Source organism: Scomber scombrus, chromosome 14, assembly GCF_963691925.1.
Source record: "Scomber scombrus chromosome 14, fScoSco1.1, whole genome shotgun sequence".
NCBI lineage: Eukaryota > Metazoa > Chordata > Actinopteri > Scombriformes > Scombridae > Scomber > Scomber scombrus.
The window spans coordinates 4442699-4586877 of record NC_084983.1 but is presented as its reverse complement, the minus strand read 5'-3'; the positions used below and the strand labels follow the sequence as shown (position 1 = coordinate 4586877).

General features: G+C 34.2%; 6 protein-coding genes across 6 annotated transcripts; all 6 read right to left on the bottom strand.

Annotated features, from left to right (window-relative positions):
• Positions 1-79004: 79004 nt before the first annotated feature.
• On the bottom strand, positions 79005-85781 carry tmprss2 (transmembrane serine protease 2). Its single transcript, XM_062433710.1, has 14 exons — positions 85331-85781; positions 85041-85089; positions 84683-84875; positions 83837-83929; positions 83616-83732; positions 83398-83527; positions 83180-83296; positions 82960-83000; positions 81097-81265; positions 80554-80720; positions 80347-80442; positions 79989-80131; positions 79708-79860; positions 79005-79270 (listed from the first exon to the last, which is right to left on the bottom strand). The coding sequence occupies exons 2-14, from the start codon at positions 85053-85055 to the stop codon at positions 79262-79264; spliced, it is 1443 nt and encodes a 480-aa protein (XP_062289694.1). The 5' UTR covers positions 85056-85089; positions 85331-85781; the 3' UTR covers positions 79005-79261.
• Positions 85782-87389: 1608 nt separating this feature from the next.
• acat1 (acetyl-CoA acetyltransferase 1) lies at positions 87390-95897 on the bottom strand. The gene is made up of 12 exons (XM_062433701.1): positions 95781-95897; positions 94510-94557; positions 94301-94418; positions 93996-94091; positions 93466-93566; positions 92678-92821; positions 92203-92353; positions 92008-92103; positions 91433-91546; positions 90029-90093; positions 89311-89468; positions 87390-87756 (listed from the first exon to the last, which is right to left on the bottom strand). Exons 1-12 carry the CDS (start codon positions 95829-95831, stop codon positions 87636-87638), a joined length of 1263 nt encoding a protein of 420 aa, XP_062289685.1. The 5' UTR covers positions 95832-95897; the 3' UTR covers positions 87390-87635.
• A 1136-nt stretch (positions 95898-97033) lies between these two features.
• Positions 97034-108723, bottom strand: LOC133994337 (uncharacterized). The gene is made up of 21 exons (XM_062433588.1): positions 108625-108723; positions 108287-108534; positions 108050-108198; positions 107108-107236; positions 106864-107025; positions 106594-106723; positions 106337-106470; positions 105429-105591; positions 105231-105334; positions 104161-104264; positions 102913-102922; positions 101668-101720; positions 98939-99186; positions 98700-98848; positions 98497-98622; positions 98252-98413; positions 98011-98146; positions 97746-97870; positions 97430-97589; positions 97226-97329; positions 97034-97140 (listed from the first exon to the last, which is right to left on the bottom strand). The coding sequence occupies exons 1-21, from the start codon at positions 108721-108723 to the stop codon at positions 97034-97036; spliced, it is 2802 nt and encodes a 933-aa protein (XP_062289572.1).
• A 7078-nt stretch (positions 108724-115801) lies between these two features.
• LOC133994448 (collagenase 3-like) lies at positions 115802-117483 on the bottom strand. The gene is made up of 5 exons (XM_062433702.1): positions 117385-117483; positions 116798-117042; positions 116551-116699; positions 116102-116230; positions 115802-115968 (listed from the first exon to the last, which is right to left on the bottom strand). The coding sequence occupies exons 1-5, from the start codon at positions 117481-117483 to the stop codon at positions 115802-115804; spliced, it is 789 nt and encodes a 262-aa protein (XP_062289686.1).
• A 9117-nt stretch (positions 117484-126600) lies between these two features.
• On the bottom strand, positions 126601-129862 carry mmp13a (matrix metallopeptidase 13a). The gene is made up of 10 exons (XM_062433700.1): positions 129764-129862; positions 129187-129431; positions 128940-129088; positions 128491-128619; positions 128196-128357; positions 127965-128094; positions 127733-127866; positions 127460-127619; positions 127229-127332; positions 126601-127116 (listed from the first exon to the last, which is right to left on the bottom strand). Exons 1-10 carry the CDS (start codon positions 129860-129862, stop codon positions 127007-127009), a joined length of 1422 nt encoding a protein of 473 aa, XP_062289684.1. The 3' UTR covers positions 126601-127006.
• A 2285-nt stretch (positions 129863-132147) lies between these two features.
• Positions 132148-140432, bottom strand: LOC133994336 (matrix metalloproteinase-18). Its single transcript, XM_062433587.1, has 10 exons — positions 140352-140432; positions 137655-137911; positions 137282-137430; positions 136683-136808; positions 136356-136517; positions 134944-135073; positions 134657-134793; positions 134355-134514; positions 133031-133131; positions 132148-132269 (listed from the first exon to the last, which is right to left on the bottom strand). Exons 1-10 carry the CDS (start codon positions 140430-140432, stop codon positions 132148-132150), a joined length of 1425 nt encoding a protein of 474 aa, XP_062289571.1.
• Between the last annotated feature and the right edge of the window lie 3747 nt (positions 140433-144179).

Sequence of the window (144179 nt, the reverse complement as noted above, 5' to 3'; positions counted from 1 at the left end):
GACCCTTGTTGTGTAGCATGATTTTGGTCATCCTACACTGTATAATATTAACGCTATTGACGATTTTTCACAATAAAATTGCCAAAAAATATGTTAAAACTAATTTTTCGGGAATAACTGTTGTAGTACGATTATCAGGTGACCCTTGTTGTGTAGCATGATTTTGGTCATCCTAAACTGTATAATATTAACGCTATTGACGATTTTTCACAATAAAATTTACCAAAAATATGCAAAAATATTTTTTTTCTGAAATGACTGTTATAGTATGATTATCAGGTGACCCTTGTTGTGTAGCATGATTTTGGTGAGTATACAGTGTATAATATTAACGCTATTGACGATTTTTCACAATGAAATTCCCCAAAAATATGCAAAAAGATTTTTTTTCTGAAAAGACTGTTGTAGTATGATCATCAGGTGACCCTTGTTGTGTAGCATGATTTTGGTCATCCTACACTGTATAATATTAACGCTATTGACGATTTTTCACAATAAAATTGCCCAAAAATATGTAAAAACTAATTTTTCGGAAATAACTGTTGTAGTACGATTATCAGGTGACCCTTGTTGTGTAGCATGATTTTGGTCATCCTACACTGTATAATATTAACGCTATTGACGATTTTTCACAATAAAATTTACCAAAAATATGCAAAAAAAATTTTTTTCTGAAATGACTGTTATAGTATGATTATCAGATGACCCTTGTTGTGTATCATGATTTTGGTCATCCTACACTATATATTATTAATGCTATTGCTGATTTTTCACAATAAAATTCAGTAAAAATAAACAAAAACACATTTTTCTGAAATAACTGTTGTAGTACGATTATCAGGTGACCCTTGTTGTGTAGGATGATTTTGGTCATCCTACACTGTATAATATTAACGCTATTGACGATTTTTCACAATAAAATTCCCCAAAAATATGCAAATTTGTTTTCTCCTGAAATCACTGTTGTAGTATGATTATCAGGTGACCCTTGTTGTGTAGCATGATTTTGGTGAGTATACAGTGTATAATATTAACGCTATTGACGATTTTTCACAATAAAATTGCCCAAAAATATGCAAAAAGATTTTTTTTCTGAAATGACTGTTGTAGTATGATTATCAGGTGACCCTTGTTGTGTATCATGATTTTGGTCACCCTACACTGTATAATATTAACGCTATTGACGATTTTTCAAAATAAAATTCCCCAAAAATATGCAATTTTTTTTTTTCCTGAAATAAGTTTTGTAGTATGATTATCAGGTGACACTTGTTGTGTAGCATGATTTTGGTGAGTATACAGTGTATAATATTAACGCTATTGACGATTTTTCACAATAAAATTCCCCAAAAATATGCAATTTTTTATTCTCCTGAAATCACTGTTGTAGTATGATTATCAGGTGACCCTTGTTGTGTATCATGATTTTGGTCATCCTACACTGTATAATATAAACGCTATTGACGATTTTTCATAGTAATATTCCCCAAAAATATGCAAAAACAGATTTTTCTGAAATAACTGTTGTAGTACGATTATCAGGTGACCCTTGTTGTGAAGCATGATTTTGGTCATCCTACACTGTATAATATTAACGCTATTGACGATTTTTCACAATAAAATTCCCCAAAAATATGCAATTTTTTTTTCTCCTGAAATAAGTTTTGTAGTATAATTATCAGGTGACCTTTGTTGTGTAGCATAATTTTGGTGAGTATACAGTGTATAATATTAACGCTATTGACGATTTTTCACAATAAAATTCCCCAAAAACATGCAAAAAGATTTTTTTTCTGAAATGACTGTTGTAGTATGATTATCAGGTGACCCTTGTTGTGTAGCATGATTTTGGTGAGTATACAGTGTATAATATTAACGCTATTGACGATTTTTCACAATAAAATTCCCCAAAAATATGCAATTTTTTATTCTCCTGAAGTCACTGTTGTAGTATGATTATCAGGTGACCCTTGTTGTGTATCATGATTTTGGTCATCCTACACTGTATAAAATTAACGCTATTGTCGATTTTTCACAATAAAATTCCCCAAAAATATGCAATTTTTTATTCTCCTGAAATCACTGTTGTAGTATGATTATCAGGTGACCCTTGTTGTGTATCATAATTTTGGTCATCCTACACTGTATAATATTAACGCTATTGACGATTTTCCACAATAAAATTCCCCAAAAATATGTAATCTTTTTTTTCTCCTGAAATAAGTTTTGTACTATGATTATCAGGTGACCTTTGTTGTGTAGCATGATTTTGGTGAGTATACAGTGTATAATATTAACGCTATTGACGATTTTTCACAATAAAATTCCCCAAAAATATGCAATTTTTTATTCTCCTGAAATCACTGTTGTAGTATGATTATCAGGTGACCCTTGTTGTGTATCATGATTTTGGTCATCCTACACTGTATAAAATTAACGCTATTGTCGATTTTTCACAATAAAATTCCCCAAAAATATGCAATTTTTTTTTCTCCTGAAATAAGTTTTGTAGTATGATTATCAGGTAACCTTTGTTGTGTAGCATAATTTTGGTGAGTATACAGTGTATAATATTAACGCTATTGACGATTTTTCACAATAAAATTCCCCAAAAACATGCAAAAAGATTTTTTTTCTGAAATGACTGTTGTAGTATGATTATCAGGTGACCCTTGTTGTGTAGCATGGTTTTGGTCATCCTACACTGTATAATATTAACGCTATTGACGATTTTTCACAATAAAATTCCCTAAAAATATTGAAAAACACATTTTTCTGAAATAACTGTTGTAGTACGATTATCAGGTGACCCTTGTTGTGTAGCATGATTTTGGTAATCCTACACTGTATAATATTAACGCTATTGACGATTTTCCACAATAAAATTCCCCAAAAATATGTAAATTTTTATTCTCCTGAAATAAGTTTTGTAGTATGATTATCAGGTGACCCTTGTTGTGTAGCATGATTTTGGTCATCCTACACTGTATAATATTAACGCTATTGATGATTTTTCACAATAAAATTCCCCAAAAATATGTAATTTTTTTTTCTCCTGAAATAAGTTTTGTAGTATGATTATCAGGTGACCTTTGATGTGTAGCATGATTTTGGTGAGTATACAGTGTATAATATTAACGCTATTGACAATTTTTCACAATAAAATTCCCCAAAAATATGCAAAAACATTTATTTCTGAAATGACTGTTGTAGTATGATTATCAGGTGACCCTTGTTGTTTATCATGATTTTGGTCATCCTACACTGTATAATATTAACGCTATTGACGATTTTTCACAATAAAATTCCCCAAAAATATGCAAAAACACATTTTTCTGAAATAACTGTTGTAGTACAATTATCAGGTGACCCTTGTTGTGTATCATGATTTTGGTCATCCTACACTGTATAATATTAAGCTATTGACGATTTCTCACAATAAAATTCTCCAAAAATATGCAAAAACAATTTTTTCTGAAATAACTGTTGTAGTACGATTATCAGGTGACCCTTGTTGTGTAGCATGATTTTGGTCATCCTACACTGTATAATATTAACGCTATTGATGATTTTTCACAATAAAATTCCCCAAAAATATGTAATTTTTTTTTCTCCTGAAATAAGTTTTGTAGTATGATTATCAGGTGACCTTTGATGTGTAGCATGATTTTGGTGAGTATACAGTGTATAATATTAACGCTATTGACAATTTTTCACAATAAAATTCCCCAAAAATATGCAAAAACATTTATTTCTGAAATGACTGTTGTAGTATGATTATCAGGTGACCCTTGTTGTTTATCATGATTTTGGTCATCCTACACTGTATAATATTAACGCTATTGACGATTTTTCACAATAAAATTCCCCAAAAATATGCAAAAACACATTTTTCTGAAATAACTGTTGTAGTACAATTATTAGGTGACCCTTGTTGTGTATCATGATTTTGGTCATCCTACACTGTATAATATTAAGCTATTGACGATTTTTCACAATAAAATTCTCCAAAAATATGCAAAAACTCATTTTTTTGAAATAACTGTTGTAGTACGATTATCAGGTGACCCTTGTTGTGTAGCATGATTTTGGTCATCCTACACTGTATAATATTAAAGCTATTGACGATTTTTCACAATAAAATTCCCCAAAAATATGTAATTTTTTTTTCTCCTGAAATAAGTTTTGTAGTATGATTATCAGGTTACCTTTGATGTGTAGCATGATTTTGGTGAGTATACAGTGTATAATATTAACGCTATTGACGATTTTTCACAATAAAATTCCCCAAAAATATCCAAAAAGATTTTTTTTCTGAAATAACTGTTGTAGTACGATTATCAGGTGACCCTTGTTGTGTAGCATGATTTTGGTCATCCTACACTGTATAATATTAACGCTATTGATGATTTTTCACAATAAAATTCCCCAAAAATATGTAATTTTTTTTTCTCCTGAAATAAGTTTTGTAGTATGATTATCAGGTGACCTTTGATGTGTAGCATGATTTTGGTGAGTATACAGTGTATAATATTAACGCTATTGACAATTTTTCACAATAAAATTCCCCAAAAATATGCAAAAACATTTATTTCTGAAATGACTGTTGTAGTATGATTATCAGGTGACCCTTGTTGTTTATCATGATTTTGGTCATCCTACACTGTATAATATTAACGCTATTGACGATTTTTCACAATAAAATTCCCCAAAAATATGCAAAAACACATTTTTCTGAAATAACTGTTGTAGTACAATTATTAGGTGACCCTTGTTGTGTATCATGATTTTGGTCATCCTACACTGTATAATATTAAGCTATTGACGATTTTTCACAATAAAATTCTCCAAAAATATGCAAAAACTCATTTTTTTGAAATAACTGTTGTAGTACGATTATCAGGTGACCCTTGTTGTGTAGCATGATTTTGGTCATCCTACACTGTATAATATTAACGCTATTGACGATTTTTCACAATAAAATTCCCCAAAAATATGTAAATTTTTTTTCTCCTGAAATAAGTTTTGTAGTATGATTATCAGGTGACCTTTGATGTGTAGCATGATTTTGGTGAGTATACAGTGTATAATATTAACGCTATTGACAATTTTTCACAATAAAATTCCCCAAAAATATGCAAAAACATTAATTTCTGAAATGACTGTTGTAGTATGATTATCAGGTGACCCTTGTTGTTTATCATGATTTTGGTCATCCTACACTGTATAATATTAACGCTATTGACGATTTTTCACAATAAAATTCCCCAAAAATATGCAAAAACACATTTTTCTGAAATAACTGTTGTAGTACAATTATTAGGTGACCCTTGTTGTGTATCATGATTTTGGTCATCCTACACTGTATAATATTAAGCTATTGACGATTTTTCACAATAAAATTCTCCAAAAATATGCAAAAACTCATTTTTTTGAAATAACTGTTGTAGTACGATTATCAGGTGACCCTTGTTGTGTAGCATGATTTTGGTCATCCTACACTGTATAATATTAACGCTATTGACGATTTTTCACAATAAAATTCCCCAAAAATATGTAATTTTTTTTTCTCCAGAAATAAGTTTTGTAGTATGATTATCAGGTGACCTTTGATGTGTAGCATGATTTTGGTGAGTATACAGTGTATAATATTAACGCTATTGACGATTTTTCACAATAAAATTCCCCAAAAATATCCAAAAAGATTTTTTTTCTGAAATAACTGTTGTAGTACGATTATCAGGTGACCCTTGTTGTGTAGCATGATTTTGGTCATCCTACACTGTATAATATTAACGCTATTGACGATTTTTCACAATAAAATTCCCCAAAAATATGTAATTTTTTTTTCTCCTGAAATAAGTTTTGTAGTATGATTATCAGGTGCCCCTTTTTGTGTAGCATGATTTTGGTCATCCTACACTGTATAATATTGACTCTATTGACGATTTTCCACAATAAAATTCCCCAAAAATATGTAATTTTTTTTTCTCCTGAAATAAGTTTTGTAGTATGATTATCAGGTGACCCTTGTTGTGTAGCATGATTTTGGTGAGTATACAGTGTATAATATTAACGCTATTGACGATTTTTCACAATAAAATTCCCCAAAAATATCCAAAAAGATTTTTTTTCTGAAATTACTGTTGTAGTATGATCATCAGGTGACCCTTGTTGTGTATCATGATTTTGGTCATCCTACACTTTATAATATTAACACTATTGACGATTTTTCACAATAAAATTCCCTAAAAATATGCAAATACAAATTTTTCTGAAATAACTGTGGTAGTATGAATATCAGGTGACCCTTGTTGTGTAGCATGATTTTGGTCATCCTACACTGTATAATATTAACGCTATTGACGATTTTTCACAATAAAATTCCCTTAAAATATGCAAAAACAAATTTTTGTGAAATAACTGTTGTAGTACGATTATCAGGTGAACCTTGTTGTGTAGCATGATTTTGGTCATCCTACACTGTATAATATTAACGCTATTAACGATTTTTCACAATAAAATTCCCTAAAAATATGCAAAAAGATTTTTTTTCTGAAATGACTGTTGTAGTATGCTTATCAGGTGACCCTTGTTGTGTATCATGATTTTGGTCATCCTACACTGTATAATATTAACGCTATTGACGATTTTTCACAATAAAATTCCCCAAAAATATGCAAAAACACATTTTTCTGAAATAACTGTTGTAGTATGATCATCAGGTGACCCTTGTTGTGTATCATGATTTTGGTCATCCTACACTGTATAATATTAACGCTATTGACGATTTTTCACAATAAAATTCCCCAAAAATATGCAAAAACACATTTTTCTGAAATAACTGTTGTAGTACAATTATTAGGTGACCCTTGTTGTGTATCATGATTTTGGTCATCCTACACTGTATAATATTAACGCTATTGACGATTTTCCACAATAAAATTCCCCAAAAATATGTAATTTTTTTTTCTCCTGAAATAAGTTTTGTAGTATGATTATCAGGTGACCCTTGTTGTGTAGCATGATTTTGGTCATCCTACACTGTATAATATTAACGCTATTGACGATTTTTCACAATAAAATTCCCCAAAAATATGTAATTTTTTTTTCTCCTGAAATAAGTTTTGTAGTATGATTATCAGGTGACCTTTGTTGTGTAGCATGATTTTGGTGAGTATACAGTGTATAATATTAACGCTATTGACGATTTTTCACAATAAAATTCCCCAAAAACATGCAAAAAGATTTTTTTTCTGAAATGACTGTTGTAGTATGATTATCAGGTGACCCTTGTTGTGTAGCATTATTTTGGTCATCCTACACTGTATAATATTAACGCTATTGACGATTTTTCACAATAAAATTCCCCAAAAATATGCAAAAACACATTTTTCTGAAATAACTGTTGTAGTACAATTATTATGTGACCCTTGTTGTGTAGCATGATTTTGGTCATCCTACACTGTATAATATTAACGCTATTGGCGATTTTTCACAATGAAATTCCCTAAAAATATGCAAAAAGATTTTTTTTCTGAAATGACTGTTGTAGTATGATCATCAGGTGACCCTTGTTGTGTATCATGATTTTGGTCATCCTACACTGTATAATATTAACGCTATTGACGATTTTCCACAATAAAATTCCCCAAAAATATGTAATTTTTTTTTTCCTGAAATAAGTTTTTTAGTATGATTATCAGGTGACCTTTGTTGTGTAGCATGATTTTGGTGAGTATACAGTGTATAATATTAACGCTATTGAAGATTTTTCACAATAAAATTCCCCAAAAACATGCAAAAAGATTTTTTTTCTGAAATGACTGTTGTAGTATGATTATCAGGTGACCCTTGTTGTGTATCATGATTTTGGTCATCCTACACTGTATAATATTAAATTATTGACGATTTTTCACAATAAAATTCTCCAAAAATATGCAAAAACAAATTTTTCTGAAATAACTGTTGTAGTACGATTATCAGGTGACCCTTGTTGTGTAGCATGATTTTGGTCATCCTACACTGTATAATATTAACGCTATTGACGATTTTTCACAATAACATTCCCCAAAAATATGTAATTTTTTTTTCTCCTGAAATAAGTTTTGTAGTATGATTATCAGGTGACCCTTGTTGTGTAGCATGATTTTGGTCATCCTACACTGTATAATATTGACGCTATTGACGATTTTCCACAATAAAATTCCCCAAAAATATGTAATTTTTTTTTCTCCTGAAATAAGTTTTGTAGTATGATTATCAGGTGACCCTTGTTGTGTAGCATGATTTTGGTGAGTATACAGTGTATAATATTAACGCTATTGACGATTTTTCACAATAAAATTCCCCAAAAATATCCAAAAAGATTTTTTTTCTGAAATTACTGTTGTAGTATGATCATCAGGTGACCCTTGTTGTGTATCATGATTTTGGTCATCTTACACTTTATAATATTAACACTATTGACGATTTTTCACAATAAAATTCCCTAAAAATATGCAAATACAAATTTTTCTGAAATAACTGTGGTAGTATGAATATCAGATGACCCTTGTTGTGTATCATGATTTTGGTCATCCTACACTGTATAATATTAACGCTATTGATGATTTTTCACAATAAAATTCCCCAAAAATATGTAATTTTTTTTTCTCCTGATATAAGTTTTGTAGCATGATTATCAGGTGACCTTTGTTGTGTAGCATGATTTTGGTGAGTATACAGTGTATAATATTAACGCTATTGAAGATTTTTCACAATAAAATTACCCAAAAATATGCATTTTTTTTTTCTCCTGAAATAACTGTTGTAGTATGATCATCAAGTGACCCTTGTTGTGTATCATGATTTTGGTCATCCTACACTGTATAATATTAACGCTATTGACGATTTTTCACAATAAAATTCCACAAAAACATGCAAAAAGATTTTTTTTCTGAAATGACTGTTGTAATATGATTATCAGGTGACCCTTGTTGTGTAGCATGATTTTGGTCATCCCACACTGTATAATATTAACGCTATTGACGATTTTTCACAATAAAATTCCCCAAAAATATCCAAAAAGATTTTTTTTCTGAAATTACTGTTGTAGTATGATCATCAGGTGACCCTTGTTGTGTATCATGATTTTGGTCATCCTACACTGTATAATATTAACACTATTGACGATTTTTCACAATAAAATTCCCTAAAAATATGCAAATACAAATTTTTCTGAAATAACTGTGGTAGTATGAATATCAGGTGACCCTTGTTGTGTAGCATGATTTTGGTCATCCTACACTGTATAATATTAACGCTATTGATGATTTTTCACAATAAAATTCCCCAAAAATATGTAATTTTTTTTTCTCCTGAAATAAGTTTTGTAGTATGATTATCAGGTGACCTTTGTTGTGTAGCATGATTTTGGTGAGTATACAGTGTATAATATTAACGCTATTGAAGATTTTTCACAATAAAATTCCCCAAAAATATGCTATTTTTTTTTCTCCTGAAATAACTGTTGTAGTATGATCATCAAGTGACCCTTGTTGTGTAGCATGATTTTGGTCATCCTACACTGTATAATATTAACGCTATTGACGATTTTTCACAATAAAATTCCACAAAAACATGCAAAAAGATTTTTTTTTCTGAAATGACTGTTGTAGTATGATTATCAGGTGACCCTTGTTGTGTAGCATGATTTTGGTCATCCTACACTGTATAATATTAACGCTATTGACGATTTTTCACAATAAAATTCCCCAAAAATATGTAATTTTTTTTTCTCCTGAAATAAGTTTTGTAGTATGATTATCAGGTGACCCTTGTTGTGTAGCATGATTTTGGTCATCCTACACTGTATAATATTAACGCTATTGACGATTTTCCAAAATAAAATTCCCCAAAAATATGTAATTTTTTTTTCTCCTGAAATAAGTTTTGTAGTATGATTATCAGGTGACCCTTGTTGTGTAGCATGATTTTGGTCATCCTACACTGTATAATATTAACCCTATTGACGATTTTCCACAATAAAATTCCCCAAAAATATGTAATTTTTTTTTCTCCTGAAATAAGTTTTGTAGTATGATTATCAGGTGACCCTTGTTGTGTAGCATGATTTTGGTGAGTATACAGTGTATAATATTAACGCTATTGACGATTTTTCACAATAAAATTCCCCAAAAATATGTAATTTTTTTTTCTCCTGAAATAAGTTTTGTAGTATGATTATCAGGTGACCCTTGTTGTGTATCATGATTTTGGTCATCCTACACTGTATAATATTAACGCTATTGACGATTTTCCACAATAAAATTCCCCAAAAATATGTAATTTTTTTTTTCTCCTGAAATAAGTTTTGTAGTATGATTATCAGGTGACCTTTGTTGTGTAGCATGATTTTGGTGAGTATACAGTGTATAATATTAACGCTATTGACGATTTTTCACAATAAAATTCCCCAAAAACATGCAAAAAGATTTTTTTTCTGAAATGACTGTTGTAGTATGATTATCAGGTGACCCTTGTTGTGTAGCATGATTTTGGTCATCCTACACTGTATAATATTAACGCTATTGACGATTTTTCACAATAAAATTCCCCAAAAATATGCAAAAACTAATTTTTCTGAAATAACTGTTGTAGTACGATTATCAGGTGACCCTTGTTGTGTAGCATGATTTTGGTCATCCTACACTGTATAATATTAACGCTATTGACGATTTTTCACAATAAAATACCCCAAAAATATGTAATTTTTTTTTCTCCTGAAATAAGTTTTGTAGTATGATTATCAGGTGACCCTTGTTGTGTAGCATGATTTTGGTCATCTTACACTGTATAATATTAACGCTATTGACGATTTTTCACAATAAAATTCTCCAAAAATATGTAATCTTTTTTTTCTCCTGAAATAAGTTTTGTAGTATGACTATCAGGTGACCTTTGTTGTGTAGCATGATTTTGGTGAGTATACAGTGTATAATATTAACGCTATTGACGATTTTTCACAATAAAATTCCCCAAAAATATGCAAAAAGATTTTTTTCCTGAAATGACTGTTGTAGTATGATCATCAGGTGACCCTTGTTGTGTATCATGATTTTGGTCATCCTACACTGTATAATATTAACGCTATTGACGATTTTCCACAATAAAATTCCCCAAAAATATGCAAAAAGATATTTTTCCTGAAATGACTGTTGTAGTACGATCATCAGGTGACCCTTGTTGTGTATCATTATTTTGGTCATCCTACACTGTATAATATTAACGCTATTGACGATTTTTCACAATAAAATTCCCCAAAAATAAGCAATTTTTTTTTCTCCTGAAATCAGTGTTGTAGTATGATTATCAGGTGACCTTTGTTGTGTAGCATGATTTTGGTGAGTATACAGTGTATAATATTAACGCTATTGACGATTTTTCACAATAAAATTCCCCAAAAATATGCAAAAAGATTTTTTTTCTGAAATGACTGTTGTAGTATGATTATCAGGTGACCCTTGTTGTGTATCATGATTTTGGTCATCCTACACTGTATAATATTAACGCTATTGACGATTTTTCACAATAAAATTCCCCAAAAATATGCAAAAACACATCTTTCTGAAATAACTGTTGTAGTACAATTATTAGGTGACCCTTGTTGTGTAGCATGATTTTGGTCATCCTACACTGTATAATATTAACGCTATTGACGATTTTTCACAATAAAATTCCCTAAAAATATGCAAAAAGATTTTTTTTCTGAAATGACTGTTGTAGTATGATTATCGGGTGACCCTTGTTGTGTAGCATGATTTTGGTCATCCCACACTGTATAATATTAACGCTATTGATCATTTTTCACAATAAAATTCCCCAAAAATATGTAATTTTTTTTTCTCCTGAAATAAGTTTTGTAGTATGATTATCAGGTGACCCTTGTTGTGTAGCATGATTTTGGTCATCCTACACTGTATAATATTAACGCTATTGACGATTTTCCACAATAAAATTCCCCAAAAATATGTAATTTTTTTTTCTCCTGAAATAAGTTTTGTAGTATGATTATCAGGTGACCCTTGTTGTGTAGCATGATTTTGGTGAGTATACAGTGTATAATATTAACGCTATTGACGATTTTTCACAATAAAATTCCCCAAAAATATGTAATTTTTTTTTCTCCTGAAATAAGTTTTGTAGTATGATTATCAGGTGACCCTTGTTGTGTAGCATGATTTTGGTCATCCTACACTGTATAATATTAACGCTATTGACGATTTTCCACAATAAAATTCCCCAAAAATATGTAATTTTCTTTCTCCTGAAATAAGTTTTGTAGTATGATTATCAGGTGACCTTTGTTGTGTAGCATGATTTTGGTGAGTATACAGTGTATAATATTAACGCTATTGACGATTTTTCACAATAAAATTCCCCAAAAACATGCAAAAAGATTTTTTTTCTGAAATGACTGTTGTAGTATGATTATCAGGTGACCCTTGTTGTGTAGCATGATTTTGGTCATCCTACACTGTATAATATTAACGCTATTGACGATTTTTCACAATAAAATTCCCCAAAAATATGTAATTTTTTTTCTCCTGAAATAAGTTTTGTAGTATGATTATCAGGTGACCCTTGTTGTGTAGCATGATTTTGGTCATCCTACACTGTATAATATTAACGCTATTGACGATTTTTCACAATAAAATTCCCCAAAAATATGTAATCTTTTTTTTCTCCTGAAATAAGTTTTGTAGTATGACTATCAGGTGACCTTTGTTGTGTAGCATGATTTTGGTGAGTATACAGTGTATAATATTAACGCTATTGACGATTTTTCACAATAAAATTCCCCAAAAATATGCAAAAAGATTTTTTTCCTGAAATGACTGTTGTAGTATGATCATCAGGTGACCCTTGTTGTGTATCATGATTTTGGTCATCCTACACTGTATAATATTAACGCTATTGACGATTTTCCACAATAAAATTCCCCAAAAATATGCAAAAAGATATTTTTCCTGAAATGACTGTTGTAGTACGATCATCAGGTGACCCTTGTTGTGTATCATTATTTTGGTCATCCTACACTGTATAATATTAACGCTATTGACGATTTTTCACAATAAAATTCCCCAAAAATATGTAATCTTTTTTTTCTCCTGAAATAAGTTTTGTAGTATGACTATCAGGTGACCTTTGTTGTGTAGCATGATTTTGGTGAGTATACAGTGTATAATATTAACGCTATTGACGATTTTTCACAATAAAATTCCCCAAAAATATGCAAAAAGATTTTTTTCCTGAAATGACTGTTGTAGTATGATCATCAGGTGACCCTTGTTGTGTATCATGATTTTGGTCATCCTACACTGTATAATATTAACGCTATTGACGATTTTCCACAATAAAATTCCCCAAAAATATGCAAAAAGATATTTTTCCTGAAATGACTGTTGTAGTACGATCATCAGGTGACCCTTGTTGTGTATCATTATTTTGGTCATCCTACACTGTATAATATTAACGCTATTGACGATTTTTCACAATAAAATTCCCCAAAAATAAGCAATTTTTTTTTTCTCCTGAAATCAGTGTTGTAGTATGATTATCAGGTGACCTTTGTTGTGTAGCATGATTTTGGTGAGTATACAGTGTATAATATTAACGCTATTGACGATTTTTCACAATAAAATTCCCCAAAAATATGCAAAAAGATTTTTTTCTGAAATGACTGTTGTAGTATGATTATCAGGTGACCCTTGTTGTGTATCATGATTTTGGTCATCCTACACTGTATAATATTAACGCTATTGACGATTTTTCACAATAAAATTCCCCAAAAATATGCAAAAACACATCTTTCTGAAATAACTGTTGTAGTACAATTATTAGGTGACCCTTGTTGCGTAGCATGATTTTGATCATCCTACACTGTATAATATTAACGCTATTGACGATTTTTCACAATAAAATTCCCCAAAAACATGCAAAAAGATTTTTTTTCTGAAATGACTGTTGTAGTATGATTATCAGGTGACCCTTGTTGTGTAGCATGATTTTGGTCATCCTACACTGTATAATATTAACGCTATTGACGATTTTTCACAATAAAATTCCCCAAAAATATGCAAAAACTAATTTTTCTGAAATAACTGTTGTAGTACGATTATCAGGTGACCCTTGTTGTGTAGCATGATTTTGGTCATCCTACACTGTATAATATTAACGCTATTGACGATTTTTCACAATAAAATTCCCCAAAAATAAGCAATTTTTTTTTCTCCTGAAATCAGTGTTGTAGTATGATTATCAGGTGACCTTTGTTGTGTAGCATGATTTTGGTGAGTATACAGTGTATAATATTAACGCTATTGACGATTTTTCACAATAAAATTCCCCAAAAATATGCAAAACGATTTTTTTTCTGAAATGACTGTTGTAGTATGATTATCAGGTGACCCTTGTTGTGTATCATGATTTTGGTCATCCTACACTGTATAATATTAACGCTATTGACGATTTTTCACAATAAAATTCCCCAAAAATATGCAAAAACACATCTTTCTGAAATAACTGTTGTAGTACAATTATTAGGTGACCCTTGTTGTGTAGCATGATTTTGGTCATCCTACACTGTATAATATTAACGCTATTGACGATTTTTCACAATAAAATTCCCTAAAAATATGCAAAAAGATTTTTTTTCTGAAATGACTGTTGTAGTATGATTATCGGGTGACCCTTGTTGTGTAGCATGATTTTGGTCATCCCACACTGTATAATATTAACGCTATTGATCATTTTTCACAATAAAATTCCCCAAAAATATGTAATTTTTTTTTCTCCTGAAATAAGTTTTGTAGTATGATTATCAGGTGACCCTTGTTGTGTAGCATGATTTTGGTGAGTATACAGTGTATAATATTAACGCTATTGACGATTTTTCACAATAAAATTCCCCAAAAATATGTAATTTTTTTTTCTCCTGAAATAAGTTTTGTAGTATGATTATCAGGTGACCCTTGTTGTGTAGCATGATTTTGGTCATCCTACACTGTATAATATTAACGCTATTGACGATTTTCCACAATAAAATTCCCCAAAAATATGTAATTTTTTTTCTCCTGAAATAAGTTTTGTAGTATGATTATCAGGTGACCTTTGTTGTGTAGCATGATTTTGGTGAGTATACAGTGTATAATATTAACGCTATTGACGATTTTTCACAATAAAATTCCCCAAAAACATGCAAAAAGATTTTTTTTCTGAAATGACTGTTGTAGTATGATTATCAGGTGACCCTTGTTGTGTAGCATGATTTTGGTCATCCTACACTGTATAATATTAACGCTATTGACGATTTTTCACAATAAAATTCCCCAAAAATATGCAAAAACTAATTTTTCTGAAATAACTGTTGTAGTACGATTATCAGGTGACCCATGTTGTGTAGCATGATTTTGGTCATCCTACACTGTATAATATTAACGCTATTGACGATTTTTCACAATAAAATTCCCCAAAAATAAGCAATTTTTTTTTCTCCTGAAATCAGTGTTGTAGTATGATTATCAGGTGACCTTTGTTGTGTAGCATGATTTTGGTGAGTATACAGTGTATAATATTAACGCTATTGACGATTTTTCACAATAAAATTCCCCAAAAATATGCAAAAAGATTTTTTTTCTGAAATGACTGTTCTAGTATGATTATCAGGTGACCCTTGTTGTGTATCATGATTTTGGTCATCCTACACTGTATAATATTAACGCTATTGACGATTTTTCACAATAAAATTCCCTAAAAATATGCAAAAAGATTTTTTTTCTGAAATGACTGTTGTAGTATGATTATCGGGTGACCCTTGTTGTGTAGCATGATTTTGGTCATCCCACACTGTATAATATTAACGCTATTGATCATTTTTCACAATAAAATTCCCCAAAAATATGTAATTTTTTTTTCTCCTGAAATAAGTTTTGTAGTATGATTATCAGGTGACCCTTGTTGTGTAGCATGATTTTGGTCATCCTACACTGTATAATATTAACGCTATTGACGATTTTCCACAATAAAATTCCCCAAAAATATGTAATTTTTTTTTTTCCTGAAATAAGTTTTGTAGTATGATTATCAGGTGACCCTTGTTGTGTAGCATGATTTTGGTGAGTATACAGTGTATAATATTAACGCTATTGATGATTTTTCACAATAAAATTCCCCAAAAATATGTAATTTTTTTTTCTCCTGAAATAAGTTTTGTAGTATGATTATCAGGTGACCCTTGTTGTGTAGCATGATTTTGGTCATCCTACACTGTATAATATTAACGCTATTGACGATTTTTCACAATAAAATTCCCCAAAAACATGCAAAAAGATTTTTTTTCTGAAATGACTGTTGTAGTATGATTATCAGGTGACCCTTGTTGTGTAGCATGATTTTGGTCATCCTACACTGTATAATATTAACGCTATTGACGATTTTTCACAATAAAATTCCCCAAAAATATGCAAAAACTAATTTTTCTGAAATAACTGTTGTAGTACGATTATCAGGTGACCCTTGTTGTGTAGCATGATTTTGGTCATCCTACACTGTATAATATTAACGCTATTGACGATTTTTCACAATAAAATTCCCCAAAAATAAGCAATTTTTTTTTCTCCTGAAATCAGTGTTGTAGTATGATTATCAGGTGACCTTTGTTGTGTAGCATGATTTTGGTGAGTATACAGTGTATAATATTAACGCTATTGACGATTTTTCACAATAAAATTCCCCAAAAATATGCAAAACGATTTTTTTTCTGAAATGACTGTTGTAGTATGATTATCAGGTGACCCTTGTTGTGTATCATGATTTTGGTCATCCTACACTGTATAATATTAACGCTATTGACGATTTTTCACAATAAAATTCCCCAAAAATATGCAAAAACACATCTTTCTGAAATAACTGTTGTAGTACAATTATTAGGTGACCCTTGTTGTGTATCATGATTTTGGTCATCCTACACTGTATAATATTAACGCTATTGACGATTTTTCACAATAAAATTCCCTAAAAATATGCAAAAAGATTTTTTTTCTGAAATGACTGTTGTAGTATGATTATCGGGTGACCCTTGTTGTGTAGCATGATTTTGGTCATCCCACACTGTATAATATTAACGCTATTGATCATTTTTCACAATAAAATTCCCCAAAAATATGTAATTTTTTTTTCTCCTGAAATAAGTTTTGTAGTATGATTATCAGGTGACCCTTGTTGTGTAGCATGATTTTGGTGAGTATACAGTGTATAATATTAACGCTATTGACGATTTTTCACAATAAAATTCCCCAAAAATATGTAATTTTTTTTTCTCCTGAAATAAGTTTTGTAGTATGATTATCAGGTGACCCTTGTTGTGTAGCATGATTTTGGTCATCCTACACTGTATAATATTAACGCTATTGACGATTTTCCACAATAAAATTCCCCAAAAATATGTAATTTTTTTTCTCCTGAAATAAGTTTTGTAGTATGATTATCAGGTGACCTTTGTTGTGTAGCATGATTTTGGTGAGTATACAGTGTATAATATTAACGCTATTGACGATTTTTCACAATAAAATTCCCCAAAAACATGCAAAAAGATTTTTTTTCTGAAATGACTGTTGTAGTATGATTATCAGGTGACCCTTGTTGTGTAGCATGATTTTGGTCATCCTACACTGTATAATATTAACGCTATTGACGATTTTTCACAATAAAATTCCCCAAAAATATGCAAAAACTAATTTTTCTGAAATAACTGTTGTAGTACGATTATCAGGTGACCCTTGTTGTGTAGCATGATTTTGGTCATCCTACACTGTATAATATTAACGCTATTGACGATTTTTCACAATAAAATTCCCCAAAAATAAGCAATTTTTTTTTCTCCTGAAATCAGTGTTGTAGTATGATTATCAGGTGACCTTTGTTGTGTAGCATGATTTTGGTGAGTATACAGTGTATAATATTAACGCTATTGACGATTTTTCACAATAAAATTCCCCAAAAATATGCAAAAAGATTTTTTTTCTGAAATGACTGTTGTAGTATGATTATCAGGTGACCCTTGTTGTGTATCATGATTTTGGTCATCCTACACTGTATAATATTAACGCTATTGACGATTTTTCACAATAAAATTCCCTAAAAATATGCAAAAAGATTTTTTTTCTGAAATGACTGTTGTAGTATGATTATCGGGTGACCCTTGTTGTGTAGCATGATTTTGGTCATCCCACACTGTATAATATTAACGCTATTGATCATTTTTCACAATAAAATTCCCCAAAAATATGTAATTTTTTTTTCTCCTGAAATAAGTTTTGTAGTATGATTATCAGGTGACCCTTGTTGTGTAGCATGATTTTGGTCATCCTACACTGTATAATATTAACGCTATTGACGATTTTCCACAATAAAATTCCCCAAAAATATGTAATTTTCTTTCTCCTGAAATAAGTTTTGTAGTATGATTATCAGGTGACCTTTGTTGTGTAGCATGATTTTGGTGAGTATACAGTGTATAATATTAACGCTATTGACGATTTTTCACAATAAAATTCCCCAAAAACATGCAAAAAGATTTTTTTTCTGAAATGACTGTTGTAGTATGATTATCAGGTGACCCTTGTTGTGTAGCATGATTTTGGTCATCCTACACTGTATAATATTAACGCTATTGACGATTTTTCACAATAAAATTCCCCAAAAATATGTAATTTTTTTTTCTCCTGAAATAAGTTTTGTAGTATGATTATCAGGTGACCCTTGTTGTGTAGCATGATTTTGGTCATCCTACACTGTATAATATTAACGCTATTGACGATTTTTCACAATAAAATTCCCCAAAAATATGTAATCTTTTTTTTCTCCTGAAATAAGTTTTGTAGTATGACTATCAGGTGACCTTTGTTGTGTAGCATGATTTTGGTGAGTATACAGTGTATAATATTAACGCTATTGACGATTTTTCACAATAAAATTCCCCAAAAATATGCAAAAAGATTTTTTTCCTGAAATGACTGTTGTAGTATGATCATCAGGTGACCCTTGTTGTGTATCATGATTTTGGTCATCCTACACTGTATAATATTAACGCTATTGACGATTTTCCACAATAAAATTCCCCAAAAATATGCAAAAAGATATTTTTCCTGAAATGACTGTTGTAGTACGATCATCAGGTGACCCTTGTTGTGTATCATTATTTTGGTCATCCTACACTGTATAATATTAACGCTATTGACGATTTTTCACAATAAAATTCCCCAAAAATAAGCAATTTTTTTTTCTCCTGAAATCAGTGTTGTAGTATGATTATCAGGTGACCTTTGTTGTGTAGCATGATTTTGGTGAGTATACAGTGTATAATATTAACGCTATTGACGATTTTTCACAATAAAATTCCCCAAAAATATGCAAAAAGATTTTTTTTCTGAAATGACTGTTGTAGTATGATTATCAGGTGACCCTTGTTGTGTATCATGATTTTGGTCATCCTACACTGTATAATATTAACGCTATTGACGATTTTTCACAATAAAATTCCCCAAAAATATGCAAAAACACATCTTTCTGAAATAACTGTTGTAGTACAATTATTAGGTGACCCTTGTTGTGTAGCATGATTTTGATCATCCTACACTGTATAATATTAACGCTATTGACGATTTTTCACAATAAAATTCCCCAAAAATATGCAAAAACTAATTTTTCTGAAATAACTGTTGTAGTCCGATTATCAGGTGACCCTTGTTGTGTAGCATGATTTTGGTCATCCTACACTGTATAATATTAACGCTATTGACGATTTTTCACAATAAAATTCCCCAAAAATAAGCAATTTTTTTTTCTCCTGAAATCAGTGTTGTAGTATGATTATCAGGTGACCTTTGTTGTGTAGCATGATTTTGGTGAGTATGCAGTGTATAATATTAACGCTATTGACGATTTTTCACAATAAAATTCCCCAAAAATATGCAAAACGATTTTTTTTCTGAAATGACTGTTGTAGTATGATTATCAGGTGACCCTTGTTGTGTATCATGATTTTGGTCATCCTACACTGTATAATATTAACGCTATTGACGATTTTTCACAATAAAATTCCCCAAAAATATGCAAAAACACATCTTTCTGAAATAACTGTTGTAGTACAATTATTAGGTGACCCTTGTTGTGTAGCATGATTTTGGTCATCCTACACTGTATAATATTAACGCTATTGACGATTTTTCACAATAAAATTCCCTAAAAATATGCAAAAAGATTTTTTTTCTGAAATGACTGTTGTAGTATGATTATCGGGTGACCCTTGTTGTGTAGCATGATTTTGGTCATCCCACACTGTATAATATTAACGCTATTGATCATTTTTCACAATAAAATTCCCCAAAAATATGTAATTTTTTTTTCTCCTGAAATAAGTTTTGTAGTATGATTATCAGGTGACCCTTGTTGTGTAGCATGATTTTGGTCATCCTACACTGTATAATATTAACGCTATTGACGATTTTCCACAATAAAATTCCCCAAAAATATGTAATTTTTTTTTCTCCTGAAATAAGTTTTGTAGTATGATTATCAGGTGACCCTTGTTGTGTAGCATGATTTTGGTGAGTATACAGTGTATAATATTAACGCTATTGACGATTTTTCACAATAAAATTCCCCAAAAATATGTAATTTTTTTTTCTCCTGAAATAAGTTTTGTAGTATGATTATCAGGTGACCCTTGTTGTGTAGCATGATTTTGGTCATCCTACACTGTATAATATTAACGCTATTGACGATTTTCCACAATAAAATTCCCCAAAAATATGTAATTTTTTTTCTCCTGAAATAAGTTTTGTAGTATGATTATCAGGTGACCTTTGTTGTGTAGCATGATTTTGGTGAGTATACAGTGTATAATATTAACGCTATTGACGATTTTTCACAATAAAATTCCCCAAAAACATGCAAAAAGATTTTTTTTCTGAAATGACTGTTGTAGTATGATTATCAGGTGACCCTTGTTGTGTAGCATGATTTTGGTCATCCTACACTGTATAATATTAACGCTATTGACGATTTTTCACAATAAAATTCCCCAAAAATATGTAATTTTTTTTTCTCCTGAAATAAGTTTTGTAGTATGATTATCAGGTGACCCTTGTTGTGTAGCATGATTTTGGTCATCCTACACTGTATAATATTAACGCTATTGACGATTTTTCACAATAAAATTCCCCAAAAATATGTAATCTTTTTTTTCTCCTGAAATAAGTTTTGTAGTATGACTATCAGGTGACCTTTGTTGTGTATCATGATTTTGGTGAGTATACAGTGTATAATATTAACGCTATTGACGATTTTTCACAATAAAATTCCCCAAAAATATGCAAAAAGATTTTTTTCCTGAAATGACTGTTGTAGTATGATCATCAGGTGACCCTTGTTGTGTATCATGATTTTGGTCATCCTACACTGTATAATATTAACGCTATTGACGATTTTCCACAATAAAATTCCCCAAAAATATGCAAAAAGATATTTTTCCTGAAATGACTGTTGTAGTATGATCATCAGGTGACCCTTGTTGTGTATCATTATTTTGGTCATCCTACACTGTATAATATTAACGCTATTGACGATTTTTCACAATAAAATTCCCCAAAAATAAGCAATTTTTTTTTCTCCTGAAATCAGTGTTGTAGTATGATTATCAGGTGACCTTTGTTGTGTAGCATGATTTTGGTGAGTATACAGTGTATAATATTAACGCTATTGACGATTTTTCACAATAAAATTCCCCAAAAACATGCAAAAAGATTTTTTTTCTGAAATGACTGTTGTAGTATGATTATCAGGTGACCCTTGTTGTGTATCATGATTTTGGTCATCCTACACTGTATAATATTAAGCTATTGACGATTTTTCACAATAAAATTCCCCAAAAATATGCAAAAACTAATTTTTCTGAAATAACTGTTGTAGTACGATTATCAGGTGACCTTTGTTGTGTAGCATGATTTTGGTCATCCTACACTGTATAATATTAACGCTATTGACGATTTTTCACAATAAAATTCCCCAAAAATATGTAATTGTTTTTTTCTCCTGAAATAAGTTTTGTAGTATGATTATCAGGTGACCTTTGTTGTGTAGCATGATTTTGGTGAGTATACGGTGTATAATATTAACGCTATTGATGATTTTTCACAATAAAATTCCCCAAAAATATGCAAAAAGATTTTTTTTCTGAAATGACTGTTGTAGTACAATTATTAGGTGACCCTTGTTGTGTAGCATGATTTTGGTCATCCTACACTGTATAATATTAACGCTATTGACGATTTTTCACAATAAAATTCCCCAAAAATATGCAAAAACACATTTTTCTGAAATAACTGTTGTAGTACAATTATTAGGTGACCCTTGTTGTGTAGCATGATTTTGGTCATCCTACACTGTATAATATTAACGCTATTGACGATTTTTCACAATAAAATTCCCTAAAAATATGCAAAAAGATTTTTTTTCTGAAATGACTGTTGTAGTATGATTATCGGGTGACCCTTGTTGTGTAGCATGATTTTGGTCATCCCACACTGTATAATATTAACGCTATTGACGATTTTCCACAATAAAATTTCCCAAAAATATGTAATTTTTTTTTCTCCTGAAATAAGTCTTGTAGCATGATTATCAGGTGACCTTTGTTGTGTAGCATGATTTTGGTGAGTATACAGTGTATAATATTAACGCTATTGACGATTTTTCACAATAAAATTCCCCAAAAATATGCAAAAAGATTTTTTTCCTGAAATGAATGTTGTAGTATGATCATCAGGTGACCCTTGTTGTGTATCATGATTTTGGTCATCCTACACTGTATAATATTAACGCTATTGACGATTTTCCACAATAAAATTCCCCAAAAATATGTAATCTTTTTTTTCTCCTGAAATAAGTTTTGTAGTATGATTATCAGGTGACCTTTGTTGTGTAGCATGATTTTGGTGAGTATACAGTGTATAATATTAACGCTATTGACGATTTTTCACAATAAAATTCCCCAAAAATATGCAAAAAGATTTTTTTTCTGAAATGACTGTTGTAGTATGATTATCAGGTGACCCTTGTTGTGTATCATTATTTTGGTCATCCTACACTGTATAATATTAACGCTATTGACGATTTTTCACAATAAAATTCCCCAAAAATATGCAAAAAGATTTTTTTTCTGAAATGACTGTTGTAGTATGATTATCAGGTGACCCTTGTTGTGTATCATTATTTTGGTCATCCTACACTGTATAATATTAACGCTATTGACGATTTTTCACAGTAAAATTCCCTAAAAATATGCAAAAACAAATTTTTCGGAAATAACTGTGGTAGTACGATTATCAGGTGACCCTTGTTGTGCAGCATGATTTTGGTCATCCTACACTGTATAATATTAACGCTATTGACGATTTTTCACAATAAAATTCTCCAAAAAAATGTAATTTTTTTTTCTCCTGAAATAAGTTTTGTAGTATGATTATCAGGTGACCTTTGTTGTGTAGCATGATTTTGGTGAGTATACAGTGTATAATATTAACGCTATTGACGATTTTTCACAATAAAATTCCCCAAAAACATGCAAAAAGATTTTTTTTCTGAAATGACTGTTGTAGTATGATTATCAGGTGACCCTTGTTGTGTATCATGATTTTGGTCATCCTACACTGTATAATATTAAGCTATTGACGATTTTTCACAATAAAATTCCCCAAAAATATGCAAAAACAAATGATTCTGAAATAACTGTTGTAGTACGATTATCAGGTGACCTTTGTTGTGTAGCATGATTTTGGTCATCCTACACTGTATAATATTAACGCTATTGACGATTTTTCACAATAAAATTCCCCAAAAATATGTAATTTTTTTTTCTCCTGAAATAAGTTTTGTAGTATGATTATCAGGTGACCTTTGTTGTGTAGCATGATTTTGGTGAGTATACAGTGTATAATATTAACGCTATTGATGATTTTTCACAATAAAATTCCCCAAAAATATGCAAAAAGATTTTTTTTCTGAAATGACTGTTGTAGTATGATTATCAGGTGACCCTTTTTGTGTAGCATGATTTTGGTCATCCTACACTGTATAATATTAACGCTATTGAAGATTTTTCACAATAAAATTCCCCAAAAATATGCAAAAACACATTTTTCTGAAATAACTGTTGTAGTACAATTATTAGGTGACCCTTGTTGTGTAGCATGATTTTGGTCATCCTACACTGTATAATATTAACGCTATTGACGATTTTTCACAATAAAATTCCCTAAAAATATGCAAAAAGATTTTTTTTCTGAAATGACTGTTGTAGTATGATTATCGGGTGACCCTTGTTGTGTAGCATGATTTTGGTCATCCCACACTGTATAATATTAACGCTATTGATGATTTTTCAAAATAAAATTCCCCAAAAATATGCAATTTTTTTTTCTCCTGAAATCAGTGTCGTAGTATGATTATCAGGTGACCCTTGTTGTGTAGCATGATTTTGGTGAGTATACAGTGTATAATATTAACGCTATTGACGATTTTTCAAAATAAAATTCCCCAAAAATATCCAAAAAGATGTTTTTTCTGAAATTACTGTTGTAGTATGATCATCAGGTGACCCTTGTTGTGTAGCATGATTTTGGTCATCCTACACTGTATAATATTAACGCTATTGACGATTTTCCACAATAAAATTCCCCAAAAATATGTAATTTTTTTTTCTCCTGAATTCAGTGTTGTAGTATGATTATCAGGTGACTCTTGTTGTGTAGCATGATTTTGGTGAGTATACAGTGTATAATATTAACGCTATTGACTATTTTTCACAATAAAATTCCCCAAAAATATCCAAAAAGATTTTTTTTCTGAAATTACTGTTGTAGTATGATCATCAGGTGACCCTTGTTGTGTATCATGATTTTGGTCATCCTACACTGTATAATATTAACACTATTGACGATTTTTCACAATAAAATTCCCTAAAAATATGCAAAAACAAATTTTTCGGAAATAACTGTGGTAGTACGATTATCAGGTGACCCTTGTTGTGTAGCATGATTTTGGTCATCCTACACTGTATAATATTAACGCTATTGACGATTTTCCACAATAAAATTCCCCAAAAATATGTAATTTTTTTTTCTCCTGAAATAAGTTTTGTAGTATGATTATCAGGTGACCCTTGTTGTGTAGCATGATTTTGGTCATCCTACACTGTATAATATTAACGCTATTGACGATTTTTCACAATAAAATTCCCCAAAAATATGTAATCTTTTTTTTCTCCTGAAATAAGTTTTGTAGTATGACTATCAGGTGACCTTTGTTGTGTAGCATGATTTTGGTGAGTATACAGTGTATAATATTAACGCTATTGACGATTTTTCACAATAAAATTCCCCAAAAATATGCAAAAAGATTTTTTTCCTGAAATGACTGTTGTAGTATGATCATCAGGTGACCCTTGTTGTGTATCATGATTTTGGTCATCCTACACTGTATAATATTAACGCTATTGACGATTTTCCACAATAAAATTCCCCAAAAATATGCAAAAAGATATTTTTCCTGAAATGACTGTTGTAGTACGATCATCAGGTGACCCTTGTTGTGTATCATTATTTTGGTCATCCTACACTGTATAATATTAACGCTATTGACGATTTTTCACAATAAAATTCCCCAAAAATAAGCAATTTTTTTTTCTCCTGAAATCAGTGTTGTAGTATGATTATCAGGTGACCTTTGTTGTGTAGCATGATTTTGGTGAGTATACAGTGTATAATATTAACGCTATTGACGATTTTTCACAATAAAATTCCCCAAAAATATGCAAAAAGATTTTTTTTCTGAAATGACTGTTGTAGTATGATTATCAGGTGACCCTTGTTGTGTATCATGATTTTGGTCATCCTACACTGTATAATATTAACGCTATTGACGATTTTTCACAATAAAATTCCCCAAAAATATGCAAAAACACATCTTTCTGAAATAACTGTTGTAGTACAATTATTAGGTGACCCTTGTTGTGTAGCATGATTTTGATCATCCTACACTGTATAATATTAACGCTATTGACGATTTTTCACAATAAAATTCCCCAAAAACATGCAAAAAGATTTTTTTTCTGAAATGACTGTTGTAGTATGATTATCAGGTGACCCTTGTTGTGTAGCATGATTTTGGTCATCCTACACTGTATAATATTAACGCTATTGACGATTTTTCACAATAAAATTCCCCAAAAATATGCAAAAACTAATTTTTCTGAAATAACTGTTGTAGTCCGATTATCAGGTGACCCTTGTTGTGTAGCATGATTTTGGTCATCCTACACTGTATAATATTAACGCTATTGACGATTTTTCACAATAAAATTCCCCAAAAATAAGCAATTTTTTTTCTCCTGAAATCAGTGTTGTAGTATGATTATCAGGTGACCTTTGTTGTGTAGCATGATTTTGGTGAGTATGCAGTGTATAATATTAACGCTATTGACGATTTTTCACAATAAAATTCCCCAAAAATATGCAAAACGATTTTTTTTCTGAAATGACTGTTGTAGTATGATTATCAGGTGACCCTTGTTGTGTATCATGATTTTGGTCATCCTACACTGTATAATATTAACGCTATTGACGATTTTTCACAATAAAATTCCCCAAAAATATGCAAAAACACATCTTTCTGAAATAACTGTTGTAGTACAATTATTAGGTGACCCTTGTTGTGTAGCATGATTTTGGTCATCCTACACTGTATAATATTAACGCTATTGACGATTTTTCACAATAAAATTCCCTAAAAATATGCAAAAAGATTTTTTTTCTGAAATGACTGTTGCAGTATGATTATCGGGTGACCCTTGTTGTGTAGCATGATTTTGGTCATCCCACACTGTATAATATTAACGCTATTGATCATTTTTCACAATAAAATTCCCCAAAAATATGTAATTTTTTTTTCTCCTGAAATAAGTTTTGTAGTATGATTATCAGGTGACCCTTGTTGTGTAGCATGATTTTGGTCATCCTACACTGTATAATATTAACGCTATTGACGATTTTCCACAATAAAATTCCCCAAAAATATGTAATTTTTTTTTCTCCTGAAATAAGTTTTGTAGTATGATTATCAGGTGACCCTTGTTGTGTAGCATGATTTTGGTGAGTATACAGTGTATAATATTAACGCTATTGACGATTTTTCACAATAAAATTCCCCAAAAATATGTAATTTTTTTTTCTCCTGAAATAAGTTTTGTAGTATGATTATCAGGTGACCCTTGTTGTGTAGCATGATTTTGGTCATCCTACACTGTATAATATTAACGCTATTGACGATTTTCCACAATAAAATTCCCCAAAAATATGTAATTTTTTTTCTCCTGAAATAAGTTTTGTAGTATGATTATCAGGTGACCTTTGTTGTGTAGCATGATTTTGGTGAGTATACAGTGTATAATATTAACGCTATTGACGATTTTTCACAATAAAATTCCCCAAAAACATGCAAAAAGATTTTTTTTCTGAAATGACTGTTGTAGTATGATTATCAGGTGACCCTTGTTGTGTAGCATGATTTTGGTCATCCTACACTGTATAATATTAACGCTATTGACGATTTTTCCCAATAAAATTCCCCAAAAATATGTAATTTTTTTTTCTCCTGAAATAAGTTTTGTAGTATGATTATCAGGTGACCCTTGTTGTGTAGCATGATTTTGGTCATCCTACACTGTATAATATTAACGCTATTGACGATTTTTCACAATAAAATTCCCCAAAAATATGTAATCTTTTTTTTCTCCTGAAATAAGTTTTGTAGTATGACTATCAGGTGACCTTTGTTGTGTATCATGATTTTGGTGAGTATACAGTGTATAATATTAACGCTATTGACGATTTTTCACAATAAAATTCCCCAAAAATATGCAAAAAGATTTTTTTCCTGAAATGACTGTTGTAGTATGATCATCAGGTGACCCTTGTTGTGTATCATGATTTTGGTCATCCTACACTGTATAATATTAACGCTATTGACGATTTTCCACAATAAAATTCCCCAAAAATATGCAAAAAGATATTTTTCCTGAAATGACTGTTGTAGTATGATCATCAGGTGACCCTTGTTGTGTATCATTATTTTGGTCATCCTACACTGTATAATATTAACGCTATTGACGATTTTTCACAATAAAATTCCCCAAAAATAAGCAATTTTTTTTTCTCCTGAAATCAGTGTTGTAGTATGATTATCAGGTGACCTTTGTTGTGTAGCATGATTTTGGTGAGTATACAGTGTATAATATTAACGCTATTGACGATTTTTCACAATAAAATTCCCCAAAAACATGCAAAAAGATTTTTTTTCTGAAATGACTGTTGTAGTATGATTATCAGGTGACCCTTGTTGTGTATCATGATTTTGGTCATCCTACACTGTATAATATTAAGCTATTGACGATTTTTCACAATAAAATTCCCCAAAAATATGCAAAAACTAATTTTTCTGAAATAACTGTTGTAGTACGATTATCAGGTGACCTTTGTTGTGTAGCATGATTTTGGTCATCCTACACTGTATAATATTAACGCTATTGACGATTTTTCACAATAAAATTCCCCAAAAATATGTAATTGTTTTTTTCTCCTGAAATAAGTTTTGTAGTATGATTATCAGGTGACCTTTGTTGTGTAGCATGATTTTGGTGAGTATACGGTGTATAATATTAACGCTATTGATGATTTTTCACAATAAAATTCCCCAAAAATATGCAAAAAGATTTTTTTTCTGAAATGACTGTTGTAGTACAATTATTAGGTGACCCTTGTTGTGTAGCATGATTTTGGTCATCCTACACTGTATAATATTAACGCTATTGACGATTTTTCACAATAAAATTCCCCAAAAATATGCAAAAACACATTTTTCTGAAATAACTGTTGTAGTACAATTATTAGGTGACCCTTGTTGTGTAGCATGATTTTGGTCATCCTACACTGTATAATATTAACGCTATTGACGATTTTTCACAATAAAATTCCCTAAAAATATGCAAAAAGATTTTTTTTCTGAAATGACTGTTGTAGTATGATTATCGGGTGACCCTTGTTGTGTAGCATGATTTTGGTCATCCCACACTGTATAATATTAACGCTATTGACGATTTTCCACAATAAAATTCCCCAAAAATATGTAATTTTTTTTTCTCCTGAAATAAGTCTTGTAGCATGATTATCAGGTGACCTTTGTTGTGTAGCATGATTTTGGTGAGTATACAGTGTATAATATTAACGCTATTGACGATTTTTCACAATAAAATTCCCCAAAAATATGCAAAAAGATTTTTTTCCTGAAATGAATGTTGTAGTATGATCATCAGGTGACCCTTGTTGTGTATCATGATTTTGGTCATCCTACACTGTATAATATTAACGCTATTGACGATTTTCCACAATAAAATTCCCCAAAAATATGTAATCTTTTTTTTCTCCTGAAATAAGTTTTGTAGTATGATTATCAGGTGACCTTTGTTGTGTAGCATGATTTTGGTGAGTATACAGTGTATAATATTAACGCTATTGACGATTTTTCACAATAAAATTCCCCAAAAATATGCAAAAAGATTTTTTTTCTGAAATGACTGTTGTAGTATGATTATCAGGTGACCCTTGTTGTGTATCATTATTTTGGTCATCCTACACTGTATAATATTAACGCTATTGACGATTTTTCACAATAAAATTCCCCAAAAATATGCAAAAAGATTTTTTTTCTGAAATGACTGTTGTAGTATGATTATCAGGTGACCCTTGTTGTGTATCATTATTTTGGTCATCCTACACTGTATAATATTAACGCTATTGACGATTTTTCACAGTAAAATTCCCTAAAAATATGCAAAAACAAATTTTTCGGAAATAACTGTGGTAGTACGATTATCAGGTGACCCTTGTTGTGCAGCATGATTTTGGTCATCCTACACTGTATAATATTAACGCTATTGACGATTTTCCACAATAAAATTCTCCAAAAAAATGTAATTTTTTTTTCTCCTGAAATAAGTTTTGTAGTATGATTATCAGGTGACCTTTGTTGTGTAGCATGATTTTGGTGAGTATACAGTGTATAATATTAACGCTATTGACGATTTTTCACAATAAAATTCCCCAAAAACATGCAAAAAGATTTTTTTTCTGAAATGACTGTTGTAGTATGATTATCAGGTGACCCTTGTTGTGTATCATGATTTTGGTCATCCTACACTGTATAATATTAAGCTATTGACGATTTTTCACAATAAAATTCCCCAAAAATATGCAAAAACAAATGATTCTGAAATAACTGTTGTAGTACGATTATCAGGTGACCTTTGTTGTGTAGCATGATTTTGGTCATCCTACACTGTATAATATTAACGCTATTGACGATTTTTCACAATAAAATTCCCCAAAAATATGTAATTTTTTTTTCTCCTGAAATAAGTTTTGTAGTATGATTATCAGGTGACCTTTGTTGTGTAGCATGATTTTGGTGAGTATACAGTGTATAATATTAACGCTATTGATGATTTTTCACAATAAAATTCCCCAAAAATATGCAAAAAGATTTTTTTTCTGAAATGACTGTTGTAGTATGATTATCAGGTGACCCTTTTTGTGTAGCATGATTTTGGTCATCCTACACTGTATAATATTAACGCTATTGAAGATTTTTCACAATAAAATTCCCCAAAAATATGCAAAAACACATTTTTCTGAAATAACTGTTGTAGTACAATTATTAGGTGACCCTTGTTGTGTAGCATGATTTTGGTCATCCTACACTGTATAATATTAACGCTATTGACGATTTTTCACAATAAAATTCCCTAAAAATATGCAAAAAGATTTTTTTTCTGAAATGACTGTTGTAGTATGATTATCGGGTGACCCTTGTTGTGTAGCATGATTTTGGTCATCCCACACTGTATAATATTAACGCTATTGATGATTTTTCAAAATAAAATTCCCCAAAAATATGCAATTTTTTTTTCTCCTGAAATCAGTGTCGTAGTATGATTATCAGGTGACCCTTGTTGTGTAGCATGATTTTGGTGAGTATACAGTGTATAATATTAACGCTATTGACGATTTTTCAAAATAAAATTCCCCAAAAATATCCAAAAAGATGTTTTTTCTGAAATTACTGTTGTAGTATGATCATCAGGTGACCCTTGTTGTGTAGCATGATTTTGGTCATCCTACACTGTATAATATTAACGCTATTGACGATTTTCCACAATAAAATTCCCCAAAAATATGTAATTTTTTTTTCTCCTGAATTCAGTGTTGTAGTATGATTATCAGGTGACTCTTGTTGTGTAGCATGATTTTGGTGAGTATACAGTGTATAATATTAACGCTATTGACTATTTTTCACAATAAAATTCCCCAAAAATATCCAAAAAGATTTTTTTTCTGAAATTACTGTTGTAGTATGATCATCAGGTGACCCTTGTTGTGTATCATGATTTTGGTCATCCTACACTGTATAATATTAACACTATTGACGATTTTTCACAATAAAATTCCCTAAAAATATGCAAAAACAAATTTTTCGGAAATAACTGTGGTAGTACGATTATCAGGTGACCCTTGTTGTGTAGCATGATTTTGGTCATCCTACACTGTATAATATTAACGCTATTGACGATTTTCCACAATAAAATTCCCCAAAAATATGTAATTTTTTTTTCTCCTGAATTCAGTGTTGTAGTATGATTATCAGGTGACTCTTGTTGTGTAGCATGATTTTGGTGAGTATACAGTGTATAATATTAACGCTATTGACGATTTTTCACAATAAAATTCCCCAAAAATATCCAAAAAGATTTTTTTTCTGAAATTACTGTTGTAGTATGATCATCAGGTGACCCTTGTTGTGTATCATGATTTTGGTCATCCTACACTGTATAATATTAACACTATTGACGATTTTTCACAATAAAATTCCCTAAAAATATGCAAAAACAAATTTTTCGGAAATAACTGTGGTAGTACGATTATCAGGTGACCCTTGTTGTGTAGCATGATTTTGGTCATCCTACACTGTATAATATTAACGCTATTGACGATTTTCCACAATCAAATTCTCCAAAAAAATGTAATTTTTTTTTCTCCTGAAATAAGTTTTGTAGTATGATTATCAGGTGACCTTTGTTGTGTAGCATGTTTTTGGTGAGTATACAGTGTATAATATTAACGATATTGACGATTTTTCACAATAAAATTCCCCAAAAACATGCAAAAAGATTTTTTTTCTGAAATGACTGTTGTAGTATGATTATCAGGTGACCCTTGTTGTGTATCATGATTTTGGTCATCCTACACTGTATAATATTAAGCTATTGACGATGTTTCACAATAAAATTCCCCAAAAATATGCAAAAACAAATTTTTCTGAAATAACTGTTGTAGTACGATTATCAGGTGACCTTTGTTGTGTAGCATGATTTTGGTCATCCTACACTGTATAATATTAACGCTATTGACGATTTTTCACAATAAAATTCCCCAAAAATATGTAATTTTTTTTTCTCCTGAAATAAGTTTTGTAGTATGATTATCAGGTGACCTTTGTTGTGTAGCATGATTTTGGTGAGTATACAGTGTATAATATTAACGCTATTGATGATTTTTCACAATAAAATTCCCCAAAAATATGCAAAAAGATTTTTTTTCTGAAATGACTGTTGTAGTATGATTATCAGGTGACCCTTTTTGTGTAGCATGATTTTGGTCATCCTACACTGTATAATATTAACGCTATTGAAGATTTTTCACAATAAAATTCCCCAAAAATATGCAAAAACACATTTTTCTGAAATGACTGTTGTAGTATGATTATCAGGTGACCCTTTTTGTGTAGCATGATTTTGGTCATCCTACACTGTATAATATTAACGCTATTGACGATTTTTCACAATAAAATTCCCTAAAAATATGCAAAAAGATTTTTTTTCTGAAATGACTGATGTAGTATGATTATCGGGTGACCCTTGTTGTGTAGCATGATTTTGGTCATCCCACACTGTATAATATTAACGCTATTGACGATTTTTCACAATAAAATTCCCTAAAAATATGCAAAAAGATTTTTTTTCTGAAATGACTGTTGTAGTATGATTATCGGGTGACCCTTGTTGTGTAGCATGATTTTGGTCATCCCACACTGTATAATATTAACACTATTGACGATTTTTCAAAATAAAATTCCCCAAAAATGTAATTTTTTTTTCTCCTGAAATAAGTTTTGTAGTATGATTATCAGGTGACCTTTGTTGTGTAGCATGATTTTGGTGAGTATACAGTGTATAATATTAACGCTATTGATGATTTTTCACAATAAAATTCCCCAAAAATATCCAAAAAGATGTTTTTTCTGAAATTACTGTTGTAGTATGATCATCAGGTGACCCTTGTTGTGTATCATGATTTTGGTCATCCTACACTGTATAATATTAACGCTATTGACGATTTTCCACAATAAAATTCCCCAAAAATATGTAATTTTTTTTTCTGCTGAAATAAGTTTTGTAGTATGATTATCAGGTGACCTTTGTTGTGTAGCATGGTTTTGGTGAGTATACAGTGTATAATATTAACGCTATTGATGATTTTTCACAATAAAATTCCCCAAAAATATGCAAAAAGATTTTTTTTCTGAAATGACTGTTGTAGTATGATTATCAGGTGACCCTTGTTGTGTATCATTATTTTGGTCATCCTACACTGTATAATATTAACGCTATTGACGATTTTTCACAATAAAATTCCCCAAAAATATGCAATTTTTTTTTCTCCTGAAATCAGTGTTGTAGTATGATTATCAGGTGACCCTTGTTGTGTAGCATGATTTTGGTCATCCTACACTGTATAATATTAACGCTATTGACGATTTTTCACAATAAAATTACCCAAAAATATGTAATCTTTTTTTTCTCCTGAAATAAGTTTTGTAGTATGATTATCAGGTGACCTTTGTTGTGTAGCATGATTTTGGTGAGTATACAGTGTATAATATTAACGCTGTTGACGATTTTTCACAATAAAATTCCCCAAAAATATGCAAAAAGATTTTTTTCCTGAAATGACTATTGTAGTATGATCATCAGGTGACCCTTGTTGTGTATCATGATTTTGGTCATCCTACACTGTATAATATTAACGCTATTGACGATTTTCCACAATAAAATTCCCCAAAAATATGTAATTTTTTTTTATCCTGAAATCAGTGTTGTAGTATGATTATCAGGTGACCCTTGTTGTGTAGCATGATTTTGGAGAGTATACAGTGTATAATATTAACGCTATTGACGATTTTTCACAATAAAATTCCCCAAAAATATCCAAAAAGATGTTTTTTCTGAAATTACTGTTGTAGTATGATCATCAGGTGACCCTTGTTGTGTATCATTATTTTGGTCATCCTACACTGTATAATATTAACGCTATTGACGATTTTTCACAATAAAATTCCCCAAAAATATGTAATTTTTTTTTCTCCTGAAATCAGTGTTGTAGTATGATTATCAGGTGACCCTTGTTGTGTAGCATGATTTTGGTCATCCTACACTGTATAATATTAACGCTATTCACGATTTTCCACAATAAAATTCCCCAAAAATATGTAATTTTTTTTCTCCTGATATAAGTTTTGTAGCATGATTATCAGGTGACCTTTGTTGTGTAGCATGACTTTGGTGAGTATACAGTGTATAATATTAACGCTATTGACGATTTTTCACAATAAAATTCCCAAAGAAATATGCAAAAAGATATTTTTCCTGAAATGACTGTTGTAGTATGATCATCAGGTGACCCTTGTTGTGTATCATGATTTTGGTCATCCTACACTGTATAATATTAACGCTATTGACGATTTTTCACAATAAAATTCCCCAAAAATATGTAATCTTTTTTTTCTCCTGAAATAAGTTTTGTAGTATGACTATCAGGTGACCTTTGTTGTGTAGCATGATTTTGGTGAGTATACAGTGTATAATATTAACGCTATTGACGATTTTTCACAATAAAATTCCCCAAAAATATGCAAAAAGATTTTTTTCCTGAAATGACTGTTGTAGTATGATCATCAGGTGACCCTTGTTGTGTATCATGATTTTGGTCATCCTACACTGTATAATATTAACGCTATTGACGATTTTCCACAATAAAATTCCCCAAAAATATGTAATCTTTTTTTTCTCCTGAAATAAGTTTTGTAGTATGATTATCAGGTGACCTTTGTTGTGTAGCATGATTTTGGTGAGTATACAGTGTATAATATTAACGCTATTGACGATTTTTCACAATAAAATTCCCCAAAAATATGCAAAAAGATTTTTTTTCTGAAATGACTGTTGTAGTATGATTATCAGGTGACCCTTGTTGTGTATCATGATTTTGGTCATCCTACACTGTATAATATTAACGCTATTGACGATTTTTCACAATAAAATTCCCTAAAAATATGCAAAAAGATTTTTTTTCTGAAATGACTGTTGTAGTATGATTATCGGGTGACCCTTGTTGTGTAGCATGATTTTGGTCATCCCACACTGTATAATATTAACGCTATTGATCATTTTTCACAATAAAATTCCCCAAAAATATGTAATTTTTTTTTCTCCTGAAATAAGTTTTGTAGTATGATTATCAGGTGACCCTTGTTGTGTAGCATGATTTTGGTCATCCTACACTGTATAATATTAACGCTATTGACGATTTTCCACAATAAAATTCCCCAAAAATATGTAATTTTCTTTCTCCTGAAATAAGTTTTGTAGTATGATTATCAGGTGACCTTTGTTGTGTAGCATGATTTTGGTGAGTATACAGTGTATAATATTAACGCTATTGACGATTTTTCACAATAAAATTCCCCAAAAACATGCAAAAAGATTTTTTTTCTGAAATGACTGTTGTAGTATGATTATCAGGTGACCCTTGTTGTGTAGCATGATTTTGGTCATCCTACACTGTATAATATTAACGCTATTGACGATTTTTCACAATAAAATTCCCCAAAAATATGTAATTTTTTTTTCTCCTGAAATAAGTTTTGTAGTATGATTATCAGGTGACCCTTGTTGTGTAGCATGATTTTGGTCATCCTACACTGTATAATATTAACGCTATTGACGATTTTTCACAATAAAATTCCCCAAAAATATGCAAAAAGATTTTTTTCCTGAAATGACTGTTGTAGTATGATCATCAGGTGACCCTTGTTGTGTATCATGATTTTGGTCATCCTACACTGTATAATATTAACGCTATTGACGATTTTCCACAATAAAATTCCCCAAAAATATGCAAAAAGATATTTTTCCTGAAATGACTGTTGTAGTACGATCATCAGGTGACCCTTGTTGTGTATCATTATTTTGGTCATCCTACACTGTATAATATTAACGCTATTGACGATTTTTCACAATAAAATTCCCCAAAAATAAGCAATTTTTTTTTCTCCTGAAATCAGTGTTGTAGTATGATTATCAGGTGACCTTTGTTGTGTAGCATGATTTTGGTGAGTATACAGTGTATAATATTAACGCTATTGACGATTTTTCACAATAAAATTCCCCAAAAATATGCAAAAAGATTTTTTTTCTGAAATGACTGTTGTAGTATGATTATCAGGTGACCCTTGTTGTGTATCATGATTTTGGTCATCCTACACTGTATAATATTAACGCTATTGACGATTTTTCACAATAAAATTCCCCAAAAATATGCAAAAACACATCTTTCTGAAATAACTGTTGTAGTACAATTATTAGGTGACCCTTGTTGTGTAGCATGATTTTGATCATCCTACACTGTATAATATTAACGCTATTGACGATTTTTCACAATAAAATTCCCCAAAAACATGCAAAAAGATTTTTTTTCTGAAATGACTGTTGTAGTATGATTATCAGGTGACCCTTGTTGTGTAGCATGATTTTGGTCATCCTACACTGTATAATATTAACGCTATTGACGATTTTTCACAATAAAATTCCCCAAAAATATGCAAAAACTAATTTTTCTGAAATAACTGTTGTAGTACGATTATCAGGTGACCCTTGTTGTGTAGCATGATTTTGGTCATCCTACACTGTATAATATTAACGCTATTGACGATTTTTCACAATAAAATTCCCCAAAAATAAGCAATTTTTTTTTCTCCTGAAATCAGTGTTGTAGTATGATTATCAGGTGACCTTTGTTGTGTAGCATGATTTTGGTGAGTATGCAGTGTATAATATTAACGCTATTGACGATTTTTCACAATAAAATTCCCCAAAAATATGCAAAACGATTTTTTTTCTGAAATGACTGTTGTAGTATGATTATCAGGTGACCCTTGTTGTGTATCATGATTTTGGTCATCCTACACTGTATAATATTAACGCTATTGACGATTTTTCACAATAAAATTCCCCAAAAATATGCAAAAACACATCTTTCTGAAATAACTGTTGTAGTACAATTATTAGGTGACCCTTGTTGTGTAGCATGATTTTGGTCATCCTACACTGTATAATATTAACGCTATTGACGATTTTTCACAATAAAATTCCCTAAAAATATGCAAAAAGATTTTTTTTCTGAAATGACTGTTGTAGTATGATTATCGGGTGACCCTTGTTGTGTAGCATGATTTTGGTCATCCCACACTGTATAATATTAACGCTATTGATCATTTTTCACAATAAAATTCCCCAAAAATATGTAATTTTTTTTTCTCCTGAAATAAGTTTTGTAGTATGATTATCAGGTGACCCTTGTTGTGTAGCATGATTTTGGTCATCCTACACTGTATAATATTAACGCTATTGACGATTTTCCACAATAAAATTCCCCAAAAATATGTAATTTTTTTTTCTCCTGAAATAAGTTTTGTAGTATGATTATCAGGTGACCCTTGTTGTGTAGCATGATTTTGGTGAGTATACAGTGTATAATATTAACGCTATTGACGATTTTTCACAATAAAATTCCCCAAAAATATGTAATTTTTTTTCTCCTGAAATAAGTTTTGTAGTATGATTATCAGGTGACCTTTGTTGTGTAGCATGATTTTGGTGAGTATACAGTGTATAATATTAACGCTATTGACGATTTTTCACAATAAAATTCCCCAAAAACATGCAAAAAGATTTTTTTTCTGAAATGACTGTTGTAGTATGATTATCAGGTGACCCTTGTTGTGTAGCATGATTTTGGTCATCCTACACTGTATAATATTAACGCTATTGACGATTTTTCACAATAAAATTCCCCAAAAATATGTAATTTTTTTTTCTCCTGAAATAAGTTTTGTAGTATGATTATCAGGTGACCCTTGTTGTGTAGCATGATTTTGGTCATCCTACACTGTATAATATTAACGCTATTGACGATTTTTCACAATAAAATTCCCCAAAAATATGTAATTTTTTTTTCTCCTGAATTCAGTGTTGTAGTATGATTATCAGGTGACCTTTGTTGTGTAGCATGATTTTGGTGAGTATACAGTGTATAATATTAACGCTATTGGCGATTTTTCACAATGAAATTCCCTAAAAATATGCAAAAAGATTTGTTTTCTGAAATGACTGTTGTAGTATGATTATCAGGTGACCCTTGTTGTGTAGCATGATTTTGGTCATCCTACACTGTATAATATTAACGCTATTGACGATTATTCACAATAAAATTCCCTAAAAATATGCAAAAAGATTTTTTTTCTGAAATGACTGTTGTAGTATGATCATCAGGTGACCCTTGTTGTGTATCATGATTTTGGTCATCCCACACTGTATAATATTAACGCTATTGACGATTTTTCACAATAAAATTCCCCAAAAATATCCAAAAAGATTTTTTTTCTGAAATTACTGTTGTAGTATGATCATCAGGTGACCCTTGTTGTGTATCATGATTTTGGTCATCCTACACTGTATAATATTAACACTATTGACGATTTTTCACAATAAAATTCCCTAAAAATATGCAAATACAAATTTTTCTGAAATAACTGTGGTAGTATGAATATCAGGTGACCCTTGTTGTGTAGCATGATTTTGGTCATCCTACACTGTATAATATTAACGCTATTGATGATTTTTCACAATAAAATTCCCCAAAAATATGTAATTTTTTTTTCTCCTGAAATAAGTTTTGTAGTATGATTATCAGGTGACCTTTGTTGTGTAGCATGATTTTGGTGAGTATACAGTGTATAATATTAACGCTATTGAAGATTTTTCACAATAAAATTCCCCAAAAATATGCTATTTTTTTTTCTCCTGAAATAACTGTTGTAGTATGATCATCAAGTGACCCTTGTTGTGTAGCATGATTTTGGTCATCCTACACTGTATAATATTAACGCTATTGACGATTTTTCACAATAAAATTCCACAAAAACATGCAAAAAGATTTTTTTTTCTGAAATGACTGTTGTAGTATGATTATCAGGTGACCCTTGTTGTGTAGCATGATTTTGGTCATCCTACACTGTATAATATTAACGCTATTGACGATTTTTCACAATAAAATTCCCCAAAAATATGTAATTTTTTTTTCTCCTGAAATAAGTTTTGTAGTATGATTATCAGGTGACCCTTGTTGTGTAGCATGATTTTGGTCATCCTACACTGTATAATATTAACGCTATTGACGATTTTCCAAAATAAAATTCCCCAAAAATATGTAATTTTTTTTTCTCCTGAAATAAGTTTTGTAGTATGATTATCAGGTGACCCTTGTTGTGTAGCATGATTTTGGTGAGTATACAGTGTATAATATTAACGCTATTGACGATTTTTCACAATAAAATTCCCCAAAAATATGTAATTTTTTTTTCTCCTGAAATAAGTTTTGTAGTATGATTATCAGGTGACCCTTGTTGTGTAGCATGATTTTGGTCATCCTACACTGTATAATATTAACCCTATTGACGATTTTCCACAATAAAATTCCCCAAAAATATGTAATTTTTTTTTCTCCTGAAATAAGTTTTGTAGTATGATTATCAGGTGACCCTTGTTGTGTAGCATGATTTTGGTGAGTATACAGTGTATAATATTAACGCTATTGACGATTTTTCACAATAAAATTCCCCAAAAATATGTAATTTTTTTTTCTCCTGAAATAAGTTTTGTAGTATGATTATCAGGTGACCCTTGTTGTGTAGCATGATTTTGGTCATCCTACACTGTATAATATTAACGCTATTGACGATTTTCCACAATAAAATTCCCCAAAAATATGTAATTTTTTTTTTCTCCTGAAATAAGTTTTGTAGTATGATTAACAGGTGACCTTTGTTGTGTAGCATGATTTTGGTGAGTATACAGTGTATAATATTAACGCTATTGACGATTTTTCACAATAAAATTCCCCAAAAACATGCAAAAAGATTTTTTTTCTGAAATGACTGTTGTAGTATGATTATCAGGTGACCCTTGTTGTGTAGCATGATTTTGGTCATCCTACACTGTATAATATTAACGCTATTGACGATTTTTCACAATAAAATTCCCCAAAAATATGCAAAAACTAATTTTTCTGAAATAACTGTTGTAGTACGATTATCAGGTGACCCTTGTTGTGTAGCATGATTTTGGTCATCCTACACTGTATAATATTAACGCTATTGACGATTTTTCACAATAAAATACCCCAAAAATATGTAATTTTTTTTTCTCCTGAAATAAGTTTTGTAGTATGATTATCAGGTGACCCTTGTTGTGTAGCATGATTTTGGTCATCTTACACTGTATAATATTAACGCTATTGACGATTTTTCACAATAAAATTCTCCAAAAATATGTAATCTTTTTTTTCTCCTGAAATAAGTTTTGTAGTATGACTATCAGGTGACCTTTGTTGTGTAGCATGATTTTGGTGAGTATACAGTGTATAATATTAACGCTATTGACGATTTTTCACAATAAAATTCCCCAAAAATATGCAAAAAGATTTTTTTCCTGAAATGACTGTTGTAGTATGATCATCAGGTGACCCTTGTTGTGTATCATGATTTTGGTCATCCTACACTGTATAATATTAACGCTATTGACGATTTTCCACAATAAAATTCCCCAAAAATATGCAAAAAGATATTTTTCCTGAAATGACTGTTGTAGTACGATCATCAGGTGACCCTTGTTGTGTATCATTATTTTGGTCATCCTACACTGTATAATATTAACGCTATTGACGATTTTTCACAATAAAATTCCCCAAAAATAAGCAATTTTTTTTTCTCCTGAAATCAGTGTTGTAGTATGATTATCAGGTGACCTTTGTTGTGTAGCATGATTTTGGTGAGTATACAGTGTATAATATTAACGCTATTGACGATTTTTCACAATAAAATTCCCCAAAAATATGCAAAAAGATTTTTTTTCTGAAATGACTGTTGTAGTATGATTATCAGGTGACCCTTGTTGTGTATCATGATTTTGGTCATCCTACACTGTATAATATTAACGCTATTGACGATTTTTCACAATAAAATTCCCCAAAAATATGCAAAAACACATCTTTCTGAAATAACTGTTGTAGTACAATTATTAGGTGACCCTTGTTGTGTAGCATGATTTTGGTCATCCTACACTGTATAATATTAACGCTATTGACGATTTTTCACAATAAAATTCCCTAAAAATATGCAAAAAGATTTTTTTTCTGAAATGACTGTTGTAGTATGATTATCGGGTGACCCTTGTTGTGTAGCATGATTTTGGTCATCCCACACTGTATAATATTAACGCTATTGATCATTTTTCACAATAAAATTCCCCAAAAATATGTAATTTTTTTTTCTCCTGAAATAAGTTTTGTAGTATGATTATCAGGTGACCCTTGTTGTGTAGCATGATTTTGGTCATCCTACACTGTATAATATTAACGCTATTGACGATTTTCCACAATAAAATTCCCCAAAAATATGTAATTTTTTTTTCTCCTGAAATAAGTTTTGTAGTATGATTATCAGGTGACCCTTGTTGTGTAGCATGATTTTGGTGAGTATACAGTGTATAATATTAACGCTATTGACGATTTTTCACAATAAAATTCCCCAAAAATATGTAATTTTTTTTTCTCCTGAAATAAGTTTTGTAGTATGATTATCAGGTGACCCTTGTTGTGTAGCATGATTTTGGTCATCCTACACTGTATAATATTAACGCTATTGACGATTTTCCACAATAAAATTCCCCAAAAATATGCAAAAAGATTTTTTTTCTGAAATGACTGTTGTAGTATGATTATCAGGTGACCCTTGTTGTGTAGCATGATTTTGGTCATCCTACACTGTATAATATTAACGCTATTGACGATTTTTCACAATAAAATTCCCCAAAAATATGCAAAAACTAATTTTTCTGAAATAACTGTTGTAGTACGATTATCAGGTGACCCTTGTTGTGTAGCATGATTTTGGTCATCCTACACTGTATAATATTAACGCTATTGACGATTTTTCACAATAAAATTCCCCAAAAATAAGCAATTTTTTTTTCTCCTGAAATCAGTGTTGTAGTATGATTATCAGGTGACCTTTGTTGTGTAGCATGATTTTGGTGAGTATACAGTGTATAATATTAACGCTATTGACGATTTTTCACAATAAAATTCCCCAAAAATATGCAAAAAGATTTTTTTTCTGAAATGACTGTTGTAGTATGATTATCGGGTGACCCTTGTTGTGTAGCATGATTTTGGTCATCCCACACTGTATAATATTAACGCTATTGATCATTTTTCACAATAAAATTCCCCAAAAATATGTAATTTTTTTTTCTCCTGAAATAAGTTTTGTAGTATGATTATCAGGTGACCCTTGTTGTGTAGCATGATTTTGGTCATCCTACACTGTATAATATTAACGCTATTGACGATTTTCCACAATAAAATTCCCCAAAAATATGTAATTTTTTTTTTTCCTGAAATAAGTTTTGTAGTATGATTATCAGGTGACCCTTGTTGTGTAGCATGATTTTGGTGAGTATACAGTGTATAATATTAACGCTATTGATGATTTTTCACAATAAAATTCCCCAAAAATATGTAATTTTTTTTTCTCCTGAAATAAGTTTTGTAGTATGATTATCAGGTGACCCCTTGTTGTGTAGCATGATTTTGGTCATCCTACACTGTATAATATTAACGCTATTGACGATTTTCCACAATAAAATTCCCCAAAAATATGTAATTTTCTTTCTCCTGAAATAAGTTTTGTAGTATGATTATCAGGTGACCTTTGTTGTGTAGCATGATTTTGGTGAGTATACAGTGTATAATATTAACGCTATTGACGATTTTTCACAATAAAATTCCCCAAAAACATGCAAAAAGATTTTTTTTCTGAAATGACTGTTGTAGTATGATTATCAGGTGACCCTTGTTGTGTAGCATGATTTTGGTCATCCTACACTGTATAATATTAACGCTATTGACGATTTTTCACAATAAAATTCCCCAAAAATATGTAATTTTTTTTTCTCCTGAAATAAGTTTTGTAGTATGATTATCAGGTGACCCTTGTTGTGTAGCATGATTTTGGTCATCCTACACTGTATAATATTAACGCTATTGACGATTTTCCACAATAAAATTCCCCAAAAATATGTAATTTTTTTTTCTCCTGAAATAAGTTTTGTAGTATGATTATCAGGTGACCTTTGTTGTGTAGCATGATTTTGGTGAGTATACAGTGTATAATATTAACGCTATTGACGATTTTTCACAATAAAATTCCCCAAAAACATGCAAAAAGATTTTTTTTCTGAAATGACTGTTGTAGTATGATTATCAGGTGACCCTTGTTGTGTAGCATGATTTTGGTCATCCTACACTGTATAATATTAACGCTATTGACGATTTTTCACAATAAAATTCCCCAAAAATATGCAAAAACTAATTTTTCTGAAATAACTGTTGTAGTACGATTATCAGGTGACCCTTGTTGTGTAGCATGATTTTGGTCATCCTACACTGTATAATATTAACGCTATTGACGATTTTTCACAATAAAATTCCCCAAAAATAAGCAATTTTTTTTTCTCCTGAAATCAGTGTTGTAGTATGATTATCAGGTGACCTTTGTTGTGTAGCATGATTTTGGTGAGTATACAGTGTATAATATTAACGCTATTGACGATTTTTCACAATAAAATTCCCCAAAAATATGCAAAAAGATTTTTTTTCTGAAATGACTGTTGTAGTATGATTATCAGGTGACCCTTGTTGTGTATCATGATTTTGGTCATCCTACACTGTATAATATTAACGCTATTGACGATTTTTCACAATAAAATTCCCTAAAAATATGCAAAAAGATTTTTTTTCTGAAATGACTGTTGTAGTATGATTATCGGGTGACCCTTGTTGTGTAGCATGATTTTGGTCATCCCACACTGTATAATATTAACGCTATTGATCATTTTTCACAATAAAATTCCCCAAAAATATGTAATTTTTTTTTCTCCTGAAATAAGTTTTGTAGTATGATTATCAGGTGACCCTTGTTGTGTAGCATGATTTTGGTCATCCTACACTGTATAATATTAACGCTATTGACGATTTTCCACAATAAAATTCCCCAAAAATATGTAATTTTTTTTTTTCCTGAAATAAGTTTTGTAGTATGATTATCAGGTGACCCTTGTTGTGTAGCATGATTTTGGTGAGTATACAGTGTATAATATTAACGCTATTGATGATTTTTCACAATAAAATTCCCCAAAAATATGTAATTTTTTTTTCTCCTGAAATAAGTTTTGTAGTATGATTATCAGGTGACCCTTGTTGTGTAGCATGATTTTGGTCATCCTACACTGTATAATATTAACGCTATTGACGATTTTCCACAATAAAATTCCCCAAAAATATGTAATTTTCTTTCTCCTGAAATAAGTTTTGTAGTATGATTATCAGGTGACCTTTGTTGTGTAGCATGATTTTGGTGAGTATACAGTGTATAATATTAACGCTATTGACGATTTTTCACAATAAAATTCCCCAAAAACATGCAAAAAGATTTTTTTTCTGAAATGACTGTTGTAGTATGATTATCAGGTGACCCTTGTTGTGTAGCATGATTTTGGTCATCCTACACTGTATAATATTAACGCTATTGACGATTTTTCACAATAAAATTCCCCAAAAATATGTAATTTTTTTTCTCCTGAAATAAGTTTTGTAGTATGATTATCAGGTGACCCTTGTTGTGTAGCATGATTTTGGTCATCCTACACTGTATAATATTAACGCTATTGACGATTTTTCACAATAAAATTCCCCAAAAATATGTAATCTTTTTTTTCTCCTGAAATAAGTTTTGTAGTATGACTATCAGGTGACCTTTGTTGTGTAGCATGATTTTGGTGAGTATACAGTGTATAATATTAACGCTATTGACGATTTTTCACAATAAAATTCCCCAAAAATATGCAAAAAGATTTTTTTCCTGAAATGACTGTTGTAGTATGATCATTAGGTGACCCTTGTTGTGTATCATGATTTTGGTCATCCTACACTGTATAATATTAACGCTATTGACGATTTTCCACAATAAAATTCCCCAAAAATATGCAAAAAGATATTTTTCCTGAAATGACTGTTGTAGTACGATCATCAGGTGACCCTTGTTGTGTATCATTATTTTGGTCATCCTACACTGTATAATATTAACGCTATTGACGATTTTTCACAATAAAATTCCCCAAAAATATGTAATCTTTTTTTTCTCCTGAAATAAGTTTTGTAGTATGACTATCAGGTGACCTTTGTTGTGTAGCATGATTTTGGTGAGTATACAGTGTATAATATTAACGCTATTGACGATTTTTCACAATAAAATTCCCCAAAAATATGCAAAAAGATTTTTTTCCTGAAATGACTGTTGTAGTATGATCATCAGGTGACCCTTGTTGTGTATCATGATTTTGGTCATCCTACACTGTATAATATTAACGCTATTGACGATTTTCCACAATAAAATTCCCCAAAAATATGCAAAAAGATATTTTTCCTGAAATGACTGTTGTAGTACGATCATCAGGTGACCCTTGTTGTGTATCATTATTTTGGTCATCCTACACTGTATAATATTAACGCTATTGACGATTTTTCACAATAAAATTCCCCAAAAATAAGCAATTTTTTTTTTCTCCTGAAATCAGTGTTGTAGTATGATTATCAGGTGACCTTTGTTGTGTAGCATGATTTTGGTGAGTATACAGTGTATAATATTAACGCTATTGACGATTTTTCACAATAAAATTCCCCAAAAATATGCAAAAAGATTTTTTTTCTGAAATGACTGTTGTAGTATGATTATCAGGTGACCCTTGTTGTGTATCATGATTTTGGTCATCCTACACTGTATAATATTAACGCTATTGACGATTTTTCACAATAAAATTCCCCAAAAATATGCAAAAACACATCTTTCTGAAATAACTGTTGTAGTACAATTATTAGGTGACCCTTGTTGCGTAGCATGATTTTGGTCATCCTACACTGTATAATATTAACGCTATTGACGATTTTTCACAATAAAATTCCCCAAAAATATGCAAAAACTAATTTTTCTGAAATAACTGTTGTAGTACGATTATCAGGTGACCCTTGTTGTGTAGCATGATTTTGGTCATCCTACACTGTATAATATTAACGCTATTGACGATTTTTCACAATAAAATTCCCCAAAAATAAGCAATTTTTTTTTCTCCTGAAATCAGTGTTGTAGTATGATTATCAGGTGACCTTTGTTGTGTAGCATGATTTTGGTGAGTATACAGTGTATAATATTAACGCTATTGACGATTTTTCACAATAAAATTCCCCAAAAATATGCAAAACGATTTTTTTTCTGAAATGACTGTTGTAGTATGATTATCAGGTGACCCTTGTTGTGTATCATGATTTTGGTCATCCTACACTGTATAATATTAACGCTATTGACGATTTTTCACAATAAAATTCCCCAAAAATATGCAAAAACACATCTTTCTGAAATAACTGTTGTAGTACAATTATTAGGTGACCCTTGTTGTGTAGCATGATTTTGGTCATCCTACACTGTATAATATTAACGCTATTGACGATTTTTCACAATAAAATTCCCTAAAAATATGCAAAAAGATTTTTTTTCTGAAATGACTGTTGTAGTATGATTATCGGGTGACCCTTGTTGTGTAGCATGATTTTGGTCATCCCACACTGTATAATATTAACGCTATTGATCATTTTTCACAATAAAATTCCCCAAAAATATGTAATTTTTTTTTCTCCTGAAATAAGTTTTGTAGTATGATTATCAGGTGACCCTTGTTGTGTAGCATGATTTTGGTGAGTATACAGTGTATAATATTAACGCTATTGACGATTTTTCACAATAAAATTCCCCAAAAATATGTAATTTTTTTTTCTCCTGAAATAAGTTTTGTAGTATGATTATCAGGTGACCCTTGTTGTGTAGCATGATTTTGGTCATCCTACACTGTATAATATTAACGCTATTGACGATTTTCCACAATAAAATTCCCCAAAAATATGTAATTTTTTTTCTCCTGAAATAAGTTTTGTAGTATGATTATCAGGTGACCTTTGTTGTGTAGCATGATTTTGGTGAGTATACAGTGTATAATATTAACGCTATTGACGATTTTTCACAATAAAATTCCCCAAAAACATGCAAAAAGATTTTTTTTCTGAAATGACTGTTGTAGTATGATTATCAGGTGACCCTTGTTGTGTAGCATGATTTTGGTCATCCTACACTGTATAATATTAACGCTATTGACGATTTTTCACAATAAAATTCCCCAAAAATATGCAAAAACTAATTTTTCTGAAATAACTGTTGTAGTACGATTATCAGGTGACCCTTGTTGTGTAGCATGATTTTGGTCATCCTACACTGTATAATATTAACGCTATTGACGATTTTTCACAATAAAATTCCCCAAAAATAAGCAATTTTTTTTTCTCCTGAAATCAGTGTTGTAGTATGATTATCAGGTGACCTTTGTTGTGTAGCATGATTTTGGTGAGTATACAGTGTATAATATTAACGCTATTGACGATTTTTCACAATAAAATTCCCCAAAAATATGCAAAAAGATTTTTTTTCTGAAATGACTGTTCTAGTATGATTATCAGGTGACCCTTGTTGTGTATCATGATTTTGGTCATCCTACACTGTATAATATTAACGCTATTGACGATTTTTCACAATAAAATTCCCTAAAAATATGCAAAAAGATTTTTTTTCTGAAATGACTGTTGTAGTATGATTATCGGGTGACCCTTGTTGTGTAGCATGATTTTGGTCATCCCACACTGTATAATATTAACGCTATTGATCATTTTTCACAATAAAATTCCCCAAAAATATGTAATTTTTTTTTCTCCTGAAATAAGTTTTGTAGTATGATTATCAGGTGACCCTTGTTGTGTAGCATGATTTTGGTCATCCTACACTGTATAATATTAACGCTATTGACGATTTTCCACAATAAAATTCCCCAAAAATATGTAATTTTTTTTTTTCCTGAAATAAGTTTTGTAGTATGATTATCAGGTGACCCTTGTTGTGTAGCATGATTTTGGTGAGTATACAGTGTATAATATTAACGCTATTGATGATTTTTCACAATAAAATTCCCCAAAAATATGTAATTTTTTTTTCTCCTGAAATAAGTTTTGTAGTATGATTATCAGGTGACCCTTGTTGTGTAGCATGATTTTGGTCATCCTACACTGTATAATATTAACGCTATTGACGATTTTTCACAATAAAATTCCCCAAAAACATGCAAAAAGATTTTTTTTCTGAAATGACTGTTGTAGTATGATTATCAGGTGACCCTTGTTGTGTAGCATGATTTTGGTCATCCTACACTGTATAATATTAACGCTATTGACGATTTTTCACAATAAAATTCCCCAAAAATATGCAAAAACTAATTTTTCTGAAATAACTGTTGTAGTACGATTATCAGGTGACCCTTGTTGTGTAGCATGATTTTGGTCATCCTACACTGTATAATATTAACGCTATTGACGATTTTTCACAATAAAATTCCCCAAAAATAAGCAATTTTTTTTTCTCCTGAAATCAGTGTTGTAGTATGATTATCAGGTGACCTTTGTTGTGTAGCATGATTTTGGTGAGTATACAGTGTATAATATTAACGCTATTGACGATTTTTCACAATAAAATTCCCCAAAAATATGCAAAACGATTTTTTTTCTGAAATGACTGTTGTAGTATGATTATCAGGTGACCCTTGTTGTGTATCATGATTTTGGTCATCCTACACTGTATAATATTAACGCTATTGACGATTTTTCACAATAAAATTCCCCAAAAATATGCAAAAACACATCTTTCTGAAATAACTGTTGTAGTACAATTATTAGGTGACCCTTGTTGTGTAGCATGATTTTGGTCATCCTACACTGTATAATATTAACGCTATTGACGATTTTTCACAATAAAATTCCCTAAAAATATGCAAAAAGATTTTTTTTCTGAAATGACTGTTGTAGTATGATTATCGGGTGACCCTTGTTGTGTAGCATGATTTTGGTCATCCCACACTGTATAATATTAACGCTATTGATCATTTTTCACAATAAAATTCCCCAAAAATATGTAATTTTTTTTTCTCCTGAAATAAGTTTTGTAGTATGATTATCAGGTGACCCTTGTTGTGTAGCATGATTTTGGTGAGTATACAGTGTATAATATTAACGCTATTGACGATTTTTCACAATAAAATTCCCCAAAAATATGTAATTTTTTTTTCTCCTGAAATAAGTTTTGTAGTATGATTATCAGGTGACCCTTGTTGTGTAGCATGATTTTGGTCATCCTACACTGTATAATATTAACGCTATTGACGATTTTCCACAATAAAATTCCCCAAAAATATGTAATTTTTTTTCTCCTGAAATAAGTTTTGTAGTATGATTATCAGGTGACCTTTGTTGTGTAGCATGATTTTGGTGAGTATACAGTGTATAATATTAACGCTATTGACGATTTTTCACAATAAAATTCCCCAAAAACATGCAAAAAGATTTTTTTTCTGAAATGACTGTTGTAGTATGATTATCAGGTGACCCTTGTTGTGTAGCATGATTTTGGTCATCCTACACTGTATAATATTAACGCTATTGACGATTTTTCACAATAAAATTCCCCAAAAATATGCAAAAACTAATTTTTCTGAAATAACTGTTGTAGTACGATTATCAGGTGACCCTTGTTGTGTAGCATGATTTTGGTCATCCTACACTGTATAATATTAACGCTATTGACGATTTTTCACAATAAAATTCCCCAAAAATAAGCAATTTTTTTTTCTCCTGAAATCAGTGTTGTAGTATGATTATCAGGTGACCTTTGTTGTGTAGCATGATTTTGGTGAGTATACAGTGTATAATATTAACGCTATTGACGATTTTTCACAATAAAATTCCCCAAAAATATGCAAAAAGATTTTTTTTCTGAAATGACTGTTGTAGTATGATTATCAGGTGACCCTTGTTGTGTATCATGATTTTGGTCATCCTACACTGTATAATATTAACGCTATTGACGATTTTTCACAATAAAATTCCCTAAAAATATGCAAAAAGATTTTTTTTCTGAAATGACTGTTGTAGTATGATTATCGGGTGACCCTTGTTGTGTAGCATGATTTTGGTCATCCCACACTGTATAATATTAACGCTATTGATCATTTTTCACAATAAAATTCCCCAAAAATATGTAATTTTTTTTTCTCCTGAAATAAGTTTTGTAGTATGATTATCAGGTGACCCTTGTTGTGTAGCATGATTTTGGTCATCCTACACTGTATAATATTAACGCTATTGACGATTTTCCACAATAAAATTCCCCAAAAATATGTAATTTTCTTTCTCCTGAAATAAGTTTTGTAGTATGATTATCAGGTGACCTTTGTTGTGTAGCATGATTTTGGTGAGTATACAGTGTATAATATTAACGCTATTGACGATTTTTCACAATAAAATTCCCCAAAAACATGCAAAAAGATTTTTTTTCTGAAATGACTGTTGTAGTATGATTATCAGGTGACCCTTGTTGTGTAGCATGATTTTGGTCATCCTACACTGTATAATATTAACGCTATTGACGATTTTTCACAATAAAATTCCCCAAAAATATGTAATTTTTTTTTCTCCTGAAATAAGTTTTGTAGTATGATTATCAGGTGACCCTTGTTGTGTATCATGATTTTGGTCATCCTACACTGTATAATATTAACGCTATTGACGATTTTTCACAATAAAATTCCCCAAAAATATGTAATCTTTTTTTTCTCCTGAAATAAGTTTTGTAGTATGACTATCAGGTGACCTTTGTTGTGTAGCATGATTTTGGTGAGTATACAGTGTATAATATTAACGCTATTGACGATTTTTCACAATAAAATTCCCCAAAAATATGCAAAAAGATTTTTTTCCTGAAATGACTGTTGTAGTATGATCATCAGGTGACCCTTGTTGTGTATCATGATTTTGGTCATCCTACACTGTATAATATTAACGCTATTGACGATTTTCCACAATAAAATTCCCCAAAAATATGCAAAAAGATATTTTTCCTGAAATGACTGTTGTAGTACGATCATCAGGTGACCCTTGTTGTGTATCATTATTTTGGTCATCCTACACTGTATAATATTAACGCTATTGACGATTTTTCACAATAAAATTCCCCAAAAATAAGCAATTTTTTTTTCTCCTGAAATCAGTGTTGTAGTATGATTATCAGGTGACCTTTGTTGTGTAGCATGATTTTGGTGAGTATACAGTGTATAATATTAACGCTATTGACGATTTTTCACAATAAAATTCCCCAAAAATATGCAAAAAGATTTTTTTTCTGAAATGACTGTTGTAGTATGATTATCAGGTGACCCTTGTTGTGTATCATGATTTTGGTCATCCTACACTGTATAATATTAACGCTATTGACGATTTTTCACAATAAAATTCCCCAAAAATATGCAAAAACACATCTTTCTGAAATAACTGTTGTAGTACAATTATTAGGTGACCCTTGTTGTGTAGCATGATTTTGATCATCCTACACTGTATAATATTAACGCTATTGACGATTTTTCACAATAAAATTCCCCAAAAACATGCAAAAAGATTTTTTTTCTGAAATGACTGTTGTAGTATGATTATCAGGTGACCCTTGTTGTGTAGCATGATTTTGGTCATCCTACACTGTATAATATTAACGCTATTGACGATTTTTCACAATAAAATTCCCCAAAAATATGCAAAAACTAATTTTTCTGAAATAACTGTTGTAGTACGATTATCAGGTGACCCTTGTTGTGTAGCATGATTTTGGTCATCCTACACTGTATAATATTAACGCTATTGACGATTTTTCACAATAAAATTCCCCAAAAATAAGCAATTTTTTTTTCTCCTGAAATCAGTGTTGTAGTATGATTATCAGGTGACCTTTGTTGTGTAGCATGATTTTGGTGAGTATGCAGTGTATAATATTAACGCTATTGACGATTTTTCACAATAAAATTCCCCAAAAATATGCAAAACGATTTTTTTTCTGAAATGACTGTTGTAGTATGATTATCAGGTGACCCTTGTTGTGTATCATGATTTTGGTCATCCTACACTGTATAATATTAACGCTATTGACGATTTTTCACAATAAAATTCCCCAAAAATATGCAAAAACACATCTTTCTGAAATAACTGTTGTAGTACAATTATTAGGTGACCCTTGTTGTGTAGCATGATTTTGGTCATCCTACACTGTATAATATTAACGCTATTGACGATTTTTCACAATAAAATTCCCTAAAAATATGCAAAAAGATTTTTTTTCTGAAATGACTGTTGTAGTATGATTATCGGGTGACCCTTGTTGTGTAGCATGATTTTGGTCATCCCACACTGTATAATATTAACGCTATTGATCATTTTTCACAATAAAATTCCCCAAAAATATGTAATTTTTTTTTCTCCTGAAATAAGTTTTGTAGTATGATTATCAGGTGACCCTTGTTGTGTAGCATGATTTTGGTCATCCTACACTGTATAATATTAACGCTATTGACGATTTTCCACAATAAAATTCCCCAAAAATATGTAATTTTTTTTTCTCCTGAAATAAGTTTTGTAGTATGATTATCAGGTGACCCTTGTTGTGTAGCATGATTTTGGTGAGTATACAGTGTATAATATTAACGCTATTGACGATTTTTCACAATAAAATTCCCCAAAAATATGTAATTTTTTTTTCTCCTGAAATAAGTTTTGTAGTATGATTATCAGGTGACCCTTGTTGTGTAGCATGATTTTGGTCATCCTACACTGTATAATATTAACGCTATTGACGATTTTCCACAATAAAATTCCCCAAAAATATGTAATTTTTTTTCTCCTGAAATAAGTTTTGTAGTATGATTATCAGGTGACCTTTGTTGTGTAGCATGATTTTGGTGAGTATACAGTGTATAATATTAACGCTATTGACGATTTTTCACAATAAAATTCCCCAAAAACATGCAAAAAGATTTTTTTTCTGAAATGACTGTTGCAGTATGATTATCAGGTGACCCTTGTTGTGTAGCATGATTTTGGTCATCCTACACTGTATAATATTAACGCTATTGACGATTTTTCACAATAAAATTCCCCAAAAATATGTAATTTTTTTTTCTCCTGAAATAAGTTTTGTAGTATGATTATCAGGTGACCCTTGTTGTGTAGCATGATTTTGGTCATCCTACACTGTATAATATTAACGCTATTGACGATTTTTCACAATAAAATTCCCCAAAAATATGTAATCTTTTTTTTCTCCTGAAATAAGTTTTGTAGTATGACTATCAGGTGACCTTTGTTGTGTATCATGATTTTGGTGAGTATACAGTGTATAATATTAACGCTATTGACGATTTTTCACAATAAAATTCCCCAAAAATATGCAAAAAGATTTTTTTCCTGAAATGACTGTTGTAGTATGATCATCAGGTGACCCTTGTTGTGTATCATGATTTTGGTCATCCTACACTGTATAATATTAACGCTATTGACGATTTTCCACAATAAAATTCCCCAAAAATATGCAAAAAGATATTTTTCCTGAAATGACTGTTGTAGTATGATCATCAGGTGACCCTTGTTGTGTATCATTATTTTGGTCATCCTACACTGTATAATATTAACGCTATTGACGATTTTTCACAATAAAATTCCCCAAAAATAAGCAATTTTTTTTTCTCCTGAAATCAGTGTTGTAGTATGATTATCAGGTGACCTTTGTTGTGTAGCATGATTTTGGTGAGTATACAGTGTATAATATTAACGCTATTGACGATTTTTCACAATAAAATTCCCCAAAAACATGCAAAAAGATTTTTTTTCTGAAATGACTGTTGTAGTATGATTATCAGGTGACCCTTGTTGTGTATCATGATTTTGGTCATCCTACACTGTATAATATTAAGCTATTGACGATTTTTCACAATAAAATTCCCCAAAAATATGCAAAAACTAATTTTTCTGAAATAACTGTTGTAGTACGATTATCAGGTGACCTTTGTTGTGTAGCATGATTTTGGTCATCCTACACTGTATAATATTAACGCTATTGACGATTTTTCACAATAAAATTCCCCAAAAATATGTAATTGTTTTTTTCTCCTGAAATAAGTTTTGTAGTATGATTATCAGGTGACCTTTGTTGTGTAGCATGATTTTGGTGAGTATACGGTGTATAATATTAACGCTATTGATGATTTTTCACAATAAAATTCCCCAAAAATATGCAAAAAGATTTTTTTTCTGAAATGACTGTTGTAGTACAATTATTAGGTGACCCTTGTTGTGTAGCATGATTTTGGTCATCCTACACTGTATAATATTAACGCTATTGACGATTTTTCACAATAAAATTCCCCAAAAATATGCAAAAACACATTTTTCTGAAATAACTGTTGTAGTACAATTATTAGGTGACCCTTGTTGTGTAGCATGATTTTGGTCATCCTACACTGTATAATATTAACGCTATTGACGATTTTTCACAATAAAATTCCCCAAAAACATGCAAAAAGATTTTTTTTCTGAAATGACTGTTGTAGTATGATTATCAGGTGACCCTTGTTGTGTAGCATGATTTTGGTCATCCTACACTGTATAATATTAACGCTATTGACGATTTTTCACAATAAAATTCCCCAAAAATATGTAATTTTTTTTTCTCCTGAAATAAGTTTTGTAGTATGATTATCAGGTGACCCTTGTTGTGTAGCATGATTTTGGTCATCCTACACTGTATAATATTAACGCTATTGACGATTTTTCACAATAAAATTCCCCAAAAATATGTAATTTTTTTTTCTCCTGAAATAAGTTTTGTAGTATGACTATCAGGTGACCTTTGTTGTGTATCATGATTTTGGTGAGTATACAGTGTATAATATTAACGCTATTGACGATTTTTCACAATAAAATTCCCCAAAAATATGCAAAAAGATTTTTTTCCTGAAATGACTGTTGTAGTATGATCATCAGGTGACCCTTGTTGTGTATCATGATTTTGGTCATCCTACACTGTATAATATTAACGCTATTGACGATTTTCCACAATAAAATTCCCCAAAAATATGCAAAAAGATATTTTTCCTGAAATGACTGTTGTAGTATGATCATCAGGTGACCCTTGTTGTGTATCATTATTTTGGTCATCCTACACTGTATAATATTAACGCTATTGACGATTTTTCACAATAAAATTCCCCAAAAATAAGCAATTTTTTTTTCTCCTGAAATCAGTGTTGTAGTATGATTATCAGGTGACCTTTGTTGTGTAGCATGATTTTGGTGAGTATACAGTGTATAATATTAACGCTATTGACGATTTTTCACAATAAAATTCCCCAAAAACATGCAAAAAGATTTTTTTTCTGAAATGACTGTTGTAGTATGATTATCAGGTGACCCTTGTTGTGTATCATGATTTTGGTCATCCTACACTGTATAATATTAAGCTATTGACGATTTTTCACAATAAAATTCCCCAAAAATATGCAAAAACTAATTTTTCTGAAATAACTGTTGTAGTACGATTATCAGGTGACCTTTGTTGTGTAGCATGATTTTGGTCATCCTACACTGTATAATATTAACGCTATTGACGATTTTTCACAATAAAATTCCCCAAAAATATGTAATTGTTTTTTTCTCCTGAAATAAGTTTTGTAGTATGATTATCAGGTGACCTTTGTTGTGTAGCATGATTTTGGTGAGTATACGGTGTATAATATTAACGCTATTGATGATTTTTCACAATAAAATTCCCCAAAAATATGCAAAAAGATTTTTTTTCTGAAATGACTGTTGTAGTACAATTATTAGGTGACCCTTGTTGTGTAGCATGATTTTGGTCATCCTACACTGTATAATATTAACGCTATTGACGATTTTTCACAATAAAATTCCCCAAAAATATGCAAAAACACATTTTTCTGAAATAACTGTTGTAGTACAATTATTAGGTGACCCTTGTTGTGTAGCATGATTTTGGTCATCCTACACTGTATAATATTAACGCTATTGACGATTTTTCACAATAAAATTCCCTAAAAATATGCAAAAAGATTTTTTTTCTGAAATGACTGTTGTAGTATGATTATCGGGTGACCCTTGTTGTGTAGCATGATTTTGGTCATCCCACACTGTATAATATTAACGCTATTGACGATTTTCCACAATAAAATTCCCCAAAAATATGTAATTTTTTTTTCTCCTGAAATAAGTCTTGTAGCATGATTATCAGGTGACCTTTGTTGTGTAGCATGATTTTGGTGAGTATACAGTGTATAATATTAACGCTATTGACGATTTTTCACAATAAAATTCCCCAAAAATATGCAAAAAGATTTTTTTCCTGAAATGAATGTTGTAGTATGATCATCAGGTGACCCTTGTTGTGTATCATGATTTTGGTCATCCTACACTGTATAATATTAACGCTATTGACGATTTTCCACAATAAAATTCCCCAAAAATATGTAATCTTTTTTTTCTCCTGAAATAAGTTTTGTAGTATGATTATCAGGTGACCTTTGTTGTGTAGCATGATTTTGGTGAGTATACAGTGTATAATATTAACGCTATTGACGATTTTTCACAATAAAATTCCCCAAAAATATGCAAAAAGATTTTTTTTCTGAAATGACTGTTGTAGTATGATTATCAGGTGACCCTTGTTGTGTATCATTATTTTGGTCATCCTACACTGTATAATATTAACGCTATTGACGATTTTTCACAATAAAATTCCCCAAAAATATGCAATTTTTTTTTCTCCTGAAATCAGTGTTGTAATATGATTATCAGGTGACCCTTGTTGTGTAGCATGATTTTGGTGAGTATACAGTGTATAATATTAACGCTATTGACGATTTTTCACAATAAAATTCCCCAAAAATATAAAAAAAGATGTTTTTTCTGAAATTACTGTTGTAGTATGATCATCAGGTGACCCTTGTTGTGTATCATGATTTTGGTCATCCTACACTGTATAATATTAACGCTATTGACGATTTTTCACAGTAAAATTCCCTAAAAATATGCAAAAACAAATTTTTCGGAAATAACTGTGGTAGTACGATTATCAGGTGACCCTTGTTGTGCAGCATGATTTTGGTCATCCTACACTGTATAATATTAACGCTATTGACGATTTTCCACAATAAAATTCTCCAAAAAAATGTAATTTTTTTTTCTCCTGAAATAAGTTTTGTAGTATGATTATCAGGTGACCTTTGTTGTGTAGCATGATTTTGGTGAGTATACAGTGTATAATATTAACGCTATTGACGATTTTTCACAATAAAATTCCCCAAAAACATGCAAAAAGATTTTTTTTCTGAAATGACTGTTGTAGTATGATTATCAGGTGACCCTTGTTGTGTATCATGATTTTGGTCATCCTACACTGTATAATATTAAGCTATTGACGATTTTTCACAATAAAATTCCCCAAAAATATGCAAAAACAAATGATTCTGAAATAACTGTTGTAGTACGATTATCAGGTGACCTTTGTTGTGTAGCATGATTTTGGTCATCCTACACTGTATAATATTAACGCTATTGACGATTTTTCACAATAAAATTCCCCAAAAATATGTAATTTTTTTTTCTCCTGAAATAAGTTTTGTAGTATGATTATCAGGTGACCTTTGTTGTGTAGCATGATTTTGGTGAGTATACAGTGTATAATATTAACGCTATTGATGATTTTTCACAATAAAATTCCCCAAAAATATGCAAAAAGATTTTTTTTCTGAAATGACTGTTGTAGTATGATTATCAGGTGACCCTTTTTGTGTAGCATGATTTTGGTCATCCTACACTGTATAATATTAACGCTATTGAAGATTTTTCACAATAAAATTCCCCAAAAATATGCAAAAACACATTTTTCTGAAATAACTGTTGTAGTACAATTATTAGGTGACCCTTGTTGTGTAGCATGATTTTGGTCATCCTACACTGTATAATATTAACGCTATTGACGATTTTTCACAATAAAATTCCCTAAAAATATGCAAAAAGATTTTTTTTCTGAAATGACTGTTGTAGTATGATTATCGGGTGACCCTTGTTGTGTAGCATGATTTTGGTCATCCCACACTGTATAATATTAACGCTATTGATGATTTTTCAAAATAAAATTCCCCAAAAATATGCAATTTTTTTTTCTCCTGAAATCAGTGTCGTAGTTTGATTATCAGGTGACCCTTGTTGTGTAGCATGATTTTGGTGAGTATACAGTGTATAATATTAACGCTATTGACGATTTTTCAAAATAAAATTCCCCAAAAATATCCAAAAAGATGTTTTTTCTGAAATTACTGTTGTAGTATGATCATCAGGTGACCCTTGTTGTGTAGCATGATTTTGGTCATCCTACACTGTATAATATTAACGCTATTGACGATTTTCCACAATAAAATTCCCCAAAAATATGTAATTTTTTTTTCTCCTGAATTCAGTGTTGTAGTATGATTATCAGGTGACTCTTGTTGTGTAGCATGATTTTGGTGAGTATACAGTGTATAATATTAACGCTATTGACTATTTTTCACAATAAAATTCCCCAAAAATATCCAAAAAGATTTTTTTTCTGAAATTACTGTTTTAGTATGATCATCAGGTGACCCTTGTTGTGTATCATGATTTTGGTCATCCTACACTGTATAATATTAACACTATTGACGATTTTTCACAATAAAATTCCCTAAAAATATGCAAAAACAAATTTTTCGGAAATAACTGTGGTAGTACGATTATCAGGTGACCCTTGTTGTGTAGCATGATTTTGGTCATCCTACACTGTATAATATTAACGCTATTGACGATTTTCCACAATAAAATTCCCCAAAAATATGTAATTTTTTTTTCTCCTGAATTCAGTGTTGTAGTATGATTATCAGGTGACTCTTGTTGTGTAGCATGATTTTGGTGAGTATACAGTGTATAATATTAACGCTATTGACGATTTTTCACAATAAAATTCCCCAAAAATATCCAAAAAGATTTTTTTTCTGAAATTACTGTTGTAGTATGATCATCAGGTGACCCTTGTTGTGTATCATGATTTTGGTCATCCTACACTGTATAATATTAACACTATTGACGATTTTTCACAATAAAATTCCCTAAAAATATGCAAAAACAAATTTTTCGGAAATAACTGTGGTAGTACGATTATCAGGTGACCCTTGTTGTGTAGCATGATTTTGGTCATCCTACACTGTATAATATTAACGCTATTGACGATTTTCCACAATCAAATTCTCCAAAAAAATGTAATTTTTTTTTCTCCTGAAATAAGTTTTGTAGTATGATTATCAGGTGACCTTTGTTGTGTAGCATGTTTTTGGTGAGTATACAGTGTATAATATTAACGATATTGACGATTTTTCACAATAAAATTCCCCAAAAACATGCAAAAAGATTTTTTTTCTGAAATGACTGTTGTAGTATGATTATCAGGTGACCCTTGTTGTGTATCATGATTTTGGTCATCCTACACTGTATAATATTAAGCTATTGACGATGTTGCACAATAAAATTCCCCAAAAATATGCAAAAACAAATTTTTCTGAAATAACTGTTGTAGTACGATTATCAGGTGACCTTTGTTGTGTAGCATGATTTTGGTCATCCTACACTGTATAATATTAACGCTATTGACGATTTTTCACAATAAAATTCCCCAAAAATATGTAATTTTTTTTTCTCCTGAAATAAGTTTTGTAGTATGATTATCAGGTGACCTTTGTTGTGTAGCATGATTTTGGTGAGTATACAGTGTATAATATTAACGCTATTGATGATTTTTCACAATAAAATTCCCCAAAAATATGCAAAAAGATTTTTTTTCTGAAATGACTGTTGTAGTATGATTATCAGGTGACCCTTTTTGTGTAGCATGATTTTGGTCATCCTACACTGTATAATATTAACGCTATTGAAGATTTTTCACAATAAAATTCCCCAAAAATATGCAAAAACACATTTTTCTGAAATGACTGTTGTAGTATGATTATCAGGTGACCCTTTTTGTGTAGCATGATTTTGGTCATCCTACACTGTATAATATTAACGCTATTGACGATTTTTCACAATAAAATTCCCTAAAAATATGCAAAAAGATTTTTTTTCTGAAATGACTGATGTAGTATGATTATCGGGTGACCCTTGTTGTGTAGCATGATTTTGGTCATCCCACACTGTATAATATTAACGCTATTGACGATTTTTCACAATAAAATTCCCTAAAAATATGCAAAAAGATTTTTTTTCTGAAATGACTGTTGTAGTATGATTATCGGGTGACCCTTGTTGTGTAGCATGATTTTGGTCATCCCACACTGTATAATATTAACACTATTGACGATTTTTCAAAATAAAATTCCCCAAAAATGTAATTTTTTTTTCTCCTGAAATAAGTTTTGTAGTATGATTATCAGGTGACCTTTGTTGTGTAGCATGATTTTGGTGAGTATACAGTGTATAATATTAACGCTATTGATGATTTTTCACAATAAAATTCCCCAAAAATATCCAAAAAGATGTTTTTTCTGAAATTACTGTTGTAGTATGATCATCAGGTGACCCTTGTTGTGTATCATGATTTTGGTCATCCTACACTGTATAATATTAACGCTATTGACGATTTTCCACAATAAAATTCCCCAAAAATATGTAATTTTTTTTTCTGCTGAAATAAGTTTTGTAGTATGATTATCAGGTGACCTTTGTTGTGTAGCATGGTTTTGGTGAGTATACAGTGTATAATATTAACGCTATTGACGATTTTTCACAATAAAATTCCCCAAAAATATGCAAAAAGATTTTTTTTCTGAAATGACTGTTGTAGTATGATTATCAGGTGACCCTTGTTGTGTATCATTATTTTGGTCATCCTACACTGTATAATATTAACGCTATTGACGATTTTTCACAATAAAATTCCCCAAAAATATGCAATTTTTTTTTCTCCTGAAATCAGTGTTGTAGTATGATTATCAGGTGACCCTTGTTGTGTAGCATGATTTTGGTCATCCTACACTGTATAATATTAACGCTATTGACGATTTTTCACAATAAAATTACCCAAAAATATGTAATCTTTTTTTTCTCCTGAAATAAGTTTTGTAGTATGATTATCAGGTGACCTTTGTTGTGTAGCATGATTTTGGTGAGTATACAGTGTATAATATTAACGCTATTGACGATTTTTCACAATAAAATTCCCCAAAAATATGCAAAAAGATTTTTTTCCTGAAATGACTATTGTAGTATGATCATCAGGTGAACCTTGTTGTGTATCATGATTTTGGTCATCCTACACTGTATAATATTAACGCTATTGACGATTTTCCACAATAAAATTCCCCAAAAATATGTAATTTTTTTTTATCCTGAAATCAGTGTTGTAGTATGATTATCAGGTGACCCTTGTTGTGTAGCATGATTTTGGAGAGTATACAGTGTATAATATTAACGCTATTGACGATTTTTCACAATAAAATTCCCCAAAAATATCCAAAAAGATGTTTTTTCTGAAATTACTGTTGTAGTATGATCATCAGGTGACCCTTGTTGTGTATCATTATTTTGGTCATCCTACACTGTATAATATTAACGCTATTGACGATTTTTCACAATAAAATTCCCCAAAAATATGTAATTTTTTTTTCTCCTGAAATCAGTGTTGTAGTATGATTATCAGGTGACCCTTGTTGTGTAGCATGATTTTGGTCATCCTACACTGTATAATATTAACGCTATTCACGATTTTCCACAATAAAATTCCCCAAAAATATGTAATTTTTTTTCTCCTGATATAAGTTTTGTAGCATGATTATCAGGTGACCTTTGTTGTGTAGCATGACTTTGGTGAGTATACAGTGTATAATATTAACGCTATTGACGATTTTTCACAATAAAATTCCCAAAGAAATATGCAAAAAGATATTTTTCCTGAAATGACTGTTGTAGTATGATCATCAGGTGACCCTTGTTGTGTATCATGATTTTGGTCATCCTACACTGTATAATATTAACGCTATTGACGATTTTTCACAATAAAATTCCCCAAAAATATGTAATCTTTTTTTTCTCCTGAAATAAGTTTTGTAGTATGACTATCAGGTGACCTTTGTTGTGTAGCATGATTTTGGTGAGTATACAGTGTATAATATTAACGCTATTGACGATTTTTCACAATAAAATTCCCCAAAAATATGCAAAAAGATTTTTTTCCTGAAATGACTGTTGTAGTATGATCATCAGGTGACCCTTGTTGTGTATCATGATTTTGGTCATCCTACACTGTATAATATTAACGCTATTGACGATTTTCCACAATAAAATTCCCCAAAAATATGTAATCTTTTTTTTCTCCTGAAATAAGTTTTGTAGTATGATTATCAGGTGACCTTTGTTGTGTAGCATGATTTTGGTGAGTATACAGTGTATAATATTAACGCTATTGACGATTTTTCACAATAAAATTCCCCAAAAATATGCAAAAAGATTTTTTTTCTGAAATGACTGTTGTAGTATGATTATCAGGTGACCCTTGTTGTGTATCATGATTTTGGTCATCCTACACTGTATAATATTAACGCTATTGACGATTTTTCACAATAAAATTCCCTAAAAATATGCAAAAAGATTTTTTTTCTGAAATGACTGTTGTAGTATGATTATCGGGTGACCCTTGTTGTGTAGCATGATTTTGGTCATCCCACACTGTATAATATTAACGCTATTGATCATTTTTCACAATAAAATTCCCCAAAAATATGTAATTTTTTTTTCTCCTGAAATAAGTTTTGTAGTATGATTATCAGGTGACCCTTGTTGTGTAGCATGATTTTGGTCATCCTACACTGTATAATATTAACGCTATTGACGATTTTCCACAATAAAATTCCCCAAAAATATGTAATTTTCTTTCTCCTGAAATAAGTTTTGTAGTATGATTATCAGGTGACCTTTGTTGTGTAGCATGATTTTGGTGAGTATACAGTGTATAATATTAACGCTATTGACGATTTTTCACAATAAAATTCCCCAAAAACATGCAAAAAGATTTTTTTTCTGAAATGACTGTTGTAGTATGATTATCAGGTGACCCTTGTTGTGTAGCATGATTTTGGTCATCCTACACTGTATAATATTAACGCTATTGACGATTTTTCACAATAAAATTCCCCAAAAATATGTAATTTTTTTTTCTCCTGAAATAAGTTTTGTAGTATGATTATCAGGTGACCCTTGTTGTGTAGCATGATTTTGGTCATCCTACACTGTATAATATTAACGCTATTGACGATTTTTCACAATAAAATTCCCCAAAAATATGTAATCTTTTTTTTCTCCTGAAATAAGTTTTGTAGTATGACTATCAGGTGACCTTTGTTGTGTAGCATGATTTTGGTGAGTATACAGTGTATAATATTAACGCTATTGACGATTTTTCACAATAAAATTCCCCAAAAATATGCAAAAAGATTTTTTTCCTGAAATGACTGTTGTAGTATGATCATCAGGTGACCCTTGTTGTGTATCATGATTTTGGTCATCCTACACTGTATAATATTAACGCTATTGACGATTTTCCACAATAAAATTCCCCAAAAATATGCAAAAAGATATTTTTCCTGAAATGACTGTTGTAGTACGATCATCAGGTGACCCTTGTTGTGTATCATTATTTTGGTCATCCTACACTGTATAATATTAACGCTATTGACGATTTTTCACAATAAAATTCCCCAAAAATAAGCAATTTTTTTTTCTCCTGAAATCAGTGTTGTAGTATGATTATCAGGTGACCTTTGTTGTGTAGCATGATTTTGGTGAGTATACAGTGTATAATATTAACGCTATTGACGATTTTTCACAATAAAATTCCCCAAAAATATGCAAAAAGATTTTTTTTCTGAAATGACTGTTGTAGTATGATTATCAGGTGACCCTTGTTGTGTATCATGATTTTGGTCATCCTACACTGTATAATATTAACGCTATTGACGATTTTTCACAATAAAATTCCCCAAAAATATGCAAAAACACATCTTTCTGAAATAACTGTTGTAGTACAATTATTAGGTGACCCTTGTTGTGTAGCATGATTTTGATCATCCTACACTGTATAATATTAACGCTATTGACGATTTTTCACAATAAAATTCCCCAAAAACATGCAAAAAGATTTTTTTTCTGAAATGACTGTTGTAGTATGATTATCAGGTGACCCTTGTTGTGTAGCATGATTTTGGTCATCCTACACTGTATAATATTAACGCTATTGACGATTTTTCACAATAAAATTCCCCAAAAATATGCAAAAACTAATTTTTCTGAAATAACTGTTGTAGTACGATTATCAGGTGACCCTTGTTGTGTAGCATGATTTTGGTCATCCTACACTGTATAATATTAACGCTATTGACGATTTTTCACAATAAAATTCCCCAAAAATAAGCAATTTTTTTTTCTCCTGAAATCAGTGTTGTAGTATGATTATCAGGTGACCTTTGTTGTGTAGCATGATTTTGGTGAGTATGCAGTGTATAATATTAACGCTATTGACGATTTTTCACAATAAAATTCCCCAAAAATATGCAAAACGATTTTTTTTCTGAAATGACTGTTGTAGTATGATTATCAGGTGACCCTTGTTGTGTATCATGATTTTGGTCATCCTACACTGTATAATATTAACGCTATTGACGATTTTTCACAATAAAATTCCCCAAAAATATGCAAAAACACATCTTTCTGAAATAACTGTTGTAGTACAATTATTAGGTGACCCTTGTTGTGTAGCATGATTTTGGTCATCCTACACTGTATAATATTAACGCTATTGACGATTTTTCACAATAAAATTCCCTAAAAATATGCAAAAAGATTTTTTTTCTGAAATGACTGTTGTAGTATGATTATCGGGTGACCCTTGTTGTGTAGCATGATTTTGGTCATCCCACACTGTATAATATTAACGCTATTGATCATTTTTCACAATAAAATTCCCCAAAAATATGTAATTTTTTTTTCTCCTGAAATAAGTTTTGTAGTATGATTATCAGGTGACCCTTGTTGTGTAGCATGATTTTGGTCATCCTACACTGTATAATATTAACGCTATTGACGATTTTCCACAATAAAATTCCCCAAAAATATGTAATTTTTTTTTCTCCTGAAATAAGTTTTGTAGTATGATTATCAGGTGACCCTTGTTGTGTAGCATGATTTTGGTGAGTATACAGTGTATAATATTAACGCTATTGACGATTTTTCACAATAAAATTCCCCAAAAATATGTAATTTTTTTTCTCCTGAAATAAGTTTTGTAGTATGATTATCAGGTGACCTTTGTTGTGTAGCATGATTTTGGTGAGTATACAGTGTATAATATTAACGCTATTGACGATTTTTCACAATAAAATTCCCCAAAAACATGCAAAAAGATTTTTTTTCTGAAATGACTGTTGTAGTATGATTATCAGGTGACCCTTGTTGTGTAGCATGATTTTGGTCATCCTACACTGTATAATATTAACGCTATTGACGATTTTTCACAATAAAATTCCCCAAAAATATGTAATTTTTTTTTCTCCTGAAATAAGTTTTGTAGTATGATTATCAGGTGACCCTTGTTGTGTAGCATGATTTTGGTCATCCTACACTGTATAATATTAACGCTATTGACGATTTTTCACAATAAAATTCCCCAAACATATGTAATCTTTTTTTTCTCCTGAAATAAGTTTTGTAGTATGACTATCAGGTGACCTTTGTTGTGTATCATGATTTTGGTGAGTATACAGTGTATAATATTAACGCTATTGACGATTTTTCACAATAAAATTCCCCAAAAATATGCAAAAAGATTTTTTTCCTGAAATGACTGTTGTAGTATGATCATCAGGTGACCCTTGTTGTGTATCATGATTTTGGTCATCCTACACTGTATAATATTAACGCTATTGACGATTTTCCACAATAAAATTCCCCAAAAATATGCAAAAAGATATTTTTCCTGAAATGACTGTTGTAGTATGATCATCAGGTGACCCTTGTTGTGTATCATTATTTTGGTCATCCTACACTGTATAATATTAACGCTATTGACGATTTTTCACAATAAAATTCCCCAAAAATAAGCAATTTTTTTTTCTCCTGAAATCAGTGTTGTAGTATGATTATCAGGTGACCTTTGTTGTGTAGCATGATTTTGGTGAGTATACAGTGTATAATATTAACGCTATTGACGATTTTTCACAATAAAATTCCCCAAAAATATGCAAAAAGATTTTTTTTTCTGAAATGACTGTTGTAGTATGATTATCAGGTGACCCTTGTTGTGTATCATGATTTTGGTCATCCTACACTGTATAATATTAACGCTATTGACGATTTTTCACAATAAAATTCCCTAAAAATATGCAAAAACAAATTTTTCGGAAATAACTGTGGTAGTACGATTATCAGGTGACCCTTGTTGTGTAGCATGATTTTGGTCATCCTACACTGTATAATATTAACGCTATTGACGATTTTTCACAATAAAATTCCCTAAAAATATGCAAAAAGATTTTTTTTCTGAAATGACTGTTGTAGTATGATTATCGGGTGACCCTTGTTGTGTAGCATGATTTTGGTCATCCCACACTGTATAATATTAACGCTATTGATAATTTTTCACAATAAAATTCCCCAAAAATATGCAATTATTTTTTCTCCTGAAATCAGTGTTGTAGTATGATTATCAGGTGACTCATGTTGTGTAGCATGATTTTGGTGAGTATACAGTGTATAATATTAACGCTATTGACGATTTTTCACAATAAAATTCCCCAAAAACATCCAAAAAGATTTTTTTTCTGAAATTATTGTTGTAGTATGATCATCAGGTGACCCTTGTTGTGTATCATGATTTTGGTCATCCTACACTGTATAATATTAACACTATTGACGATTTTTCACAATAAAATTCCCTAAAAATATGCAAAAACAAATTTTTCGGAAATAACTGTGGTAGTACGATTATCAGGTGACCCTTTTTGTGTAGCATGATTTTGGTCATCCCACACTGTATAATATTAACGCTATTGATGATTTTTCAAAATAAAATTCCCCAAAAATATGCAATTTTTTTTTCTCCTGAAATCAGTGTCGTAGTATGATTATCAGGTGACCCTTGTTGTGTAGCATGATTTTGGTGAGTATACAGTGTATAATATTAACGCTATTGACGATTTTTCAAAATAAAATTCCCCAAAAATATCCAAAAAGATGTTTTTTCTGAAATTACTGTTGTAGTATGATCATCAGGTGACCCTTGTTGTGTAGCATGATTTTGGTCATCCTACACTGTATAATATTAACGCTATTGACGATTTTCCACAATAAAATTCCCCAAAAATATGTAATTTTTTTTTCTCCTGAATTCAGTGTTGTAGTATGATTATCAGGTGACTCTTGTTGTGTAGCATGATTTTGGTGAGTATACAGTGTATAATATTAACGCTATTGACTATTTTTCACAATAAAATTCCCCAAAAATATCCAAAAAGATTTTTTTTCTGAAATTACTGTTGTAGTATGATCATCAGGTGACCCTTGTTGTGTATCATGATTTTGGTCATCCTACACTGTATAATATTAACACTATTGACGATTTTTCACAATAAAATTCCCTAAAAATATGCAAAAACAAATTTTTCGGAAATAACTGTGGTAGTACGATTATCAGGTGACCCTTGTTGTGTAGCATGATTTTGGTCATCCTACACTGTATAATATTAACGCTATTGACGATTTTCCACAATAAAATTCCCCAAAAATATGTAATTTTTTTTTCTCCTGAATTCAGTGTTGTAGTATGATTATCAGGTGACTCTTGTTGTGTAGCATGATTTTGGTGAGTATACAGTGTATAATATTAACGCTATTGACGATTTTTCACAATAAAATTCCCCAAAAATATCCAAAAAGATTTTTTTTCTGAAATTACTGTTGTAGTATGATCATCAGGTGACCCTTGTTGTGTATCATGATTTTGGTCATCCTACACTGTATAATATTAACACTATTGACGATTTTTCACAATAAAATTCCCTAAAAATATGCAAAAACAAATTTTTCGGAAATAACTGTGGTAGTACGATTATCAGGTGACCCTTGTTGTGTAGCATGATTTTGGTCATCCTACACTGTATAATATTAACGCTATTGACGATTTTCCACAATCAAATTCTCCAAAAAAATGTAATTTTTTTTTCTCCTGAAATAAGTTTTGTAGTATGATTATCAGGTGACCTTTGTTGTGTAGCATGATTTTGGTGAGTATACAGTGTATAATATTAACGATATTGACGATTTTTCACAATAAAATTCCCCAAAAACATGCAAAAAGATTTTTTTTCTGAAATGACTGTTGTAGTATGATTATCAGGTGACCCTTGTTGTGTATCATGATTTTGGTCATCCTACACTGTATAATATTAAGCTATTGACGATTTTTCACAATAAAATTCCCCAAAAATATGCAAAAACAAATTTTTCTGAAATAACTGTTGTAGTACGATTATCAGGTGACCTTTGTTGTGTAGCATGATTTTGGTCATCCTACACTGTATAATATTAACGCTATTGACGATTTTTCACAATAAAATTCCCCAAAAATATGTAATTTTTTTTTCTCCTGAAATAAGTTTTGTAGTATGATTATCAGGTGACCTTTGTTGTGTAGCATGATTTTGGTGAGTATACAGTGTATAATATTAACGCTATTGATGATTTTTCACAATAAAATTCCCCAAAAATATGCAAAAAGATTTTTTTTCTGAAATGACTGTTGTAGTATGATTATCAGGTGACCCTTTTTGTGTAGCATGATTTTGGTCATCCTACACTGTATAATATTAACGCTATTGAAGATTTTTCACAATAAAATTCCCCAAAAATATGCAAAAACACATTTTTCTGAAATGACTGTTGTAGTATGATTATCAGGTGACCCTTTTTGTGTAGCATGATTTTGGTCATCCTACACTGTATAATATTAACGCTATTGACGATTTTTCACAATAAAATTCCCTAAAAATATGCAAAAAGATTTTTTTTCTGAAATGACTGATGTAGTATGATTATCGGGTGACCCTTGTTGTGTAGCATGATTTTGGTCATCCCACACTGTATAATATTAACGCTATTGACGATTTTTCACAATAAAATTCCCTAAAAATATGCAAAAAGATTTTTTTTCTGAAATGACTGTTGTAGTATGATTATCGGGTGACCCTTGTTGTGTAGCATGATTTTGGTCATCCCACACTGTATAATATTAACGCTATTGACGATTTTTCACAATAAAATTCCCCAAAAATATGCAATTCTTTTTTCTCCTTAAATCACTGTTGTAGTATGATTATCAGGTGACCCTTGTTGTGTAGCATGATTTTGGTGAGTATACAGTGTATAATATTAACGCTATTGACGATTTTTCACAATAAAATTCCCTAAAAATATGTAATTTTTTTTTCTCCTGAAATAAGTTTTGTAGTATGATTATCAGGTGACCTTTGTTGTGTAGCATGATTTTGGTGAGTATACAGTGTATAATATTAACGCTATTGATGATTTTTCACAATAAAATTCCCCAAAAATATCCAAAAAGATGTTTTTTCTGAAATTACTGTTGTAGTATGATCATCAGGTGACCCTTGTTGTGTATCATGATTTTGGTCATCCTACACTGTATAATATTAACGCTATTGACGATTTTCCACAATAAAATTCCCCAAAAATATGTAATTTTTTTTTCTGCTGAAATAAGTTTTGTAGTATGATTATCAGGTGACCTTTGTTGTGTAGCATGGTTTTGGTGAGTATACAGTGTATAATATTAACGCTATTGACGATTTTTCACAATAAAATTCCCCAAAAATATGCAAAAAGATTTTTTTTCTGAAATGACTGTTGTAGTATGATTATCAGGTGACCCTTGTTGTGTATCATTATTTTGGTCATCCTACACTGTATAATATTAACGCTATTGACGATTTTTCACAATAAAATTCCCCAAAAATATGCAATTTTTTTTTCTCCTGAAATCAGTGTTGTAGTATGATTATCAGGTGACCCTTGTTGTGTAGCATGATTTTGGTCATCCTACACTGTATAATATTAACGCTATTGACGATTTTTCACAATAAAATTACCCAAAAATATGTAATCTTTTTTTTCTCCTGAAATAAGTTTTGTAGTATGATTATCAGGTGACCTTTGTTGTGTAGCATGATTTTGGTGAGTATACAGTGTATAATATTAACGCTATTGACGATTTTTCACAATAAAATTCCCCAAAAATATGCAAAAAGATTTTTTTCCTGAAATGACTATTGTAGTATGATCATCAGGTGACCCTTGTTGTGTATCATGATTTTGGTCATCCTACACTGTATAATATTAACGCTATTGACGATTTTCCACAATAAAATTCCCCAAAAATATGTAATTTTTTTTTATCCTGAAATCAGTGTTGTAGTATGATTATCAGGTGACCCTTGTTGTGTAGCATGATTTTGGAGAGTATACAGTGTATAATATTAACGCTATTGACGATTTTTCACAATAAAATTCCCCAAAAATATGTAATCTTTTTTTTCTCCTGAAATAAGTTTTGTAGTATGACTATCAGGTGACCTTTGTTGTGTAGCATGATTTTGGTGAGTATACAGTGTATAATATTAACGCTATTGACGATTTTTCACAATAAAATTCCCCAAAAATATGCAAAAAGATTTTTTTCCTGAAATGACTGTTGTAGTATGATCATCAGGTGACCCTTGTTGTGTATCATGATTTTGGTCATCCTACACTGTATAATATTAACGCTATTGACGATTTTCCACAATAAAATTCCCCAAAAATATGTAATCTTTTTTTTCTCCTGAAATAAGTTTTGTAGTATGATTATCAGGTGACCTTTGTTGTGTAGCATGATTTTGGTGAGTATACAGTGTATAATATTAACGCTATTGACGATTTTTCACAATAAAATTCCCCAAAAATATGCAAAAAGATTTTTTTTCTGAAATGACTGTTGTAGTATGATTATCAGGTGACCCTTGTTGTGTATCATGATTTTGGTCATCCTACACTGTATAATATTAACGCTATTGACGATTTTTCACAATAAAATTCCCCAAAAATAAACAAAAACACCTTTTTATGAAATCACTGTTGTAGTATGATTATCAGGTGACCCTTGTTGTGTAGCATGATTTTGGTGAGTATACAGTGTATAATATTGGCGATATTGAATAGTTTTGAATATAAAAAATCCCCAAAATTATATAAAAACTAATTTTCCCAAAATAAATGTTGTAGTATGATTATTAGGTGACCCTTGTTGTGTAGCATGATTTTGGTCATCTTACACTGTATAATATTAACGCTATTGACTATTTTTCACAATAAAATTCCCCAAAAATATGCAAAAAGATATTTTTCCTGAAATGACTGTTGTAGTATGATCATCAGGTGACCCTTGTTGTGTATCATGATTTTGGTCATCCTACACTGTATAATATTAACGCTATTGACGATTTTTCACAATAAAATTCCCCAAAAATATGTAATCTTTTTTTTCTCCTGAAATAAGTTTTGTAGTATGATTATCAGGTGACCTTTGTTGTGTAGCATGATTTTGGTGAGTATACAGTGTATAATATTAACGCTATTGACGATTTTTCACAATAAAATTCCCCAAAAATAAACAAAAACACCTTTTTATGAAATCACTGTTGTAGTATGATTATCAGGTGACCCTTGTTGTGTAGCATGATTTTGGTGAGTATACAGTGTATAATATTGGCGATATTGAATAGTTTTGAATATAAAAAATCCCCAAAATTATATAAAAACTAATTTTCCCAAAATAAATGTTGTAGTATGATTATTAGGTGACCCTTGTTGTGTAGCATGATTTTGGTCATCTTACACTGTATAATATTAACGCTATTGACTATTTTTCACAATAAAATTCCCCAAAAATATGCAAAAAGATTTTTTTTCTGAAATAACTGTTGTAGTATGATTATCAGGTGACCCTCTTTGTGTGGAGTGAATATAGTGAAAACTACTGTGTATAATATTGATGCTATTGAAGGGAAATCAATGGAACGACAGCACATGACAGTGATGATATTGAAGTATTATACACAAGCACATTTTATAACAATAACTGTTGTAGTGTGATTATCAGGTGACCGTTGGTGTGTGGAGTGAATTTGGTGAGACTACAGTGAATAAAAGTGGAGATATTGAATATTTTTCGCTTTGGTACTGCACTTTGTAGACGGTCCCTAAGCGCTCGCCTCTCCGCCCGCAGCGGCAGCGCATAGAGAGTAATATATTTCCTGCAGCCTGGAGGACGACTCGTTTTGGCGAAAATGATTTTGTAGTCAATAGTGTACTTTACCACGATAGGAAAGAGGCATTTTTTATGTTTTAACAATGTTTCGTTTGTGAGCTATTGATCGCTGAAGTTCGAATCTGCCAATCTCTTTCTAACTTTACCCAAGTCTCCATGATTCCCTTCTGTTGATGATGCTGATCTAGGTCTGCCTCCTCTGACAGGTCCAGGTCCTGGATCTTCTGGCTGGCAGTGAATGATGTCACACAGGCTTGATTTTGGGCTCCATTTTTTAATTGTTTCTCTGCAAAAATGTGAAAACGAAGTTTCTGTGTGAGTCACTAATGTACACAACCTTTTCTACATCCATATACAGAGACTTTCAATGTCTCCATATTACAATATGATACATTATTACATCATATCAGACTATGCTGAGCTGATACATTTCACCCAGTAAGGAACCAGTAACAACCATTCTTCAGTGAAACCAGCACACCTGTTGGTGGTACTGGCCCTGATACAGGTCCCTGCTGATTGGCTAGCTTGCTAACATTACTCAATAAATGTGACAACAAAACACACACAGTACTGAAAAAAGAAATGAAAGCAGGCAACCTTCATTTTCTTAACACAGTAAACATAACTGAAATTAACCAGCTCACCTGAAACATCTGACTATCATGTTTAAAGTAGACTTCAGCGTTTTCTCTATGTTGTCCTGCTGTCCAAACAGACACTGACACCTGCTGGACATCTGCTGGTACTGCCGCCTGAAACTAGCACTGGTAATTATCAACACTGTCCCCTAAATTCATATAACAATGAATGAACGAACACACTCTGACCAGATTTACATTGAAAACACACTCTCCATGTCGTTAATTTACAGTTAAGAAACAAATTCGACACAAGAAACTGATATGAAGATGTGCTCAGAGTAAAAATGTCCCTATTATTAATATTTGGACGGTTTAAATAATTAATACAAATCACTGCATATGACTCATGTGTAAATGATGTGCACTCAAGCTGAGAAATAAGCAGCTGTAGATGCAACACACAAACCTGACGTGTTAAACTGACACGTCAGGTTATAATAAAGGACTTGACCTTTCTAACAGTTGTGAATTGACATAAACAAGATAAGAATCAACTGTTTATTTATTAACTACTTATTACTGGTGGTGAAATGTCTGGTGTCTGTATTTTCTTGTGTATTTCCATACAATCTTGGGACTACCATCTTGTGGTGTTTGTTTTCCTTGCTATTTATTGACCAGCAGGGGATAATGATTTGATTTGATTGCTGTCTCTACAGGAAATGCCTGTTTTCTGTTTCACATTTGCCTGATGAAGATATTTGAATAAATAAATTAGAGAGTTCTTTTCATCCATGTAGACATGTAAGGTGTAGGTGACTATACCAAAGTTATTTATTAGTAAAAATATTCACAAAAGTCACCTGCAAGTTTTAACGTCACATTATTGTTATTAGATCAGTTATGTCACTGTCTGTCTATTATAACCTACCTTTACACACCAAGTGTAGATGGCCGCACCGGACAAAGGTCAGTTAATAATAAACATATTATATTATATATTACAGATATTTGTTATATTAAAAAAGTGTTGTCTCTTCTGTTCAACAGGAGTAGGACTGCTACGTTTATGAGGTAGCACTCTGCTCTTCATACTTTGGAGCTTATTGTCTCATTCCTCACATGGCACCTCTGACAGAGCAGATGGCTGCCTATCATGCTCTGTATCAAAATGTTCATCAGAGATAATTTTTTTGTTGCTGTGGAGGCTTGAGCATGTTCAGTGGTCATCAGCAGTCTTCAGGATTTCATGTGCCACATCAGCCTCCCCCAAGAAGAGTCAACATCGAAGACTGACACTCAACATCCAGGGTTTCCTTGACGACAGAGAAGTTATGTTTACTACCAACCAGATCAGGGGGGCAGATGACCACAGGACAAACAAGAGCACTGAGAGGTCTCCTTCTTCAGTTGACTAAGTTATACTCTCACTTAAACCACTAAATAGCAACACTGAGTCAGTTAGTTAGTTAACATTGCATACTATTCATTAAGGACACATTTTAAAGCTACCTTCTTTAAAGATCTATAACTTATTGTTTACTTGCAACACTACAGATTACTGTTGGTTAACTCAAAAGCCCATTGACAGTATTAGTCCATCAATGCAAATGCAGTATTGTGATAAAAACATACTCACTACATGTTTCTGATTTAATGTGGCGGGCCTGATGGTGGGTGTCAGCCAGTTGATCATGCCAGGAAACCACGGAAAACCACTGAGCACACAAAACCTCTCTCAGCACCTCATTCTTGCTTCCAGACCTCAAACTCCATCTGCAGAGCCAGTGAGTACAAAGAAGCACAGGAGCAGAACATGAAAGTGTGACAGAGGTCAGTCCCACCAGTCAAGACGATGAGGAGAATCCTGAACTTACCAGTGCATAGTGAGCTGTCACCCTCTGCTTCCTCTGTGGGTTTGGGAAGCTCTTATTATCAACTCACTATTCTGAAACTTGACTGATTGGATGTTGAATTCATTGAAAAAAACATACACATCAGACATTAAACATAAAAGTGTGATGTATTCCTCAGTGTTGTTGGGATAATGTAAAGCTTCTAAAATATTGAAATACCAGCAGGTGTTATCATATAAATAATAATTCCAATCTAGTAAATAAAGTGTTTCCAAAACTACTACATACAGTACTCCACTGTTTTTTCAACAAGCAGGTACACAGAGTTATCTGGATAACCTCGTAAAACCTAGAACAGCTCTTTTAACGCCAGTAAATATATGTGACAGTTCAGAGGAATCAGCAAAGATCAAGGATGGAGGTGACACCACAACACACGACAACATTTTTCTTTCAACACAGATCTACTGTATGTTGAAGGGCTAACCCTAACCCTGTGACACAGCACAGCAAATAGTGGCCTGGGTGATTGTTACGTTTTTTGGGACAAGACAAGTATTCTGTGTGTTATTAGAACATCACACATTGTATTTATGTATTATTAAGTGGTTGATAATTAACAAATAAAAAGGAGTACATCCATTGTTTTCAGCTCCAATATCCAGTCTATACTTCTTTACCGATAAGATACTTGGAAGAAAACCAAAACCACAATGATAAAAGTGCAAACATTTATCAACAGCTGCCTGAGGCAGATCCGGAACATCCACTGGGAAGATATCATCAGCAGCAAAGATCAGAGAACCTGTGGAAAAGAGGAACCCCCCGAGGACAAAAAAGAAAGGCCAGCCCAAGAAGACCTGGCACAGGGACCTCCAGATGAGCATCAAGTGGAGAGGAAAGCCCAGGACAGAAGATTCTGGCAGACTGTGGTCAACAGCCTATGATCCCTGCAAAAGGAGCAGTAAGTGTTAGTAAGTAAATAGATCCATTGTTAGTTAGAGGAAAATCATAAAACATGCAAATTCTCTGGTAAAATCGGTTTCCATTTCCTTCATCCCACTCATGCCAAAAGGAAATCACCCTATTCTATCACTGGCTCATTTTAAAGTTACAATCCTTGAAAGGTTATTCCTGGTTCATTGGGTGACACCTGTGCTCACCAGAAGTATGATTTTATAAAGCTCTCAGAGTTTATTTTTTATATAACCTGTGTATTTACTAGGGGCAGAAAACACACCAGCAACAGAAGAAGAGAAATACAGACTCAACGGCAAACAGAGCTGTCTTGTATTTGTGTCTGCTCCTCTCTGCTGGCTTCTCTGCCTCCAAGTTACTCAAAGACTTACTTTTTTTTTTTTTTTTAAAGAGATGCTCCTTTTCTACAATTAAATCAGTAAAAGGCCAAGTCAGGACTGTTACATATACACGTTTGGAACAGTTTAAATGTGTTTTACACCTTCATATTCATTTCAATTGGTCAATTTCTGAAAAAAGAATCTCAGGAATGTAGTTTGGCATTTTTAGAGCCTATTACACCTCAAAAGCAAATATCATAGTGGACAAGGGCACCCAAAAATATGCAAAAGAGAAAAATCTGGAATAATGTATGGATGTTGTTGTTTTTACAGTAAACTATGTCATTTTACAACAAGCAAACTTCCTGGATGTCTAACTAAATATGCGCTCACTGTGTTAGTAGGCCAATAAACTTGTGAACAACATATTACACGTGTTTTATCTTCTTGTTGTTTCCTTTGACCATACTGTAAGTGATTTATTAACCTAACTGGATCTATTTTATAATTAGACAGCAAAGACTGGAGCATTGTTGTACAGCCACACAGGTTAAGCATTTACAACTCACAGTTAAACATACAGTGGAAACCCGGAAAGACCTACCTTATTACGACTGGTGATTATACCATCAATATGACAGTTTGTTACTTCCAGCCAAGTTTCCCAAGAACTAATCATAATCATCCAATGAATCATGTTTTTACTAAAGATTAACTGGATATACTTCTCAAGAAAAGATGACACAAAGTCCGTCACAAACATAAAAAGATAACAAAAGTGCAATAAAAAAAATAAAAAAAATAATATATGGCATGATTTAAAACAAACAAACAAACAAACACACCTTTTTTTGGCCTAGATGTGAACGAAAAAAGCAATGGTTAGTGACCTGCATGTGATAAAGGATGCTGAAAATGGAAGAATGATCACAGAGAGCTCCTAAAGTTATCTACAGGGTTTAGTTCAGAATTTGATGAAGAGTTCATGGATATCAAAGATAACCAGCCATACCAAACATGATGTACGGTAGAATAAGGGAACTTTTAGTTCACTTTTAAGAAGCTAGTAAGTAGATACCATTCAGGTTTATAACAGATAGAGGAAACTGTGCAATGTCAGTAAAGATATGACAGACCTATCAGCAACCCCTATTAACAGTGAATTACATATTGGACATTGGTCACACAGACTGGTGCTTTACTGCTCCACTGTTTACTGTCAGTAGCAACTTAACCTACTGACTGATATTGCTGTCATAAAGTACAATTTCAAAGTACTGAGAATTATCTATGAAGACATGCCAGCGTCATTACGATGTAAACATGACACACACACAACGATTCAACACACACACTGAACATACAGTCACGTACCTATAGATCTGCTCATGTAAAGGAAAGTGGAGTATGTTTTTTTTTTTTTTTATCCTTTTCCTGTCCAGCTCTTCCCTTCATACCTGATGACATCATAATAATACAACCAAGTTTTCTTTTTTTTTTACATCCTTCCATCTGTTCATTTTCACTCTTTCTCCTGTTGAACCATTTGCCCTAAAGACAACACTGCTGTTGACTATTAGCAGATGACACCCATGTTTACTTTAATATTAGATCACATTCAAACAGAAACTATCTACAGTTTTAAAAATAACCCAGAGCTGTGGCTGAAGGCTGCACTTTTGGAGGAACCTGCTGAGCAAGTTTGGTCTAATGTGAATTCATTTTTACAGCTAAACATTCAACTAAATAAAAGTTTAACACAACTGTCCTCTTAGTATTGTTTTTCTTGGTTTGGAAAGTAATTTTATAATTTTAGTTTCTTTTTGTCTGCCTTTAAAAATCTTCACTCAAAGATTGAGGATGACATCAGCACATCAACCACTTTTGTCATTTTTCTGTTTTCTTCTTCTGGGATAAAAGACAATTTCAGACACCAGACTGGACTAAACCATTTTTAACACAATTAAAGGGGTGTTAGTGTGTGATGCCATGGCAAAACAGGCAAAAGTCTATTGTGCCCAGTTCTACACAACATCGACTCAAACCATACAAAGTCAAAATGAAGACTTGGATTTTTGTGCAAAAATTGTTTTATTGTATTTTAGTAAATAAATAGAATAATTTTGTTCAAATACAAACATTCAATATGTAGTAATAAGCATATAAAAATAAGGAAGTGACACATTTGGTTTTATTAGTAAAATCGGTGTTTGTTTGTTTTGCTAAATGTTTCTGATTAATAAGTTCCCTCGCAACTTCACAGTGCAAAGTGTGTGATATAGTGAGGAACACTGATTAATGGAAAAGGATGTCTTCATGTTCACCGACAGCTCCGTCAATATTCCTGTCAACATTAAAAAAAACATTACAATTAGACATCTGCTGTGAGGACACCACTATGGACTGAATTTCTTAAATTAGACTTGAAACCATTAGCCATCATCCCCATTAAACAGCTGTTTGATGTCATGAGTTATGTGCAGCAATCTAGCACATTATCATGAAGCTTGTAGCTCCAAGCAATAATTTGGGACATGGGATCAAATATTCTTTGTTAATATATCATTCTCACCCAAATGAGAATCAATCAAACCCCAATTCACATAACTTTTGATGAATAAATAAATACTAAAGTTATTTATACATCTTCAACCAAAATGTACGTAGCTTTAGTTTTGAATCACTAAAAACAGAAGACCTACCTTGAACAAAACCCCCAAAAAGCTTAAATAACTATCATATGACAATAAAATCATTCTTCAAGTACTATACATAACATACCTGCATTTGCTCATATATCCAGTCAGTAAAGTAGGAGACGTTGCCGTAGACTCCTGGCTTATTCCTCAAAGCGCATCCAATCCCCCAGCTTGTGTCCCCTGCTAGCCACCATACATTTCCCTCCTTGACTACCAGGGGTCCTCCACTGTCCCCCTGCGGCATACAAGAATAATAAATATCTCAGGTCACTGTGTGTGTGTGTGTGTGTGTGTGTGTGTGTGTGTGTGTGTGTGTGTGTGTGTGTGTGTGTGTGTGTTAGAGTGTGTTGAAGCCATACTAACCTGACATGAGTCTACTCCTCCCTGCAGTTTGCCAGCACAGATCATGGTCTTAGTGATATCTCCATCTAATATCTCAGGTCTGTTACATGTCTCCCTGCTGTAGATGGTCACCTCAGCCTGATTTAGTAGGTGGGTGCTCGGTCCTGAAGAAAATTAATGATTGTCGACTCACAGTTAGCTCAGTCAAGGATTATAATGCACATCTACCTTATTTGTACTTTAAGCCCTAAAAATCAGATGACAGGAAAGATTTTAATAAATAATTTACAGTGAGGGATGAAGTATATGTTCAAAACTGTTTCATTTTAAGGGTTGGAAAGTGCATCAGGTGAGGATATACACCAAGTGTTTGGCTTACCAGATGACTGCATGGCTCCCCATCCTGTAATCCAAGCTTGCTTTCCTGCAGACAGCTGTATGCCAAAGTTGGGGAGACACACTGGACTCACTGTTCCTGAGGCACAAATGATTATAAGCTCCAAACGTTGCCTTTACCAATACAGAAATTATCTGACACTGTTATAATTCAGTTGATGAAATGTGAATTAAACTGGCAAGTACTCACTTGTAAATGTCAGAGGTGTTTCGAGCTTTAGAAGAGCGATGTCATAGTTATTAGTCTCCGAGTCAAATTTTTCATGATTGATGATTTTACTAACAGATTTGCCATAGCTCATTGTATGCAAGCTCACACTGCCGGAGTGTACCGTCCATATTCCGGGATAGGAGTGCCTGCCATGAAGGACACACCGAGACAATACAGTCAACCATGAGGAAAACAAACCTGAGATTAGATAATTTATGTCACGTGTGGACACTGATAATACAGGCCTGTGCACATGTAAATGTTTGATAGTGGCACTGTAATCTACCTACAAACACATGACTTATTGTGTTGGTCAAGTTTAATTTCAGAGTAATGAGTTTTATGGAAGGGCAGTAAGGTATAATGACACACACAAGCACTGTATTACATTAGGTCATAACTATGTTAAAATGTGTTTTTATTCAACTGCGAACTGACAGCATAGAAAACGGAGCCGGATCACACAATGATGTGTTCCTACAAAACTATTCAGGTAAAGGAGATTGGACAGTAGATGCTTACTGTTGAAAGCAGTGTGCAGCAGATACGATCCAGTAAGGGCTGATAATGGAACCTCCACAGATGTGTTGATTATGAATCTGGAGGCTGACCTGCCACGGCCAGGCTCCATCTGCCGCCTGTGTACCGCCTACGATGCGAGTAGTGGGGGCTGCTGAACTCTGTCCACAGGCTGAGGATGGAAGAAACGACTCAATCATAAGTTAACAAAATACACACTTATCTCCTATGTGTTTTACTAACAGTGTCAGACTAGGAACAGCCAAGCCAAACTGTCAGTCCAACACTTTGGTTGAGAATGAAATATCTCAATAACAATGGATGGATTGACACGAGATTGTAACAGTTTTTGCAGATTTCCTCTAGTGCCACTACAAGGTTGACATTTGTGGTTCAGGGTTAAATAACTGAACAACTGTCATACCCAACTCCTCCTGTCCACAAGTTGAAGCACCTTGGGCAAAATACTGAACCTCAAATTGCTCCAGATGTCTGTGCATATACATTGCTAGTACATTGGTAGTTTGTCACCATTGGTTTGTTTACTGTGTGTAAATGTGAGTGTGTGAGTTACAGTGGAAAAACACTGTAAAGCACTTTGGATATATAAAGCAATATAAAAACATTTACCACTGGTCAAACTTTCAATTTGTACTTTACTTTGGTTTATGACCAAACATGCAAAACTAATGACATTCCCTCAGCCTCAGTTGTACGTTGCGTTCAGTGTACAAATTAGCATCCAAACATCTAAACACTATAGCTAACCGTTAGCATTATAGCACTGTCATTGTGAGCATGTAAGCATTCTGACACTAGTATTTAGCTCAAAGGGAATCTACTTCACTGTAAAGTCCATTCTCATTGTTTGTGCACTGGAGGTTTCAAGTTTCCACATCACACTCGTGTAAGTTGTACACTGGCCTATGATTGGCTCCAAACTAGTTGTTATGTCACAAATCATGCTTTTAGGTACAGCCCTTAAACTCAGATTTAAGGAGAGCACAGGGAAACTTTCCACTTTCAAGAGATGAATGTGAAAAACAGCTTCTAGTGTCAAACTGTGTACATACATCATTCTGCACAGTGAGGTTCAAACATCCAACTGAATGAATAATAAGCAAAACACATATCTGACTGGAGGGCAGTGGCCATTTTAGACCCTTTTTAGGGGGTGCTCAAGCCCCCCTAATTTGATTTAAAAATAAGTGAATTATTATTGTATTTTTTTCCCTAAAATTTTTTTTATACAGCTTTAATTATTTTGTGAGCCTGTCTGTTAGAGGGTGGGACAAACACCTTTGCTACAGGTTCACATGGTTTTATTTTAACAGGTTTAATGTACTTTGGATAGTTCTGTCATTAATATTGTGTTTCCCTCAGGGTTCATTAACTATCTAACCATAACCTCTCTTTAGAAATCTGATTTATTCTGAACAATTATTATCGTACATTATAGTCAGTGGCGGGCTGGCCATAGGGAGGTTCGGGAGGGTTCCCGAACGGCCGGTCTGTTCCAGGCCGGTGGCCAGTGGCCAGTGGTCAGAACGGTTTTATAGTAGACCACTCCACTATGTATTGAAGTAATTTACATTATCCACTGAAATGTGTAATTTAGCAGGGAGTTTGAACACTTACAGGGCATTGTATGTCAAATTCTCATTAGGAGCTGAGCTGCTATAAAGGTCTGATTCGTTAATGGCCCCTGCTGGAGGGGCACTTTAAGTTGTTTCAGATAGGTAGTTAGATCACTTCCTGGGTGGCTAAATCTTGTAACAATGTTTTGCACATGCAGCATCACATACTCAGATTACTTAGTGTATATCTGAGTGTTGCAGTTATATCCCAGTAAAAGTTGGAGCTTACCAATACAACGAAGACCAACAGCGTTTCCTGAGCAGCTTTGGCTGAAAAAGGAAAGAGAGACAACAATTTACATTTAAGAGAATCATCAAAATCAAATTACTCATTATTATTTTGCGACTTCTAAATCAAACTGTGAAATGAAACAGATTTGGCTCACAGTTGGAATTTATTTCATCACTGAAGTGTTGTGTATATCCAGTGGATAGGTGGGTTTGTTTACCTGGTAGTTAGCTGGGACTGTATATTTGATCCATAGTCACTTCCAGACTTCAGCTTCATGTATCCCTTTGCAGCTAAAGAACCTGCATTAGTTGGAGAGTAATTCACATAATCCAGCCTGTGGGACAGATGCAAGGACAAAAATGGGATAAGTACTGTACTCAGCTGGAACTGTCAGTTTAAAGGTGCAATATACGACATTCAAAAGATAATCAGCACCTATTGTAGCCCATCTCCTCACACACAGCCTGCCCATAGTTGTTGTCCCAGTTGTCGGCACACACGGGCATCCAAGTCTGGCTGTGTGATGAGTAACCCTCCAGCATGAAGTTGGTCCCATGGAGGCGAACTGTAAAAGCAGAGAGGACAATACTGTTAACTAACACAAAGACAGATGCAGTATGTGGAAGATTGAGGTGTTGATTTTAATGTCTTACAGCACTGAGCTTCATCCTCTCCATGTGTACAGTCCTGGACTCCATCACACCATTGAGAGGCGCTCAGACACATCCCACCACCACCGCATGACTTCCCCAGTAAACACTGGTAGTATACTGCAAAACACCACACACACACACATAAATATACAGTATACTACACACATACACATGAATCTACTGATATGAGCATCATACAAAATGTCTTCAAATGAACTTACAGAAGTACCAGAGCAAGAGGCCGACCACCGCCAGGACCAGAACGGCACATAGAGACGCACACAGGATGTATTTCCAGTGGCATCTCGGTGCTCCTGCAAGGAGAGGAACAAATTTACTTTTTCGTCTGCTGTGACTTTGGAATTGGTACAGTATGCAAAAGAATGCAAATGCAAACTTCAAGCTTTACATAATATCACATGCAAAGACAAGGATTAACAGATAAGCCTACTGTGTTGCAGATATTAAAAAAACATAGAACAACAACATGGAAGAGGTTCTAACACAAGTTTATAACCTGCAACATAGCGACATGCCTCACTACAACGTGACCTAAAAAAATGCTGACTTTGTGTTTTAAATTACTGCTACCTTTCTGTGGAACTGGTACATCCAGCATCTACTTCCTCTTAATCTATAACACTATCATAATCAAGTGTTGAGACATAGGTTTCTGTGGTGTTGATCGAAGCAGCCTCATAATGTATTAGTCATAGATTATAAAGTGTTCTGCATTGGGTCACGGATGTAGTTAAAGCACTTAAAGGTATAATCATTAATCGGGGATGAATTTAAGGTCTGAAAAGTGGGTTACAGTGAATTATTTTGTAGTTTAGCCACCTTCCCAAATTGACATATGAATGTCTATATCACTGGTATTAGTAGAACAAAAAGTGCCAATTGTCACGTGAAAACAAGTTAATGATTTTGTGAAAGTACAGTTGCTAACAATACATAGGTATTTGCCTTGCGGCTAACTGGAAATCATTGTTTACCCGCCTTTTTTATTCCACATGGTATCAACTCACAAAGGCTTATGCCAAAACCAAAATAAAATATTACAGTACCTCTCTTTTGTCCTATGTTATGCGGCGTTCCAGGCGTCATAGTGTGGTGGGTATTGATTGTTTGAGGAGTGCATGCAACATAGCTGGGGGTTTCATACGGGAGGGAAGGGTATAGTCCCTGTTGCGGTGCGAATGCAGGGGGTCTTTCTTCCTCATGATGAAACCCTACGTTGTCATAGGTTCCACCATGTGCCTAGAGGAGAAGACAGTGAGGTAAACGTAGGAATCTGGGATGTGACCAGGTGGTTGAACTCAAAGAATCGTTGTAAATTTTAAGAGGTGGAAAAATATGTAATCGGATCAAGAGTAAAACAAATAAAAAATGTTTGCTTTTTTTTGTGTGTGAAGCTGAACTTACCTGATTATTAATCATTACTGAAACTGGTTTTACAGCTCGGAGAGGTAATCTGTGGAAAAGGTTAAGCTGTTTCTTTATAAATCCAAATTGAATGAAGCAGTAATCATAAAAAAGCAGAATTTGTTCATAAAACATAACTTTTATTTGAGGAATATCTGTCATTAAAATGTTAGGCCACAAGAAATAACATATATACTACCAAAACACATGAACACATACCATAATCATACATATTGTAGATGGTATTAGAACATTTTTTTAACACAATAAACACTCATAAGCTGACTTACTTTAAGTTAAGTTCTCCTGGTAGATTCCCTTCCCACAAATACCTTCAGTGCTCTGATTCTGTCCGTCTCTCCACTCCCAGTTTCTCTCTCTGTCTCATGTTCAGCCCATTCTTCCATGTAATCAACAGCCATGACCACACCTTTTCCAAACTGAGCTCGCAGGTCCAGCCTTGTCATGTGCCCCTCGATTTATACAGCACTTGAACGACTGACCTGGACAAACAGCGAGGTCAGCATCGATACTCATTATCTTCTGTCCTCAGTCAAGCTGAGAGATAAGGTGCATGAAGTGAAAACAATGGTCAGAGGAGCACGTCCATCCAGCAGTTGCCGTTCACTCGTTTGTATCTTAATCAAGTATAAATGTGATATAAAGGCATCATGATCCTGTGCATCTTGTTATATAGGTTCATAAGAAGTTATAGCAACAGTGTCATTCCCCTTCAAGCTCATATATCCAGCTCCACTCTCACACAGATCACACAAAACCAATATGAAAACATTGGTTGTCAACACAGCTGAGCAGCAAACACCTGATTATATCAACATCTCATTTTACAGCGAATCTTGCCAACTTCCTGTTCAAATTGCAGACATTCAATAGCTAAACAAGCCTTGAATGTGGTTCACTATCATAAAATCTGCTCAATTTTGAAATCACACACGCATACACACCTAAAAATACAAATAAAGTGTTAATTAAGGCAGCAAGTTTAAAGAAGAAAAAAAAAAAGGGGGGACGTGATAAGCAAGTTTATAACGTGAAGCAATGCTTTCCAGTAACCAGAGCTGCCACTCCTAGTGACTGAGAGGAGGAGTGAACAGGTGAAAAGCACTCACTGTTTATTTGACATACCAAGAACTAGGTTAAGTAGGATCATATAGATTAAAATAAAAAGGTAGAATAGATTTGCCTTTTACATAACATATGCTTTGGTCCATCCTCCCAAAGAGAAGTGTCACCTGAGTTTAATCAGTAACGTCCAAACAAATGGACAAGTATGTTTAAAAATACTAATGGCCAAAAGGACTTTTAGACCCTGTTAATTTTTACCTAAATGTTTGAGCGTGCTAACTGGCAGGAAAAAAGGAAAGAATGAAAGACGAGAGTCATGCTGTAATGCTGCAGAGTGAAGCACATGATGTTCTACTGGGTGACATCAGCTCAACCTTTGTATGCTTTATGTATTTAAAGTACTTAATGCTGGATTGTAGACAATAAGTTTGCACGTCAGAGGAACCAGACTCAGCAGGAACTGTAGTTTAGGGAAGTCAAATTTAACAAAAACACAGCATTAGATTAAACATTCACGAGGTTTAATGTAGGCAACCAGTCCTGAATTAAATTTTCATACAATGAAGCTATCAAGTAAGAAGTACAAAAAGTTAAAGTAAACACTGAGGGTCTTACCAGGTCTCCCATTACTTCAGTGTGTATATTATTTTGCTTTTTATGTGGTGACACTGAAGTTATGTTGTTTTTTTGTTTTTTTTAAAGGGAGATTTATGTACACGAGTAGAGAATGTTGGTATACATCATCATCATTTTAAAAGGGTCAGTTCACCCCAATCACTAGAGCTGGGTTTCGTTTTTAAAAATGACAATACCAGTGCCGATCCAAGTATCCTTAAAGTGATACCGATTCCATTTGAGTATTTCATTCAATACCCATTCCACATGTTATGCCTTTGCACAAAATTAGCAGCATTGCTCAGATACCAAACAGGAATAAGTGGAAAATAAGTTTTTATAATATGGGTTAATTGAACCTTATATGATGGCAACAACAGCAAATCTGCTTTGCAAAGGCAGCACAAGCAAACACCTTAAACTTCAACTCTGACATCTCAACTGCAACACTATCAATACACATAACATAAAAAGAGAAATTGCCCCATCTAGTGGCTAACTTTAGAATTGCAGTGCCAATCCTATAATCAGTTTTTCAAATTTAGCATAAAAATAAAACCAAAGCAATGTTCCTGTTGTGAAACTTGAGTCATTTTTTTTTTAATTAACCATCAACACTATAGTCACAAAAGACCAATAACACAACACTGATTTCATAAAAACTATTTATTAAACCATTTCAACTCAAAGTTAAATATTATTGTATTTTTTTGCACTCGACGTATCGTCAAACAAAGGAGTGTTTTAAACCCGTGATGCGAGTTGAGTCCTAGTTTACAGTTGGAGTAAGGCCATCCGGTATTGGAGTTGTAACAGCATTCTTCATAGTAAAAGTGGAGTTTATGGAAGTCTTAATCATATGGAGTTACCAGGTCGTCACCACACAAAGGTTTCCTACAGTTTCTGGATAATAATAGATGAGGCTCCTCCACCTCCATTGCAAATGCCTGCCAGACCGTACTGGCCTGACTTCAGGTTGTGCACCATGTGACCCACAATTCTTGCCCCGGACATCCTGACAGGAGAAAAATAAATAAATAAAATATAAGTAATAATGCACAACATCACATCATTTGTATATTATAAATTGTTATATGTTGTAATTTAAGAAAACATTTAAATAGACAAAACAAGCAAATTAAGCAAAATATCAATTTACAACCCACCACAACACGTTACAGAAACTACAATAAAAGTGAATGATGAACATGTCAATAACTCATAAGCAAAAAGTTGTTGAAACACAAATGACGCCTCTTTCCTTCCGTAGTGAGGTAGACAACAAGCTACAACATTATATTCACTTAGACAAGTCGTTGCCTGAGCTGGACTAATAACACCGTTCTCTATGTACAGCTGGTTATGAGAGGAGTGAGCAGGGACCGTCTAAAATGCAATGCCAAAAAGATAAACAATTACTGAAGTCATCATTTTTGGAGCCAAGAAAGAATGATTAGAAGTCAGCGCTCAGCTTCAATTGATGATGTTAAAAACCAAAAACCAAGCTAGAAATCTTGGTGTAGTCATGGACTCAGACCTGAATTTCAACAGCCACATTAAGACAGTTACAAAGTTACATCCTACTATGACTTTAACGTCATCAAGAATTAAAAGACATGTCTCAGCAGGATTTGGGAAAACTTGCAGTGGTTACCAGTCCGTCAAATATTTGATTATATAATACTACTGTTTTGTTTTTGTTTTTTTAGCACTGAATGGTTTAGGGACAAAATACAGGGTTATTGTTGGTCTTATTGTAATTTAGCTTAATTTTACTTCCAATTGAATGGTTTTAAATGTCTTTATATAGCCATGTGTTGCTTTTATATCCGGTCAGGATGCCTTTTATGGTTTATGTAAAGCACTCTGAATTGCGCTATACAAATAAACCTGCATTGCCTTGGATTCAAATTATATTCATTAAGCCCCTCCTTTTCATTTTCCCCCACACTTAGTGTTGTAATATAACAAACAGCAAACCATACATGTGTCAAATGATTTTGGGAACGCTGCATGGTAAAAGAGTGAAGTTACAGTATACAGTATAGTTTGAAGTATCTCTTTTTGGTGTTGCACTTTATAGATGCTGTACATAGAGAACAATGTTATTAGTCCAGATCAGAGAACAGCTCATTTGAGTGAATATAATGTTTGCTTGTTGTCTAACTTACTTGATAATTATTTGAAAAAACAAGAACCTAAAAAGTTGAAAAGGTTTAAACAAATGATTAAATACTTAAATCACAGTTAAACCCCTGCCAACAATATCAATGTTATCTCTCTGGCTTCCGTGATGTTAAGAAATAGGTTTGAATATGGGATTAAAATGCAAACATACTTCCTGGAATGTGTCACTTTTGACATTTGTTCAACGGCTTTGTTAGTTTGAGTAGAATCTTTTAACTCCCACTCTACTGGCTCTGATTAAACAATCTATTTCTGCATCACAGAGGAGAGGAAGAGGTAGAGGATACACAGCTGAGATAACAGGATGCATCTCTTTAATCATATCAACTGCAAATATTTTCCGATAAAAGCCGGTCTACATCACTCTCACTCTGCTGCTTACCCAATGGGGTGACCCAGTGACACAGCTCCCCCGTTGACGTTCACTTTTGCAGGGTCGATGCCCAGCATCTTGATGTTGGCCAGGGCGACCACGCTGAAAGCCTCGTTGATCTCCCACATGCTGATGTCCTCCTTCTTCAGCCCTGCTGCATCCAGGGCCTAACACACACACACACACACACACACATATATATACAGAGGAAGTGTTAGGATGTTCTAACAGACTTGAATGAGTATGATTTTCATAAAATAATTCTTTAGACTTCATAATTTAAAAAATGTGTGACACCGTTTTAAAATCAGATTTACACGGATTTCTATATCTGGACTTCGGATAATTACTAATTGACTGTGCCTCTTGGACTTTTCAGGACTGTGGAGACACCATCTGGACACTCTGGATGTGGGAGTGGTTCCCCTTTAAGGGGATGTTTGTTTGTATTGTAATGTTTTTTCATTTTGTTATATGAAATGGTGGAAAAATCAAATAAAAACAGTTGATCCAAAAAAAAACTGATTAACACTGATTTAACCTGGATTACAAAACTCTGTATGACAAAGTGTATGTTAAGGTTACCACAAACTTTTTGGAAACGTACACACTCATAATGATACACTTCAGAATAGGAAAAAAAAGGTACAAGTGGAAAATAGAAAAGCAATATACAACATTTCCAGGTTCATACACTGCCACCAGAAGCCCTTCGTAACATCCTCACCTTTGGTACAGCGAATGCAGGAGCGATGGGGAAATCAATGGGTGCAACGGCAGCATCGGCAAAAGCTATGTGAAAGAAAAACAAACAAACATATGAATCCTGTGATTTACAGCTTGATGCATGGACCTCTGAGAAAGACTGTTGTTCAACTGGAATGTCTGCATGCAAATAAAAGTGTTAAAATATATTTTTTTACAATTATATCCTGTTGATATCACCTGTTCCTCAATACTTTCCCCTAAACATGCTCAAATACAAAAGACAAAAATCTATTATTGTTTTCAACTTATTGACTCTGAGATAGAATAAATGCAAACCAACAGTTGTATGCTTCATCTGTAGGACTACCAAGAGTTACAATATCAAATTAAACTTAAACTTTGCAAGAACCACTTAGTGTGTGTGTACATGTTTGTGTAAAAGACGTGCAGAAAGCCCAGTATTTGTATTTGTTGAGGCAGCAAAATTATTTGGATTGGAATAAAAGTTAAAATAGGTGTAAAAATCTTGTTTTTATTACACTTCTAATTTTAGTATATTAAATGATTAAAATAAATGGTCATCAATAAACTATTTAACAAAGGAAGTCCCCACATCAGGTCTCAAACTCAGGCCATGGACCACTGTGCAGACTATTAAGCTAAAGCCCAGCTCTATTACACACAGACCCTGTTTACACCTGACATTAACATGCATCTCCAGTGATCTCATTCAAGTGAACAGCACTACATACAAGTGTAAACAACCATTAAGTAAACCGATCAGTCAATCCACTAGCAGAGGTGGTCTGGGATACATTTGACCACATATCGTTTGTGGTGTAAATGCCAATGTGTCCTAAAGAGTCCCCGGCAAGGACATAACAGGAAAATCTGACATCAATGCAGAACGTAGCAGCGTTTTTGTAAATGCACAGATATAGTGGCTGGAGTAATCTGAACAGCTGGAAAAGCCCTTTACACGTTTATTATTTCTTGAAACAATCTAAGCTCTTTAGCCTGCACTAAAAACAAATGTAGTCCTTGTTCAACTCATGTAATAACTGTGAATGGGGCTGTTTGACCTTGTGGAAGTGATGTATGCAGTGATGAAATCTGGACACAAGTGATCAGCTACAAACAGGTGTGAACAGCAATGTGTCTCCACTTGTCACTTGTGATTGGATCACCCGAGACACATGTTAATGCCGGGTATAACAAAGTCACAGAGGCCTGAAGCTATTTATACATCCATGACACACAGACAGCAATGTTACTGACCCGCATGTGTTATCTGACTTGTTTTTTTTTTCTAAAATATTTGTACGAAATAAATATTCATAAAAAAACACTATTTATGATTTTTCCTAATACTGTACTCATATTTGACCTCTACTGTGTGTGTGTGTGTGTGTGTGTAGCTTACAAACAATCCTGGCCAGTGGAGTGACGTTGAGTCTCTTTGCAGCATCTGCTGTCATTAGAAGGAGAGCAGCAGCCCCGTCGTTCAGTGTGCTGGCATTGGCTGCAGTGACCGTGCCTAAAAAGCAAGCGACCAATCAGAACTAAATGTACAAATATAAAAAGTTATTTGAGAAATGTTCTTCAGTTAAGTGTGCAACATCATAGTTTTGTTTTGTTTTTTTCTAATGAGTCTCTTTGGTGTCTGACAAAACAGACATGTGGTCACATTAATCACAGTTAATGAGCTGAAAAATAGCACAGATAGAATAACAAACACAGCAATATTATGAGCAAATATTGCAGGGAAGGTAAACAAGTATTTCACAAGTGTTACATAAAGTTGTAAATCTCTTTCTGTGTGTGACTGTTAGAGTCTAAACAAGAGGCTAGAGTATTCTGTATAAATTAGATGCAAAACAAGGGAGAAGATTTTGTGGAAACAAAGTGTTTGTATTTCTGAGATATACAACTCTCAGAAAGTGGCCTCCTGTTATCCCCCAACTCATTGAAAGAAAGATTATATTATTGGATGACTACCATTCTCTTTCTGGAACACTGCCTTCAGTTTGGGCACTTTGCTGAAGTCGACCCGCCTCCACTCCTCATCCTCGGATACGACCACGTCAGGTTTGCCTGTAAGAGCATGTCACCATCAGATATTTGTGTTGTGTAAATGACAAATGTCTCCAGGTGCGTAAAAAGGAAAAACAGATTTTTGCCTTCTTCCTGTACCTCTCTGGGGAATGCTAACTGGTACGATCTCCTTGGCCAATACGCCAGCCTCGTATGCTGCTTTGCTGCGGCTGTATGAGCTGATGGCGTAGGCGTCCTGCTCCTCCCTGGTGATGCTGCTGTTCTTGGCGGTGTTCTCTGCACAGTTGCCCTGTTTTAGACAGTACGGTAAACACATCAATTATGAAACTGATGAAAGTACAAATTCAACATGTGTCATTAAAATTGAGTGTTATTATAGTGGGGAAATTCCCATGTTATGATAAAGAAAAAGTAAATCCAATAGTTTTATTTTCACCAGAAATACACTACATACAATTACAAAACTTAAAATATTGTTGTATTGGAAATATTATACATGCATTTCTTACAGGAGCATTCTGTTTTTTTTAAATTTCAAATTAATTTTAAAGAACTAATTGTGTCATATTACCATGCAAAACAACATAATATTGAACAGGAGGTTGACAGTTACCATGTGGAATTTGTTGTAGACATCGGTGAGTCCATCCTTGACAATGATGTCTTCCACCTTCACTCCTCCATAGGTTGGAGTGTCTCTGGGCATCACATAAGGTACGTTGGACATGCTCTCCATGCCTCCTGCCACCATCACATCCTACAAATCACACAGTCAGTGTTAGCTATAGTAACAGCTCACCTCCTGTTGGTCATACAATGCCAAACTTACTACCTGCAGCCATAGGGAGGCAAAGTGTGTGAACTGTAAGACTGCAATAGCTTGGAAGATATCAAGCATCTCATAATAAACAAAGCTCGTTTTTGGTCACAATAAAGTTCTCCATGATCTCATCTGAGATCAGATGTGTTTTCAATACATATTATCATCAGCCTATTTAATGGCAAGAGATGCAATATGTGAGGAGATCAAATATCGATAATGCAACAATATTGTGAAGATGACTGAAGGTGCTTTCACAATGATATTTTTGATAAATAATCATCAGTAATGTGGATTTAATGACCAAGTGAGTAAAGGCCAATAACAGAACAGCTACAACAGTCTGCTTACTTCAGAAAACTACAATTATGCCATATCATTACATTATGATATACAAAATCTAAGATGATATCTAGTCTCATATCATAATATAATATTGATGTATCGTCCAGCCCTAGAAGAATCTAGTATCTACATTGTATTATTAAAAGACAGACCCAACAATCAGCATGACTATGTACTATATGAACTGTCACTGTAACTGCAAGCAGCTTCTAGCATGCAGAGCAGCTTAATGCTACCTGGTGTCCACACATTAGACTCTGGGCTGCCATCATGATGGACTTCATCCCAGAGGCACACACTTTGTTGATGGTTGTTGCTGGAGTACCGAGGGTCAAGCCTGGAGACACAATGAGAGACATGGTTTCATTTGCAATGATAAATAAAAGGATGAAAATTGAAAGTCATTTGAATAACCTTCTATTATGCTTGTATGTGTTTGTATGTATCAGACTGGCACAGGACTGATGCATATTTGTATATTCAAAAAGTGGTGCTACTGTAGATTATTTCACATTGATGTGTTGTGCATGATTACACAATCATAGTAAATGTGTTTAATACATTGTCACATTAGTTTACAACCTCCCTCTAATTTTGTATCATTGATAAAGCTATAAGAGGCCTCTCCAAGCCACTGAAGATAAACCTTGCTTGTGTTGCAGCTGCAGTAAAGCTTTTGGTTTCACATTTTGTAAGTGTGGTCATGCATGTATATATTGTGAAAGAATCAGTTCTCTGGAAGAAGAATAAAACAGTGTCACCATACCTGCACCAAGCAAGGCTTGTCTTGTGGGGGCCTGTCCTTCTCCTGCCTGAAGCACATTACCCATGTAGACCTCCTTCACCTCTTCTGGAGCGATTCCTGAAAACAAGAAACATTCACGAAAGTTGAGACACATGCACAGATATTTGATACTTTGACATATGTGACGCAGCGCTCCATACAGGTGCGAGAATGAGGAAACTTAAGTTATTTATTACATTTGGTGTTAGATCAACCATGAATTTTAGTGTACTAATAAAGAATAAAAAAACTCGACTCTTTCTACAGAGTAAACTTCCTGAACATACCCGCTTTGTCGATAGCTCCCTTGATAGCAATGGAGCCCAGTTTGGTAGCTGGTACTGCTGCCAGGCTGCCTTTGAAGGAGCCCATTGGAGTGCGGACTGCGCTGACGATGACGACTTCCTGAAACCGTCCATTTATAAGTCTCTGTTACAGTGTTCAGCCCAAACAATCCATTGTGATAAGACTTTCAAATTCCAGTCAGCGTACTTACATTGAGTGAAGGGCGAGATGTGTAGGTTCTTGAGAGGTACTTGTGAGCCTAAAATGATAGGACAATGATAAGGATAATACACCTCACATATGAGAGTTTACTTCTAGCAAATACTTTCAAATGAATCAAGTTTTGAAGCAAACAGGTATGAAATAAGTGTGCTATGTTAGATAATAAGAGCAGATATGGCTCTAATTGACAACACTTATGTTTTCTTTAGATCTGTCGCTTCTGATTCAGGATTAAGGGGAAAGTGAAGGTAAACAAATGATATTTAATTTATGCTACTTATTCGTGTGAAAAAGTGTAGCAAAAGCCTCAACGATGTTTAAACCCACTTTCAGATCTGTGAAATCTTTATTTTGCTCTTAAAAACTGAACAAAGGGGTGATTTCACTGTTTTTTCCCCCTCATCCAGATTAAAAACCACTATACTTCGGTCTGTCAAATCCAGACCAGATTAACAAGAAGACTCCAGGGACTCATTAAAACACAGTTAGGGATTTGTGAAACCTTAATTCCATTGGTATAAACTGAAAAAAATCAGGTTAAATGTGGTCCAGATGGAATACTATCAGTGAACTCTTCCCATTTTCTGTTTTAGGATATATTTCACACCTCTGACACAGAGTTTTAATGAATCTCTAGCGTTTCCTTGTTAATATAGTCCAGATTTGACTGGTTCTAAACTGGATGGAGGTTTAAAAACAAAACAAGTGAAATCACCCTTTTTTCAGTTTCACAAACAGCGTTGAGACTTTTGCTACTACATTTAACACGTTAACACAAGTGTAAATGGTGCAAAAACGGAGAACCAGCCTTTGAATATCATTGTTTATGTTTCTCTTGACTTTGAATTGGAAGCTAACTTCAGCGTCGTTAAAATTAGCTAGTTTAGCTTAATATCTTGTCATTCAAACTTGGGTGCTAGTAAACAAAAGTCCCTTTTTGTGTTTACTGGTGTAGTTGTTACTGTTGTTGCTTTGTTTGCTAGCTTAATTCGTACACAGTTGAGAGACTGACATTGCTGGTTTAGTAAAGGTTACAGTGACATGAGATAACGTCACCACTAACCACCTGCAGCAGTTCTCAGGTGTTTTCATGCTGCTGGTCACACACTAATGTTAGCAAAGCTGCTACTAGCGAACGCAGGCCTTGTTGTGTGTTTGCAACTAGCAGGAGGAGACAGGACTGTGGCTACTACTAACATTAGCATTCCTATGCAATGTAACAAACGACACACATTATTAGTTTTCCACACCTTCACTTACCAGGCGTTTACACATTGTAGCCCGCATGGTTAAAAGTCCACTGGATGACATGTTGGACTAGGAGACAGGACTGCTGCACACACTTGCAAGACCTCCTTCACCTTCAACCGTGCAGCGAAGACGTATATAAATACATCAACCAATCACAGTGAGAGGTGTTCCCCTGACGTCATGCTGCGCCGCTGGGCATTATGGTCGTTGTAGTTTTTACTATTGAACTCACAATGAGTGTGATATAACATATACAGTCTATGGATATAACCCCTTTACATGAACTACAACAGTCTTTTATGGTCGAAATATCACTGTATATGCAAATAAATACATCTCAGCATGGTTCATATTAATATATTTGATAAAAGAAGTTGGACATTTTTTTTAAACATTATTATGTTCATATTTTTGAACAGGATACACATATCAGTTTGATTTGCAGTGGATAAGTTAGGTAGGACCTAGTTTTGCTTCAGTGACACAGTGTCCTTGTTCTTGTTACAGTTTAAAAATGTATACCCATCCTCTCAACTATACACACTGTTCACTATTTATAGAGTGAGATCCATAGACCCTGAGTGAGACCAAGCATGTGAGTGTGTGGTAAACCCAGTGTGTAAAGAAAATAAACAAGGTATATTCTCCCTCCAGCTACAGCTGATGAAGTGCTCTTGTGGAGTGATGATGTCAGTGCGGTTACAAGGGGGTTAAGTCTTGTGGTTCTATGAGTATGAGTGTGTGTGATTGTTTTTCTTTCAGCAACTAGCAAGCTTACTCCTGGGTCATACTGTACACGCGCGCACACGCACGCACACACACACACACACACACACACACACACACACACACACACACACACACACACCAGAGTTGGTTGGTTTTCTTTATTCTAGTATAACCTAATTTGCATGGTTAGTTATGACAAAGACACATTTTTTTTTTACTTTTTAAACTTTATTAATTCATGTTGACTCGATGCATGTAAAAACCGGCTAAAAAGCAAGCAGCTGTTGCCCTACAGGATTATTAAACTATTTCATAAGTATTTCTATGTATTTCTATTCAGATTTCTACAGCAAAGCCCCCATTAGCTGATTAGAATGTGGAGTTGACTAGCTATTATTGCATGCTCACAAGTGTGTGTGTGTGTGTGTGTGTGTGTGTGTGTGTGTGTGTGTGTGTGTGTGTGTGTGTGTGTGTGTGTGTGTGTGTGTGTGTGTGTGTGTATTAGACAGAGAAAGAGATTTGGATTTGTTTCTTTAGTCACAATTCATCCATCTGTTGTTCGACAGAATGCCAAGCACTCTTTCTCTTCCTCTGGAGCTGTACACTTTCTGTTGGGATCCATATGAAAAGTACAGGTAACCTGAAAAGAGGGATGTATCATCAGTATCACCCCGAACAGGAACACAATGCTACTGCGGAGTGACTAACATTTAACTGCTACCTACCTCTGTTCTCAAAAGCAGCATCCACCCTGTAGCCAATCCCAGGGAAGCCTCTGTTAATAGATTTTGGGTACCCGATATACATTCTCCCCCTCTCTTCATTGTAGCTATATGAGTAACATAAGGAGGATTGTTAGTCAGCACAGCATATTGATCGATACTGTATATTCATTCAGCCTCTATGTTCATGGCGACTGTCATACTCACTGCCAGTATCTACTACCCACAAAGAGCAGGGTTTTGCTTTTGAATGGCACATGGACAGCAGCATCTACTTTAGTGACAGACCGAGAGAAGCCAAAGTCGGTGAGAGGTTTAGGATAACCAGGTAGGACAGTTTTTCCTCTGACCTTCCAGTAATGATCCCCTGTGACATGAAAAGGTAAAGTTACTGTAACGTTCCTTCTCTAACTTTATTTAATACCTTTTGTCATTTTTAATCAACAAGAAACAACAAATTCACTTTTGGGGAATATGAGTTTGGTTTCATGTGATATTCTTGAAAACGGAGCTGATTTTATACCTTCAAACAAAACAACAGTGTTGCCTTTCTCATAAGCGGCATCGACTTTGTTGATTCCAGGCCAGACAGACTGAATCGTCCCCGTAACGATTCTGTCCCATCTGCTGCTCCTCTTCCAGTAATGTCTGGAAAAGTTATGCAACATTTCATGACAAATACAACAGATAGAGATCACACACTGAGGCGAGAGTTCTTACGGTGATTTTCAAAGTAGCTGCTCTATCTGATGGAGTAGCGTGTTCTTTTGAAAATTTAAATGTCTCACCTGTCTTTAAAGAAGTAGAGATTACGCCCGATGAAGGTTACAGCGTCGAATACCAAGCCCGGGCTGCACGCGTCTGGGCTAGGTTCTGATGTGGGTGCAGGCCGTGGTCCTGGCAGAGCTGATGTTCCTCTCACTCCTTTGAGAGGCAAAACGCAAAGAAATGATAAAGGTAAAATCTCTCAGTAGGAAAGTTTATCATGAAAAGGGCTTTGTTAAGTCTTTGAATTAGTCAGGCTCTCACCATAGATAGCCTGCACTCCTTGTCTGTCATCATCTGGTAGCGTGTACCCCTCTGTGTTCACATATACGTAGGTGGGATACATGAGGGCTGTTTGGACCTGAGAGTGAGCTAATCCCATTGCATGGCCAAATTCATGGGCTGCCACCAAGAACAGGTTGGCTCCTTCAAACACACAGTTTGAAAGTTAGGACATGAACTGTGGGTACATAATCAGCTGCAGCATCATGTCACCTTAATGTCCACACCTGTTGATGTCAGAGTCCAGTTTTCATCTTCATCAAAATGGGTGTCACCTCCTATGCCTTCTCCAGGGGAGAATGCATGAGCCAGGACGCCATCCTCCCCATCGAATGGAGCAAAGTCTCCATGTTCTGATTTTGGGAAAGGGAAAGTTAAGGTAACACTTGATCAAACATTTTCCTTAAAGGCAGTGAAGAATCTGCATTACCTTTAGCCTTGAACTTGATCATGATGTCAGCAGTATCACTGTCAATCTGCTTGAAATCCAGAGGAATGACATCACTGTAGAGTTTCAGAGCCTTAGCTAAGGTGGCATCCACAACACTTTGGCTCAAGTCTGGAGTGTAGTCAGTTACCCTAAGGCAGTGTGAGGGTGAAAATAGTGAACAAATCTCTTAACATGTGCTTTTTATACTGACATAGAGAAAGTGCAGTGCAGTGCAGTACCTGTATGTGACCACACTTTTGTCCCACTTGGGTCGACCATCGAAGTGGCCATATCTGAGCACGTCTGTGAAGCCACAGCGGGGGCGAGACATCACTTCCAGGGTGTTGGTGTCCAACTTCCCCGTCACCTCCAGACCAAAAAACTCCTGCATTTTCCTGAGAGTGTCCTCAAAGGGATCTAGAGCGCTGCGTGAGGTACTGCTGGGAGAACTGACACCCAGGTCAGAGTAGAACTGAGATAGATAGTCCTGGACAAGGAAAACAGGAATAAACAATTCATGTACAGATAATACTCCATATACGGATGATGAATGCAATAGAGTAGTAATCTATCTGATAAGATTGTAATGTGAGAAAGGTTGAATGATAAAGATTGTTTTGATGTAATAATTGAATTTAATGAATTTAACCATTACATTTTATGATCATGGTTTTTACTCAAATTACATTTTTATCATTCATTTATTCGTTATTATAGAGTGACAGATCTTCACTCGGATCTATTTTCAGCATATCTGAAACTAAATGTAATATGTGCTAACAGTAAAACACAGTAACAAAGACTCCAATTAGAGGAGTATGTTCCAACATACTGTAGGTTGGAATGCATACACTCATCTTTATTATGCATAAAGCATAGACTTATTCAATTCAAGTGTTTAATTGTTTACACTATTTAAATGATATGTCCAAATATATCCTAATGTTCAGAATGTCTGACCCACCATTAAAGTCAAGCTATGTTTTGTTTTTGTCAGTCTCTAACAGATGGTGGGTATGTATTTTGACTAATGTCTTTACACGCTTTCTGGAAACTTTGATTGCTGCATATTCTCCTGAAGATAAAACCCGGACATCACATGCAAACACCATAGATATGTGTCTCGTAGAGATTTGATTCATTTTCTAAGGAAATCAGACAAGACTCCCTCCTTCCGACGTCAGGTAGAGGAGGTGTTATCATGTTTAGAAGCACAATGGTCACCTTTTGTGGAAGATGTATTCCTTTTCAGGATGTGACATTATAATATAATATAAATATAAATATAAACACAAGCTGAAATAAAAGCTTTCCCTAAGATAAATGAATTACTCATGTGATATTAATTAGTGATTGTTGTGATTGTGAGATAATCATTATGTATGTAGTACATTTGCTATATCCTACTGCATGGATAAATACAGAAACTGATTATTGGGTATAATAGCTTTTGTTTGTTCTTTCTGTTCATCTTTCTTTCTGCAAGACAGTGTCTCATGCGCCAACTTCAATTCTGGAGAGTTTTGTAGGAAGGGAGGGACTCGTGTGCTCTTAAATTAAAATTAAGAATACTGTATGTGTTTAGAAATCTTACTTCTTTTTCATGTTATATACAGGGTTGGGAAGGTTATTTTAAAATGTTATTCCTTTACAGTTATTATTACCTGTAGTCAGTAACGTAATTCAATTACCACAAAATTAAAGTAATGTAATTTGATTACTTTCCGTTACTTTAGGATTACTGCAATACCAATTATGCAATAATAGGGCATATATTCGGTGCAAAATGTGCCACTTTCTATGCAAATAAATACCATCTAATTAACAAAGACCAGCACAAGATGCCACAAGCAGTTAGGATGGAAATATTAGTGTGTTCAAAAAGGTGGTGTTAACTTTTTTCTCTCTCTCGCTCTCTCTCTCTCGCGCTCTCTCTCTCTCTCTCTCTCTCTCTCTCTCTCTCTCTCTCTCTCTGAACATGTTACACACACACACACACACACACACACACACACACACACACACACACACAGTCATATCAGTGGAGAGCAGTTATGTGCGTTACAAGCTGTCATAAACTCCAGCTCTCTTTTAACTCATTTGCTAGAGTCTATGGGACTGCCACAGTGCGTAACAAACGTCCCTGCTAACTTTTAGGTTCAGTGTGTGTGTGTGTGTGTGAACTGGATCAGTGAGATCATTTGCCGTCTCGTTTCTGCTCTGTTTAAATGGGACTTTTTCAGTACATAGTAGTATATAGTTCTTTATTGTAAAATGTGTTTTAAAAATGTAATCCTGCTAAATAATCCCCATTTGGACTACGTGTACTTGTCATCTGATTACGTCTTTTTTCCCAATAACTGTAACAGCATAGAGAGAGTAAATGTATTCCTTTACTCCCCAAGCCTGGTTATATGGGAAACATCTCTGTTATCCCACCACAATCAAACCCACATTAATCCTTTAAAATGTTACAAAACTGAATAAAGTGTTGGGTTATAATGCATGACATAAACAGGTATATCTCCACACTTTCTCATATTAAGACAACATGGAGCAGCCTTAAGAATATCACAATAATAACAGGAAGACACAGTTTTCAATTAAACTAATTAGGCTGAGGTATTTTCCCTTAGGCTAAAGATAATATATACCAACTTTAAACTCATCTTGAACCTCTGAACTGCTCAAACTCATCTTTTAATGCTTTAAAGCTGACTCCAAATGTCATGGAGGCCTAAGTGAGCTATTAATATATTTTGTTTCTTTGTTCGATTTCTGTGTCAAGCAAGCGTGTCCTCTTCATAATACAAAATGAAAAAGGGTGAAGGCTGACAGAGCATGAATCACACTAACTAGAACCACAGAATACATTCTTTCTCCCTCTAATATCACCGGATTAAATAACGTAAACAGAGATAGTCTTCAGCTTTGAACGCATTTCTATGGAATTCATGTTTACCTGTGCTTTAGAGAGCTCTTCTTGGCTGGGTGAAGTGGTGGGAACAGCTCCACAGAGTGCTACAATGACCACCATCATCACTGATTTAACAGCCAATGCACCTTCCATGATTCCTTTTTTTTTTTCTACTGCAAAAAATAAGAAATAACTCCAGCTATTATTTATTCTTCCTCTCAGGCTCTGTTTGGATATAGAGCTCTAATAGCACCACTTCCTGAAACAGTCACATTTCAGTCTTTTGGATGCGAGGTAATGATGCGTGACCGGCCAATAAAGCATTCCTGAGAGTGTCTGAACAGGCCTATTTAGAACAAATGGAGATTATAACAAGTGAGAGAGAGAGAGAGGGAGAGAGAAGGAGAGAGAGGGAGAGAGAGGGAAGGGGGGGAGAGAGAGGGAGAGAGAGGGAAACCGGGGGTAGAAGAGGTAAAATGAGGTAGTCAGGTGGAGTTGCGTGGGCTTGCATGAACATGATGAGCAAAAATGGTACAAGATGAACCATGAACAGGAACACAGTGTCTTGTTTGAGATAAGACTTTCTTTTTTTGTCTGTATATCACTTACCTTTTTTTTTATCTATACCTTTTTTTTCACCTTGCTTATAAACATTGTTTTCTTTACGTGCAAATATCTCAGAGAAGATACAAGACACGATAACTTTATCATCCCCGGAGGGCAATTGTTTGTGCAGCAGTCATAAAACTGAAGTTCAAATGCAAGAAATTGATGTATTTAAGTATTGAGATGATCTTTTCCTTATTACATTTACCAGAGTGATAGCAGAGGATAAAAAAAGAGAGAAATGGAAGTGTGGATGAAGAGGATGGGAGCAGTCTGACAGGATGGACTGTGCTTGCTTTAGTGTCTGTCTTTTATGGAGGTCAGGCAGACGGCATAATCGAGTTCCAGTGATTGTACCGCTTACGTTGACCACTCCGTTTAATGACATTTTTTTGTTGAACATTAAACAGATAAAGTAAATTGTAAGGACACTCTCAATAAAAGATCTATAAAACAATGTCATCACAGGTCTGTCCATCTGAAACTTGGCCAGCCTTTTTTTTTTTTTTTTGCAGGGAGACATTTCGTCATTATTCAGCAGGCTGACTGTGACTGTATCATCTGTGAATTTTAAGATATGACGGTTTTCAAACTCATTGACCCAGGTGCTTGTGTATATATAATAAAAGAGAAGAGAGATGAGATAGTTGATGATATAGTCAAATCCAAAAAGTGACCATTTACTCTCACTGTCTGAGTTCTACAGGTTAAAAATTGGGTTACATTATTTATTGGGGTTACTTGTAAAATGTTTTACATTTCCATATAAATTCTGGGGACAAAACTCTTTTGTATACATATTTTAGGGTGAAGTATTCCAGCATCCTATCCTCCGTAGAGCACGCAGCACTGTGCTCTACGGAGAATAGTGCACCATAAGTGTAGTAAACATAAAAGACAAGAGAGGGAGCTATTGGACCTAAAACTAATGCTGTTAGTGTGACAGTTACGTGCAGTGCTGTGTCACCATGAAGTCTGTTTTCTTTTCCTTTGTCATCCAAATTCATTCAAAATGACCATATACCTTCATTGATAAGAGGACACATGGACACCATATTTGAATGGCTGGTGCTACCAGTATAGTGCAGGTCATGTAAAAGGTTAACAAAATGTATTAATTGATACAACCGATGTTGCTTTTAGCTTTACAACTTTACAGCTGCAGTGTGAAAGATAAATGACACAATGGGCCAAAATCAAAACACAATATGGGTAAAAGAAATGTAAAACTAGATTTCATTTCAATATTTTTTATTTATATAAAAATATGTAACTGTGGATTTAAATATTATTTCTTGTTAAAACCTGCAGATTAATTAAAATACAATTTCCAAAACACCAATTATTTGAGTATTCTCAAATAATCTATGACTGATAAACTGATTTTGCATTGATTGTGTACAATACATTCATTTTATTAACCCTTCATTTATTGTCCAATATAAAATAGTTGCTTTATAATAAAATCTATTTAATTCATTCCTTAATTGTATAAATGAATTGCCTGAGTATATTGTATCATTACATTAAAGATATAAGGAGCAGCATCAGTATTTCCAGTGATAACATGTTCAAAAACAAGTGGACTTACTGTCTTGAAGATGCTTTGCTTCTCATCATCTCATGGATCATCAAGAAGGTTCAAACAACAGAAGCCTCTCATATCAAACATGTCAGTAACTCATGGCTGCGGGCTGAAAAGCCTCATACACAGTACTATGCTACAATACAAATATAACAGTTTGCAAATAATATTAAACTTCATCATTATACTCTCTGAATATTGTATTTTTACAGCAATACATTTTGAAAATATAATATTTACAATCATAAAAAAATATTCAAACTTAACACTGTTATTGCTGATTCATTTTCATTCTACATGAGCTACACAGCTACAGCTACATAAACAACTTAACTAAGTCAATGGGTTTAAGCGTTATTGCAACGCAGGAAGTAGTTGTTCTTCAGCATACGGTGCAATCTGCCGGTCTTCAGGTCGTACTCAAACATGTGGTCTCCACTGTACAGGTAAGTTAAACCTGGAGGACAGAAGTTCAGTGTTAGTGTTTCTGTGCTAGTTTAAGAAAATAATGAACATTTGAAGCCTAAGGTTAGTTGAGGAAATTATACCACTCTATATGTCCACTAAATATGAAGCTGGAGCCAGAAAATTAGCTTAGCTTACCATAAAGACTGGTAAGCAGGGGAGCAGCTAGCCTAAAATTCACCTACAAGCACCTATTACACTCACTAATTATCATAGGATATCTTGTAGTTTTACGGGGCCCCATGCTCTTCTTGGCAGGGTGCAGTGATTTACCAGTCTTGCCATCACCAAGAGGTTGCCATGCGACCAGTGGGGAGTGTAAGTCACTGCGCCTGCCAAAAAATGACTGCAAGGATGCTGCTTGTAGCAAAACTTGTAAAACCACAACTCTTGATTTTTACACTATATTTAAACGGATTAGACGAACAAGATACGACATGTTAATTCATGAGTTTTAGAGGCGCCGGTAGAGTAGGTGTGCTTTGTTAGCTTTTGACGGAGCCAAGTTAGCAATTTCAGCCTGGTTCTATGTGCTAAGCTAATTATTTTCTGTTTGTAGATTCATATTTAAGGAACAGATATAGAAGAGGTGTCAAACTTGAAAAGGTTGTGTGGTAGACGCACACATCAGGAACAAAAATCCATGGTGCTGGACCAAAGAACTACATCCGTAAAGGCAGAAGAAAGTCCACAAACTGTAGCTCCTGATGCAGGTATACAGAGTCTGAGCAAAAGCCTCAAAAGGTCACTCCCATTAAACTATACTGGCAGTGGAAGCTACATTTTGAGGACTTTCTTCTGCCTTTACAGAGGTTTCAATCTTCTCATCTACTCTCTGGAAGAAAGTCAAATTCCCAAATTGTTGAACTTTTCTTTTTGACTGGCTGAGAAGACTAAACAGAACATTCTATCATTTCAGTCGTCTTGAAAACTCAGATCAGCCACGAATTCTACTCACCTCTTTGCTGGAGAGCTGCTGTCACCTTGCTGGTCATACCAATGAAGGTCCGATCAACACGTTTGGGGAGTCCCCGGTCCAAAGCCTGTTTGGCCTCATCATAGCTAAAGACACACAGACAATGATTAGGTCTATTCACTGAAGGGAAAGGGTGTAAAACAGCTAATATCCAGAAATTAATATCGACTTTGAACACACCTGAAGTAATATTTGCCCAAATAGAACAGAAGAGTCTTGCCAGATTCCTCGTCATGGAGAGCTGCATCAATTTTCCTCACATATATCGGCAGACCAAAACTGCTCAGGCTTTTGGGATAGCCACGTACAGCATTACTGCCAGAGTAAGCCCACACTTTACGGTCTGCAGGCATTAAAAAGATGGAAAGTGTGAGGTTTTGTATCCTTTTGTTTATCAATCTTAATCAGACATTATGTAACACAAATAAGTTTTTGCTTATCTCATCAAATAATGTAAAGTCAGACAGAGTGGTTATTTTGGTTTGAAGTGATGCTGTGTGTTGCTGACTCCAAATTTCATTAGAGGGCTAAGACCTTTAATTCAACTCTAAGACACAGAAGTGAGAGTATATCTTCTCTTTTCAGTAAGCACAAAAGGCCACGATAGCAAACAATACGAGACAAGAAGCAGGACAATTCATGCACCTAAGCTGTTCCACTGGAGGATTGAGGGTTCCTGTGGACCCATAAAGAGGAAGTGGTGCCAAATACATTATATATTTTGACAGATCACAGACCTGATACAGCAATAAACTTAAAGCATATGACATGACCACATATGATATGGAAAACCCACAAAGAAGAACAATGGGGTAGTAGCACATAGCATCACCCAAACTTCAAGGTATAAGGAATTAAAAATGCATATTCAGGGCTTCTTCTAAAGAACTTCCGAGCGAAGTAGACTAAGTCCACAACTGTGTATAATTCTTTGCTTTGTCAAATAAACACTTTGACGTTTGAACTCTCAAACGTTGCCTGCATCGCTATCCTCAAATTTTGAACACGACAAGAGAAAACATTGAGTTGACTTAGATGAATCCTGAAATGGTATCAGGTTGGTGCCTCAGGTAGATGAGAACACATACCTTTAAACAGAAAGATTGTGTCTGACTTTTGATTTTCGTAGGCAGCATCAATGTTCACGGGAGCCTTAGGCAAGAAAGTTGTGATGGGGCTTTGCTGGGCTACATTGCTCTCAGGGTAGTTACGCCACAGGACGCTGAGAACACACAAGAACATAGACATTTTATACACATTCCAGGTCGGTAATATGGTTAGAAACAATCGTGATTGACTTTGGTTTCAGATGTTTTAGCATTCTGCTGTGCAGTATTGCTGATACCTGTCTTTGAAGAAGAGCATCTCTCTTCGCAGGGTGGTTACAGCGTCCAATGCCATGGTTGAATCACAGGAATCGGGTGTGGTGGGAGGCTGAGGTCCAGGCTGAACTGGATCTTTATCAGGGTTTGGACCTGGAGATTTAAACAGCATAAGTCATCAAATAAGTGGTAGGCACTGTATCAAATTGCAACACCTATTGTTTTTGCAGGACATTTTAGTTGCGTGCTATTTGTGCAGACAGGCAGCTATGAATCAGTCAGTTAATACTAACCATAGAGAGACTGGATGCCTCTGACATCATCCCGGGGCAGGACGTAGTTGACAGGGTTTTTATATGCATAGGTGGGGTACATGAGTGCACCAGGATCATTCGAGTGAGACAATCCCAAAGAGTGGCCAAACTCATGGGCGGCTACGAGAAACAGGACGAATCCTACAGCAGAAAACACATCGGTTACAACACTTCATTTCAAGATGGTGCAGTAATTATATAAAATATCATCCCACGCACTCACCTCTGTTTGAGCGGAGGGTGAAGGTTTCATCCTCATCAAAATGAGCATCTCCTCCAATGCCAGGGGCTGGGGCGAAGGCATGGGCAAGAGTGCCACCAGGGCCATCAAAGGGGTAAGAGTCACCGTGTGCTGTTAATAGAAGCATATTTATGTCAGGTCTTACAAACTGCTGTAGAAATCAACAAATTGGAAGCCCAAGTATCAGATCTGCTCTCTTAGTCAATGCTTACTCTAATCTTCTTTGTTGGATATCACAATAACAAGTTTGAGCTAAGGTAAACAGCATTCTCAACACCTACTTAATCCTTAAAACCCTGTAAAGAAAAACATTTGTCTGCAAGTGCTGGCAAGCCACCAGAGGAAAGATTGTTATCATTTGTGACGGTGAGAGATACAGATTATGTAACTATTGTGTAATTGGTACATTTCCTGTTATTAAAGGATAAATACCACACAAATATGCACTACAGTACGTCCTATGGCAGAGGTGACAACAGGCTTTCTAGGAGATTTACTCCTGCTGCTCCTTGGATTAAGTTTGTGTAATAACTGAGATATGCTTCAGATACTCAAGTCAATTATATTTATATAGCACCATATCACAACAAAAGTTATCTCAAGGCACTTTTCACATAGAGCAGGTCTACACTGAACTCTGTAGTTTAATTTTAAGATAATAAATATACCCTCATCAGTAAGCACATGGCAACAGATTTACAAGGAAGAAACCTCAAGCAGAAGGTAGGTGGCCATCTGCCTTGACCAGTTGGGTAGAGAGAGAAAGAAGGAGAAAGCAAGAGAGAAGAGGGAGACATATAATGCTAATTATTTTTTACTATTGTTACTGTACTATTGTTACTTTGTAATCATGCAACGTTACATGGTTTTACATTGATATAAAACTATAAAATACAATAAAATAAAAATGTATTTTGTACTCACATCGGCGGCCAAAGGAGATCATGATGTCAGCTGTGCCTCTTGTTATTCTGGTGAATCTCAGAGGAGTGACTCTGGCCCAAACCTGCAGAGCTCTTTCTATGGAGTCATCAACCTCTGCCACAGACATGTCAGGTGTGTGGTTCATTATCCTGTAATACAGAAAAAAATTGTCAAGAATATAACAAAAATGATGAGGAAGTTCAATATTTACAATTTATCTCTCTTTAGATCATTCACCTGTATGTAAGCTTGTTTGTCCGCCACTTGATGTTTCTTCCAAAGGTGGAGTAACGGGCCATTTTCTCATCTGGAACGCCACATCTGGGCTTCCTCATCATCTCCAAGGTTTCAGCATCCAGCGTCCCGGTGATCTCAAGACCAAAGAATCTCTGCATATCAGCCAGCTTCTTGTTCACGTGGCTGATCCCACGTCTGGCTACTGGACCTCTCTCCTCTGTTACGTTGTAGAATTTCTTCAGGTAATCCTGTAAAAAAAGAAGACAAATTAGATTCTTAAAAGTCACTGAAAATCTTGAGGAAATTTAAGGAAAAATACAACAACAGATGCTGCATACCTCTGCAAATTTTTCATCCTGCTCAGTCATATGTGAGACCGGCACACTGTAAGCTGTGACAGCCAAGCCTAACACAATGCACAGACTGAAAGATCTCATGTTCCCTCTTTGAATGTGACTTATCTCTCTGAGCTGGAGGCTGCTGTTATATAGGCAGAGGAGTGTAGGTGCAGAGATGCGGGCGTGTTGAGTAACAACCTTCTTGAGTCACTACACAAGTCTTCCATTTATGGATGACGGGGAAGATTGACTCTGATTGCGCAGCCAAGAAGTATTTTCCAAAAACATGATCCTGTAATTATGACGACAATCATGTGACACATGACTTGACATTTCCATACATAAAAACATGAATACTATAAGTACTGAGTGGATGAACTTATATAATAAATGACCCACATCATATATAGTATCATATCAGATAAATGTAACCTAGGAATTTAAACTCATACATATTGTATGCTCTAAGCAGTGTCAGCAATTTACCGAATTTTTAACCTTGCTTTCCTTTATAATCACACATATTTTTCTTTTAATTTTGAAAAAAATAGCTGCGTTCTATATCTATTGCTTAAGGTTTTAATCTGAGAAATCTTTTACCCAGATTTCTAAGGCCGTCCGTCAAATATCAGTCACTTAAATTGTCATCTCCTACCCTCAGGCTTTCCTTATGAGGAAGCAATGACTTAGGAAGCAATGTGACATAGGAGCAAAAACAGACATGCTGTGTCATGCCATGAACAATAGCCCTATTACTGCTCGTTAAACCAGAGGTCACCAAATATTTCCATGACAAAATCATTCTGATTATGGAAATTTTTATAAATGCCACAGATCTACTTACAGGTGTAGTTGTAGTTTGATGTTTTATGCAGTTGGCTAGATAAGGCTTTCTATTCTAATATATCTGTAAATATCTATTTGAGTATGTATTTACATATCTAATTAACATAACATTTTTACATTATCATTCATGGATAACTTTATTGCAGTGGCTGTTTCCTAACATTGGACAATGGGAGGAACAATACCGTTCTATTACGTTCGTTGTGCAACTTGAGTTAACTACTTGGCGCCAGTGAACGCAGACAGTGTGATTGACAGTGTTGCAATAAAAAGAAAACATCTGATCGATTTACAATGGTATTATTTAGAGTTCTGAAGGTTATGCACGTGAGCATTTTTGCCTTTAAGATTTGTGACAATTGAGTGCAATGTCAGTGGAAGATTCAAGTAGTCTATTGAACAATGTAACAAAAAGTAATTTGTTTTTCACACTGTTTGTAAAATCAAACCAACAGAAAACAAGGGTTGTAATTCAATACAAAAAACGTCCTGCTATTTCTAGCACAACTCATAATATATTCATCTATTTTAGGGAACATAAATATGGTCACCATTACAACACTGGATTATATGCTGAAGTCAACAATTTTCACCCCGCATTATTCATCAGTCATCAGTTTCTTATTAAAGAGAATGCGGTTAATGTCCACACGCACACACGCACATACAAACAAACACACTGGCTGTATTAAATATATCTGGGAATAATTATTTAATTCTTGTTGTGCTAAATAAATAAATAAAACAGTACAGGATTGTGTTTTATCATAATGATAATTTATTTATATTGGCACGGTGCTTCTGTTTCGCATCATAAATCACAGACATATCACACAAGTTCTTTCATGTAAACTCAAACGAGGATCTCATCTTCCATGAAATCTGTGATTTGCCAGTAAATGTAAGCAGTTTTTTATGTGTCACTTTTTTTTTCGTGAGACAAAGCAAATTTTTTATACAGATTTATCTTTGAAGCTCTACTATGACTGCTTGTTCATGAATCACCATCCATTGTTCGTAAACGTAAACGTTTCACAACCTACTCCTCCTGTCCCAATGTTTTAGTCGTCTAGGTCTTAAAGTCATGCCAGAATATATAAAACATGTGTTTTGAAATTGTTTAATTTCTGTGGGGGGAGCCAGCCATGTGAATGTGTATGTAGGTCTTTCAACTTTTGGCAAGCAAGTAAGTTGGCACACCTTTTTTCCCCTCACCTGCATTCTGCAAAAATCAGCCTCTGACTCTGACATCTGTACCCTAACCCAAACCACCTCACTCCTCATATCTAAACCTAACCCACACAACTCACAAAGGCAATGATGACTAGCCGATCAGAGGTATGTGGTTAGGGAAAAAAACATACAACACCTGGTGTTTCTTTCTGTGCGCCAGAAGCTTACTGGTAACATATTAGTATTGATCTATTTCTTTTTAGTTTTACCTCATGTGATGGGACAATTATCTACCATGTGTCTCTTTTTCTTTTTCAGGCTCACAATTTATGTGCTCCAAACTCTCACTCCAGTCTCATGGCCAACATTTCACAAAAAAAGGGGGAAAAAAGGAGGTTAAATGAGCTTGGAATGAACCAATCTACTTCAGCAGCAGATAGCAGGTCTTTATTATTAAGGTCAAATCACAAATTTGACTCCTATTGGCATTACTCATTTTCTTTTGGATTTAAAAAAAAATGTACAACCTGATTGGCAATTTGAATTATTCATTTATTTAGTTACATTTAATTATTTTCTTTTCCTTCTTTTCAAATGTTTCACATGTTCACATTTTAATGTTGTTCACAATAAACACACATAGAATTTAAATTCACTTATTGGCAGTACCTTATTGCTTGCTTCAACAATACTGAATTGTATATTTTTGCAGAGCTAAACAGAGGTGCTTCAGGGTAACATACTGGTGATATGAATGGCAAAACTGTCATGTTAAATGTACATTTACATTCCAAGCCCCAAGAAAAAGAGCTTGGTTTTGAAGCCAATTGGAGATAGTGGCCAAACCATGTCATTTCAATACAATACAATTATGTGATGCTATTGGGCCATTTTTCCTATGGACTTACATTGTGATAGAGATGTCTGTAAATCAGCAGATAAATCTTTTAAGCAACATAACTACTGTGAAATGACTCACAGTCCAATCACATTTCAAAAGTCTAGAAGAGCCATATGATTGAATTGTTATATGAGCAAATTGGGTCCACAGAGCATGTGCGGTATGTTTTCAGGAAGTGACTTTTTTGGTATCATGTGCCACTGAGCAATTTTCATAGGAATGAATGGGGCTCCACCTCCGATACTGTAACCAGTTCTCTTTATGGAAAGATCTATATTTAAAAAATATCCTAACCCTCACTTTTTTTGTATTAACAAGTCAATGCAATGTTTCAGTCTCTGAGACCTTCATCAGGCATATCTAATGAACAGTGAGACAGTGCGAGGGAGATTTTTTCTTTTTTCTTTTTTTTTGATTGCTATAATAACTAAAAACAGAAGAAGGAGTTATCTTACATGTATGTCACGTAGACATGATAGATGATGATAGAGATGATAGGCACCACACTGATGACATGAATAAATAAAATACATTTTATTTAACAGATAATGATTTACATTGTGTAACATACAACACAGTCATTGTGTTTCCTTTTCCTAATGACAGACAGTTGACCTCATGAACAAAAATACATTTTAACATTGAGTTTTGACTTTCACGTGTTTTAGTTTGTTGACACTGAATATGATGTACTGGAGACCATGCCTACTGTGACTCCGCCCACCCCAACTCTCCTATCCTACTCTCACCTGGTCACCCTGCTTGCTGCCAGCCTATCATTCGTTGGCAGAGGGTAGATCGTTGAAGCAGTGCTGCAGACATCACATTGTGGTTGGTTGTGGCCAATAGAGCTGTTCAGCATTCCAGCCTTGAACTTGACAAGGATCATAAAATATACAATTTTTCATGTTTACACTGTGTATAACTTAGTAAGAAAAATGCCCCTATTATATATGTCTGTCATTTAAAAAATTAAAGTACCGTTTTTCTTTCAAAATCATGTTATTGGCCAAATAGCTTGTGGAATCAAGCATTGTAGGCTAGTTATAGAACACATAGAATAGAAATTGTAGAAAGGGCCTGACATTAATACTGTAGTATTACTATCAATAATAATAGGCTATTTATAAATATATTATTTATAAATAGCCTATGCCTATTGTTTTCTAATATATATTAAGCCTAATATAAACCAGTGTCTACAATTATTATTTAACATTTACTCTAATTCTCTTCTGAGTTTGTTTCCATTCTTTCTTTCTTTCTTTCTTTCTTTCGTTCGTTCGTTCGTTCTTTCTTTCTTTCTTTCTTTCTTTCTTTCTTTCTTTCTTTCTTTCTTTCTTTCTTTCTTTCTTTCTTTCTTTCTTTCTTTCTTTCTTTCGTTCTTTCTAATTGGACATTTTTCCTTATGTTCATGAAGCTGAGTTCAGGAGGTGTAGTGCTTTAGAACAAAGCTGGGACCCAGATGCTGAGGGCAAAACAACTCAGTACATAGTCCATCAGGTGAAACTTCTTACTTGAGCATCTCACAGGTCATACACAAAAAGGGCAGCCAGTGGAAGTAGCAAAAACCAGTCAGGGATTGAGAACAAAAATCAAAGTCCAGATATCCAGGCAGTCAAAAACAGGGTGGACAAACACAAGAAACAAAAGAACAGACAGCACGTACACACACAATGACAAACTGCTCAGGAAATAGAAATGACACAAGTGTATAAACAGGGCACGGCTGATTACAAGATCAAGTACAGATGTGTGGGGAAACTGGCAGGAGTAAGTAGCATTGGACTCAACACAAGTGTACATGGGTTACAAAATAAAACAGGGTATGATCAAAATATGATCTATAGGAGTAATAGTTATTTTTAGACGAATAAACTGATACACAATTAATTGCCCAATCCCTACTATCTCTGATACTGTCTTCCAATGTCTTTGTTTGTTTGTTTATGTCATGGTAAACAAACAATGACAAATTGTACATCTCCATTAACCAAAAGACCACGGTGATCTGTTTCTCGTCCACTGTCAATGTGGAATGGAACAAATGTTGGCAGGACCTTTAGTACAGCGGTTACTGTGGTAAGAAAATAACAATATTGCTGCTAATTTCCATCAAGTTAAACTCTGCTCAACTTCATCTCATCACTCTTGGAGCTGGTATCTCCTGCTCTCTGCTGCCAAAGTGTCTGAAGCCCACTGTCACTACCTTTCATTGAAAATGAATAACTGACAGCTAATAACATTGCAAATGAATGTTTGGGTGTGAGTGCACAGCCCCAGCAGTTGGTCAAACTGTTCATCATCCAGTCTAATAACTAGAAATCCACATTCCACATCTATGAGATGCATAACATTTTGTCCAGACAGAAGACAGAGAATATCTGGATGGATGATCCTGATTTTTACTCCAGACAACCATGTTCCCAAAAATACAACCATGTACCTGCAAAATGAATTTCCATCAATGACTGATGACTGGTAATAGCTTTGTTCATCATACAGTATAAGCTAAAAAACAAATGTTAGTCTTCTTGAGAAACTGCACAAGCAACATCATGTCATTATTAGTACATTATCTTTTGGTTTGGCAAAATAATAACATAACAAACTTAAAAATGTATTTAAGTATCTTTTATTTGTAAATTGCAGGAGTCAAATTATTTTCATACACAGTTTTTGCATGCATACATTCATATGTGTTGTCACAGTAGGAGTAGTAGTGCAAATCTACGCAGAACTATAAAAATGATTAAATTAATTAATTAAATTCATAAGTTTTAAGTTAAACAAATTTAATACAGCAATAAAATAGTAAGAAAATAGTAAAAATGAAAGACAAATAAAACACAATAAAATGGAATTAAATTAACTTAAAATTAGGAAAATAAATAAGCAAAGCACAGTATTTGGCCAATTTTGGCAAAAGGGCATATATCCAGTATATAGCCTTAAGCCTGTAACAATATTACTCCATATTATTGAATATATTATTTCAAATCATGGACACTTTTTAACTGCCTCCATTGTCATTCACAGTAGCTGCATTAATAACTTCTGTTCTTCAGTTGGTTTAGAAGTTAGTGCAGGGCAAGAAGTAGTTGTTTGCAAGCAGACGGAACATCCTGCCGCTCCTCAAGCTGAACTCATACATCTGGGGTCCACTGTAGATGTAAGTGAAACCTGAAGAAGAGAGAATCAGTGTTAGTAAAGGCCGGAAGGATTCGGAATAAACATAATCTCATTTCAATAATGATGACTTGGAAAATTCAGATCAGCCTCAAACGCAACTCACTTCTGTACTGGAAAGCTGCCGTCACTTTGGTGGTCACGCCATTGAAGGTCTCATCAATACGTTTGGGGAATCCCTTGTCCATGGACTTTCTCACCTCATCATAGCTGAAAAACGTACAGAAGATAATTAGACCGATACACCATTTGTACACCATCTTGTAAACATCATCATCACATGTATCATCACATCTAAATCAGTCATCTGAATTGATTTCAGATCATTTGAACACACCTGTAGTAATGGCGGTCCACGAAGATCAGAGTCTTGCCAGTATCCACGTCGTACATTACTGCATCGACTTTCTTCACAGTTTTGGGCAGACCGAAACTGGAGAGTGGTTTAGGATAGCCAGGTGCAAGGTCATAGCCATTGAAAGCCCACATCTTACGATCTGTAAAGAGATTCAAAGAAAACAGGTTTCTTAGTGAATGCATGTGAAGGTTAATTATCTACACTTGAAAATAGTGTCAGATTAGGAGTTTGGGTAAATTAAAGGACAAATACCTTTAAAGAGCAGGACTTTGTCTGTTACTTTGCTCTCAAAAGCAGCATCAACACTGTCAGGGGCATCAGGCCAGAAGCTTTGGATGAGACTCTGCTGAGGTCTGTTGACCTGAGGGTGGCTACGCCAGAAGAAGCTGAGGATACACAAGAGCACAAATTAGATCAGTAAGCCTCAGAACACTCAGAGTGGACTTCAGGATTCAGATATTTGAGCATTCTATATCTTTGGTACCTGTCTTTGAAGAAGTACATCTCTCCACGCAGGGTGGTGACAGCGTCCAAGACCATGGTTGAGTCACAGGAATCAGGGGTTTTGGGAGGAGCAGGTCCATCATCATTTGAATCTCCGTCAGGGTTTGGACCTGGGGGTTGAATAGAGTCAGAGTAATGTTATGTTCAGAGGTCCTTCGGAGTTTAGGTTGAGTGTAAACAGACAGCTATGAATCAGTCAGTAAATACTAACCATAGAGAGACTGGATGCCGTTGACATCATCCTGGGGCAAGGTGAAGGTTTCGGGGTTTCTGTATACGTAGGTGGGGTACATGAGTGCACCAGGATCCTGAGAGTGAGACAAACCCAAAGAGTGGCCAAACTCGTGGGCGGCTACGATGAACAGGACGTACCCTAGAGCAGAAAACACAGAAGTACAAGTTATATACCTCTCAATGAAGCGCATACAGAATATCATGTATACAAGAACATACATTGAGTAGCTAATAAGTAAAATCAGACACTATGCCGGGCATAAATAACTCACCTCTGGTTGAGCGGAAGGTGAAGTCCTCATCCTCATCAAAATGAGCATCCCCTCCGATGCCAGCGGATGGGGCGTAGGCGTGGGCAAGAAGGCCACCAGGGCCATCAAAGGGGCTAAAATCACCATGGTCTGTTAACAAGAGCATACTCATGTTAGCTTTGGCAAACAATATAGAATTACAAGCAATTAAATGAATTACTGTTTTTTAGAAAATCAGAAATGGGTGACTTAAATGCATCTTAGTGCTAATACTGATCAGCTGTCTCTGTCTAACCCTAACCCTCCCCTACCGGAATCGAACCAGGGACGCTGCCATTATGTCGCATGCATGGTAACCACTCTGCTACCAAGCCAAGATTTTCAAGAACATCACAACTACTATAATAAACGATGAGCATCAAGAAAGTATATAACTGGGACATAAACAGGAAATGTTATCTTGTACTCACTTCTGCGGCCAAAGGAGATCATGATATCAGCGATGCCACTGTAGATTCTGGTGAATCTCAGAGGAGTGACTTTGGCCCAGACCTCCAGAGCTTTCACCATGGAGTCATCAACCTCTGCCACAGACATGTCAGGTGTGTAGTTCTCTATCCTTTAAGACAATATAATATAGAACATACTTAAATAATGAAGCACATGATTCAAAGCTTAAAGTTAGTCTCTCACACATTCTCTCTTTAGATAACTCACCTGAAAGTAAGACTGGTTTTATCCCACTGGAAGCCTGGAAAGGTGGAGAAACGGCCAAGGCTCACATCTGGAACACCACATCTGGGCTTCTTCATCATCGCCAGGGTGTCAGCATCGAGGTTGCCGGTGACCTCCAGACGAAAGAATTGCTGCATCTCAGTCAGCTTCTCGGTTATGGGGCTGATCCCTCGTCTGATAGAGGGACCGGTCTCCTCAGTTAGGTTGAAGAATTTCTTCAGGTAGCCCTTTAAGAGAAATAGAAGTAACATACTTAAATATGCAGCATCAGTATACGTATAAGCTCTATGCAGTATGAAGAGATTTGTTCATATATAAACAGCAGAGATCAAACAGGTACTGTTATGAAGCTCATGTGTTGTTTTTTTACTGTCAACTTTGCTGCTGCAATATTGTAAATTTCCCCATCGTGGGACTAATAAAGGAATACCTTATCTTATCTTATCTTATCTTATCTGTGTCTATAATAATGTAACATCAGAAGTAAGAAAACAAAGGTTTCAAATACACAATTTTAGTACAAAATAGTAAAAAATGCATGCATAAAAAGGCAAAGCAAGAACACATACCTCTGCAAAGTTCTCATCTTGAAGAGTAATCTGTGCTATAGGCAGGCAGTTAAGTGCAGCTGCCAAGCTTAGTAGAATGCTAAGTTTGAATGTCGTCATGTTTCCTGGTTGTGGATAAGATGTGTTGCTGTGCTCAGGGCAGCTTGTTATATAGGCTGTAGACTGGGCGTGTTGAGCAACTACCTTTTCAGGAAATGTTCCTTTTATGGGTGAAAGAGGAAGTTAAGGCTTTGATTTCTGATTCAAAAAAAAAAATCCCGAAAGACACACTGATGACTGGTATGTGTAACAGACTATGCTCTGGAAGATTTCCACAAAATAAGAGATTACATTCATCTTATGAATCAGCCACAAAAGCACTGTTCTTGTTGATTTTCTCTGATACAAATTTTAGTTCAAAATGTATTTTATGTGTTTTTAAATGTGTGTTTTGCATCATCAGTTTTAAGTTGAAAACTGAAAAGAAAGAACTTGACTCTGTCCTTCCTTGTTTATATGAACATGTGGACATTTAAAGCTGTATTTGGATCTGGATACAAACAAATTGAGACAGTCCAGCAATACATGTTATTTCTTTTCAAATATTTGTAATTGATCATATTCAATTGCATAATAAAATGCAATATTAAGAAAGTCTCAACTGAGGAAGATATGATTGATATTAATATGATGATTGATATGAAAACTCAATTTGATTGAGCAGTCAAACTTTTAAAAAAAGTCTCAATCTGCATTGGTTCATTGTATCACAGCCTAATTTGATTAAAGGGTATATGTTATGCACACTGACAGGTCTATATCATTATATTTGAAGCTTTATAAAAATATCTTACAGTATTTATATATTTTAGTTTGGTTTTTTTAAACTTACTTTTTCTTTTTCTTTACTTGAAATGTCAATCCATACATATAGTGTATATTTATTGTGTATTTTATTTTATTTTGGATCACTTTTCAAGAATACTGTTGTGTCATAAACTTACCCTAACCTACCCTTCTTACGCTACACTATATTGTATTTAGGACTGATCGGCAAATGTTTGCATACTATCATGCTAAACTCAACATTATACCTGCGTAAGACTTAATAAGTATTACAGTACAGCAGTTATGCATTTGTATAATAGTACATTACCATATGTACTATGTTTCTTATAAAGTGTACCACATATTTTCACATATCAATGATACAAATGTACTCTACACTACTCCACTGCACTATGACTGGTAATAGCTTTGTTCATCATACAGTATAAGCTAAAAAACAAATGTTAGTCTTCTTGAGAAACTGCACAAGCAACATCATGTCATTATTAGTACATTATCTTTTGGTTTGGCAAAATAATAACAAAACAAACTTAAAAATGTATTTAAGTATCTTTTATTTGTCAATTGCAGGAGTCAAATTATTTTCATACACAGTTTTTGCATGCATACATTCATATGTGTTGTCACAGTAGGAGTAGTAGTGCAAATCTACGCAGAACTATAAATCTATTATTATTATTATTATCTATCTTTATTGAAGGACTCAAGGGTTATTCAGGATAACAGTACAGAGGTTCTCCTTCAGGTTTTCTGCTTTTTTTTTTTTTACAACAACAACAAGGCCAACAAGGCCAAACCCAACCACCCCCCACCCAGCATAAAAACAAACCAACAAACAACTAAGAAGGAAAAAAAAAAAAAGCCAGCAAAAGGTAAATGACTAGATGGTGTCAGACAACATAATGTACAAAACAAATTCGGCAGAAAGAAAGAGAAATAGCGCAACCTCTCCATGTGCAGTACATTGCCTAGCTTTCTAAGCCATTTCTGGAACAGAAGGCTAGCCTCTGATTTCAACTGTTGCAAAATGAGGCGTCTGGCCAACAGAGTGCAGAGGGATATGGCTTGCCCTTCATAACTTGTGAGGATGGGGTTATACACCACTGAACCAAAGATGGCAAGGAGTGGGTCTGGTGAAATACATTTATGAAAGGCCTTTGAAATGTAATCAAATATAAGAGACCAGAATAAAGTTAACTTGGAGCAAGACCAAAACTGATGTGTGAGAGTCCCTGGTTGTTGTTTACATTTATCGCATAAAGGAGAAATGTTGGGGTAAATGCCATGGAGCCTGGCTTTAGAGTAGTGAAGCCTGTGGACTACCTTAAACTGTACTAAAGAATGTCTGGAGTTTATTGAGCTGCTATGGATCCTATCCAAAATACCCTCCCAAACTGTTACATTGAGTTCCGTGTTAAGTTCCTGCTCCCAATCGTTTTTCAACTTTTCAGTGGACACCTCCTCATGGGCCATTAGAATACTATACAGAGAATAAACTGTGCCTCTGCTTCCTGGTATGAGGCGTCTAAGGTTGTTTAGTGTGTTGTGTTTGGGCATATGTTTATAGTGTGGTATATGAGTCCTGATAAAATGCCTAATTTGGAGGAACCTGAACAAGTGTGTGGACGGTAAGTCGTATGTCTGTTGTAGGTGTTGAAATGAATCCAGGTTACCTTCAAAGTACAGGTCCTGTAAAAAAACAATATTTTTCGCTTTCCACATGGAAGAGACTGGATCTATTAAAGCCGGGGAGAAAGCATGATTGTGACAGATTGGACTGTCTATGTAGACTTTAGGCAGACCAAGAAAAAGCTGGATTTGTTTCCAAATTCTTAAAGAGTGAAGTATTATGGGATTTTTTATGTAAAGAGGTATCTTTAATTTTGCAGGGTTATTAAGGAGTGCTGGGAGGGAGGTGGCACCACATGAAGATATTTCCATCTGAAGCCATGAGGGTACAGCTTCTTGATTGTAGTGGGCCATCGGCAAACCATTACGCCAGTACAGTAGTACATTCATGTTGGCAGCCCAGTAGTACAGCTTAAAGTGAGGCAGACCAAAGCTTCCTTCCGCCTTGCGCTTAAACAGGTGTTTTTTTAAAATATTCTAGCTAGTTTATTATTCCATATGAAGGAGGATATGATGGAGTCCAACTTTTTAAAGTAATAAAGGGGGATAAACACAGGGATATTTTGGAAAATATATAGGAATCTAGGAAGGACAACCATTTTTATGGCGTTAATACGACCAACCATGGAGATGGGTAATGTGTTCCAAAATTGAATGTTCTGTTTCAATTGTTGCAGTTTAGATTCCCAGTTACTGGAGAAGAGTTTTCCATGGTCCCGTGCCGCAATGATACCCAAGGTTTTGAATTGGTCTCTAGTAATTTTAAATGAAGCTGTACGTAAAAAGTTAAGGTCAACCCTGTCTGATATGGGCATAAGTTCGCTCTTACCCCAGTTGATCTTGTAGCCAGAAAAACTGCCAAAGGTATCAATAGGCTGTAATAGCGGTGGGATGGAGGATTTGGGGCATGACAAGAATAGAGTAATGTCATCTGCAAAAGGGATATCTTATTCTCTACACCATGCATTTTAATTGGGGCTATTTCTTGATTCAGTCTAATGTGACTGGCTATGGCCTCAATGGCTAGGTTGAACAGATAGGGTGAACAGGAGCAACCCTGGCGGACACCCCTGTGGAGACGGAACGATTGTGAAATGTCACCATTAGTAATTATTGAAGCTTGAGGGTGAGCATAAATAACTTCAATCCATTGAATGAACTCTTGTCCAAAACCAAAATATTTCAGGGAGGTCAACATGTACCTCCATTCAATATAATCAAAAGCCTTTTCGGCGTCTAAGGCAGTCACCACAGACTCCTCATTCTGTTTCTGATACATAATGTTGAATAGACGTCTTAGGTTGAAATGTATATGTCTACCAGGGACAAAGCCAGTCTGGTCAGGGTGTATCAAGCTAGCTATGTATTTGCAGAGCCTGTTAGCCAGCACTTTGCTGAGTATTTTTGTTTCCATCTGGAGGAGGGATATTGGATGGTATGATGTCATTTCCAAAGGATCCCTGTCTTTCTTAAGGATAACAGCAATGTTAGCGTTGTATAGTGAAGGTGGTAATTCTGTTGTATCTTTAGAATGGGCAAACAGGCGGAGTAGCAAAGGGGCTAGGTTGGAAGAGTATTTTTTATACAGTTCAATGGTGAACCCATCGGGTCCGGGGGCTTTATTGTTAGGGAATTGAGAGATAGCGGCTTGTATCTCCTCCAAAGTTATGGCAGCATCCATTGCTTCAGCTGCAGCTTCATCTAATTTGGGGAGCTGGCTATTCTCTAGAAAATTATTCATCTGCTGGAAGTCAGTAGAACTGAACCCAGACTGGTACATGTCCTCATAGAATGAAGCAAAGGCCTTGTTTATTTTGGCTGGATCTGTTGTGAGGTGACCTTGAATGTCTCTTATTTTATGAATGGCGCGGGTAGACTGTTGTTTCAAGAGTGGCGTCTTTAGGGGTTTTCTTATATAAATCTTCTTGAGCAGATAGGTCACGCTCTATATCTTTCAGTCTACTGCCTTCCGCCTTCCTTTTTCTAGAGACATAAGCTATGATATGACCCCTGATGACAGCCTTCAGTGCCTACCACAGGGTGGAGTCACTGACATCGCCTGTGTCATTGTCTGTGATAAAGTGTGAGATCTGTTCTTGGAGAAAGTCAGTGAACTGTTCATCAGAAAGCAGTGTGGGATCAAAGCGCCATTGAGTATGACCTGCAACCTCCCCTATTTTCAGTACCATGGACAAAGGAGCATGGTCTGATATTACAATAGGGTGGTACGTCACTGTTTCTACTGTTGATAGCAATTTAGAATCAACCAAAAAATAATCAATGCGGGAGTATGACTTGTGTACTGGAGAAAAAAAGGAATAGTCTCTTGCAGTTGGATACTTGAGCCTCCATATATCAACTAGGTTGAAGTTATCAGACAGGGTGTTCAGGCGAATGCAAGAGTTCGACTTTTGATGGGATTTGGAAGACTGCTTGTCCAGAAGGGGGTCTAGGACACAATTAAAGCCCTCCCAATTATAACATTGGTATTGGAGAGGTCTGGAATCATGTCGAAGACCTTCTGAAAAAAGTCAGGATTGTCGAAATTAGGCGCATATAGATTAACTAATGTTGTTGGGACAGAGTTCAAGGTACCAGTCACTATTAAAAATCTGCCATTGGGATCGTTAATTGTAGAAGACTTTATAAAAGGGATATTTTTCCTAATTAGAATTGCCACCCCCCTCGCTTTAGCAGTGAAATTTGATTCATATAATTGGTCCACCCAACTGACCTTAAGTTTACCTTTAGCAGTGTGCTTAATGTGTGTTTCCTGGAGAAACATGATATCTGCAGACAGGGATTTCAAATGAGTAAATACCTTAGCACGTTTCATAATATGACCAAGGCCCCTCACATTCCAGCTAACTAACTTGTAGCCCCTTCCATGCACTTGAGTTGCATAGGTGTTATGTGTCATTATCTATGTTTGTAAAGCAAAGTAGATCATCACTGTCACAAAGAAAACTGAGGAGATAACTTATGTCGGCTGGCAAAGAAAAAGCAAAAGAGAATGAAAACCATAAACAATGACCCTACCCCTCTCCCATCCCTAACCCGGAGACTACCCAAGGGGCAGCTCCAACTAAAGGTAGACATCTCTTGGGCTCACCTGTCTAGAACTCACAACCCACGAACTATAAAGTCTGCCCCCATTCTTATCATAAAATTACCAATAAACAATTTATAATAAACAATACATTTATACACAGAGCATAGCCCACGCGGCAAGCTAAATACCAAGCAATAGTGTAAAGTTGGTCTATGCAAGAGAATAATGAATAGAAGCCCATTAGAGAAAAAAAGAAAACATATTATTCCAACAGTAACACATAGCATATTGGCTACAATTACGGCAAAAGCCAGATCAAAGTTAACGCCAGATTAAGATTAGCTGGCCATACTCGTTGTGACAAAATATTGTCTAATCAACGTCTTACGAGAAGAAGATAAAATCTGTTTAGCTTAAGAACAAATAACTAGCCGCCTAGCCTACAAAACCAAACCACTGTCCATTTCAATGTCAAACTCACGACACATTGGTTTCCTGGCACTGCTCGGCTGCAGAGCCGAAAGGCTGTAAAAGTCTCCTGAAGAACGTCTTCTGTGTGCGGAGTAGCCCTACTCCTTTGGCTGTAGATTGCGGTGTGTAGATACGAAGTCATGAGCCTCTTTGACAGAGAAAAGCCGTTTCTTGCCTCCGTTTTTAGGCGTGACGAACAGCTTAGCTGGGTAGTGCAAAGCAGGTTTGAGGCCAAGGTTGTATAGCTCTTTCATGACGTCCCGATATTCAGATCGCTGGTCCAACACGTCGGGACTGTAATCCTCAAAGATGTGAAGTGGTTCGCCGCGATATTGGAGTTTACCCCTCATTTTGCGGGATTCACGTACAACCAGGTCTCGAGTTTGGAACTTGTGAAAGCAGATGACGACTGATCGAGGCTTTTCCCCTGGGCTTGGCTTGGCAGTGAGGGCACAATGAGCACGGTCCAACCCAGGTGTTGAAGTAAGGACTTGATCACCCAGTACCTCGACCAGGAGCCCAGCGAAGAATTCAGTGGAGCGGGCGCCCTCAACAGACTCAGGTAGGCCAATAATACGTATGTTGTTCCTTCTGCTGCGTCCCTCCAAGTGCAAGAGTTGAGCCTGTAGCTTAGCATTGGCGTCGGCTAGCGCTGAACAGTTAGTCTCCAGAGCTGTGATGCTGTCGCTGACTGCATTGGCATTGGACTCAAGGGAAAGCCCTCGTCTATCCTGGTCCTCTACTTTGGCTTGAATTGTATCTAGCTTTGACTCGAGGGCTGAGAATGCAGATTTGAAGTCGGTCGAAAGGGCTGCGCTGTGTTCTTCTAGCATGGCGGCTATGGCATCCATATCCAAGCGGCTAGCACCTGCGTTGTTTTTGGTGGTATTTTCGTCCTTTTTGGTATTTCTGGCGTTTTTTGAGGACATCTTCTTGTGAAGTTCGTCGTAAAAAGGTAATAGCAGTTGTTTATTGATCGTAATGTTGTGAAAAAGGGGCTAAGTTTAAGGTTTTTTTTTTTTAAATTATAAAGTGGGTGGGAGCGTGAAGTAAATGCGTCTACTCCATGCTCGCGCAGACCGGAACTCCAGTGAGTTGTTTTAAGGGGTTTTTCTGAGTGATCTGGGTGCATCGGAGACCCACTCTCATGTGGTTGTCCATAATGTGCACAAGAAATTACATCACGTTATGTTCATCATCCAAGTTGTGCAGGAACAGTTCTTTGATTGCTATAATAACTAAAAACAGAAGGAGTTATCTTACATGCATGTCACGTAGACATGATAGATGATGATATAGATGATAGGCACCACACTGATGACATGAATAAATAAAATACATTTTATTTAACAGATAATGATTTACATTGTGTAACATACAACACAGTCATTGTGTTTCCTTTTCCTAATGACAGACAGTTGACCTCATGAACAAAAATACATTTTAACATTGAGTTTTGACTTTCACGTGTTTTAGTTTGTTGACACTGAATATGATGTACTGGAGACCATGCCTACTGTGACTCCGCCCACCCCAACTCTCCTATCCTACTCTCACCTGGTCACCCCTGCTTGCTGCCAGCCTATCAGTCGTTGGCAGAGGGTGGATCATTGAAGCAGTGCTGCAGACATCACATTGTGGTTGGTTGTGGCCAATAGAGCTGTTCCGCATTCCAGCCTTGAACTTGACAAGGATCATAAAATATACAATTTTTCATGTTTCCACTGTGTATAACTTAGTAAGAAAAATGCCCCTATTATATATGTCTGTCATTAAAAAAATTAAAGTACCGTTTTTCTTTCAAAATCATGTTATTGGCCAAATAGCTTGTGGAATCAAGCATTGTAGGCTAGTTATAGAACACATATAGAATAGTAATTGTAGAAATGGCCTGACATTGATACTGTTTTTACTATCAATAATAATAGGCTATTTATAAATATATTATTTATAAATAGCCTATGCCTATTGTTTTCTAATATATATTAAGTCTAATGTAAACCAGTGTCTACAATTCTTTTGACTCTAATTCTCTTCTGAGTTTGTTTCCATTCTTTCTTTCTTTCTTTCTTTCTTTCTTTCTTTCTTTTTTTTTAATTGGACATTTTTCCTCTCACAGGTCATACACAAAAAGGGCAGCCAGCGGAAGTAGCAAAAACCAGTCAGGGATTGAGAACAAAAATCAAAGTCCAAATATCCAGGCAGTCAAAAACAGGGTGGACAAACACAAGAAACAAAAGAACAGACAGCACGTACACACACAATGACAAACTGCTCAGGAAATAGAAGTGACACAAGTGTATAAACAGGGCACGGCTGATTACAAGATCAAGTACAGATGTGTGGGGAAACTGGCAGGAGTAAGTAGCATTGGACTCAACACAAGTGTACATGGGTTACAAAATAAACCAGGGTATGATCAAAATATGATCTATAGGAGTAATAGTTATTTTTAGACGAATAAACTGATACACAATTAATTGCCCAATCCCTACTATCTCTGATACTGTCTTCCAATGTCTTTGTTTGTTTGTTTATGTCATGGTAAACAAACAATGACAAATTGTACATCTCCATTAACCAACAGTGATCTGTTTCTCGTCCACTGTCAATGTGGAATGGAACAAATGTTGGCAGGACCTTTAGTACAGCGGTTACTGTGGGAAGAAAATAACAATATTGCTGCTAATTTCCATCAAGTTAAACTCTGCTCAACTTCAACTCATCACTCTTGGAGCTGGTATCTCCTGCTCTCTGCTGCCAAAGTGTCTGAAGCCCACTGTCACTACCTTTCATTGAAAATGAATAACTGACAGCTAATAACATTGCAAATGAATGTTCGCACAGCCCCAGCAGTTGGTCAAACTGTTCATCATCCAGTCTAATAACTAGAAATCCACATTCCACATCTATGAGATGCATAACATTTTGTCCAGACAGAAGACAGAGAATATCTGGATGGATGATCCTGATTTTTACTCCAGACAACCATGTTCCCAAAAATAAATTCTGTACCTGCAAAATGAATTTCCATCAATGACTGATGACTGGTAATAGCTTTGTTCATCATACAGTATAAGCTAAAAAACAAATGTTAGTCTTCTTGAGAAACTGCACAAGCAACATCATGTCATTATTAGTACATTATCTTTTGGTTTGGCAAAATAATAACATAACAAACTTAAAAATGTATTTAAGTATCTTTTATTTGTAAATTGCAGGAGTCAAATTATTTTCATACACAGTTTTTGCATGCATACATTCATATGTGTTGTCACAGTAGGAGTAGTAGTGCAAATCTACGCAGAACTATAAAAATGATTAAATTAATTAATTAAATTCATAAGTTTTAAGTTAAACAAATTTAAGACAGCAATAAAATAGTAAGAAAATAGTAAAAATGAAAGACAAATAAAACACAATAAAATGGAATTAAATTAACTTAAAATTAGGAAAATAAATAAGCAAAGCACAGTATTTGGCCAATTTTGGCAAAAGGGCATATATCCAGTATATAGCCTTAAGCCTGTAACAATATTACTCCATATTATTGAATATATTATTTCAAATCATGGACAGTTTTTAACTGCCTCCATTGTCATTCACAGTAGCTGCATTAATAACTTCTGTTCTTCAGTCGGTTTAGAAGTTAGTGCAGGGCAAGAAGTAGTTGTTTGCAAGCAGACGGAACATCCTGCCGCTCCTCAAGCTGAACTCATACATCTGGGGTCCACTGTAGATGTAAGTGAAACCTGAAGAAGAGAGAATCAGTGTTAGTAAAGGCCGGAAGGATTCGGAATAAACATAATCTCATTTCAATAATGATGACTTGGAAAATTCAGATCAGCCTCAAACGCAACTCACTTCTGTACTGGAAAGCTGCCGTCACTTTGGTGGTCACGCCATTGAAGGTCTCATCAATACGTTTGGGGAATCCCTTGTCCATGGACTTTCTCACCTCATCATAGCTGAAAAACGTACAGAAGATAATTAGACCGATACACCATTTGTACACCATCTTGTAAACATCATCATCACATGTATCATCACATCTAAATCAGTCATCTGAATTGATTTCAGATCATTTGAACACACCTGTAGTAATGGCGGTCCACGAAGATCAGAGTCTTGCCAGTATCCACGTCGTACATTACTGCATCGACTTTCTTCACAGTTTTGGGCAGACCGAAACTGGAGAGTGGTTTAGGATAGCCAGGTGCAAGGTCATAGCCATTGAAAGCCCACATCTTACGATCTGTAAAGAGATTCAAAGAAAACAGGTTTCTTAGTGAATGCATGTGAAGGTTAATTATCTACACTTGAAAATAGTGTCAGATTAGGAGTTTGGGTAAATTAAAGGACAAATACCTTTAAAGAGCAGGACTTTGTCTGTTACTTTGCTCTCAAAAGCAGCATCAACACTGTCAGGGGCATCAGGCCAGAAGCTTTGGATGAGACTCTGCTGAGGTCTGTTGACCTGAGGGTGGCTACGCCAGAAGAAGCTGAGGATACACAAGAGCACAAATTAGATCAGTAAGCCTCAGAACACTCAGAGTGGACTTCAGGATTCAGATATTTGAGCATTCTATATCTTTGGTACCTGTCTTTGAAGAAGTACATCTCTCCACGCAGGGTGGTGACAGCGTCCAAGACCATGGTTGAGTCACAGGAATCAGGGGTTTTGGGAGGAGCAGGTCCATCATCATTTGAATCTCCGTCAGGGTTTGGACCTGGGGGTTGAATAGAGTCAGAGTAATGTTATGTTCAGAGGTCCTTCAGAGTTTAGGTTGAGTGTAAACAGACAGCTATGAATCAGTCAGTAAATACTAACCATAGAGAGACTGGATGCCGTTGACATCATCCTGGGGCAAGGTGAAGGTTTCGGGGTTTCTGTATACGTAGGTGGGGTACATGAGTGCACCAGGATCCTGAGAGTGAGACAAACCCAAAGAGTGGCCAAACTCGTGGGCGGCTACGATGAACAGGACGTACCCTAGAGCAGAAAACACAGAAGTACGAGTTATATACCTCTCAATGAAGCGCATACAGAATATCATGTATACAAGAACATACATTGAGTAGCTAATAAGTAAAATCAGACACTATGCCGGGCATAAATAACTCACCTCTGGTTGAGCGGAAGGTGAAGTCCTCATCCTCATCAAAATGAGCATCTCCTCCGATGCCAGCGGATGGGGCGTAGGCGTGGGCAAGAAGGCCACCAGGGCCATCAAAGGGGCTAAAATCACCATGGTCTGTTAACAAGAGCATACTCATGTTAGCTTTGGCAAACAAGATAGAATTACAAGCAATTAAATGAATTACTGTTTTTTAGAAAATCAGAAATGGGTGACTTAAATGCATCTTAGTGCTAATACTGATCAGCTGTCTCTGTCTAACCCTAACCCTCCCCTACCGGAATCGAACCAGGGACGCTGCCATTATGTCGCATGCATGGTAACCACTCTGCTACCAAGCCAAGATTTTCAAGAACATCACAACTACTATAATAAACGATGAGCATCAAGAAAGTATATAACTGGGACATAAACAGGAAATGTTATCTTGTACTCACTTCTGCGGCCAAAGGAGATCATGATATCAGCGATGCCACTGTAGATTCTGGTGAATCTCAGAGGAGTGACTTTGGCCCAGACCTCCAGAGCTTTCACCATGGAGTCATCAACCTCTGCCACAGACATGTCAGGTGTGTAGTTCTCTATCCTTTAAGACAATATAATATAGAACATACTTAAATAATGAAGCACATGATTCAAAGCTTAAAGTTAGTCTCTCACACATTCTCTCTTTAGATAACTCACCTGAAAGTAAGACTGGTTTTATCCCACTGGAAGCCTGGAAAGGTGGAGAAACGGCCAAGGCTCACATCTGGAACACCACATCTGGGCTTCTTCATCATCGCCAGGGTGTCAGCATCCAGGTTGCCGGTGACCTCCAGACGAAAGAATTGCTGCATCTCAGTCAGCTTCTCGGTTATGGGGCTGATCCCTCGTCTGATAGAGGGACCGGTCTCCTCAGTTAGGTTGAAGAATTTCTTCAGGTAGCCCTTTAAGAGAAATAGAAGTAACATACTTAAATATGCAGCATCAGTATACGTATAAGCTCTATGCAGTATGAAGAGATTTGTTCATATATAAACAGCAGAGATCAAACAGGTACTGTTATGAAGCTCATGTGTTGCTTTTTTAATGTCAACTTTGCTGCTGCAATATTGTAAATTTCCCCATCGTGGGACTAATAAAGGAATACCTTATCTTATCTTATCTTATCTGTGTCTATAATAATGTAACATCAGAAGTAAGAAAACAAAGGTTTCAAATACACAATTTTAGTACAAAATAGTAAAAAATGCATGCATAAAAAGGCAAGAACACATACCTCTGCAAAGTTCTCATCTTGAAGAGTAATCTGTGCTATAGGCAGGCAGTTAAGTGCAGCTGCCAAGCTTAGTAGAATGCTAAGTTTGAATGTCGTCATGTTTCCTGGTTGTGGATAAGATGTGTTGCTGTGCTCAGGGCAGCTTGTTATATAGGCTGTAGACTGGGCGTGTTGAGCAACTACCTTTTCAGGAAATGTTCCTTTTATGGGTGAAAGAGGAAGTTAAGGCTTTGATTTCTGATTCAAAAAAAAAAATCCCGAAAGACACACTGATGACTGGTATGTGTAACAGACTATGCTCTGGAAGATTTCCACAAAATAAGAGATTACATTCATCTTATGAATCAGCCACAAAAGCACTGTTCTTGTTGATTTTCTCTGATACAAATTTTAGTTCAAAATGTATTTTATGTGTTTTTAAATGTGTGTTTTGCATCATCAGTTTTAAGTTGAAAACTGAAAAGAAAGAACTTGACTCTGTCCTTCCTTGTTTATATGAACATGTGGACATTTAAAGCTGTATTTGGATCTGGATACAAACAAATTGAGACAGTCCAGCAATACATGTTATTTCTTTTCAAATATTTGTAATTGATCATATTCAATTGCATAATAAAATGCAATATTAAGAAAGTCTCAACTGAGGAAGATATGATTGATATTAATATGATGATTGATATGAAAACTCAATTTGATTGAGCAGTCAAACTTTTTAAAAAAGTCTCAATCTGCATTGGTTCATTGTATCACGGCCTAATTTGATTAAAGGGTATATGTTATGCACACTGACAGGTCTATATCATTATATTTGAAGCTTTACTAAAATATCTTACAATATTTATATATTTTAGTTTGTTTTTTTTAAACTTACTTTTTCTTTTTCTTCACTTGAAATGTCAATCCATATATACATATCTGAGTCAAAATCTGATCTGAAATATAACAGACAACGCAAATAATACCTTAGCAACAAACGTAGCAACAAATACTACTGAAACAGCAAATACGTCACAAATGGGATGTTGATATCTGACATCATAACAGTATAGTAGAAATTTCAAAAAAGTATAATATGTCCCCTTTAAAAGCAGTTATCGTAAGTAGGTATTCATATAACAAAGAAATAACTAAAAAATATATATTGGCAGAGGTTACTCATTATATTAAATTATATATATTGGAGCAAAATTTAAATGAATGATGATTTTTTTTGGCTTTCATTTGTGCTTTGCTTCACTCTCAAACTCACACTCACACTCTGAGCCAAATCAACTAATTCTTTTTTTTCTTTTTTTTAATGTATGGTGGTACAACAGTGCTCGCACCATACCGTTTTTGACAGTTGATTATACTTCTGTTATTAATATATTTCTAATATACTATTCTTTTGTCCATTGTCACTGCTTTCCACCCTCCAAAACCAGTCTGTCATTAAAGGTCTGACAAGCAACCTGTTCCCTCCGGGCATTATGCTGTTGTAAATTCTAGTAAAACATCAAAGTGCTGTGTGAGCAAACACAGACATGTTGTGTCATGTCTTCGTGAACAAAAGCCTCAGTTTACCTCCTTTTCAAATTCAAAGATCTGCCACTTCAAGGAGTACTTGTCATTGCCAGGGATTATTCATCATGCTGCACAGTTTTAATCACACACCGCATCATCAGGTCCAATCAGTCATAACAATTTTGTTTATTGATATGAGTCACATACAGGAAAAAGGCCAACTGTGTAAATGATTTTCATGAAAGTTAGTTAATCTATAATCTATTAAATTCTCTTGTATCTGTATAAAGTGTTTTTCAAGCTGCATGAGCCAACTGTAGGTGGTTATTTTCCACCCTGGTAGATTTGTAATAATTGATTTCAACTTTGAACATCAGTGTTGAATGTGGAGCGGGAAAGCTACATTTTGGTCTTTGTTACCTAATTCTGGACACTGACAGAAACAGTAACAGTCTTCTTGTGCAATGTATTGTGTCAGGTAAATTGATCAACACCAGTAAATTTAGACAGGATGAATTTCACTAGCGACAAATATAAATCATTACAATTTTATTCTCAATATATGTGAACAATAGATAATAGTTTCACAGAACATATCTGGCAACAACATTCAGATAAAATGATTGACAACTCAAAAAAACACAAAAAACACAACACGCACAAATTCCACTTTTACAACATCATATCAATACTGAGATAACACTTTTCACCACTTCCCTGGATTATTCAACAGTTCCCAAATTGGCTTTTGCTACACTGAGGTTATTGCAGAATATACAGTTACTTAACACTTAGTCTATACACATGCAGGCAGCAGATGCACAGCATCATTATCAACCTACAGGCATGCACTCTACTTCAGTTATCTGCTCTCTCTATTATCAAATTTCATTGCCGTCCTTCTTGCATTCCAGCAGGTCATTAGCAGAGCCGATGGAGATGACATGTTTAGAGTTGGAATCATATTCGTAGTAGATGTTCCCCCTAAAGAAGTAGACAAATCCTGTTGGGAATAAAGATAAAGGTATCAGGGTGCATAATGTTTACTACGATAATACATTAAAGATGCTATGTGTGGGTTTTTTTTATATCAGATTATCATCGGGGCCATGGGCCACTGGGGTTTCTGCATTTAACCCTTACATACTGTTCAGGGTCAAATTAGGCCCTTTTTTTTTACATTTAAGAGCTGTAAAAACACCTTATACACATTTCTTTTAAGTGGACATTCTAATGTGACGCAGAATATACAAACATTTAAATAAAATGCATCATTCTTTTACACATTTTTGTAAATGCAAATGTTGTTGTATTCTTCATATTCTATAAAGTGTTCTCCTAGACCATAATATAGTGATTGTGAATGACTTTTCTTTCATAAATAAATAGAATGCACTCAGTTTGCTCTCTGACAGCTTCATTAAGTATTAATAAACCATGTATTAATGACTGATGGGGAATTTATGAATGTGAATTGGTGCAGAGACTAAAATTATGAGTCACAATATGAGCAGTATGTAAGGGTTAAAGACATTTTAACTTAAACATGTAGGTTTGTTTGATCACCCTTTTTGTCTACTGTTCCTCCCTAATTTGACCTGGATACTCTACTTCTTTTCTCTGCAATAATATAATCTAGATGATGAAGAAAACCAGTCGCTGTAAAATACACTGTTGATTTGCTTTGTGTTAACATGCTGTGCATAGAACCTTTATATGTAACACCTTTTATGCAACTGAAGGCAGACAAAGAAGGTGATGTACCTTCATGAAAGGCAGCAGCATCTATAGGAGATGGAATCCCCGGCCAGTGCTTCCCTATGGGTGTCGGTGACGCCTGCATCATCTTCTGCTTCTCATCATACCTATTGTTGCACACAAAAAAAATATGATTAAGCCTTGTCTGTACATTTTCCTGCTGGTAGTAAATACGCAAGCATGGTAAGGAATGAGGAAGAACAGTAAGCCACAGTATCTTTTGACATCAGCAGTCATCTTGACAAATTGAAAATTAGCCAACACAATGAGAATGAATAATAATAATTTGTTAAGAAGTTGTTACAGCAATACCTAAGAAGGAAGTTGGACAAGCCTTGTTTGCTGTATGCATCACAAATAGTATAGAAAATAATAGTACTATTGCATGGCAATATGAACATTTTTCAAGAGAACTGAAGTAATGGGTAATGTACCATCAATATTTAGATGTAAACAAACTAAGTTACGGAAGACTATTAAAACTTAAAAGAATCACTCCACTAACTATGAAGATAATGTGTGAACTGGTCTCAACTCAAACGTAGATTTAATCAAGTAATAGTCAAAACTAACATACACCAACATTATAGCACCTTCGTTCCCATTTGATAACTACCTGAGTTACCCATATATTTAATCTAACATGCACTACTGATAAAATCCCAACTGTATGGAAATCGAAATCAAAAGTGATCTATATTGATTGTCTCAGATCACCTTCTATTGTGACAACTACAGGTGTACCACAAGGTTCTGTGCTTTTCAATATACAGTAACAATGGTATACTCCAACAAAAATGTATAATATACATTTTTAATCTGACAATACCATTTTATATACAGCTCTTATTCTCAAGCCATGTCTAAATTATGAGTCTATCTTAAAATTGTACTTGCAAAGGTCAGAGCATTTGTTCTCAAGAACCCTTAAATCAATTTAATGTCCTCCTTCTATTAAAACACACTAGTGCTGTGCCCGAAACTTGGAGATATCCTGTACACACGTTGCTCATTCCCTCTGGATAAATATTGTATCCATCATCCATCCATTGCCTAGATTTAGATCAGGTATGTCCAAACTATTCCATAAAGGGCCATGTGACTATACACGTTTTTGTTCCAACCAATCAAGAGCACACGATTCGACCAATCAACTGTCTGAAGAATGAGATCAGTTGATTAAATGAGTCAAGTCTGTTGTGCTCCTGCTTTGTTGGAATAACAACCTACAGCCACATGAGCCTTTATGGAATAATTTGGACATCCCTGATTTAGACGAAGAACTCTATACCGATCCTATATGTGTGGTAAACGGTAGGATCTTGAATACCTCCAACACTCGTGGCCAGTGAAGAACACAGTGTAGTGATCATTGTACAAGTGAAGAGCAGCATCTACAGATTTTATTCTGGAGGGGAAGCCCAGGTCCCAGATGTTTCTTGGATAACCTTCCTCAAGGTTTAACTGCTTCAGCATCCAGTACTGGTGACCTGTAACAAAAACACTACATTTTCATATTTACAGGCGCATTTGATACACACTACCCATTCAAGTATATATAGTTTGTCATTATAAAGGTCAATATACTACTGTGCCTATACTGCACAACCCATGATGCTCTTTTAGTATTACCTTTGAAAAACAGAATAACATTTTCCAGCACATTCTCATAGACAGCATCCAAGTTGCAAGGTATACTTTCTGGCCACAGACTACTAATCAGAGTGATTGCCGTCTTCTCAAACTGATGATGTTTACGCCACATAAATCTGAAAAGGAATGAGAAAGTTATCTTTAACACCATTTCCATTATTGTTTTACCAAAAATCCTCAAAGCAAAAAGACAGCAGACAACAGGTGAGAAGCAAATCTGCCTGTCAAACTCTGATGATGTAGAATTTCTGAGAAAGTGTAGATACCTGTCTTTGAAAAACAGGAGCTCCTGCTGTAATTGTGTCACAGCATCAAAAGACAGATCTGGGTCACATTTGTCAGGTGTTTTTGGAGGAGGGTTTTTTGAGGATAGTGCAGCAAAATTGGAACTGATACCTACAGCCAACAAAGTAAACAGTTTAAGTGCACTATTTATAACCATTCATTCATTCATTAAGGCCTTGCTTTTTGAAATGTACCCAGCTCAGCATTTTTCTTTTCAAATAAAGTCATATATAAACTCCCTGAAGTTCAAATGTACTGTGACTTACTTAAGTATATCATCTGTATATAATCCGATCTTTTCCAAGTCAAAGTCACAGACATCTGTAAGGAGTATAATATTGTTTGCTTTAGTAAGACCTATGAACTCTTTTATAATAAATTGACATATCCAGTTTTCATAATTACTGCTTCATGATTTTCCACTGACCATTAATTATTGCTCAACTTTGGCAGCAGCCATTGTTATGGTTTTCCATTTAGTTGCTTTATGATTTCATTCTTTCAAATGAGCTGTTTTTAAGCCAATTTATATCAGCATTATAAGGAATCTCAAATTAAAAGTCGCCTATGTAGAAATCAGAAATTCCTTCTCAATTGTGAGACTTGGGAAAGCTTGTTTATTTTGCACGAGACTATTGCAGGTGATATCCCCCTTCTTCCGCTGCTGTACGCTCACATACATAGACCGAATCTGCACTGCCCAACTTGCTTGAAATATGCTTAATCAACCACCTGAACCTCCTGAACCCAACCTGACCTTTTCTGGGGTTTTTTCAAACCATGTATGCTAAACACTAATAGGCCCAATGAGCTTCCTTAAATTATGTTAATGCCTAATTACTCATTGTCAATTGAAAAAAACGATAAATAAATGCAAATAGCTTTGTAATAGAACCTTTAGGAAATAAAATGCCTGGTGTATAATGTGCACATTAATGTTAATCAGGCTTTATGCATTTACTTCATGCATTTACTCTCCAGTGTCATATCTTTTCTCTTTTTACACAATAAATGAATTACAACTCATAGTCAAAACAACCTCACCTATGACTGTGGGAACTGAAGATTTTTGAAGAGCACACACTTTGACACAATTTTGAATGGCTTCACTGTCTTGAGTCAGCTAGTATCAGAATAATGATGACATATTAAAAAGAGGAAGTTGTGGTTTTCAGTTTGGATTTATTCCCACCACTGTGTGCACTGTTGAATTACTAAGGTCTCCACATGCATGTACATAAATATTTGATTTTATTAATTAATTAAAGGGGGAATATACTGTATTTTCACATTGAAGCCAGAACAAATGTAATGCTAAGTTATTGTGAAGCTGTTCTTGCAGCTCACACCTCACAATGCACTCTGACATATGAGTGAGTCCAGCTGGACTTACCGTATAAGTGTTGGACGTCTTTGACGTCACGGAAGGAAAGCTGAGGCTCAAAATTGGGGGCAAAGTTGTATGATGGGTACATGATAGCGCCAGGATCGGGCGAATGGGCCAGGCCAAGCGCATGGCCAAATTCATGGACTGCGACGGGAAATAGGTTGAAACCTGGAGCAGAAACAAGTCTTATGAGGGTATGTTGTGCTGCCATACAACTTCCTTTTTCTCTTTAAATGTAGACTTGTCATCAATCATCTGTGGTAATATGTTCAGAAGATTCCTTTAAGTCAAAAAAATACTTGTGTAAGTGTGAGTGATTTCTAAAACCAGTACCAGTGGAATTAAAGCTCCAGTCTTCATCAGCATCAAAGTGCACATCTCCACCAATACCAGACCCAGGCAGAAAGGCATGAGCCAGGATTCCTTTTTTGCCGTCAAAGGGTGCGCCATCCTTATGATCTGCAACAAACAATGTCCAGCCTAAGATACAATAAAGCCCTCATAAATGTTGCGTGTCATCACTTTGCAATAAAGCTCAACCGAGCAGATCTGACATCACAATATTGTCATTGTCTTATATTATCTTATCTTGGATTGTGTTATTTTCTTATAACCCCTAGCTTCTTGTACTCCTCCCTAGAATGCTTTGCCCTCCAAACCTGTCCTGCATTAGCCTCGTCAGCCCTGCCCTACTCCCAGTGTTTCTCCCAGCCAATCAGCTTCTTGCCTGTTCTCCAGTCTAGTCACCCTAGTCCTTCATGAGTACAGTCAGTATTTTAGTCCTGTTGTTCAGTTCAGTCTTTGTCGGATCATTTGTTCTGTTCTATTCGGTTTTACTTTGTCTGCACTCCTGAATAAAGTCATGAATAAACACTATTCTTCACTTCCTCTCTGTTACTTTTGGTCTTGCATCTGGTCTCTTTAGAGCTCACCGCCACTGTGGAAGGAGATGACAATGTCAGCCTCTCTCCTGCTCCGCTTGCGTAATTTTATCGGTGCCACATTGGACCAGAGCTTCCATGCTGTCCTGAAGAGTTTGTGAATCTGTGAAGCTGGTATGGTGAGGTTATAGTGAGCGATCCTGAGGAACAAAGAATAGCACTTCTTAATTTTAATGAACATGTCCACTACTACATCAGCATCATCGTTTTTAGTTTCTATTTACTTTACTTAATCTGCAAAGTAACCATACTTTATGCCTGAATTTAATTTGATCATATAAAATGAGTTGAGATTATTTCAATCAGTGGTAATTAATGCTGTTATTTAGGCTGATGGGATAGGAAGTCATATCAGTGCTCTAACCTGTAGCTAAGGGTGCGCCGCTTCCAGCGAATGGTCGGTCCAAATGCTTCCACATCAGACAGACCACAGCGTGGCTTCTTCATTACTGCCAGAGTCTCTTTGGTGAGCTCTCCAGTCGGGGGTAAACCAAAGAAATTTTGCACCTCCTTGATCTTATCACAGAGTCCAGTTGACCAATCAGTATCAACATCATTATCTACAGTCCTCTTCTGTCTATTTTTCTTGGTCTGGTAGCCATAGAAATTCTTCACATATTCCTGAAAGCAGATAATTCAGTCATTTTACAAAAACCTCATGAATGTATGCTGAAGTGATGTAAACCATTTCAGACACAAAACACTCTTTCTGTGCCCACAGGGTTTGACAGTCTGTCTCCATAGGAGATAAAAAAATAATTACAAGATGACACGAGCAGATGAAAACAATTTGTTGGAGGTGTAAATTATTTGATTCTTCTTCCACAATGTCTGGCAAGCTGAGAAGTAACATGAATCATGAAACAACTACAATCTTTACTGTAAACATTCCAAACATTTTCTCCAACCTTTAATAATATAGCACAGTGCCATATTACTATACTCATGTAATTATAGGTGTCAACAACAGACACAAGACCTATAGATGCTTTAGCTTGACTGCAGACCTATATGTATATATATGTGGGGCTAATATTCCTCAGTTGAAATATTTAAATACTTTGTCCTATTTAGCATTTATGAATAGTATATAAGCATTTAATACGTCTTTTATAACACACTATATTTATAAAAAGACATTTGTAAGTGTTTACTCAGTGTTTGTCAACAATTAACACTTTTCCTATTAAGACATATTTCTTAATATTACACCTGTGTTTTACATTTAAAAACACTTGTAAGGGCTTACAACCACATTATAGTGTGTTATACACCATTTATGAAATTCTTATATATTCATAAATGTTAAATAGGGGGACTTTATTCAAATGATTAACATAATATGAAAAATCAAGTAATGTGAAAGATGCTTTATTGCTCGCAAATAAAAACTCACCTTTAATTATAATTCATTTAAATAAATATAAGTGATTGTAATGAATTATATTCTTAACCGATTATTTTGTTACCTTGAGAAATAAAACTGTTGTGATGATGTTACATTCCAAGATCAAGATCAGCTGAAACCTCAAGCTGACATTCAAAGGATTGACAGTCATAAATTGTGGTTCATTTGGCAAATCTATAACAAACAGGGACTCCATGTGAGATTGTGGTTACTCGCTTATTTTAACTGCTGTTATCACTTGATTTAATTGTGCGTTACCACAAGATAACACTGGTTTCATAGCCATGCAGTCTCGTCACGCTGATGGTGCCAAGCGGCACTCAAAAAGGATTGATATCAATGCATCAGATTTTACTACACTTGAGGTTTCCCAGGGGCACAAATTTTGAAAATGAATGTGTTATCTTGTGAAATGATCATGTCAATACTTTTATTTTATATCATTATGAGATATTAAAATTGAGTATTATAAGAAAACAGCAATCTTAAGCTGTAAACTTGTAATTATAAGATAAAATGAAGCATCTGATTATTTAGGCTGGACACAGTGTATATAAGAGACATATATCAAAATACATTTCAAATAAAAAGCAATATGTTGTTCTAAATATATACGCTAATTTGAACCTGATTCGTGGCTCCACGCTGACGAAAGAGTGATTCTACTGTGTTTCGACCTGCTCTCACAAAACACTCTGGTTACTTAAATTGAAAGGTTATTAACACTAACCACCACCACCACCACAGATTGTTGCAGTCATCTTATTGAATAAAATGAATTATCAATCAATCAATCTTTATTTATATAGTGCCAAATTACAATAAAAGTCATCACAAGGCACTTTACACATAGACTGTACACTTTAATTTAATTTAGACCTACATTCCGCCATGAGCAGTACTTGGCGACAGTGGCAAAGAAAACTCCACTTTAATGGGAAGAGACTTCAGGCAGTACCAGGCATTATGATTTTTTGATTTTTTTTGGAATATAGTGGTGAGAGAATTATTGTCATTAGGAAATAATGATATATATATATCTATATATATCCATATATATATAGATATATATATACACGGTCGCCCATAAAGTTGGAATAAAATATTTTTGACCTCTTTCCGTGAAATGAATTTTAAAAATGTGATTTATTCTTGATAGATAAAGTGTATATATTCTCAAAATTGTATTGATCAATCTCATTGCACCTGGTCAAAGGTGATTACTGATGTGTATGAATAGAAAATAAAAAGAGGAATGTGTTATTCCAACTTTATGGGCGACTGTGTATATATATATATATATATATATATATATATATATATATGTGTTGCCATGAATTTTTAAGTGTAGAAAACTGTCAAATTGAGTTAAATTATGTCTGGAGCCATATTCTGTATCATACTGTTACTAATAGAATACAGATCCTATTAGTGGGTCAAAAATTAGGTTCTTTTTGAGCTTTTAGGGCACTTATCTGAACTAACAAATCACTACCATACCTGAGCATCGATGCCGACGTAATGGGGTAATAAAACAGTTCAGAATTAACCCCCAATAAATAAAACAACACATCCCATTCAGAAACCAGTAAAGCAAGCTCTTTTCTGTACTTTCTTACAGAGTTTAAGTTGCAAGTACAAAGTGATAAATACCTCTGCAACCTTCCATTCAGCTTCAGATGGCTCAGCGTGGGGTTGTGTGGGCTTGTCTGTGGTCCAGAGAGGCATGGCCATCACAAGAGTATTACTGGGCATCATAAGAGTCAAAAGACTGAGCCAGAGCATCTTCATGTTTGACAGGCAGGCGTCTCAATAAGTCAGTCTGTCTTAGAGACGTGCAGCTACTGATGCACAGAGCTATATGCAAAACTGCAGCAGAGGCGACCTGTTAATTATATGTGGGTGCTCCTGTCCCAACAAGAACAGCAAGGTGGCTTGGCGCAAAACTGGGTCTTATTTAATGTCTCTAACACCAACCTCCTTATTTAAAGCTTCAGAGAAGGAAATCAGTTCCATCAGACCCAAAATTCTCCGAAACACCTCCTATTTTATCAACATTCCTAACTTTTGTAAAGTACCCTTATCTCCTCCGGGGATGAACAGTGACAACAAATATGCACATATCCTAGGAAGTTTGATAAAGAAAATAAACAACGAGCTACATCAAAGATTAAACTCAAAATTCACTAGAAAGATCATGTCAGTGATAGTCTTGGAATCGACTGTGTCTGCTTTCATATCACACTAAATCACATTAACTCATTTGACCACCTGTGATTCCTTTTGTTGCATATCAAAGTTCCAAAATCATGTTCAACAATTCCCTCAGTATTGTATAAGATTCAGACTCTTATATAGACTCAAAACGTAGGCTACTGGTTAGCCCTGTATTATCATTGATGTTGCATAATAATGAACAGCTTGTCTATAGGCCATTTCATGTCATTTCATGTTATATACTTTTTGACTTGCTTATGTAAAATATAGTTATGAATAAATGTTGCATGTTGGATTTGCATATTCAAAGTGCTATGGAGTATTCGTGTTATTTTATGGTTATGGATAATTGAAGGGCTTAAAAACGTTATAGGTATAGCCCACCAACATGCAGTACATTAATTCTAATCTTTACTGATCTGTTTGCAAGCTGAACACATTCCTTATTTATTGTGCTGCATTCTTTCTTTCTCTCTTAGTAAATGATCCTGCTAAACCACGAAACTTTCTAATTAAATAATAATGATAACATTGATACACCAATTATGGCCGACCACTGATGTGGTTTGAGGTGAAGCATTTAAAGTATAATTGATGTGCAGAAAGACCTGTTGTTCTTCTTTCCTTGTTTTTAATCTTGTTTATGCATCACTTTCGGACTTTCGGAAAGAACTAACTAACTTTTTCAAAAAGAGAATGTCAACAACAAGTGGTAAACATAGCTCGAGTTGTGGCAATTTCTTGTCCCGAATGTTGCAAGCTTAGACAGAGTGTCAGCTTCACACACTGATTAAAGATGCACAAAGTGTAATGCTGCACTCAGCGTTATATTGTCACAATCCATCTCTGATAATCTCTGAAACACTCATATAACCTATTCATCAACAATTGTTATTGTTACCCCACTGTTGAGCAGCTAAGTAATTCTCACGGTCACACAGTTACTTCCTTTTTCTTAATAAATGTTTTGAGTCAGTCTAAACTATCAGACTCACTTGACTCAGCACAGTGCTGCAATCAGAGAGAATAATAATATGACGTTGGCATTGTCAACTGTGCTATCGGTGCTAAAGGTGCTATTTTTTTCTCGAATAAGGCAAGCGCTGATATATTCCTGATGTATTTGTACAAGGAACAAAGCTTGAGGTGGTACAGGAGTTTAAATATCTAGGAATTATGACAGACAGCTATGCTTCAAACAACAAGTAAAATGAACTGTGAATACAATAAAATTCAATCTTTATAATTTCAAATACATTAAAAATAACCTAACTGTCGCTTCAGCCAAACTGTACCTTAGTGCGATGATTGTGCAACACATGACCTACTGTATAACAACTTGGGCACTGGCATGTAGGTCCATGCTAAAACCTGTTGAAATTGCATACAAACAAGCTCTTAAAATTCTAGATAAAAACCCCTACACATAGCATCATTGTGCCATCTTGAAGAAATATGGGAAAATATAATAGAATATTCAGATTGTATCCTGGTCTATAAAATCCTCAATGGGCTAGCTCAGGGGTGGCGAAGCATGTGCCATGAAGAGCCATGTGTATGCAGGTTTTCCTTCCAACCAAACACTTCAACAGGTGATTTCACTGATTAACACAGCTTCAGCCACAGAGGTGTGTTAATCAGTGAAATCACCTGTTGAAGTGCTCACACGATACCGAGTGACATACGAGATATACCGACCCTTGCCTCATTCACTAAACACTTAAAAATATGGTTCCTAAACAATGAATACTGTACTCATAACTTATCTTATCTTAAAAATCCTCTGTATGTGCTGTATGTATTTGTGTGCTGTATATGTGGGTTTATTTGTTGGGGTGTAATTTGGGGATGTTGCTGGTGTCAAACCAGTCTTGTGACCTTGTATACATACATACTTCTAATTATGTAGGTGAATACTGTGCAATAGTGTGTACATCTGTGTACATTTACCAAGTGCAATAATGTCTGAGTGTAAGAAATAAGTGCAATAGGGCTTTGTGCAATAGACACTAGCACTTTTACACTTTTGTGCAATAGGGCCATGTGCAATATAATCAACACACTGAAATGGACAATGTGCAATAACAGCCGTTTTTAATATAGCAGAACTTAGCACTTTAGCACCTAAACACTTTAGCACCTAAACACTTTAGCACTTAGCACTTTATGATCCCCCAAATTCTGGTCCTGGCAAGACTAACAAGATTTTCTGCTCATTGTTTATCAGTCTGATTACATATTATTATTATTTATTTTATTTTATTCTATTTTTCTTTCTTTCTCTATTTCCTTTTCTCTTCTTTCCTTTAAATAACGTTATTTTACATGTTGTTGTTTTAACAACAACCTGCCCCCAGGGACTAAAGATGGAAATAAGCCACTGGCTGTAATCTTGTGTATTTACATGTTAATGTTTTTGATCGATATGCATTGTCCCTGTCTTTTAAATAAATAAATCTACAAATGTACAAATATGACATTTGTCTAAATTTTCATTCTGGTAAAATGTTGGTTTTGGTGCTTCTTGACCTCAGTGCAGCCTTTGACACAGTTGAACATAAAATACTTATTGACAGACTGGAAAAGGTGTCATTTGATCAGATATAGTCCATATCAGTTCACATCTTCCAGGCAGGAGTCCCTCAGGGTTCAATTCTGGGTCCTCTATTATTCAAAACAAAATGTACATGGCAATAACATTGTTTATCACAGCTACACAAGCAACGCTCAGATTTACTTAACTTTCATCTAGTGACTATAATCCCATGGACTCATTCCATAGCTTCGAGCTAGTAAATAGCTCAATGCAATTAAAGTTGTTCAGTTAGATAAATATCAGACATAAATCATTGTATCTGGCAACAAGGAGGAATAAATTAAATATATTGCTCAACTTGATTCCAGATCTATAAAGGCAAAAGGTAGATTTCTAGGTGTTTTCATTGACTCAGATCTGTGCTTCAGCTGCCAAATTAAAGAAATAACTAAATAAGCATTTTATCATCTCAAACAAGTAGCTAGAATTAGAGGTTGTAGGATGGCACTAACTTCCTGACGATGCACTCCAACTGTAGCCAGTTTCAATTCTAAGTTAAAAACTCAACATAGTCCTGCACTGGAACTGCACTATAACAGCATTTCTAGTCTATTACTTATCCCGTGTCTCTCTTAATGGACTCCCAGCATAAATGACATGACTATGTAGGAAAGCATACTTTACATTTCTTTGTCTATAAATGACTTTTAAGTAACTTAAAGTAATAT

Bases quoted from the DNA above. Each gene is read 5' to 3' on its own strand.
- tmprss2 (XM_062433710.1), bottom strand. The intron at 83,733-83,836 runs GTAAGTTCATTT...GGTGTTTTGCAG, and splicing joins CCTCTTGCTCTGGTACTTCT to TATACTACCAGTGTTTACTG. The intron at 80,721-81,096 runs GTAAGCATCTAC...CCTTCATGGCAG, and splicing joins GCTGCACACTGCTTTCAACA to GCACTCCTATCCCGGAATAT.
- acat1 (XM_062433701.1), bottom strand. From the start codon at position 95,831: ATGTCATCCAGTGGACTTTTAACCATGCGGGCTACAATGTGTAAACGC. The intron at 94,558-95,780 runs GTAAGTGAAGGT...CTATCATTTTAG, and splicing joins CTACAATGTGTAAACGCCTG to GCTCACAAGTACCTCTCAAG. The intron at 94,092-94,300 runs GTATGTTCAGGA...TCTTGTTTTCAG, and splicing joins GGGAGCTATCGACAAAGCGG to GAATCGCTCCAGAAGAGGTG.
- LOC133994337 (XM_062433588.1), bottom strand. From the start codon at position 108,723: ATGAGATCTTTCAGTCTGTGCATTGTGTTAGGCTTGGCTGTCACAGCT. The intron at 108,199-108,286 runs GTGAATGATCTA...TCTGTATTACAG, and splicing joins ACAAACAAGCTTACATACAG to GATAATGAACCACACACCTG. The intron at 105,335-105,428 runs GTGTGTTCAAAG...GTGTGTCTTTAG, and splicing joins TTGGGCAAATATTACTTCAG to CTATGATGAGGCCAAACAGG.
- LOC133994448 (XM_062433702.1), bottom strand. From the start codon at position 117,483: ATGACGACATTCAAACTTAGCATTCTACTAAGCTTGGCAGCTGCACTT. The intron at 116,700-116,797 runs GTGAGTTATCTA...ATTGTCTTAAAG, and splicing joins AAAACCAGTCTTACTTTCAG to GATAGAGAACTACACACCTG. The intron at 115,969-116,101 runs GTGAGTTATTTA...TTTCTGCTCTAG, and splicing joins CACCTTCCGCTCAACCAGAG to GGTACGTCCTGTTCATCGTA.
- mmp13a (XM_062433700.1), bottom strand. From the start codon at position 129,862: ATGACGACATTCAAACTTAGCATTCTACTAAGCTTGGCAGCTGCACTT. The intron at 129,089-129,186 runs GTGAGTTATCTA...ATTGTCTTAAAG, and splicing joins AAAACCAGTCTTACTTTCAG to GATAGAGAACTACACACCTG. The intron at 127,620-127,732 runs GTATTTGTCCTT...ATCTCTTTACAG, and splicing joins CAAAGTCCTGCTCTTTAAAG to ATCGTAAGATGTGGGCTTTC.
- LOC133994336 (XM_062433587.1), bottom strand. From the start codon at position 140,432: ATGGCCATGCCTCTCTGGACCACAGACAAGCCCACACAACCCCACGCT. The intron at 137,912-140,351 runs GTATTTATCACT...ATCTGCTTTCAG, and splicing joins CTGAATGGAAGGTTGCAGAG to GAATATGTGAAGAATTTCTA. The intron at 136,518-136,682 runs GTACTGGTTTTA...TTTCTGCTCCAG, and splicing joins CTGGAGCTTTAATTCCACTG to GTTTCAACCTATTTCCCGTC.